Source organism: Pelodiscus sinensis, chromosome 24 (assembly GCF_049634645.1).
Source record: "Pelodiscus sinensis isolate JC-2024 chromosome 24, ASM4963464v1, whole genome shotgun sequence".
NCBI classification, from domain to species: Eukaryota; Metazoa; Chordata; order Testudines; family Trionychidae; genus Pelodiscus; species Pelodiscus sinensis.
The window spans coordinates 20,461,133-20,601,512 of NC_134734.1; the positions used below are offsets into that span (position 1 = coordinate 20,461,133).

Below are 140,380 nucleotides of genomic sequence, written 5' to 3' on the forward strand. Positions count from 1 at the left end.
TATACTGAAAGTTCACTTCTTAGGGTATCTAGAGACTACAGCAGAATCCTTCACAAGTTATGGTAGGAAACATCTATTTCAATGTAGACACGGAATTAGGGACGCATGTATCACAACTATATACAAAGGATTCTGAAACTGGCTAATCCTGTTCAAACATTTCCTAGCAGATTTTCTCATTATATTTGCTAGCTTGTAATTGACCTTTTCTTAGTAGTCCCTCCTATGGATCTTCATTTAAACCAGATAGGGAGAGCCATGGTAGTAACACTGCTTGCAGTACTTACTAGTTTTAAATCCCACTAGGATTTCCCCACCAACCCTCCCAAAAAACTGCTAAGAGGACACCCTGCAAATATCATCCATTCTTTGGGCAGTGCTGGCCCTTTACAGCATCCCTACAGTGGACGGAAGGCTGTGGCCACTTAATTCAGCATGGTAATGTAAGTACCTCAAAACCACAACATTTAAATTGGTTTATCTCTAATGAATTGCAATGTAAGGAATTAATAGAGAGAACAGCTGTTACCTTTTCTCTGATCCAAGAGCACCCTCTGTCTGAGAGCTTTAGAAGTTCAAATGCAAGTACAATCACTTGAAGGTGATCATTCAGGACTAGCCCTTTAAACTGCAGTTTTTGGGTACTTATAATATTAAAAATCCTAGACTGTTTATGTTTAACCTGCCATTTGCCTTAGGCTCCTACAAATTTATTGCTAGATGTAGGTACTTCAAAATTAAAATGTATAGTTAAATAACATTGATGTGGGATTGCACTTTTTTAAAGTTCTTTTTAAGACACCAAATGCATTTTACAGAATGCAGCTTAACGTTTTAAAGCCCAAGACAACTGTGACTACCAGTTTTAAGTATAGGTCCTGAGATGGCACAGACCTGATTTGTAGTGATGCGATTCAATAGAAGTCCATGAGATATGTGAGTGCTCACGTCTGAAAATCAGACAATCTATTTTCAGAAAGTTCACCCAAGAGTTATTGACCTCATATTCCACAATCTGTGGAACGATGATGTTGTGATATTATTTCGTGTTTCCAGTTCCTTTCCAATGATGGTTGGTATATGTGATCTGTTCTGTTTGTTGCTCACCTCAAGAGTTATTGACCTCATATTCCACAATCTGTGGAACGATGATGTTGTGATATTATTTCGTGTTTCCAGTTCCTTTCCAATGATGGTTGGTATATGTGATCTGTTCTGTTTGTTGCTCACCTCACATGTTTGGTCAGTTCCCTCGGTGCTGTCTTATCTGTTAAATGTACGAATATATTATGGTCTTTCTAACATTAGCATTTCCTGAATTCTGCATGCTTGGTTTTTTAACCTTAACACTGCATTCACATTATTTGCTTTGTGATGTATTTTAAATGAACATGCTGCTGTTTGTGCTCTAATAGGATCAACATTTTCAGTACAAACCAGTGAAAATGATAGCAGAGTATAAGATAGTGAGGCACACGCTACAGTAGCTTTGCAACAAACAAAAAAACCCCATGATGGCCAGACAAAGTATTTTTAGGACTATCTCTAAAAGTAACATACCTGGGCCATTCAAAAGCTCTGACTCTTCATACTAAAGGAGAGAAAGTTTATTTCAGTCAATCACAAAAAGTTTGCCATTTCTGTGAAAAAACAAAAACACTTTGGGAATGCAGTATGTCTGCTTATGTCCCAAATACAGCACTAGCATTTGTTTCCCTAAAGCAGGCAGAGGAGATAAGACAAAGATTTAGGATTTATAATTTTTCTGTCTGTCTCTGACAGTATTCTCATCTCTCTAAACAAATGGAATGAATGCCAACAATTGGTACAATTAATGTCTCTATGCTTCTTTCCTTTGGTCTGACTATTTTTATATCATGCTATCTGACAGCACAACAACATATTCAAGAAAAGTAATCCCATCAAGCCCCTCCCCTAGGACTGTTAATAATACAGATATACTCACCCAGAAATTGGTGACATTTAAATAATTAGATATCTCGCCAGAAAGTCTCTCTATCTCACTTTAAAAACAAAGCAAAATGCAAGTCGATGTGTCACTCACCAGAACTCTTTTAATTTACAAAATTGATGAAGACATCTTATCCTAGAATCATAGCAGCTAGCAGTTGGAAAAATGTATTCATTTATCTGAAATTCATTCATCCCTGGTTAACAGAATCACAAGTCCATTTCAGTTTCATACTAGGGGCTGAAATGGGACTTAAATGGGCTATAGAATTTTAGCTGACTCACCTGTAATTGAGGAATTTTAATCTAATTCAGCACAGCCAATGCAGGGATGTTCCCTATGGCCCCAATTTATCAGAGTACTTAAATACATTTTTAATTTTAAACATGTGCTAGTGCTTTCTCATGTCTAGTTTTCAGTGACTCTTTAGCAATGGCCTTAGTTATTCCCCAGTATACCAGAAATCATTATTGAAAAGTTTTCCTGCTATTCAGCCTAAATTTACATTTGTTTAATTTCATCCCATGTAGGAAAAAGGAAAACAAACAACAATTCTGGTTCAAGGGGAATTCAGATGCAAAACAGGCACAATAGTGAAATTTTTCTAAATGAACTCTGACAGGAATAAATCCATTTTATGCAAAATTGGGATAAACTACTGAAAACAAATACATTTTAGCACAGTTGTGGACCTTTTTAAACCCTTTGTAAAAAACTACTAGTGCATCAACCTTACTTTTCATATTCTTCTTTCTTTAATGCCCAATCTAGGAAGAGAAGGGAGAAAAAAGGACGCAATGAATGTTTCCACCACAAAAAAAAAAAAAAGGATGAAATTGTTTTTATCAAACTCTGTACAGTTCCCCATTATTTTCCGATATTAAAAGATCCATTTTCTACACTTATTTTCTTTTTTGTGAATGTTTTTTTTCTTTCACTAAGTCCATTTATAACCTATTTAAGGCTCTGATCCTGTAAAATGTAGTGATGTAGTGTGCAATATGTTGTCTTTTATATGCTTCGATGCAGGTGCAGTCGTCTGTCTGCATGCTACATGTTGCAGGATTGGGGTCTAAGATATCTATACCTTAACCATGGATTTCTATACAAAGTTCCATTGACTTAAAGGTGAAATGTGAATGTTCAGCACAACTCATGATACATATTAGGTGCTAAATTTAAGGCATTTAAGTGTAAACATTTAGGTCAGAGTAATACCTCAAAGTCTAAATCATTTTATTGGTGATTAATTTTAAAATACATCTCCCAATTTCTTCACTTCCATAATTTTTCTACCATAATTTTTCATTTAAACCTTTTCAGACCCACATATTTCATCTTCAATTCTTTTCCTAACGTCTATAATGATCCAGTTGGGAAATTTTTAATTATTAGGTTCTTTTTAGATTATGTACCTTTGGTTTTATAACGCAGCCTTGAGTTCTAATGAAAAACAGAATGACAATGGTATTAGGCACAAATAAAGATACATTAGCAAATTTACTCGGCATTGCTCGGGTCATTAAGGAGGAGCTCAGTGCAGGGGGCTGCAGGTGTGGGGGATGCAGGAATCCAGAGACCAGGACTGGCCTGCAGCAGCCTCCTCAGGCCCAGTATCTGGTTGGGAAAGGGTGCGGCTCTGGGGGCTGGCTGGCTCTAGCTTTCAATGGCCCCTTTCTGCCCTGCTGTTGGTCCTGGTGAGAAAGAGGGTGAGGCTCTGGGGGCTATCCCTGGCCTGCAGCACCCCCCAACCATGCAGATGGTCCGGGGGTGAGGGGACTGTCCCTGGTCTCCAGCTGGTCAACCCCAGCCTACAGGCTGCCAGAGGGAAGCAGGCTGCAGAGCTGCCCCCAGCCTCTAATGGGCCCCCAGGCTCTTTGCTGGGGGAAGGGAAAGTCTCTGTGGGCTGTCCCCGGCCTTTAGCAGCCTCCCAGCTGTCAGGAGGCAAGGCTTCACAGGCTACCCCCAGCTTCCAGTGCGACCCACCTCTATGGCCTGCTTGTCCAGATCTAGGAACCACTGTCTTACTGGTGCGGCTGCCCCCAATGGTCATTCTGTAGTACAGCTGTTCCCTGCAGTCGCTGCCCGCCAGTGATCACTGTGAATATCATGTCCCTCCTCTCTGCCCCTACCCTTTCCATGTTCTGGACAACAGTCCCATTCTTGGCACTTCCTGTTTTCCTGACATAACAAATCCTGATCTTGCTTTAAGAGGAAGCTGTATACCAAATTTGGTGGTCCTAGCTCTTACCATTTAGGTTTTTGAACAAACGGACTTGCAGACCCACAGACAGACCCACAGACGCACTCTAAAAATTTATATATACTAGCAGGTGAGGCCCATCGTTGACCAGGCAAAGCCATTTTTCATAGATTACTCTTCTAGGAAAGTTCAAGAAATTAAATATATGTAATAGACTTTGTAATTAATGTGCTTGCAAAAGGGAAGTAAAATAACAGTTTTAAATTTGTAGGATTTAAAACATGATCCATTTTATTGAATAATTACCATACATAGTAAATTTGAATTAACTCATAAAGCTTCCATTACTCTTTCTGTAACTAATTTGAATTATTTTGTGATTTGCAACAGTAAAAATTTTCTTTGCATTAAAGTGACAATTGAATAAGTGATTCTATTTTAATTTTGTTAGCAAAAATTTTTATAACTGCTAATCAAAATAGTAATGATTTTTTTCCAACGAAAAACTAAAATAATTATTTAAACCTTTTACCCAGCATATTCCGGTGTAAAATGTAGTGCATTCAGCTAATTTAAGTGGCAGGATTGTTTATGCAAAATTTGGTATCTGTGGGTAATCACTAAGTATGACATAAGGGATGGTACTTGGTCCTGCTGTGAAGGCAGGGGACTGGACTTGATGACCTTTCAAGGTCCCTTCCAGTTCTAGAAGATAGGCATCTCCATTCATAAATCGTAAATTTACACAAACAAATCCACAAACAAACTCTTCAAAATATATAATAAATAGATTAACACTTAAATCTCTTTATACTGAAAATCCAGAATTAGTTAAAATCATTTCTGTAATTATTGCCCGAGCAAATGCAGAGGAATATCATGCATTTAACCAACTAAAAATTGAAATACACTATGTAAACCACATACTGCATTTTTTAGCTTTCTATTTTCTGTCCTTAAAGCATCAATTTCTTGGATCTAAGAAACAAAAGTAAATATATCAATAATTGTGTTGGGAAAATGTTAACATCTATGTCATCTTTGTAGATCTTGTAATTAATGTTGGCTTTTTTCAATGCTTATTATAGTATACTCATCAAATTTTAAAACACCTTCAATATTGTCTTTAATTCTATAGGTTAGATATATGCTGTAAACAACTTTAAGAAAGTTAACTTTTACTGATGCTGAATAAATATTATATTCACGTCGGGTTAATAAATACTTCAATCACACAGACTCTGATCCTGCATTGTGACTTCATAGGCCTCTATGCAAGAGCAGGATTCTACACAGAGTTTATTCCAGGAATAGGGCCATTGTTTTAAAAGTAGAATGTAATTAGAAGAATGTTACTACCCAGATGGATCACAACAATGATGTTAGAGAAGAGACATAATAGCTGTTGTAAGGTTTACTCCTTCCTCAATGTTACACACACACATATTCATGCTGTGTCACTGACAAATCCAGATTTCATACAGTTTATGACCAGAAGGGACCATTGAATCATTTGGTCTGATCTCCTGTGTGTATCACAGGCCATTCCATTTCATCCAGCTAACCCTATATTGAGCCCAATAAACAGTTGTGTGCCTCAGGCAGAGAACAGGAGAGAGAGAGATCAGGGTGGCGGTCGGAACTGAGCAAGGTTGGGGGGACTAGCTTCCCTTCAATGGAAATATTGTGGGATCTCCACCTCTGTGTAAATTTGCATGCATCTAGGACAGAGGTGGATGGCTGGATCCAGAGAAGCTGGAGATACTGCCACAGGACCCAGGATCTGACTAGGGAGCAGGGAATAAGACCCAGAGGCACTGGAAGAGACTTGGCAGCAGGTTGCAACCACTGGAACTCACCTTCCCAGCCAAGAGCTGGCTGCCCAAGTCTCAGTACCTCCCCCTCTCCTATCGCTTGACTTCATTCACAGAGAACTTCTCTCCCCACCTCAATCTCTAAAATGAGGTGCCTGAGTCTGATTTACTTGGTTGTTCAAACTATAAACTAGGATTTTAATCCTGTTAAAGTCCGTTTCACTCTAGAGATCCCACTGAATTCCCCTCTCCTGTCTGCTCCCAGCACATCTAGGGGAAATATGCCTTGTTCACAGAGGGAGTGTGCAGGAGGAAACATTTTTGGCTTCAGCACTTTCACTATGTCCCTTCACATGTAGGAAAATTACTTTCCTGCTGGTTCTGATTATCTGTTGAACAGAGAAGGTATTTTTAGCAAAACAAGGCCTTGTCTACACATAAAAATTTTACCACTTTAGCGACATTGGTATAGTTAAAGCAGTTATACCAGTACAGGCAGTCCCCGGGTTACATGGATCCGACTTACATCGGATCCCTACTTACAAACGGGGTGAGGCAACCCCGCACTAGTTGCTTCCTCCGAGCAGACCAGGGAGACGCGAAGCTAGCACCCCCCCAGCAGACTAGGGAGACGCGGAGCGGCTTTTCTCAACAGACACCTCAGCTTGAGAATAAAGGACTGAGGGAAGTGAGGTGTGGGAGAATAAAACTGAGCTCTGGAGAAATGTTTGGCTAGAGTTTCCCCTACAATATGTACCAGTTCCGACTTACATACAAATTCAACCTAAGAACAAACCTACAGTCCCTATCTTGTATGTAACCCGGGGACTGCCTGTATAGCTTAATTCCCTTCCATATGGGAAGGGGAATAAGCTACAGCAGTATAAAGCACCTTTATAACAATGTAGGTGCATTCATACTAGTGATTGTGTGACATAACTATATTAGCAAAGATACAACAAAGTAAACATAATAAATAGACATAATTATACCAAACTGAAAACAGCGTATGTACCAGATCTCACAGAGTCTCAGCTCCATATAAGACCCAGTTTCACAAGCTGAATATCAATAATGTATATGTAAATGTCTTCAGGAATCTTTTTTAATGTATTACTTACAGACTGACTGCTGTCTAAAAAGGAACAGATTTCATGGACAAGTCTCTTTCTCTGATCCTTATTTTTCCTACAAAATATAAAAATTTTAGACTACTAGAAGACTTACCCAGCATTGCCCAGGTCCTTCAGGGCAGAAGGCTAGAGGTGTATGGGGGGTGTGTGCAGGAGTCAGGGCAAGGCCTTGGGGATGTGGGAGGGCTTAGGGCAGGAGACTGGGGGTGTGAAGAGTGCAAGAGTCAGGAATGGGGGTGAGGAGGGGCTCAGGATAGAGGGTGGGGTTCATAAACAGGATGGGCATTAGGAGGAAGGGGAGCTCAGGAGAGAGGGAGGGGGGCTCAGAGCAATGGGTGGTGATGGCCACCATCTTCTCCCCAGGGGCAGTCCGGAACGGCATGGACTGCCTACCCCACCTGCCTGCTTGTCCCTGAGGTGGGGAGCTTGAACAACCAGACAGACGGATAGACAGATGCACATTTCTAAAATATATTTGCACTTTTAAATGTATTTTAATGTACACTAAGTTCAAATCAAACAGAATAAAAAGTGAACTTGAACTACAAAGGAACAGCATATGAAAGCTCAGAGTCTCAGAAAAGGTACTTACAAGATTTGCAAATAGGTTTCATTTTTCATCAGCACCTGCTCACCATTTTCTGTATGAAACATGCACATATGGTATGATCACATTTTAACAAACATAATAGCCCTTTCCCCAAAATGCCATAATCAGAAATAACAGTAGAAGAAATATCACCCAGACCCAGCACTTTAAAGCAAAAACACTATAGGCCTCAGTCATGCAAGTTATTCCATGCAGCACCTCTGCACCTCATATTCAGTTCTGCAGAGTGCTGTGTGGGAACAGAGATCTGCACATGTGGCTCAGTCTCAGGAGCAGTGCCACAGTTTGCAGGAAGCAGCAGTACACAGAACTGCTTGTTTTAAACTTGTCTCTGGAGTTGAATTGACCTGGCAATTTAGTTAGCCAAAGGCCTGAGTTCTGATTTCACTGACACTGTTGTAGCCCCAGTTACTTATATGCAATCAGCCGTTACTTACAACAATGTGCATGAATGGAGAATCAGGTCTAAAGCTTCTGAAGGACCTGATCCTTTTAGATGCTGAATACCTCTTCTGAGACTGCTTTCAGTGGGCGTTGAGGATGCTCAACAGCACCTTCCAGGATTGGTCCCTAAATTCTCATTGGTAGGTGCTTGTTGGCAAATATTATGGTGGAAATAAATTACTGACTGGAAAGGTTGGACTTGACTATTTTGTCATTCCTGTGCAGTTATTTTAACAATTATCATTTTGGTCTTGCCCTTTGCCAAGGATTAAAACTTACCCTGTTTTTCAAGTAATGGCATTTTGAAAGTGGAACCTGAAATCAGAAACAGAGATGAGTTTAAGCTACAATCTAGTTATCCTTTCCTTACTACAATTTTTAACTTTAATACCCCTGTCAGATTTGTTTCTAAGAGCTAATTAAAGCAAAAGCCACAGGTTAGATAGGTGAGGGATGTGCAAACTTGCCTGGAACCTTGGATAAAATAGGTAAATGACTAGAGCTCCCCATAAGCATGGCGGGCAGGGGCTAAAAGGAGAACCTCAATTTCTCATTGGCCTACCAACTGGAATTCTGCAGTGGTCAAAGCTGTAAGACAAGCCCACTCCATCCTTTTTTACCTCCCTGTAACTTGTGGGGTAACCACAGGAGGACCTCACACCGATTCCTCCCATGTAATGAAACATCCCCAATCTCCTCCACAATCACATAGACATAGCAGAAGCTTCACGGCGCTCCCTTTATTCACAACCAGGAATCTGGGGAGCTGCTGTAGCAAAATCCCACAGCAGCCCAAGAATTTGAGGGGCTAGAGTGAGACTTCCTTACAACCCACACTCTACTTATCTCCTAGGGAGCGATGGCAACCACCCCACCCCCCACAACTGCCCCACTTACCCCAGGAATTTGAGGAGGGCCTCACATCCCTCCATTTACTCCCTGAATTTGGGAGGCCCTGACAGCTCTCCCATTCACCAGGAATTTGGGGGGCCAGAGTGAAATCCCCAGTCACCATGCACCCCACAAAACTGGGGGCTTCCCACAGCTTCCCCCAATCCTCCTGGAATTTGGGGGCTCCCCATACACCCACCTCCGAGATTTTGGGGATTCCTCACAGCTCCCCATGTACCCCAGAGACTTGGGGGCTCCCCACACGCACCCTAGGGATTTGGGGGCTTCCCATGTACCCCAGAGACTTGGGGGCTCCCCACACGCACCACAGAGACTTGGGGGCTTCCCATGTACCCCAGGGACTTGGGGGCTCCCCACACGCACCACAGAGACTTGGGGGCTTCCCATGTACCCCAGGGACTTGGGGGCTCCCCACACGCACCACAGAGACTTGGGGGCTCCCCACACGCACCCTAGGGATTTGGGGGCTCCCCATGTACCCCAAGGACTTGGGGGCTCCACACACGCACCACAGAGACTTGGGGGCTCCCCATGTACCCCAGGGACTTGGGGGCTCCCCACACGCACCCTAAGGATTTGGGGGCTCCCCACACGCACCCTAAGGATTTGGGGGCTCCCCACACGCACCCTAAGGATTTGGGGGCCACAGTGAAACTCCCCATATTCACCCCCAGCCACAGTCCCGCCCCCCGCCCCCCGCGCCCCGCGCCCACCCGGCCCAGCTGCCGGCTCGCGGTCTCCAACGGCCGCTCCGCGCGCGAGACGCCGGTTCCAACGGCCCGGACTGGAGCTGCTGGGGGGGGGGCGGGCGAGGCGGCCGGAGGAAGCGAGAGTTCGGGGGGGGGGGGAGCGGGTTGGAGTTTAGCAAGAGGGGCAGGAACAGCCTGAGATTTGGCACGGGGGGGGGGGGGGCAGGAGCAGGAGGGGTATTGGCACGGGGGGCAGGAGCAGGAGGGGTATTGGCACAGGGGGGCAGGAGCAGGAGGGTTACTGGCACAGGGGGCAGGAGCAGGAGGGGTATTGGCACAGGGGGCAGGAGCAGGAGGGTTACTGGCACAGGGGGCAGGAGCAGGAGGGGTATTGGCACAGGGGGCAGGAGCAGGAGGGTTACTGGCACAGGGGGCAGGAGCAGGAGGGTTACTGGCACGGGGGGCAGCAGCAGGAGGGGTATTGGCACAGGGGGCAGGAGCAGGAGGGGTATTGGCACAGGGGGCAGGAGCAGTAGGGTTACGGGCACGGGGGGCAGGAGCAGGAGGGTTACTGGCACAGGGGGCAGCAGCAGGAGGGGTATTGGCACGGGGGGGCAGGAGCAGGAGGGGTATTGGCACAGGGGGCAGCAGCAGGAGGGGTATTGGCACGGGGGGCAGGAGCAGGAGGGGTATTGGCACAGGGGGCAGCAGCAGGAGGGGTATTGGCACGGGGGGCAGGAGCAGGAGGGGTATTGGCATAGGGGGCAGGAGCAGGAGGGGTATTGGCACGGGGGGGCAGGAGCAGTAGGGTTACTGGCACAGGGGGCAGGAGGGGTATTGGCACGGGGGGGCAGGAGGGGTATTGGCACGGGGGGGCAGGAGCAGGAGGGGTATTGGCACGGGGGGGCAGGAGCAGTAGGGTTACTGGCACAGGGGGCAGCAGCAGGAGGGGTATTGGCACGGGGGGGCAGGAGGAGTGCAGGTATTGGCATGACAGGCATGAGCAGCCTGAGGTGGCTTGGCTGTGAGGGGGCAGAGAAGATATTGGGGGGGGGATTGGCAGAGGACTGGTATCGGGTGGCAGGAGCCACGGGATATTGGCACAGGGACAGGTGGAACTTGGAAAGGGGGGGTGCAGACGGGGCCTTGGCACCGAGGTGGAAGGGGCGTGGTATTGGGGGGCAGGCAGGAGCAGCGTGGGGGGGGGGGATCGGCATTGGGGCAAGGCAGGTGTGGCCTGTGGGGCAGAAGCAACATTTGGTGGAGGGATTGGCACTGGAGGGGAGGATAGGAACAGCTGGCAGGGACAGCAATGGGTGGCAGGATTAGGTACTAAGGGGAGGATAAGAACACATGGCAAGATTGGCACTGGGGGCACAGGCGCAGCTTGGAGAGGGCGTGACACTGGGAACACAGGAGCAAGCATGAGGATACTGGGGGGTCACATGAGCAACTGGTGGCCTGGAAAGAGCTATGGGAGAAAATACACCGAGGGCAGGAGCAGGGAAGGCAGCACCCTTACTGAGAGGTGGCTCAATTGGGTTGCTGAATAGGGCAGGGCAAAAAACAAAAACAGACAAACAAAAATCCACCTTACTGACATGGCGCCCAGCTGAGGAGAAAGACCCTCCCCACATTCCCCTTGCCCACCAGAGCTGAGGGGGGCCCAGCCTAGTAGATTCTGGGTGCACCAGCCCTGTGGGGCAGCAGGGGGGCTGGAGCACCAGTGCAGGCTCCCCAATGCTGGGGGGGGGAGGGCGGATCTGGGCAAGCCAGGGGCCGCATCTGGCCCCAGGGCTTGAGGTTTCCCACCGCTGCTTTAAGGCAATAACCAGAGTTTCCTACACAAAGCCAAACAAAATATTCAGCAGAGGAACAATTGTGCTGAAGTTCTAAGCTGTGCAGGAGATGCTGCAGTCACCATCAAGAAAACCAAATAGCTCAGCCATGTCACCTTCAGACTGACACAGCCATTGCAAATGGGCACTTTTAATTCCAGTACTTCACAGGGAATTTTTTCTGTGGCAAAATATGACTGATTGACACCCTCCCCTCCATCTTTCCCATGTGTGTGTGTGGGGGGGCATAAATTGAGTATACAGTGGGGGGGGGCTTGTGGAGGAGAAGTCTTTTGTCTCTAAGATCTTGTGGTTTCTTTAGCAGAGGAAATTGCCCATTTATTCTTGGCAGAAATTCACCCAGTTATTGTCAGCATGTTGCAGTTGACTGCTGCCTTCCATCTGAGAGATGATGGAACACTATTCCATACAGCCAACTGCTACCCTCAGTTATTCTCCCAAGAGCCCGTTTTGAGCTTTCCAGCCAAAATTTGGCTTATAGAACTTGATCCTGCAAATCCTTCCTCTCTCTTTCCAGTGTGAGTCACTAGAAGTTCAAGGTTGTTCCTCCACAGCAGTCAAAGCTCTTTAATTAACCTGTTTTGACCCGAAAAACACCTCGTCAATATTCAGGACTTTGGCAGGTTGTTTCTGTTAAGAAGAGAACTACGAGTCAAATATTTCTTTGGTGTCATCCTGTTTATTTACAAAAAACGGACACAACACCCTGTTTCTCTAAACACAATAAAAACAAACAATAGCAGGCAGTTTCCTTTCTCGGAAATGCTGGTCTGCTTTTCCCTCAAGTACTGTGTCCAAAAGAACCCTCTGTCTCTTGGCTTTGTCTCAGGGCCATGCTGACCACAGCCTCTCTTGCTTTTTGCCTTTCACACATGCACACAGCCGCAACCCTAGTCTGTGTTTGCATCTTTTCCAAGGAAATGCATAGAGTGTAGCTTCTGATCTTCCCTCCTATGCAGCCCATTATCAATGGGATCTGGCTTCCTACCATTTCCAGTAATCATTACCCAAAAGGGCATTTAATTGTTCTTCCATTTGACCTGAAATAAGGGTGTCTAGCCAATCCATCAGCTTTACTTAAGCCTGCAACTGTGCATAAAGCACACAACAGCCAGCATAGCATGTGTCTTTCTCCCCTCAAGGTATTAGGCATGCCACGCTGTTTTCTTGCAGCTCGAGCATCAAAAACTGTGCGGGATCTCAAGTCTCAAACTAGAGCAGTTTAGGGCAAAACTAAACAAACTTAAGGCTTGTGGGAGAATTGTCAATTGGGATTCGGTGCAATTGTTTTTCTTGTTGCAACGTTTAGAACAGCCTCTGCGGTGTCGGTTTGGAAGGTTTTCTTTGCAACCAAAGACCTAGGAACATTTTCTAAAAATAAAGTTTAGATTCTGAAGATTCAAGGCAAAAGGGGACAAAAACTACCATAATGAAGCCAGCTGTCAAGCGGTGATAGGATCATTGAAAGAGATTTTCTGCAGTCCAGGGAATCATGCAACAAAATGCTTCACTGCAAAAGGTGCTCATTTAAACGCTACTCCAAAGTTACCCCGCCAATGTGGTGCCCCCCCCCTCCCACAAGAGAAAACTTGACAGCTCCATAGCGTGAAGTGCATTGAAACACGCCCCCCTCCAGCTGCAAGGGGGAAAAAACTCATTGATGCTGTGGATGCTGGGACTTGTAGTTGCAACGCCTTCCCACGAAACGGGATGGGCGCTGCTTGGCGCGACAGTCCACCTCCTTGTGAACTACAACTCCCAGGGCTGCAACAGGAGGAAACAGAGAGGCAGGAAGCCGCGAGCTGCCCAGGAGAAAGGAGGGCTGGGTTGCTCAGTGCAGCCTAGCATAATATTACCCCTTGCAGACGGGTCGGTGGGGAGCGCAATCTCTTGCCACAATGAATGTGGTCTTTGCAGTGAAGCAATATGTGTCCAAGATGATTGAAGACAGTGGGCCCGGGATGAAGGTCCTCTTGATGGATAAAGAAACGGTGAGCTAGGCCCCTAAGGATTCTGTATTTACCATGGTGTTTGGTCCTGCCTCTCAAGACCCCTTCCAGATTCTATGGAATCGCCTCTGCCTCTGTATTTTGGTCTTTCCTGAGCTATTGGGGTAACAGTGGCTTCCACCCTGACCACAGGCTGCAGTCTTTATTTTGTGCTGGTAGAAAAGTAATAGAGTTGTAGCTGTTTTAGGAAGATTAATATTTCTGTGCTATTCCTAGTGCTCGCTCTGCCCAGGGAGCAAGAGAAATGATCATGGCTTCCTAACAGTGTTCCAATTTTTTTCATCTGTATGGGGAATAAATTTTATGTGCACTGAGGCATGTGTGGATGTGCACCACTAATAGAAACATGTGCTGCTGGCTGTGGGTGCTCTGCTAATCAGCTGGGAGGCAACTGAATCTCTCCTGGGTGGCTGTCCAAGCACTCAGCTTAAACGGAACACTGCTTCCTAGATCTCCCTCTTTTCCTCATCTTGGCTCTAATAATTTGCAACCTTGGTGTCCCTTCCTAAGCAGTTTGCTCTTGGGGAAGTATCCTGCCAGTGCTGGGCTAGAGAGCAGGCTGCAAGCAGTTCTGTGTTGCCTCCTTAATGGGACATGGAGCAGTTGGAGAATGTGGTGAGGAGGATTGTGTGTGATGGCTGTTCTCAAATGCCAATCAATCTGCCACACCCACTCCATGAATGCAGGTGAAGTCATGCTTTGAAGTGTTAGCCCACTGCACTGAGGGCTGCTGCCCATCTACCTAAATGCATAAAACTGCAATGACCTGTTTAGGGAATTGAGGCACAAAAGGTGAAATGATTTATCCGGGGTCACACAGCAACCCAGTGGCAAAGCCAAGAGGAACTGAACCTAGGAATCATGAATCCCAGTTCTGTGTACTAACCATTAGTCAACACTCCCTTGTCTCACGAGTCTGCCCCAGCAAGTAGAGATAACTTGTCTTCTCTTTCTTTCTCCCTGCAGACCAGCATTGTGAGCATGGTGTATACGCAGTCGGAAATCCTTCAGAAGGAAGTTTACCTCTTTGAGCGGATTGATTCTTTGAACAGAGAGACCATGAAACACTTGAAAGCAATCTGTTTTTTGCGACCAACAAAGGTGAGCTACTTCTTAAAGGCAGCTGCTGTCAGCATTGGCATTTGCTCTGCCCTGAGCCTATGTACTAACAGAGCAGCTAATGCTGATATCTCAGGCTATGATCCTGCAAATACTTTTCCCCACATTTGGCATTATGCTTCTGATGAGCAGTCCTAACGAATTCACTGGGACGACTAATGTGTATAAAATTAAGCACAAGTTTATGTTTTTCAGGATCAATGCCTTAGTTTGATAGCTGTACAAACTTTACCTTATCCACTCACCTGGAGTGAATAACAAACACATACAAAGACACCCCTCAAACACTTCCCTTGTCTCCCCAAGGGATGTGAAAGGTTTACTAGTTTCGGTTAACTGATAATTGGTGGGGGCTAGAACAGTTCCCCACCTACAATGGGCAGGGAGCTGCTTCAGCCCTGCAGTGGGCCTGCTGTGGATATGGCTGTTCTGGCAGCTGGAGCCTGGGTGCCCCACAGGCAGATGCCAGTCTGCTGTCCAGAGCAGCCTCTGTCCATGGGCAGCCTGGGTACCCTGCAGGGTTGGAACAGCCTCTGTCCATGGGCAGCCTGGGTACCCTGCAGGGTTGGAACAGCCTCTGTCCATGGGGAGCCTGGGTACCCTGCAGGGTTGGAACAGCCTCTGTCCATGGGGAGCCTTGGTACCCTGCAGGGTTGGAACAGCCGCTGACTGTGGGGAGCCCAGGTCCACTGCAGATAGGGGCTGCTCCAGTGGGGTTGGGAGCTGAGAGCCTGTAGCAGCCCCAGTGTGGGTCTGAGAGCTGGCAGCCAGCCCCAGCAGCCCTGTGAGCTGGGGGCTGCATCAGCTGGCCTGGAGTTGTCCCCAGCCCAGATCCTGCTTAGTCAGTTAACTGGTTAATCACTTAAACATTTCCTAACATTTAACTTTTTACATCCCTACTCTCCTCCTTCTGACATGGCCCCATTATAAAGTGTGACCAGTGGATTTTGTACCTGGGCTGTCGTATTCCCTGTAAGCAGTGGGCTTGTGAAGCCGCTCAGGAAAGATTCAAATGTTGCTCAGCTGATTAGTAGAGCCCCCACAGCTAGGCTTTTTGTTTGTTTCTACTAGCAGGGCACATTTGTACATATTTTAGTGAACATAAAAAATTTATTCCTCACGTGGATGGAAAAATCCACACATGGATGAAAAAGATTATAGGGAACATTGCTGGGCTGGTAAATTTCCAGGTAGTTTTGCAAAAGGTGACAATGTTTTCATCCATGAAATGATTTAGTTACTGAAAGCTATCAACAATTCCCTGTAACTTTTTAGGGAACATGCTCAGCCTTTTGTCGAAGCTGAAAGAAGAAAAAACAGTTCCAGTTGGTTTTGGAGTACTATTGCTAACTACAAATCCACAAACAACATGAGCCAGGTTCCAAAAACTCATGATATTTAAAAAAATAATACATTTTAAGCCTGTTATTTTCTATCTAGTTTTAGAACCTTTAAGATTCATGTTTCCAAGTTATTCTCTGTAACCCCAAGGTGCTAGAACAGCGTGTGAAGCCTTTTCCCACCTTGCCAGGGGCATGGGTGCCTAGTGGGAAGGGGGGGCAAAGGGGCTGGAGAAGCCCAGAAGCATTCTAGCCCCTCCCCTTCCAGATTAGGCCCTGTCCCTTCCGGCCTAGCCCCAGGGCCACTTCAGAAATTCTCATCTCTTCCCCCCCCCCCCCCCCCCCCCCCCCCCCCCGCCTTCCTTATGACAAATGAATTTTCATGTAGTTGCATGACTCCAGGAGCTGGGGCTTTATGAAGAATGCAGGACAGGATCAAGACAGCTGGCGGCATTGTGGGAGCAGTAATACTGTGAAACAGAATTCTGTGGGACTTGACCCACCATTAAAACAGGCACATTTATTTAGTTTGATACTTGCTATAATATGTGTCTAATGCTGTAGTAGCTAGGAGTTCTATCTACTGAATTTGCAGGATGAGTTAAGTAGGCTGATTCTCAGAGGGAAATAGACTTCTGCCTCATGGCTTAATATTTCTTTTTTATTAATACTGCTTCATACAAATGTGGGCCGGAATATTGAAAAGTCAGTAGCTCCCAGTAGGGCCCCAAATAAATGTCCAGATTTTTCAGAAGAATTCAGCATGCCAGGTTCTCATCGTGGGCTGAACTCTTGAAAATCTGCTCTTAACTGTGTCCCTGGGAGGTACTGAACATTCAGGAGTATCTGGACCCACTTTAGATGCCTAAATAGGAGCTGAGCCCTCTTGAAAATTTCGATCCAATTGTGGGTGCTGAGCATGTGAAATCTGGCTGTGGATTCCTTTGAAAATTGGGTCAGTAGGCAAGCCCTGAGATGAACTGGTTGGGAGTTCTTTCAAACTGTTCTTGGTCTGAAAACACCAGTTGTCAAAAGCAAAACCTTTAGCAGTGAAAGGCCTGTTTTGATGAATTCCCTTACTTGCAATAAAAAATAAAATAAAAATAAGTTTCACAATGGTTTACACTTTTTTTACTTGTTTTCAATGAGAAATTCCAGTTTGAAATGCCTCATTTAAAAAGTTTAAGCCACTTTGTGGGTTTTTTTAAGTTAAAGTCCATTTCATTTGCCTCAACTTGAAATTTTTTTCCCTTGGAATTTCAGTTTGGAAAAATTCTCGCCGTTTTCACTTTTGTCCTGAGTCAGGAGGGGAAAAATTTGAAATATCTTGAAAATCTTCAAAGGGCAGGCAAACCGGCTTCCACCTGGTTCCAGTGCTGAGTGGTCCTGGAAGAGTAGTGCTGCAAAACTCCAGTTTCCAGTGACTTTAACAATAGCATAGTGATTTGCAGAATTAAACACGGAGCGCTGCCCACTTAAAAGCGTTAATTATTTTAATCACCTATTGCATAAAGATTGGGGCATTTTCTGATTGTTCCCCATATGGGTTTCCTTTCATCCAGGAGAATGTGGAATACCTCATTCAGGAGCTGCGGCGGCCGAAATATAACATCTATTATATTTGTAAGTATGCCCTGGCTCACCAAATATTTCAGACGTTCTAAACATACTCTGATATGATGCAAACATTTTCCTCTAAATGTGAAGCATTCTTAACGTCCTCATTTCTGTACCTGTTTAGTAGCCTTGTGATTCTCAGTCTCGCTTTGGGAAAGACGTGATCTACGTAGGTGTAGATATAGCTATACCATAAAGTGGCTTTATACAGGGTTGGCATATTTTCCCCAAAATTTACAGGAATAAGCTCTATGGCTACGTCTAGACTGACATAATTTTTCGCAAATGCTTTTAACGGAAAAGTTTTCCATTAAAAGCATTTGTGGAAAAGAGTGTCTAGATTGGCACGGACGCTTTTCCGCAAAAGCACTTCTTGCGGAAAAGCGGCCGTGCCAATCTAGATGCAGTTTTGTGCATGAAAGTCCTGATCGCCATTTTGGCGATCGGGGCTTTTTTGCGCAAAACAATACCATGTTGTCTACACTGGCCCTCTTGCACAAAAGCATTTGCACCAGAGGGCTTTTGCCTGAATGGGAGCAATGTAGCATTTCCGCAAGAAGCACTGATTTCAGACAGTAGGAAGTCAGTGTTCTTGCAGAAATTCAAGCGGCCAGTGTAGACAGCTGGCAAGTTTTTCCACAAAAGCAGCTGCTTTTGCGGAAAAACTTGCCAGTCTAGACGCAGCCTACTAGTATAAGCATCTTTATACTGGTATAATTCTGTCCACACAAGGGGTGTGTAACACTTGAATAGTGGTTTCAAACCAATTGAGTTAATGCATTAGACAGAGACAAGTCCTGAGCTGTTCACCTTCCTACATGTCGCTAGCCTTGAATTTTTGCAGTATTCTCCCTTTCCCTGCCAACTAACTTCATGCTGGGCTACTAGTCCTTCCAGGTTGCACTTCAACCCATCAAAGGCATTTAAAAGTGCATTGTTCTTCAAACTTCTTTCATCCAAGGATTTCAAAGCAGTTGGGCAGTGTGTCCCCTTATTCTCCAGTGGGAGAACTAAGGCCACTAAAAGGTAAATCAACTTATGGAAGGTCACACAAAAAGTGAGTGTCATTTTTAGGAACAGCATCCACAGGCATCACAGTCTTACAACCAGATCTCACTCTCAGCTGCCGCTGTCTCCATGTCAGCAAAGCTCACAAGCTGGGCAGAGCAGAAAAATGATAAGGTTCCTGTCTTTCTCCCCCAGCATTTTCTCTTCTCTGACCCCACCAACCCAACTGTGGTAGGGTGGATGGAGTGAGTTGACAGCATGAATGCTGATCCTACTTGGCAATGTGTTCCACAATCAGTAATAACACTTCATTCTTTTAGGGTTTTTACATCTTTACAATCCTTTACGGACACGAGTTCAACCTCCGATAGGGCGGGGGCCGGCTAAAGTAGGCCGTTCTCATCCCTATATAACACAGGGGGAAACTGAGGTAGGAAGGCTGAGAGATCGACACAATTTCATTTTGGATTTGAGCCAGAGCCAAGATCAGAATGTAGTGGAATGTATCAGTCCATGGATGCATAGATCTGCTACACTGCACCTTTCACTGATTACAGCCTCAGCTTGGTGTTTCTGGAGTATTGTGTAATTCTGGAAATTCAGTGATCCATTCGCGCTCGGTATTATTATGTTTGAATTCAGCCCTCTAGAAACAGGCCCCTCTTTCTGCCGTGCAAGATGCATGGGAATGAACGTTACCAACCACTAGATGTCACTGTCGGACTGCGTGAATGTAGTGAAGCCGGTGAAGACAGGCTTGTCTCGCTGACAGAAACACCGCTTTATAAAAAGTGTGGTGGCTTGATACCAGTTAGAAATAAATGAGCTCAAAGGGGCTTGGATGCCACCGTGGAGATCGAGGCCACATCGTGCTAGATGCTGTACAAACACTTAGCAAGAGATTCTGTTCTTAATTGATTGAGTAGAGAGAGGGCTTGCTGCGGCTGCTGTCGTTGATAGTGCCCCAGTTAGGCTGGATAAAGGGAAAGCATGCTGGATGCTTACTGCCCGTGGTACCCGCTCTCTGACTAAACACAGAAAAGCTTCGCTCTTCCATGGCATCAACCCAGCACCCTGAATCCTAAAATCCCAGAGCTGGAAGAGACCTCAAGAGTCATCGAGTCCAGCCCACTGCCTAAAGCAGAACCAACCACGACTCAATCATCCCAGCCAGGGCTTGGTCAAGCCGGGGCTTAAAAAACTCTATGGATGGAGATTCCACCCACACCCTAGGAACCCATCCAGCGCTTCCCCCACCCTCCTAGGGAAAGTTTTTCCTAATATCCAACCTAGACCTCCCCTACTGCAACTTGCGACCATTGCTCCTTATTCTGCCATCTGTCACTACTGAGAACAGCCTCTCTTCAACCTCTGTGGAACCCCCCTTCAGGAAGTTGAAGTCTGCTATCAAATGCCCCCTCACTCTTCTCTTCTGCAGACTAAACAAGCCCAAATCCTTCAGCCTCTCCTAGTAGATTATGTGCTCCAGCCCCTGAATCATTTTCATTGCTGGGCCCTCTCCAATGCGTCCACATCAATTCTATAGTGGGGAGCCCAGAACTGGACACGATACTCCAGATGTGGCCTCACTAGTGCCTCATCACATATTTCCGAGGGGAGTTTGAGTTACAATAATGATCTAAACGGCATTAGTAATCATCATGAAAGCAGGCCTAGGGTCAAACCCATCCCTGTTATATTTGGGCCCCTACCCTTTCCAGCTGAAAGATACTTGGTTATTGTTTATTCGTCAGCTGCTTTGTGGATTACAGTGTCTTGGGTGTCTCCTTTCAGACTTCAGTAACGTGATCAGTAAGAGCGATGTGAAGTCACTGGCGGAGGCTGACGAGCAGGAAGTTGTGGCTGAAGTTCAAGTACGTGTAATCGCAGATAATATTTTACATGGCTCTCTTCATTCGAAAGTACTTTCAAAACTGACTGCCGGGCTCCGTATATTTATCACCCCCCTGTGGGGACTGACCTGGTGAACAGCACAGGCTCAGAAACACTAGACAACAAGTCAGGCTCAGAAGAATGTAGGCACTGTCTAAAAACAATCTGCCCTTTCCCCAGGCTGCCAGAGAGTCTGCTTCCTCTGCCATAGCAGAGTTGGTATGTGTCTATAGCCGTGGCTGACCAGCATACGTGCAAATGGTGGTGTGAAAGCCATGCCTCTGGAACAGACTGGAAATGCCAGCAGAGAGAGGGAACTCAGAGTTGTGGGGAGGGGGGATTACTGGGAGTCAGTGGGGCTGTGAATCATTTAGGACTTCAAGGACATGTTCATGTCTTTGGATGGAAGAGCTGGGTTAAAACTTTTGCTCACACAGGAGGCGTAAGTGTGGGTGTGACGCTAACTGTATTTATTTGTGTTGTCAGGAATTCTATGGAGATTACATTGCTGTGAATCCACACGTGTTTTCCCTCAACCTCCTGGGCTGCTGCCAGGTATGGAAAAGGTTCTGGCTTCTTCTCCAGGGTCTCATTTTGACTAATAGCTGGGATTGAAGAACCCCAGAACATGGTCACAACTAACTGGGCATCCTGGTCAGTTGCCCAGCTGGGAAGCTAGGATGTTTGCCACCTCCCTGTGGAGCTGATCACTTTTTCAGTAAATGTCTGGTCAGGGATTGGAGTTGCTATATCGACTGTTCTGCTGTGCAAACAGCGTTATATTGACTTAGGGGCAGGGATGGGGTACATTTTGGGGGAGCCTGAATGGCTGCCCATGCTGCACCTGGCTGGTTGTCTTCAAACCCCACAGATGTTGGGCCAACCCTTCATCTCTCAAGTGTCATGGTGTTTATCTTCCATGCAGTAGCCTGGACAGAGTCAATAAAAACCAGTTGAAAGCTATTCCATAAGGCAAAGACCAAGCAGTAAGAGTGAATGAAGATGCATAGAGAGCCCTGCAAATCCACAGAGTCTACGCTATATCCACAGGTATCCGCATCCGCAGCTTGTTTCTGTGGATACAAATTTTTTAGCCATGCAGGGCTCTAAAGATTCATGGAGGAGGAGGAGGCGGCGGCAGCAAGGAACTGGAAAGAGAGCGGAGTCAGTTAAGAAAATACTATGGTCCTTCTGCTTATTAAACCTCATGCTTCAGTCTTTAAGCCAGTAGAGATCCTTAAAGTGAGTTTCTTGTGTCTTCCGCTAAATCAGCTGGAGCAGACCACTGTCAGAGACAGGATGCTGGGCTAGCTGGCCCTTCAGTCTGATGCAGTCTGACAGTTCCCATGTTCCTCCAGCAGTCCTCACTCAGGCTATGTCTAGACTGTATCCCTCTGTTGACAGAGGGATGCAAATCAAGCACGTTGAAATTGCTAATGGAGCCGAGATTTAAATATCCCGTGTCTCATTAGCATAAAAATGGCCACTGCTTTTTTTTCAAAACAGAGATTTTTTCGAAAAAAAATGGCAGTCTAGACATGGAGCTGTTGAAAATAAAGCCTTTTTCGACAGATCCTGTATTCCCCAAAAAATGAGGTTTACAGGATCTGTCAAAAAAGGCTTTATTTTCGACAGAGCAGTGTCTAGACTACCATTTTTTTGAAAAAACTCCGTTTCGGAAAAAAAAGCGGCAGCCATATTTATGCTAATGAGGCACTGGATATTTAAATCCCGGTTTCATTAGCAATTTCGACGTGCCTAATGTACATCTCTCTGTCGACGGAGAGGTGTAGTCTAGACACACTGAAGAGCTATTGAAATCAGAGGCAATATATGAGTAAAGACTGCAGTTTTGAGGCCTAAAAACCTCTTTTTTTTTCCTTCCCCCCTCCCTTCTTTCTCCAGTCTACACTGCATCCTTAGCTCGAAATAAAGTACGCAATTTGAGCTATGCAAATTACATAGTTTATTTCAAGTTAATTTCAAAATAGCTTATTTCGTAATTTGGCTCTGTCTACACAGCACCAAATTTTGAAATAAAACACTCTCTCTGGTTTGCAGGGACATTGGAATAGCAAGCCCGTTATATTTTGAAATAATGGGCGTACTCAAAAGACAGGGAATAGCTATTTTGGGATACCTGAAATAGCTCCACAGTGTAGACGATCCCCGAGGGTGCATCTGCACTGCCCCTGTAGCTTGAAATAAGCCGTGCAATTTGAGCTACGCAAATTCCATAGCTTATTTCGTGTTAACTTCAAAATAGCTTATTTCAAAATGTGGCGCTGTCTACACAGCACTTATTTCGAAATAAATTGCTATTCCGAAACATCCCTTATCCCTCGTGGAATGAGGTTTACAGCGACGTCAGACTAGCAACCCCATCGTATTTTGAAATAACAGTATCCTGAAATAGCACCACAGTGTAGACATAGCCTAAGATTGCTACAGCTGTGCCTTTGAACATAGGCTCTGAACACTAGTTGAAGGGGATTATGTATATCACTAGGTAGCTTTGAAAAGTGCCCACTAATTTGTGGGTGTATATCATGTTATGGACACTCGATCTGAGACCCTTTCATCCTGAACTCAGATTTTTCAGCTCCCTTTGACTTCAGTTTGTTTTGCTTCAGACTGTTGAAAATCTGGCCTGAGGCTGAGCACCCCAAATTAGCAGCTGCTTTGGCAAATGATGACTCTGCTGCCGCTTTCCCAATGCAGTTGTTGGGAATCAAAAGCAAGTGGTCTTGGTTTTTTTGTTAGCAGCTGTGCACCTCAAAAGGATAATCCCTCTCCAACTGCAGATGTTAAAACTCCCACTGACTTCAACGACAGCAGTCACAGGCCCCTTTTGCTTTTACAATAGCATTAAAACCTGCTCTTCCCTCCTCGGCACCCTGCTAGCTTGAAGTTTGTTTGTCACTTGAAAAGCATATGGGAAAATCTCCCAGGTGTGCTTTCAAGAGTGAAGGAGTTTGTTTCAAGGGACCCTAGCAAGTAGTTCAGAGCCAAAACTAGAACTTTCTAGGAAATACGTATTTTTACATAACTAAATACAAATCAGAATGTCTTGTACATATTTTTTTTGTTTTAAATTTGAGAAGCCGTTTTAAAAAAAAAGTAACTATCCCCATGATGTGAAGAAGCCAAATGCACCAGTTGTGCTAGGGCTCAAGATCTCCAAAGGGAAAATGTCTAGAGATGGAAAGTGAAATTGCAAAGCCTGATTCTCTCTCCAGGGCTGCGTGGGGTGAACCAAGTAGACTAGGGCTCTGATTCTGCAAACACTTACTATACGTGCTTCACCTTGACTGTCGCAAAGAGTCCTGTCAACAGAACCTCATACTCGGCATGTGCATGAGTCCAGTGGGATTATGGCCTAGATCATTAATATTCTCTGGGTTGTAATCGTCTGTGCTGTCCTTAGGCAATCAGGTGACAAATCGTAGAAGTGTAGGGCTGGAAGGGACCTGCAGGTCACCTGGTTCTGCCCAGAGCTGAGGCAGGATCAATGTAACTAAACTGGTTATTTTATTCTGACTGTGCCCGGAACTTTACTGGCATTGTGGAGGCCTCTGTTTGGCCATTCTCCCCTATTGCTGTTCCTTTTCCTTCTGTATTCGGCGTGGGGAGGCTCCCTGTGTGAGTTACTTCACCTAAAGCTGCATTTCTCTCTCGGCTCACCAGAAGAGGGGTGTGGCAAAGTGGGGGTCATCGAGATTTTATTCCCCTCGTTCTACTGCAGGTGATTTCTATTGTTCTGTAGTAATGACGTGTGTGTGCCTCAGTTTCCCTGGGCTCTGCATCAGTACCTAGTTGAGGATGGAAATTTTGGTGTGGATAGCCTCCCCCACATACACAGTGGCTGATGCTTTACAGTACCTGAGCTCAGGAGGGGAGCGTCCAGATGACGCTTTCTTCCCTGGAAGCAGGACCAAGGCTGGAAGAGGGGCTGGTTGAGGGACTTGGGCCAGGGTGCTAGGCCTGTGGGTTAGTCTTGGCTGGCTTGGGGTGCAGGGAGATGGGTCAGGGCTCTTGGCTCTGAGCCCCCCTCTTTCCAAGATTGATTGTATCGACTGCATCTGGATACCATGCTGACAAATCTGTTCTACGCTGTGTCCTTGTTGAGTAATAAACCTTCTGTTTTACCCACCGGCTCAGAGTCCTTTGACTGTGGATGGGGATGCAGGGCCCGGTGACTCCGCCCACTTTGGTGACATGAGGTACAGTGCAGTATTGGGGTTTCCTGATGGGTGTCGTCTTCATTTTCAGGGTCGCAGCTGGGATCTGGCCCAGCTGTCCAGAACAGCCCAAGGGCTGACCGCCTTGCTTCTGTCTCTGAAGAAGTGTCCCATGATTCGCTACCAGCTCTCTTCTGATCCTGCAAAGAGGCTCGCTGAATGTGTCAAGGTATGGAATTGCGCTGCACTGATCCTGGCTGTCTGCTTGTGCCTCTGTCACAAACCTGCAGCATTCAAGAGGAGAAAACTCTTCTTTTGGAAGCTGTTCTGTGTTGGGATTCCTGGCTGGGCCACTGATCCGCTGCATGACCTTGGGCAAATTACTTCCCTTTCCCGTGCCTTAGTTTCCCCAACTGCGTAGCTGGAAGAATGCTTATTCCCTAACTCTTCGGGGTGCTGTGGAGATTCATGCTTCGCTTTTGGACAGCCTTGGCAAAATGCAAGCCATTCCGTGCGCTGTGCTTACAAATAACAGCGCTCTTGCTCTTGCTTCTCACTCCCTAGCCCCCAGTCTGCAGGGAATTTTTCCCTGCTGCAGGCAGGACTCACTGACTTTGGCTTTTTGCCCCTCCAGCAAGTGATTACTAAAGAATACGAGCTGTTTGATTTCCGGCGCACTGAAGTTCCTCCATTGCTGCTTATTCTGGACCGGTCCGATGATGCCATCACCCCACTTCTGAACCAGGTGAAAGGGCCTCTTGCTCAGTTGAAGGGGATGGGAGGGGCAGGCACGTGGGATGCTGAAGTGCCTGTGGCACTAGGCCAGAGTCCTGGGGTTTGGGTTTACCTCCACTGGCGTCAGGTATGTAAGGTGGGGGAAGGCTCTGCCTTCCCAAACCACCAGGCATGGCCCCGCCCATGCTCCGTCCCCAGAGCGCCTACTGTAGGCATTCTGGAGTTGGAGTGTTGCTATCCCCGGCGCCCACCCTCCTGGTATCCAGAACTGGAGAGGTCAGGCCTGGCCGTGTGATGTGCCATCTTCCCTCCCACAATGCTCTTGGGTTGGAGAGGCCAGGCCGGGTGGCACAGCATGCCCTGCCTCCTTCCTCCCTCCCTGATGCTCCGTGTGCTCGGCCCAGCTCAGCCCAACCTCTCCAGCACGGGGCAGGGAGGAGGCGGGGCATGCTGCGCAATACATGCTTGAGAGGGTGGGCTGGGCTTGGCCGGGCCACACTACACTGTGCGCCTTCTGCTGGGGAGGCTGCGGCGAGCGTGAGCCCACTCCCCTCCCCTCGGTTGGAAGGGGGAGCATGCACATGGCGCGCTGCTTCACCTGCCGGGGGCAGGGAAGGGGCAGGACCTAGCTGAAGGGGCGGGGCTGAAGGTGAGGCTGGGAGCTTGCCTCCCCCAGCTGTACCTTCACCGACCACCCATATTCACAGTCCTCCAGGAAAAGGACTACGTTACAGACTAAAGACTGGTTCCCTTCTGCACTCTGTCTGGTGCAGTTTTCCGGGCTGTCACCCCCCCCCCCCCCCCCGACCCTACTGATTTTAGTGTCTACTCCATTTGGCCTCTTGAAACTCCAGCCATTTGTATATTTGTAATTCTTGTTTTAAATGTAGGGCCCAAGCCCCTTAGCAGGGTCCCTTTTAACGGCTTATTTGCAGCGCATTCTCGGCAGCACATCCATCAAATGACCGTGCCTCAGCGGGTTCTTTGTGCTGAGCTATAGAGGAGCGCACTGACGTGGCTGGTTGTGGGTTTTCACGCGGCTCCGGGGCTGTGCTGCAGTCTTAGGCATTGAACAGTCCACGCTTTGTCCCCTTTGATTTGTTCGGGCGCCAGTCGGTAATGGCGGCAGCAGTGCTTCCTCCCAGGACAGTGTGGGGCAGGGGGTGGTATTGATGGTGGGACACGCCGCTGGGAGTGAAAACCCCTCTTCATTTTCATCCAGGGCTCTTTCGCCTTCTGGCTGGGAGAGATTCTCGGTGCATTGGGAAAGGCACCTCTGTGCCCTGCCTGGGCACTGATTTAAATCCTGCTCAGGGCAATAAACATTTAGCCTTGTCAGCCTGTGTGAATTGAGTTTAGTGAGTCTCTGCCCAGGTCAGCGAGCCAGTGCCCCAGCCAGGACAATACACCTGGCACTTATCTTGAGTAAAGGGGCTGAGGATTGAGCGGGGCATGGAAACTGATCTGCCCTTTGACCGGCAAGGCCCCCTGTGTGCTGCAAGTACAGCTGTGCCGGGAGGCCTGGTTATGGCCCGGCTGCTTTGGCCCACTTACGCTGGGCCTGTTCGTAGCGTAGATGGGGCTCTGTCCCCAAAAGCCCGGGACGTGCACTGGTTGTGGATCGTGGGAGTAGCCTCGCCCTGGAGGCAGTTGGGTTTGGCATAGCTGGGTTCTAAAGAAGGGCTCTCCAGACGCGTTCCTGTCCTCAGCGAGCACGCAGACACCCCCTGCTAGACGCTCAGTGTGCTTCTGGGCATTGCTAGGCTAGCGAGTGGGCCGCAGGGGTGGCCCTCCTTCGTCTCATTGAGCCACCAGATTGCTGTAACCAGGACCATCTCCTGGGAGAGGGTCGTTTTGCTCACGGTGCTTGCGTGCCTAGAATGTGCGGGAGGCGCTGACGGAACCGTAGCAGTGCTGTGACTGGCTGCAGCAGGAGCACACGGATCTCTCGCTCGATGCCGTGTGCAGTCAGCCCACGCCGCGTGTGCCCTTGCTTCACATGCACGTCACTTTAGTAATAATGACGGGGAAGGGGGAGAAAACCAGCAGAAGCTGGCAACTGTGTAAAGAAAATGTCTCGTGAGCTACACGCAGGACCCCAATGGGCCACAGCTTGCCCCCCGCAGCTCTGGGGTAACTTGGTCTGCTCCTCGGAGAAACGGGTAGGGAAGGAGTATCTCAGCTGCCCTGGGCGCTTCTGGCTCATTGGGCAGAGTGAGCTGGCCGTGCCAGAACCCTAGTGGAGTCGTGGCTGGTCGGCTACAGACTGCAGGCGGGGTAGGTCCCAGGAGAGCGGTCTCTGCGGTACAGAGAGTGCTTGCCGCGGTTCGGAGGAACGTCACCGGGTTGGCCAACATGTCAGCGCTTTGATCAGCTCGCAAACTTCCCTTCCGATGACATTAGGCTTATCTGGCTAAATATAGGAACGTGCTGATCTCTGAAACCACACGTGCCTCCTGCTGCATAAGGAGCAGACGAGCCAGCGGGAAACAGGACAGCTTGTAACAGCCAAAGCTGCAGCCAAAAATACCCTCCTGTTCACGGGCAGAGGCGCTGGGGCGCTGACGCTGGCAAGCCAATGGGTTCTAGCAGAAATATGAATCTCCGTTGCCTAAGCATCATGTCTGGGTGTTTTTACTTTGCAGTACGTTTGGTCGCTTTTGAATACAATCAGCTGTTTGGAGCCGGGACTATGTTCCTTTCTGTCTGTAGAAGGGGGCGCTGATCCTGGTTTAGGATTCCAAGGTGCTCACTTCCTAGAAATATCTGTTACAAGTCGGGATGTAATAGTGTAGTCGACTAACCAATAAGCAAAAGTGTGTAGGTTAATGCTATAGGCTACTTGCAATCCCTCCCCCTCTCTGCCACCAATATACATTTTTTTTTTTTTAACAGGCTAGCCAGCAGCCTGGCTCCTGCTGGGTCCAGGACCTACCCCCACTGCGGCTCCTCATTTAAACTGTATTAGGAGCCAGGCAGGCAGCTTAGCTCAGTTCTGGCTCTTGCTGGGTCCGGGAGATCAGCCCCCCTCATCCCACTGGACAGGGGCTTCTGCCACCCTGTGATGCTGCCTCTGTATCAGAGGCAGCAGTGCAGGGTGACGGGCAGCTGGTCTGTGAGGGCAGCTGGTTTTTAAATTGGATCCCCTTCCGTCCAGTTCCCTCTGTGGCATCCCGTGCTACTGCCTCTGATACAGAGGCAGCAGCGTGGAGTGACAGAGGGCTCCTCGGGAGCAGGGCCAGAGCGCAATGGCTGCTGGTCCCATCCCCGGGGACTATAGAATCATCAAGTAGCTGATAGGAATTAATGAAGTTAATCAACTTTTCAATTAACCAGTATTTAACATCCCTAGTTACAAGATGCTGGCAGTCGCCCTGGACAGTTTCCATTTTACAAGGTGTGAGGTGTGGGGGAGGTCTAGGTTGGAAGTTAGGACAAACTTTTTCACTAGGGGGGCAGGGAAGCGCTGGGATGGGTTCCCTAGGGAGGGAGTGGAATCTCCATCCCTAGAGGTTTTTAAGTCCTAGGTTGACAAAACCCTGGCTGGGATGATTGAGTTGGGGTTGTTCCTGCTTTGGGCAGGGATCTGGACTTGATAATCTCCTGAGGTCCCTTCCAGTCTAGGGTTCTAGGAATCCTGAACATTGTTGTGTTTTTTTTTTTAAATTGTTCTTGATTCTCATTTACACTAAGATCTCTCGCTGGGAAAGTTGTTTTAAAGTTGGTGCAACCATCATTCACTCTAAGGGCCCCCTGTGGGTCCAACTATTTTACACGTGGGGGTATACGTGGCCCCTCACGTAGCTTGTTTGTGCTAGGTCTGCTAAAAATAGTGGCGCGAATGCTGTGGGACAGATCTCAGCATGGGCAGCAGACACCTGCACCACAGCATCCTCCCCGCTATTTTTAGCAAGCCGACTAGAGCACAGCTAGCATTGGCACATCTGTGTGAGCTAATAGTCATGCTCCCAGCTGCAATGTGGGGGTGCCCTTATATGTGGCCAGAGTGGGGTGAAGGGGCCTTACTGTAAGCACGAATTATTCCCATTATAGCTTGGTGTTTGCTTTTTAAATTGGTTGTGATTTTAAGTCAAACGTTTGTGTCTCCTCCCCCGCTCCGCACCTAGTGGACGTACCAGGCCATGGTACACGAGCTGCTGGGGATTAACAACAACCGAATCGACCTCTCCCGAGTACCCGGCATCAGCAAGGATCTCAGGGAGGTGGTTCTTTCTGCTGAGAACGACGAGTTTTATGCCAACGTGAGTAGCTGTATGCTGTGCAGGGGAAGGAGAGCTCTTGAATGGTCTAAACTGGGGACTGGGTTCTCTTCCTGATCCTGCCACTGAGTCGCTGCGTAACCTTGGGCAGGATCTGGCCCCACTCCATGCCTCAGTTTCCCCACTTGTATAATGGGATGATGGCATTTACCTACATGCTAGGTGAATGTAATGTTTATAAGCAAGAAATGGGCTTTAGTTCCCATTTCTATTGCCAGAACGTAGCCATTTTGTATCCCAGAGCTGCTTGTTGCTCTCCAAGTGCAGCGTGGGAGTGTGCAATAGACCCTCATGGAGCAGAGGGGGATGATCAATGTTCCTTAAGTATTTCCACCTATGTGCAGAATAAATTTTTTTCTGTGCAGCGAGTCATGTGCAAATGTGCTCCACCAGTAGAAACACACGCTGCCAGCTGTGGGTGCTCTGCTAATCCACTGGGCGGCATTTGAACCTCTCCTGGATGAGCTCCCAAGCGCTCAGCTTATGAGGAACCCTGGTGGTGATCTCCAAACGGCGACCAGCTCTGCTGGGAGTGGCCTTCCCTCCCATCCCCGTCTGTTTGTTGTCCACAGAACATGTACCTGAACTTCGCTGAGATTGGCAGCAATATCAAGAACCTAATGGAAGATTTCCAGCGCAGGAAGCCGAAAGAGCAGCAGAAGCTGGAGTCCATAGCTGACATGAAGGTAGCGAAGATGTCCATGACAGGCTAGGCCCCTTAGAAACAATCCGCTGCAGATTGTCAGTGTTTACTTATGTCCCTTCTTCATGCCGGGATAGCAGGGGCTCACTCTATTCTGTGAGTAGGCTCTTGAAGGTGTTTATACAGCCTTGTATGGCGGGGTCCTTGCCAAGGGCTAGCATGTTCCGGTGCTACCACAATAACCGCTACACGTTGAACCTCTCTGGTCCGGCAACATCCGTGGCTGGCATGGTGTTAGATAGCCGGATGTCCACTTATCATAGGTGTGGCCAAGTTTCCCATGGTCCCATACAGTTTGTTGACAGCCACCAGTCCTGGCTCTCCGTGTTCTGTGCTGTTCTTTAGCTCTGATTTACCCCAAAATGTCTCCGAAGAGCCCAGCAAGCAGTGGACATGTTGGTAATGCTGCTAGATAATGTTGACCCTCCATAGTCTGACACATTCTCTGGTTCGGCACCAGTCAGGTCCCAAGGGTGCCGGACTAGAGAGGGTCAACCTGTACTACAGTACTGTGCTCCTGCATGCACCCTATTGTCTTACCACAGTCTGTTGTGGATCTGAAGTAGCAGCAACATCTGGGTGGATTTCCACTGTCCCATGGCGAGTGGAGCTGTTGGTTGGAACAGCTGCTCCCTGTAAAGATTCCTCCCAGCAGTAGAGCTTAGAGGTTCCCTGGCCTGGCCTGACAGGGAGTACCCCCTGCAGAGCTGATCTTCAACTGGCATGCCTCAGGAGTAACTCCACTGAAGCCAGTGGAAATGCATGGCTGGAAACCAGGTGCAGATTCCGAGGCACCATCTGGAATTCCCGGATACCGTGTTCAGCTCCCCATGTTCTAGAAGTTTGAGTTTTGGCTCCCTTGTTGCAGGCATTTGTGGAGAACTACCCCCAGTTCAAGAAGATGTCGGGCACCGTATCGAAGCACGTGACTGTGGTGGGCGAGCTCTCCCGGCTGGTCGGCGAACGGAACCTGCTGGAGGTGTCCGAGGTGGAGCAGGAACTGGCCTGCCAGAATGACCACTCCAATGCGCACCAGGTACCTGAGCTGCCGCCTTCCTTGTTTTCAGCAGGGCTGGTCCTGCAGCTCCTCTGCTTGTGGAACTTGTGCTCCTGTCTGTGGGATTTGTGCGCATGGAGCCTGTAGGGCTGAGATCTCCGGCGGTAGAGCTAGCTTCCCTCTGCCACCCGTGTGATTCAGACAGGAGGAATTCTGGGTAATAACTAATACAAACAGGTATCCCGGTTTGATCAGCTGAACTTGCTCTGTTGCATCTGATCACGCTTGGTGAGTAGGACCCTGGCATGCAAGGATCCTGAGCACGTCTGTGCTTTCTGTGCAGCTCCCTGTCTCCGGGTGCATGTCCGTGCAGCTGTTGGTTGGATGATGTCTGAGCCTTCCTGGATGGTGGGACATGCGGCACTTGCAGAAGGCTGTAGGGTTGATTTGCTAGGGAAGTTGGGTTGATGTGGCTGGAGCGCCAACCATTTCTGTGGCCTTGTGGGGTGAGTGTATTTTTGGAGCGAGACTCCCACGTCCGATTTACTAGCCTCGAGACGAGTGTTTTCTCAATCCCTGACGGTGGCTTCTGAGCTCCTTTTGAGCTAAGTGCTAAGTCTGAGTTGGTGGTTGTGTGAGCTAGGCCATGTATAATTTGCTGTGTTCCCAGAAAGCAGGTGGTAAGACCTTAACTTAAAATAAACTGTCCGACTTAAGGATATTAAATATTGGTTCATTGAATAGTCCTGTAACTGTACGAATTCTTACCGGTTACTCAACTATTCTATAGTTCCCGGAAGGGTGGGGCCGGCAGCCAGTGCGCTCCGGCCTCACTCCTGAAGAGCCACCTGCCATTCTGTGCTGCTGCCTCTGTATTAGAGGCAGCAGTGTGGGTGCCAGGTGGGAGCTGGTCCATGAGGGGAGCCGGTTTGGCTCGAGTTTCCCCTACAATATGTACCAGTTCCGACTTACATACAAATTCAACTTAAGAAAAAACCTACAGTCCCTATCTTGTACGTAACCCGGGGACTGCCTGTACTCCAAAGATGGTATTTCTTATAATAGAAAGGATTCTGACCATTTTTCTTTTCCTCATTTGTGCTGTTTGTTTGCATTTTGCACTTCACTTGCCTTCACCTTTGAAGCCAAGATGATTCTCTAGCTCTAAAGGTGCGAGTGGCACTTTGACGTGTCTGGACTGGATGGCTTCACGTTGTGGTTTGCAAGACAGGAACATGCAGTGAGCTCTTTGCAAGTGGATCCCTGCATGCACATATTTTGCAGGTGACTAGATTAGTCAGCACAGGTTCCACCTCTCAAATCCAGGATTCTCTTGTCCAGCAACATCCGTGGTCCGGCATGCCCACAGATGTTCCTGGATGAGAGAGACCCAGGGCAGGAGGACCACCAGCTGGGAGCTCAGTGCAACCCTGCAAGTCTGCTAGCAGCGGGGCTGCGACAACCTGGGCGGAACACAATTGGGACTGTCTGCCACCCGGCAGTGGAACCAGGACCACAGCAGCCCGAGAGGGGAAGCCCTGCCAGGCCATATCAGCCTGGGATGTGGCGGGGCAGTGGCGGCATGATTGGGGCTGCCAGCCACCTGGCAGCGAGGCTGGGGGTGGGGGTGCGGCTGCAGCAGCCGGGGAGGGGAAGCCAGCCATGGCAACCCAGCAGAATCAGTACTGGCTGCCCAGCAGCAAGATTGGGGATGTGGCAGCCCAAACGGGCAATGTGCCATTCTGGCAGTGGGGCTGGAGCTGCCCAGCCAGCTGCCAGTGGAGCCAGAGCTGGGGCTGGCCCGCCGACAGCCCAGCTGGGCTGAAGGGGAGAAGCAGCAGGCTGAGGGGCTGGTATCGGGACCTCCTGTTGTCTGGCAGATTCCTTCTTCTGGGACCCATCAGGTCCTGAGGATGCCGGACAAGAGAGGTCCAGTCTGTAGGATTTGTAGGGCTCCAAGACACAATCGTCTCCAGGACGGGCGGAATACTGTTCCCATGCACAGCCCCAGTGGCTTCCATGAGGCTGCACGTAGTGTATGGGGTCCAGCTACAGAGAGCTCTCTGCAGAATCAGCATCTTAGTCAGCTACATGCATTCTTTTGCACTAGCACCATGCTTCTGTGTTTGGGTTTCCAAAGCCACAAAGAAATGACTTGGGATAAAAAAAATCTCAGGCATCTTTTCATCAACAAATTACTCAATTTTAGACCAATTCTCCAAAGACCAATGCAAAGTAGTACACTAAGAGAAGGCAAACATCAAATGCACAGCTACAAATGGGGAATTAACTGGCTATGTGACTGCTGGAAAGGACCTGTAGATTACAGTTAATCACAGATCTACTATAATATTTTAGAGAATTTGTCAGTTTGATCAAGAACTTTCTCCTAAATGGTAAAAGCTAGGACTACCAAATTTGGTATACAGTTTCCTCTTGTCATAACTTGAAGCACTGTAAGGGATTGGTTGTGTCAGGAAAATAGGATGTCCCTGGAATGAAACTGTTTCTAATGAAACCAAGCAGAAACGAGACAATCGCCGAAGCACGAACAATCCTCAAAATTGACATAACTGAGTGAATGTTGAAAGCGACTGATCCAAAATGAGCCAGAAAAATAGGATGAAACTGGACTAGGATTGCTTCTCTATAAACCTTATAGGAAAGAGAGAAAACAGAAATTTGTTTTCAGAATTTGGCATTTGTTTGCTCTCTTTTTCCAAACAATAAGCATTGATTTAGATGTGTTAGAGCTAGATGAAGATGTTATTGTGAACCAAAGTGACTATAGTTTGGTAAAACTTAGTGAACGGTAAGAGTTTATGGGGATGAAGAAACAAAACGCACACGATGGAATTTCTGAATTACAGACCTGAGCAACGCTGGGTAAATCTGCTAGTTGAACATAAATTAAAAATACGATGCTGTTGTGGAAAAGGCTAATCTCATTCTGGGGTGTATGACCGGCAGTGCTGTGTATTTATAAGCTGGAGGAGGTCGTTGTGATGTCTCAGCAGGAGCTCTGTGTCCAGTTCTGGGCGCTGCACTTTAAGAAGGATGAGGACAAACTGGAGCGAGGGAAGCAATAGAAACAATAAAAGGTTTTGAAAACCTATTCTGTGAAGAAAGATTTTCTTTGAAAAAGTAGACCTGGTTAGTCTTGAGAGAAGACCAAGAGAGACCTGGTAGATCTTCAGGTGTGTGAAGGACTGTTACCAAGGAGACAGTGATCAGTTGTGCTCCATATCCAGTGAAGACAGGATGAGACGTACAGGACTTAATCTTCAGGAAGGGAGATTTAGGTTAGGCATTTAGGTCATACGTGTTGGATCTCCCTGGTCCGGCACCCTCTGGATCTGACCAGTCCCGTATGCGGGGATTTGCCGGACCAGAGGAGGTGCCTCCCTTCATGGCCTGTGCTGCCCCACCGCCCCCAGGCTAGGGTTCGAGTCCAGCCCTGCTGCTGCTTCAGTACCACAGCTGGGGCTCTGCAGCCGGTGTCGTAGCTACCTGGCTGCTGCTGGGACCGGAGGTCTGCCCGCTCCCAACATAGGACTCCCGGCTGAGTTGCCAACTCCCCTACTGCACTCCTGCCCCTCCACCAGACATCCCTATTCCTGGGCTCTGTGGTCCAGGAACATCCTTGATCCTACCAGACCACAGATGTTGCTGGACCAGAGAGTACTGAAGTACGGAGGGGGTATTACTAGAGTAGGGTAGGGAGGAATCCCCATCGTTGGAGCTGTTACAGACATTTGCCCAACCTGTTCTTAAGGGATGATCTAGGTTTACTTGGTCCAGCCTCAGCACATAAGGCTGGACTAGATGACCTCTCCAAGTTCCTTCCAGCCCTGTACATCTATGATTAACATTAATAAAAAAAATCACAAGAATTTTTGTTCCTATTAGGTTTTGTAAACTCCCAAATCCCCTTTATTTATATTTGAAACCAACCTAAATGAAGCAAAACTATGTTGCTAGTGTGTCTCTCCCCTCCTTCTGGTACACACAGTAGTGATAAAATAGAATTACCAAACTTCATAATTTATGACTCTGTTGCTGAAAGAATGAACAGACCCTTAGAGCTTTGAAACACAAAAGAATCAACACTTGAAAATGTGAAATCCAGCGGTGATCATACTGTGTTTGGGAAAATCCCTTGAAACAGTGTGGAGCTGCTTAAATAAAGGCTTTCTTTGGCAAAAGGCTCGGAAAGCCTTGAAAAGGGACTTCTGTTTGACAGCTGAGTGTAGACACGCTCTGACCCCTTGATGGCTCATATAATTCCATGACCTGCCCCAGAATCTGACAGTCCGTCAATAGTGATGTATCGAGGCGGCTGACTGTACACAATGCTGCTGTTTTTATTTCCCCTCGGGGCATGTGGCTTATGACATGCAAAGAATGCCGCCACAGACTCAATATTTATCCTTTTAAAATGTTGCTGGTCTGTGTCCTGAAAGTATGACTTTCAAAAAGAGATGTCGCTAAAATGGAAGCTATGTGGTGTGATAAATGCTGTCCCGCAGTAGGAGGAATGTTGTCAGCTAATGAGGTTGGCAAAGAATTTGAAATGCTTCTACTCCGTGGTACTCAGTGCTCCAAGTGGGTGGCTCTGTGATAGCCTAATCTGTAGGCCAGGCCCTCAGTTGTGCTGATACAGAGCCGAGTGTAGCCAGGTTGGCTGGCGTAAATCGGAGATCACGGCTCAAGTCAGTGCTGCTAGGCTGATGTATCCTGATAATGATGTACTAATGTGGCGTCTTAACCATAAAAGAGACTTGCAAAGAACTCCCCCTTGGAGACCCTTGCTTATGCCGTCCAGTGGAGCAAGTGTAAACTAGAAACTGATATAAATCAGTGTTTGAATTGCCAGCCCCATGTGCCCCCTACTGGCACCTTTCTGACACATCAGGATTAACAGGATTCTGCAAAGTGCCAGGCACGTAGTGTTAACTTGTTTATTTTGTATGGATGCAGTGAGCGATAAAGAAGGCAGAGGCGATTCTGCCTCTCTTCTATAGCTTCAGAGGGGTTGCTGAGTTAGTCTGTAACAGGAAAAACTTAAAAAACCACAAATGATCTAGTAGCACCTTAAAGACTAACCAAACATGTAGATGGAATCACGAGCTTTCATGGACACCACCCACTTCTTCAGATTCTGCAGAAGTGAGTAGCGCCCACAAAGCTCATGATTCCATCGACATGTTTGGTTAGTCTTTAAGGTGCTACTAGATCATTTGTTGTTTTTTTAAGTTTCTCCTATAGGTGTTGTGGAAATGGAAATAAGAACTTATTAGGTAGCGATGATGAGCTGGAAGACACATGCATGCTGCGAGTCTGGTTCTTGCCTGTGTTTTGTCTACACACAGTTTTTGCACCAGTATAAGCACTTGGGTTAGAAGCGTGAGTGTATGCAATTGGTTTTTTCCCCCCGAGAGAGCTGTCACGGCACAACCTTTAATGTAGATCAAGGTACGCTGGTATAAAGCTGCCTTATAGCGGGATAACTGGTTTTCATTCTCATGTGACAATAAACAGAAGAGGTGTTTATACCAGTTCAGTTTGTATAACTGGGTCCACAGTAGGAGAATGTAGTTAAAATGGCATCAGTTTTTACATGTAGACGCGGACTTGCACTAAAATCCATTTATATTGCAATGGCAATGTGATGGGATAATGAATTGCAAGCTTGGGAGGTGTGGTATCTTGGGTTTGTTTTCTGGATTCAGAACAAGATAAAAGCTTGTTAGAAGCATGATTAGGGAGAAACTGACTCTTCTCTCCTAAATTAACAGGCGCAAATGGGAGTACCTTGGTCACATCAGGCCTAGAGATGGAAATAACCTTGAGAAAGTTTTATCCTGAAATAAATGTTGGTGAGCCATTGTCATATGCGAAGATCATTGAGTGGGCTGATAAGTGGGGTGCAGGCAGATCACACCGGGCAGTCAGCTACTGAGTAAATGTAACCAGCAATAGGTTGAAATAGCTTCCGAAAATTGCGCGATGATGTCGCCAATATTCCAGTCTGAATAAATGGATTTTACTTAGTATGAAGAAGATTGAAGGTGAGTACCAAGTGCAGGGTGCACCCACGCTAAGAACACTGGATGCAGCCAGAGTGGTGTAAACAGGCCTTAGTGGAACTGAGAACCTAGCCCTCAGCACGTACAATTGCTGGGTAAGAAGGTGCTGTGTCTTCTGACAACAGATGCACTCTAAAACAAACAAAAAAACCACAGCAGATTTTTCAGCAGTGACCTCTCCTCTAGGATGCATTGGTATATGGATGACCAGCATCGGATACGTAGGACCAGAGGTGAACTGTTCCAATGGAAGCCAACAGGCATTTCAAGTTGTTGGCATCTTTGAAAATCTTTCTCTCAGTGGCACTTGGAATCAAGGCCCACTTGTGATGATCTAAACCTTACCCTGTAATGTTCCACCTTTCATGGAATTGCCTCTTGGCCATAATCCTGGGAAAAGATCATAGAACCCTAGAACTGGAAGGGATCTCGCGAGGTCATCAAGTCCAGTCCCCTGCTCTCACGGGAGGACCATGATGCACCTTTACGAGCAATGGGACAGCTGCCTTATGAACTGCACAGTTGAGAAACCTTTCAGATTTTTGCTCCAACTTCCACTGGACAAATCCTCCCAGAGTATTGTGTATTCTGCAGCCATTTTTTTTTTTTTTTTATAAAAAGCATAGAACTGCCTGTGATTGTATATCTTTATCTGTCTTGCCCTAGGCTGTTCTGTCTCACAGTATCCTACTGGTAGCATGGGGGAAAGGCCATGGAAACAATGAAGAATAAGCCAGTGCACCAGAGAAAGAAGGAATTGTTCTCCCCGCAAGTCATTTCAGCAATGGCTAATTTCACTTGTGCCCTAGGCCCCCAGAGTACAGGACGTTTCGGTTGTTCCTTTCTGGTCTCTTCTTGAGAGTGACGTTGCACATGAGTCTTGGCAGCGATGACTGACTGGAAGGTTTTGAATCCATCTTCTCTTGGGTGGACAATTGCTTTTCTGTTTCATTTGCTTCCCGCTTTCTTATATCGATGTTGTCACTACGTACCCAACCAGGGATCCAGAATCTGCAAGCAAACATCCCTGAAGGATCTGTCTATAGAGGATCCTGCAGTGGCTATGAGCCCCTAATGGGAGGCCTGCAGGCTCGTTAAATCCATGGTGCCTAGTCTGTGACATCCGGCATAAAGGAGAGAATTAAGAGATTTATTCTCCCCCATGTCCCCTTCAGCTTTTACCGGATTGGCTGTGGTAGTGGCACTGTTTGTGCTGTTGTCTCAGCAGTGCAACTTTGCACAGTCCGATAGCAAGTGCATAATGCCGGTGGGGTATGTGAGACATAACTGCACTGTTTCTTGTCATCCTATACTCCTAGGATTGGAAGGTACCTCAAGAGGCCATCAAGTCCAGTCCCCTACACTCATGGCACCACCCACCAGTCCCTGACAGGTGGCTAGAGAGAGGTTTTTTTTTTTTTTTTAAAGAGCAGATTAGACAATGATGGAGATACTACAACTCCCCTAGGCAATTTATTTCAGCTTGAACCACCCACATAGGAAGCTTTTCCTAATGTCCAACCCTAAACCTCCCTTGCTGCAATTTGCACCCATTGCTCCTTATCCTAGCATCAGAGCTCAAGGAGAATCATTTTTTCTCCTCCTCCTTCTAACAACCCTTTAGGTGTGCTTGGAAGCTGTTATCTCTTCCCCTCTGTCTTCTCTTTTCCAGACTAACCAAACCCAATTCTTTCAGTCTTCCCTCATAACTCATGTTTTCTAGGCCTTTGATCATTTTTGTTGGTCTTTTCTGGACTTGCTCCATATCTTTCCTGAAATGTGGTTCCCAGAACTTGGCACAATACTGCAGTTTGAGGCCTAATCCGTGCAGAGTAGAGTGGAAGAATAATGTCTCATGTCTTGCTCAATACTCCTGTTAGTGCATCCCAGAATTACGTTTGCTTTTTTTTAATTACACTGTTGACTCCAGTTTAGTCATCTTGTGGTCCACTGTGACCCCTAGATCCTTTTCTGCCGTACTTCTTCCCAGACAGTCCTTTCCCATTCTGTATGTGTGAAACTGATTGATTGTTCCTTCCTAAGTGAAGTACATTGCATTTGTCCTTATTGAATTTCATCCGATTTTACCTCAGACCATTTCTCCTGTTTTGTCCCGGTCATTTTGAATTCTGATCCTACCCTTTAAAGCACTTGCAACCTCTCCCAGCTTGGTAACATCTGCAAACATTGTAAGTGTACTTTCTGTGCCATTTTCTGAATTAAAAGCAGCAAGGCGTCCTGTGGCACTTGATAGACTAACCGAAATGTTGGAGCATAAGCTTTCGTGGACAAAGACCCACTTCGTCAGATGCATGTAGTGGAAATTTCCAGAGGCAGGTAAAAATATGCAGGCCAGAATGAGGCTGGAGATAAGGTGGATCCAATCAGGGAGGACGAGGCCCACTTCTAGTAGCTGATCTGGAGGTGTGAATTCCAAGAGGGGAGAAGCTGCTTTTGTAGTTAGCAAGCCATTCACAGGCTTTGTTTAATCCTGAGTTGATTGTGTCAAACTTGAAGATGAACTGTAGCTCAGCAGTTTCCCTTTGAAGTCTGGTCCTGAACAATTTTCTAAATTGTTGATGAAGGTATTGAACAGAACTGGTCCCAAAACAGACCCTGCAGAACCCCACTTGTTACGCCCTTTCAGCATAACTGTGAACCATTGATAACTAGTCTCTGAGAATGGTTATCCAGACAGTTATGAATCCACCTTATAGTAGCTCCCCTTAGGTTTTATTTCCCAAGTTTACTGATAAGAGGTCATGTGAGACCATATCAAATGCTTTGCTAAAGTCAAGGTATACCACACCCATGGCTTCCTCCTTCTCCACAAGGCATGTTAGCCTATCAAGGAAAGCTCTCAGGTTAGTTTGGCATGACTTGTTCTTTACTATTACTTATCACCTTCTTATCTTCCAGATGTTTGCAAATGAATTCCTTAATTACTTGCTCCATTATCTTCCCTGGCATAGAAGTTAAGCTGACTGGTCTGTGGCTTCCTGGGTTGTCCTTATTTCTCCTTTTCTAGATGGGCACTAGATTTGCCCTTTTCCAGACTTCTGGAATTTCTCCAGTCTTCGGTGTCTTTTCAAAGATGTTAGCTAATGGTTCATATCTCCTCTAACAGCTCCTTGAGTATTCTAGGATTAATTTCATCAGGTCCAACAGATGTCTGGGTAGTTGGAGTCCCCTGTCAGCCCGAGATCCTGTGCTTTGGATGGGTGTTTTTTTTTTTTTTTTAAAAGCATCATCCACCTCTTCTTCCTGGTTAGGTTTTCTGTGGTAGACCCCCCTACCATGGCTTCACCCTTAGTTTTTGTTTTCCTTTTATCCTTACCCAGACTCTCAACAAGTCTATCTCCTATGACCGTCTCCACCTCAGTTCAAGTGAATACTTTTTTAATATATAGGACAACATCTCTTCCCTTTTTCCCTGCCTGTTTTTCCTGAGCAAGCTGTATCCTTCTAGTCCAATGTTCCCGTCATGCATATTATCCCACCAAGTCTCTGAGATACCAGCGGTGTCATAGTTGTCTGTTTACTAGCATTTCAAGTTCTTCCTGCTTATTCCCCACACTTCTTCCATTTGTATACTGGCAGCTAAAACTGATTTGATCTTGCCCCTCCTCTCTACTTCTGTCCTTTCTCCTTTATCCCTGCTATTAGTCCTTGCTTTCCCCACCAATTTTCTGATTCACATCAGATTGGAAAGATCCTGGTCAAAGGCCAGTTTATACAGAATATAATTGCCCATCTCCAGCCCCTGCTGCTCCTGAGCCCTTTAAATCGCCACTGGAACCCCTAGGCAGCTAGTGCAGTGGTCTCCAACCCTTTCCCTTTCCCATAATGGAATCTGTCTACACCCCTTAGGAGCATGGCTGGGAGCAGAGTCATGGCTGGGACAGAGACAGTAACACACACACGGTAGCAGGTTTGATTTGTGATTGACATGATTGTTCCAGACATGCAGGCCTAACGTACATGGCAAAAACCAACCCAACCCTCGAAGGCTACGTGGCTGCTTCTCTCTCGTTTCAGAACGTGCGGCGGCTCCTGCAGAACCCCCGGGTGACTGAGTTCGATGCCACGCGGCTGGTGATGCTCTACGCACTGCACTATGAGCGGCACAGCAGCAACAGCCTGCCCGGGCTGCTGATGGACCTCAAGAACAAAGGGGTGTCAGAGAAATATCGGAAGGTAGCTGCGGCTGTAGTCCCCGTTCTGGAAGGATGGGTTAAAACAGGCAGCGGATAGGAAAACACAAGCGACGGGGGGAGGGCCTCTGTCATGGCGTCACTGACGTCAAAGCTTTGTCCCCAGGTGGGAGCTGATATCGGGATTATTGTCCGGTAGCTCTTCTCCATCCTTTGACTCCCCTGCTCACAAGTAACAGACTTGCCGGGTCCCTGCGCAAGTGGTGAACGGCTGGCTCCACACTCGCAGAAGGGGCGGCGCTGGGGTAGCCAGCCCTCTGTACTGCCTGGATCACACCGCACCCTCCTCCTTCTCTCTGCCCCTCCCCCAGCCCAGCCCAGCCAGCCCTCAGAGCTGCCAGGAGCACACTGCCTGGGGCTCCAGTGGCGATTTAAAGGGCTCAGGAGCAGCAGCTGGGAGCCCCGGGCCATTTTGAATTACCGGGCCCCAGAGCAAGTGCGCTTTTGCCCCCCACTGTCAGACAGCCTGCTGGTGAGTTTTCCTGAGGCAGGCACCGTGTCCCCCTCTCCCGTTGTACAGCCCCCGAGTACAACAGGGCCCTGAGCTTGACTGGGCATTACTATAAAATATACCGCTAAGAGTCTGGGAGAGAAATCTCTGTCAGCACTTTGCCCCCAGCTCTCTGGATATTGCTGACTTCTCCCAGCTGGAGGCAACTCTTACCCTGACTCTGAAGGGCGATCAGAGGCTGAGGTGGTGAGGGCTTCATAATTAGATGAAGGACAATCCTGGTATTGCTGATTGAAATGCCCCAGATGGCCTTGATGTCTGCAAAGTGCTTTGAGAGCCTCGGAGAGAATAAAGCTATGGGAGGACGTTCCGTGATCTACCAGCGTCTTAGGTCCTCCCTTCACAGGGACTTCATTCCACTCCCGCCTCCCCGCGTACCTCAGCCATTTGGAACCATTAGAACAGCAGTCAAAATCCCTGTTTTCTGCCCAATGATCTTATTTATTCCAACCGTGCTGGGGGCCCTGATCCCTGCCCGGGCTGCCTTGTGGTAGGCATACAAACGCTTGCATGAATAGGCTGGATGTGTCCCCATGGCCAGGAGCATGTGTTGGGAGCGCAAGGTGGACATTTGCCCTGCCCTCTCCGTGCTGTGTATCCATTTGGAGCTTGCTGGAGTCCCTTTTGACTCCTTGGGCATTGCTCCAGCACCTCCATCAGTGCTAACTCCCCCTCAGCTTTCCTGAAGCTAGTTCCCCGCATTAATTGGGCTCTGGTCTCCCTTTTGCTTTGGACAGCTGGTGTCAGCAGTGGTGGAATATGGTGGGAAGCGGGTCCGGGTTAGTGATCTCTTCAGCCCCAAAGATGCCGTGGCGATCACCAAACAGTTTCTCAAAGGACTCAAGGTAGGAAGGTCTTTGAGGAAGAGGGGGAGCAGGCGTGGGACTCTGGGGGCTCTGTTTAGCATTGCGAGGGGGCTGTCGTATGAGGTTTGTGATCCAGCACTGCACGACAGAGTTGTCCCTCGCTCAGCGAAGGGCAGGAGATACCACGCGCCACATGCAGCGGCACCTGTAGCCAGTCCTCCCGCTGGCTTGTGTGTGTTTCAGCCAGCACTGCCCTTAGTAAGCAATCTCTAGCTGTTCTTGCCAGCTCTGGGCATGGAGCTAAGATTGCGGGCAGGGTTCCCGCTAAGATTTTCCAACCATGAGCGGAGTGAGGCTTGGCTTGTGCACCAATATTGAGGTCATCGGCTCTGGTCCTCTATCTCTGTCTCTCATGCTCCCGGCCGCCGGAGCAGGCCCCCCTCTAGCCTCCCCCCCATTCCTCCCCGGCCATAAGGCATGTCCCATTCCTAGCTCCAACCACCAGAACAGGCCCCTGCCACGTGGCAGCCCCAGCCACCGGAGCAGGCCTCCTTCTCCCCTGCCATGTGGCCATGGTGGATCCTGGCCCCCCGCCCCAGCGGCTCCCTCACCACACTGTCTCATCTGGCTCCACCTACTGGAGCAGCCGCCTGCTGCACGGTTCTCCAGAGGTGGTGGGTTTGGAGGGGGAGAGGGGATTTTCTGTGCACAGCTGCGCAGGCGCGCCCCTTAGCGGGAAGTATGCTTGCGGGGTGCTTGTCTCTGAGTTTCCTGGCTTTCTGAGGTTGAAGTATTTGTGTGCTCCGCGCTCTGGCAGGCTGGGGGCAGTTGGTCTGTACCAACAATCAGTGTCCATTGGATGCTCCTCTTTCTGGATAGGGGAGTCGCTGGCCTGCTCTCCCTGCTTGTCGCCTAGCTGCATCTCAGTTAAAACCACTTTCCCTTTGCGTTGCAGGGAGTCGAGAACGTGTATACGCAGCACCAGCCCTTGCTGCATGAGACGTTAGATCAGCTCATCAAAGGAAAACTCAAGGATGGCCAGTACCCCTACCTGGGCCCCAGCACACTCCGGGACAGGTACGGAGGGGTGGGCAGGGGACAGAATAATCTCTTTGGGGTAAATAAGGGATGGTTAACACCTGTGCCCAATTCCAATATGCAAACATGATGTTTGTTTAATGTCAGCTATATACTGGGAGAGGGGTCAGTAGCACTTCATCTTGGCCTAGCTCTGCTCCCACTGAGGTTGACAGTACAAGTAATAACAGCAGAATTGAGTGCTTTTGGCAACCTTCCCTTTTGCCTTCCAGCCGCCTGCATGGAATTGCCCTGTATTTCTGCTTTAAGAGTATTCACCTGTTTGTCAGCTTGATTCCTTCCAAGGCAGCTGTGCTCTCTAGAGGCGAAACAGGGAACTGAAACGGGGTCTCTTTCCCAGCTCTGCCACTGGTTTGCTGTTTGACCATAGGCAAGTCACTTAACTGCTCCATGCCTCAGTTTCCCTACCTGTAGCTTGGGGATGATGCCTGGCCTAGCTCCCAACGTGGCTGGGAGGCTTGAGAGCCACTAGGCTTGTCGAGTCCGATCTCTGTGGCGTGGTGTCTGTGCTGTTGAAAGAGGTGTCCTGACTGGGAGAGTTAGGGTGCAGTACTGCTCTTCCCAGGAAGCAGAGGAGTGCGTGACGCACTCGTGAAGGGGAACGGGGCCAGTCCGGTGACGCGCAGAGGGCTGGACAGACGGGATTCCTTGTCCAGCTGCCCCCCTCCATCTTGGCGCCAAGAGGACAAATGCCCTTGGACTTGCTGAGCACTCTCTTGATCTCGCAGCTTCTCTCCCACCTGCTGGAGTGGCCGAGTGGGGATACGGCTTGAAATGACTCCTCTGTTTCTCAGCCAGCTGTTTGTTAGGCTCCGGGGGTGGTGATCCCACTCTGAGCGCCTGGATGAGATGTGTGAGCCACAGCCCCTGGGCTCAGGGGTGGTCAGGGGCTGAGCTGCCCATGTGCCGTAGCCCCAAGCCATGGTTCCAGCAGGGAATCAAAAAGAGCCCAGTGCTCAATTGTCTCCTGAGCAGCTTGGTACGAGTTCTGGTGAGAGCCTGACCTTACCCAGCCTGACTGGGAAGGAAGAGCCCTCCCTAGTTTCTATTCCCATGTCTTCCACAGACTCCCTGTGAGAGTTTGGACCAGTTACTTAATCCCTAGTTTCCCTGTCTGTAAATGTGCTTCTGTAACATACTGATTCAGGGTGTGATAGCTGCTCCTAATGCACGATCTGCGTAGAGGAAAACATCTTGCCATTGCTTCTGACTTGGAGTTGCTCCAATGGTAGAGACCTGAGCTTCTGATGCTAAATATCCTAGGCTCGCTCCTTGTGGACGAGGCACGGTAGGATGGCCCAGAGATGCTGTTTGTGAAGCGCTCGGCAATCCTCTGGGGGAGGCGCTTTACATGCAGAGCGTTGCCACAATCCTCCGTCCCGTCACAAGCCGGCTCCTGCCAGCTTTTATCAGCAGCTGCCACATTTGTATTGAGTCAGAAAATAAACGTGTGCTCTCAGTATTCAGCAAATCAGGTGGCTGTTGCAGGGCAGGCTGGCTTACAGGGAAACTGCAGACTCATGTAGAGCAGAGGGGAAGCTGACTTTGGGACCGAGGTTCCAGAATGTCGAGCGAACAGGAGGGGGAGGAAGCGTGGCCGAGAACGCTCGTTAATGTCTCTGGCTCTGGGAGGTACACCCTGCAGTGCTTTTGCTTCCTTCCTTAGCCCACTGATAAAAGGGACAAGGGGTTTCGGAACGGAGAGGCATCCCGATCTCATGCCAGCCTGACAGCCAGGGCCATTAACCACTTTCTTTCTGAGTGAGGAGAATTATGGGCCCGCCTGAGATGAATTTTGTCGACATGCCAGGAAATCTTGGCCTCACGCCAGCTGCTCCGTTCAAAATCCAGTAGTGCGCTTTGGGGCTTGTGGAAGGGGCTGCTGGAAAGAGAGAGGCATCGGATTGTCCCGGGATGGGGATGAAGGCCACAGATGTGCATGTGTGCGCCTAGGAATGCCAGACATGCAAGTCTCCTCCTAGGAAATCTTCCAGCCTAGCCCAGGAGCGACTGCCTCTGAAGTGGAGATGGAACTTCAGTTCCCAAAGCCTGCTTCAGCCTTGGCTTCTCCTCTCCACCCACCAAAGGGGCCAGTTCTGTTCGCTTTGACATGGCTGTTTGCCCAATGGCACTGACGTGAGACCCACCAATTCATTTCTCACAGGCCACCAAATAATAACGGCTTCTAGACGCTACTGATCTGGCCTCCGTGGGAGCCAGCAAGGTAGGGGCAAAAGGCCCTTTGAGCCAGCCAGTCTCTCTGGCTTCGTTCCACTCCTCTGTCCCCCCAAAGGGACGCAAAAGGATTTTCTCAAGGAATGTGAGCAAGGTTTAATTTCCCAATGAATTCGAAGGTCAAACGCTAAATCCAAACAAAATATCGCAGAGATGGAAGAAAACCAAGTAGGGATGTGAAAGGTTCACTGGTTTAATTGATAAGTATCACCATTAGCAAGTGAACCGGTTCATTGTTAACTGGTAGGGGCTGGGGCAGCTCCCCCGTGGGGCGCCCGCCACGGACATGGTGGACTGGCGCATCCCTGCGCCGGGGCGGAGAAGACTGCTCTAGCCCAGTAGGGCTGGCATGGACCGCCTGCCCACATCCCTTTAAAAATGTTAACCCGTTAAACATTGATGTTTAACCAGTTAACCAATTAAACGGGACTTTTTTACAAGTAACTGACTTGACACTGGCTGTCCTGATAACTTCAGTAAAATAACCAGACACCACAAGACTCTAGCAGCAATGCCAAACCACATTTCTTGATTGGAGGTGGGAGGGGGAGAATGGCTGGCCAATAAATGCTGGACGTTGCAAGGCAGCTGAAAGTTGGCCTCACTCGGCTTCCAAAGGGATAGGAGTCGGCAAACCGCACACGCGTCACTGGCTGTGTCAGCAGAAAGGCCAAGGACCAAGTGGGCGAGGACACGGACCTGCCCGTTGCGCCTAGGTGAGGTCAAATGACGGCAACATGTTTCCCCCCAGCGCCAGGCTGATGAGGTTTCAGCAGCACTGGCTCAGAGCTGAGTGACCCTTGGAGACTCAGGCTTCACTTCCCGATGTCCTGCCTGCTCGATCTCAAGTCCCAGGTGGTCCTTGCTGGTCTAGCTGCAGACACTAATGCGGAGAACGTGTCCGGTGAGTTCCAGGGGTTGAGGCACTGGAAATCCAGGGCTCGGTGTACAGCTGGCCTGGTGTTGATCCGATGTACCAGGGATCGACTGGAACCCTGGGCCAGGGCAAACGGTGTAGCTCACGATGCTGTGGGTGGCGTCCGAGGGCGGAGTTACAGTGATTGACGTGGGTTCGATGAAAGGTCCGGAGGAAAAGCTTTGTGTTTCACGATCCAAGGGAGGCTGCTGCTTGAACAGCAAAGACTTTTCAAAGGACTCTCCGTGCTGATGCTTTCCGTAATAAATTTTATCTTTCTGGCAGGGAGAAGCTGATGGTCTAAATAACATTCTTATGTTCTTATGTAATCTTAGCAGGTAGGAGGCAGGGGAATCTGTTGAGCATGGAGCAGGGTTCCAGGAGATCCCACTTAATCTTTTGCTTCCTACTTGCTATTGAAATGTCCTCCCTCCTCCATTTGCCATACACAGACAGGCTCCCCAGCACTGTGGCTTGTGTCGTGTTAGCTGCGCTTCTCCTAAAGCTCGTTAGTTGTATTACAGTACGCACAGAGGTTCCAGCTGCGATCAGGGCCCCAGTGTGCTAAGCACAGTACATACACGGAGTAAGAGGCCACGAGCTCACCATCTAAAGAGACACAGGGTGGGTATCTCGGTTTTGCAGATGGGGATCTGAGGCAGAGAGATGAAGTGACTTGCCCAAGGTCAGGGAGAAGTTGTAGCAGGGCTGTAATCCCAAGTGTCCTAGCCAAGGATCTTGCCCACAAGCCCATCCTTCTTCTGGGCTACCAGTCGGATTCCAGTGAGTGTGATACTTTTGAGCTGGACTCCACTCCAATTGGGGTTTTCCCTAGGGATGATAAATATCGGTTTAATGAATAGTCGATTAACCGCGTGAATTCTTATTGGTTAGTTGACTATTCTATAGTCCCCAGGGACAGGGCTGGCAGCCAGTGTGCTCTGGTCTCACTCCTGAGGAGTCCCTGCCACTCTGCACTGCTGCCTCTGTATCAGGGGAGCTGGTTTAAGCTCCCCTTGCGGACTGGCTGTCAGCTGCCTTGCGTTGCTGCCTCTGATAAAGAAGCAGCATCACGGGGTGGCAGCAGCCCCTGTCTGGGTCTGAGCTCCTGGACCCGGCGCAAGCAGGAACTGAGCCAGGCTGCCTGCCCACCTGGCTCCTAATGCTCTTTAAATGCAGAGCTGCAGTGGGGTTAGGTCCTGGACCCGGCATGAGCCGAGACTGAGCCAGGCTGCTGGCCAGCCTGCTAAACAAATTTACTGGAAAGGTCAGGATGGGAAAATACATGTCTGTAGCATTAACCTATAAGCTTTTGCTTATCGCTTAATGGACTCCACTGTTGCATGCCTACTTTGCCCTGTTCGGAATAAGAATACCACCGTGTTTGGAAACCTAGTCTGGTCAGGTTTACATCAGCTGTGTAGGGTCCTGTCTTCTCCGCCAAAGGGTGGAGACCCACAGAGAGGGGAGCGCAACTAACCCAATGAGCCCATCTTGGTGAGTGGCAGGAGGCAGTGGTCTCGGCACACCAGCTGCCAAACTGCTGGGATGGTTTTGGCAGGCGAAGGAGAGTTTTGAGGAGGGTTGGAAGGCAATGAGTGTGGGAAGCTCCCTTGGAGCGTGTGTGAAAATGTGACAAGTGGGCAGTGGAGGCCAGCACGGTGGGTGGGTCAGAGGCGAACATTAACAGCCCCATGGCAAAGGAGAGAGGCAAGGTAGGTAGGGCTTGACTGTAGGGGGCCCGGGTATTTGCTTTGTCAGCTTAGGTGTGCTGCGCTAGAAACGGGGGAGCAGTGGGGGGCCTGAACGGGGGGGTTAACACGTCGCCAGTAATTCAGCGCTGACATCTCCTCCCAAGCTGGTACGGATTACAGAGATGAGCAACCGGACACTGATCTGCCTCTTCTGGGTCAGGAGGTTTTGTCTGGCCCGGCCTCCTCAGCGTATTTATAAGGCCAATTGTGCTGTCATTGAAGCTACTGCAGAGCGGAGGAGCGATCTGGGGGCGCGCGATGTGGATACGTGTTGATTTCATGTGCATTCTGCACTAAGTGGAAAAGGATTGGTCCTAGGACTGACCCTTGGGGAACACCGCTAGTTACACCTCTCCATTCTGAAAATTTACCATTTATTCCTACCCTTTGTTTCCTGTCTTTTAACCAGTTCTCAATCCATGAAAGGACCTTCCCTCTTCTCCCATGACAACCTAATTTACACAAGAGCCTTTGGTGAGGGACCTTGTCAAAGGCTTTCTGGAAATCTAAGTGCACTATATCTACTGGATCCCCCTTGTCCACATGTTTTTTTTTAACCCCTTAAAGAACTCTAATAGATTAGTAAGACAGGATTTCCCTTTACAGAAACCATGTTGACTTTTGCCCAATGAATTATATTCTTCTACGTGTCTGACAATTTTAGTCTTTACTATTGTTTCAACTAATTGCCCGGTACTGACGTTAGACTTACTTGCCTGTAATTGCCAGGGTCACCTCTAGAGCCCTTTTTAAATATTGGTGTTATGTTAGCTGTCTTCCAGTCCTTGGGTACAGAAGCTGATTTAGAGGATTGGTTACAAACCACAGTTAATAGTGCCACAATTTCACATTTGAGTTCTTTCAGAACCCTTGGGTGAATGCCATCCGGTCCCGGTGATTTGTTACTGTTAAATTTTTCTATTTGTTCCAAAACCTCCTCTAATGACACTTCAATCCGGAACAATTCCTCAGATTCATCACCCACAAAGGACGGTGCAGGTCTGGGAATCTCCCTAATGTCCTCAGTCATGAACACCGAAGCAAAGAAATCATTTAGTCTCTCTGCAATGACTTTATCATCCGTGATTGCTCCCTTTGTGTCTCGATCGTCCAGGGTCCCCACTGGTTTTTGAGCAGGCTTCCTGCTTCGAATGTACTTAAACATTTTGCTATTACTTTTTGAGTTTTTGGCTAGCTGTTCCTCAGTCTTTTTTGTTTTTTCTTATTACATTTTTACACTGAATTTGGCAGTGTTTGTTCCTTTCTATTTACCTCACTAGCATTGGACTTCCACTTTTTAAAAGATCTCTCACTGCTTCTTTTACATGGTTGTTAAACCACGGTGGCTCTATTTTTAGGTCTTTTACTATGTTTTTTAATTTGGGGTATACATTTAAGTTGGGCCTCTATTATGGTGTCTTTAAAAAGTTTCCATGCAGCTTGCAGGGATTTTACTCTAGTCACTGTACCTTTTAATTTCTGTTTAACTAACCTCATTTTTTCATAATTCCCCTTTTGAAATTAAATGCCAGAGTGTTGGACTGCCGAGGTGTTCTTCCCACCACAGGAATGTTAAATGTTGTTATATTATGGTCACTATTCCCAAGCAGTCCTGTAATATTTACCTCCTGGACCAGATCCTGTGCTCCACTCAGGACTAAATCAAGAATTGCCTCTCTTCTTGTGGGTTCCTGTACCAGCTGCTCCCAGAAGCAGTCATTTAAGGCATCGAGAAATTTTATCTCTGCATCTTGTCCTGAGGTGACGTGTCCCCAGTCAATATGGGGATAATTGAAATCCCCCATTATTATTGAGTTTCTTTTGATAGCCTCTCTAATCTCCCTTAGCATTTCAACATCACTATCGCTGTCCTGGTCAGGTGGTCGATAATAGATCCCTACAGTTATAGTCTTATTAGAGCATGGAATTACTATCCATAGTGACTCTATGGATCATGGTGATTCATTTAAGATTTTTCCTTCATTTGATTCTACATTCTTTCACATATAGTGCCACTCCCACCCCCATGACCTATTCTGTCCTGCAGATATATTTTATATCCCGGAAACGTTTCGCATGATTGGAAGCAGCCAAGATCGGATTGTCTCTGGACCCAGGGACAAAGGACAGATGCCAGGCCCCTCTGTCTGGAGTGGTCATCTGGGTAGTAAACACTGGCTGCTCCCTCCAGCAAAGAAAGGGCCAAGCCGCGATGCCGGGGTTCCCTGTGCCGTAACGTGCCGCTACTGCGTACTCCCCCCACTTGCTACCTTGGAACAGAGGCAGCAACCAGGGGGGAGCAGGAGCCAGTGCCAGTGAGGAGCTGGCTTAAAAACCAGCTCCCCACAAGTACCAGATCCATCTGCCCTCCCCACCCCCCGCACTACTGACTCGATAGAGAAGCAGCTGTGAGGGGGCAGGCTGGAGCCAAGAAGCACAGGGAGTTGGCTTTCAAGCAAGCTCCCCGCATCTGCCTCCTCTGCACTTGCTGCCTCCTACAGAGGAAGCGGGACAGGGGAGGAGGCAGCACTAGCTTCCCAGTGCCACCTGCCTGCCTCCTCCTCCCCTCCCCCCCCCCCCCCCCCCCCCCGGCGCTGCTACCTCTGGCTAAGGCAGCAGCACGGAGCAATAGGCAGCCCATCTGTGTGGGGAGCTGGTTTTAAACTGGCTCCCCTTGTGGACAGGCTCCCACCTGCGTTGCTGCCTCTGATAAAGAGGCAGCAGTGTGGGTTGGCAAGGGGCTCCCCAGGAGTGGGGCTGGCAGCCCAGTCCCCAGGTACTATTAACCGCTACGATTTCATGTGGTTACACGACTATTCAATCACACGACATCTCACCGCCATACTTCACAGAGGAACAAACAGTACTTGCCCTGGAGTAACGGAGCGAGTCCTCTGTAGGCCTGGGAATAGAGCCTGCAACCCCACTTCCAGCTCTCTCGAACGAAGCAGGGATTTTATCTATTAACCTTGCAGTAGTGCACGCGTGCCCATGCCCCTCTCTGCACTCTGCCCTTTGTTATTATAAAGTACGGGATCTACTTTCTGGCCACCAGTGATTTAGCTGATCTTTTGGACATCGCCGCATGAGTGGGTCTTGAAGAGGGATTCAGAAATACTCTTCAGTACAGCAGGTTACGGTTTATTCCGTTTTCCCTTTTTCCATCCCCAAAAGAACTGGGCAAACTTGCATCCAGTTTCCAAAGAGACCTGTCTGAGCCCAGTGAAAAGCCACGGCACAGCAGCCTTCATCCTCCAGGCCTGCCTCAGTGACTTACATCCTCGCTCGTGCATAGAAACGCCGTCCTCTGCTGTAATGACACATTTGAACCTGGGCAGTGTGAAAACGCAGTCGCTAAATATACCCTGCTTGTCCTGAGGCTGCTGTGCCGAAGATTTCACAGTTTGCTTCAGTGCAAGGGGCTCTGGGGCTCTTTGGGGAGCAATCGTTGCACGGAGCCCGAGCTTGTTGGGAATGTTGGGAATACTACGTACGCGGCCCCTGACATCCTGTGCCTGCTCCCACATTAGCACTGCTCCTCACCAACAGCCCAAGACATCTGCACAATAAATCGCACCATTGTATCTGCAGATCTCAAGTGTGGCACAGCTGAGCTGGCACGTTCGTGTGCCTTTTCCACAAGGGGCCCCTCTGATAAAACTCTTGTGCTTTGGCGAAAGCAGCTCAGAAACCACTATCAGCTCTTGTAAAGAGCAGCAAGAGGCGCTTATATGCTGGCTGCAGAACCTTGTGTTGAAGTCCACTGAATGCACCAGGAAGCCGTTTCATTCTGTAATGTAGCTCTGGGAACCGTGCTTTTCCAAGTGCCCTGTAACACTGGGCAGCTAAAGTTTGCACCTCGGGACCTGACTGTGGGTACTTGGCCCGCCTAACAGCGGTATGTGGTCGTGAGCTGGCTCCACCCCCTGAAGGGGCGGAGCCTAGGGTAGAAGAGGTGGGGCTAGGAACTAGCCTCCCCCCAGAATACTCTGGGGCTAGAGGCTTTGAATTAAAAACACAGCGAAGTGCACGCAACTCCTGGCCCCGCTGCTGTTGCGTTGCCTGGCAGCCACTCAAGTTTGCTGCGGCTGTTTAAAGGGCTCATGACTCCAGCCCCTTCTGGGGTAACGCCATGACCGGGAGCCATTTAAATAGGAGCCTGCCGCCTAAGCCACTTCATGGAAATTCGGTGGCCCAGGCAGCAGGATCTAAATAGAAAGCAGCAGGGCCAGATTAAGACCTTTAGAGGCCCTAAGCACTGAAAAGATTATGGTGCCTCCCCCCCCATATGTAATTCAAAATAAAAACAATACTCTACCGTAAAATCTCTTTTTTGGCCCCTGCTTTGCTGGTGCCCTAAGCATGTGCTTAGTCTTCCTATTGTGTAATCCGGCCCTGGAAAGCAGCCAGATGCAGTGCATGGGCTGAATCAAAGTGTTAGGTGGGCCGGATCGAGCCCCTGGGCTGCATCTTGCCCAGCCCTGTTCTAAAATCTGTTGGTTAAGCTTCTAACACATGGAAGCGAGGAACACCATCCCTACGCATCCTGGCTAATAGCCATTGCTGGACCTAACCTCCAGGAATGTGTTTAGTTCTTTTTTTCAACCCTGTTATAGCTTTGGTCTTCATGCCATCCTCTGGCAAGGAGTTCCACAGGTTGACTGTGTGTTGTGTGAAGAAATATTCCCTTTTGTTTGTTTAAAACCTGCTACCTATTTTCATGTAGTGTTACTTTCTGAGAGTTTGGGCCTCAGTGGGTTGGAAATTAGTGATAAGAATTTTTTTTTTTTAAAGACTGTGGAGAAAGTTACTGTCCTTCATCTGTATCATCTCGTCTTGTGCACTCATCAAAGGTCAGGCTAAGCAAGCTTGGGCCCAGTCATTATGTAGCTGGGAATGCTCCCTGACAACACAGGTTCAGCAAGAAGTGATGTTGAATACTCTCCCCTTGCCATCAATTCCCTATTCTGGTGCTAAGGGGCACCATGCATTTTTTTGGAGGTACCGTGTCCTGCATAGTGTGCAGAGTTTGGGACCTCTTGTCAGCCTTAAGTCTGACCTTCGCACCGTCATGAGAGAAGAGCAAAACCTCAGTGTGTCTTTAAATGTCCTTGGTTATATCATACTGATGGCAAACACTAAAATCATAACCTGACATCAATACTGGTCAGAGGTAGGGTTGCTTAATTGCCTTCATTGTGCGTTTCTCTGTTAATGTGGTAGAATTCTTAGAAGTGTAACCTTCTCTCTGGATTAATCATGTGTCTCTAATGTTTATCACCCTTAAATCATCCTTAAATGACTGATTTATATTCTGAACCTTAACTCCATTCTAACAGTTGGCTATCTTGGAATTAATATACTAGGCCTTCGTAAATTGCCACGGGCAACTTACGTTGAATTGGCTAGACTGACGTTCTTAACTCTTGTGCATTGTTACTCAGCTGCTTATGTTCCCTCCCAGAGATGGCTGCATTTTACTGGTGGGTGTAAGAATGCCCATGTAAGATGTACTTGGGAAAAGTATCATGTTATTGGCCCTTCTTCTGACACCGACATCAGCCCTCCCACCAAGCAATTGCAGCATCAGGAGCCTTGGCTGGCTTCTAAGCAGAGGAGGAATCACTGGTGTGGAGTCTCCGTGCATTTTAAGTGGTTGTTCTTTTCTCAGGGTCTGTTGGCTTTGCTCTTGATCAGGAGTTGTGCGGACCACACAGACTCATTCCTGCTATTCCGACTGGTGCAGCAAGCAGCTCTCGCCTGAGAGACTACTTGGCTACAGATCAAAGATCAGGCTTGAGGTGTAAGGGAGCATAGCAGCAAGGTAACCAGGAGGGTGTGTTGAGACCTAGCTTCTCTCCACGGGACAGCTTTTGATGTCAGCTGTGTATGTTACTGGAGTCACCCCTGAGGAGGCACAGCACCCTAACTGGTAGAACCAAAACATGGGTGAGAAATTTGGTAGGGAAGGTGGAGCGGGAAAGATCACAGTGCCAGCTTTGTTGGTTAAGCAAAATATTCAGGGCCAAGTATGTCTCTCTGCATGTCCCAAGGTGAAGGCAGCTCAGCCCTGCTACTTCCCTGCAAAATCCTTTGCCCGTAGGCTCTCCAGGGATTGTAATCTCCAAGGTGAACTAGGCATAATCCCACCACACAGACTGCATCTGAATCCAAGCAAGACCAGGGCTGTCGCTGTCAGGGCTGTTGCTGTCCTTGTTTGACTCCGAAATTGATCTTAATTGAACCACCTCAGCGGTGCAATGCTCATGCATTAAACATGGGTGGCTGGTGTCATGGTGCAGCTTGCTGGGAATACGGGCCCCGCTTTTTAAGAACTGTTAACACAGCATGTAAGTGTTCAGCAGAGTTTGAAATGCCATATTGTGTCCGTCTGCATCGTTGCCCCCTCCCGGGCCCTGTGCATCACAGAAATAGACCTAGGGAAAATCCGCGGGCTTGTTCAAGCAGTGTCCCGGGCCAGGGCAGGATTTATCCCTACACCATGCTGCCTTTGTGTTTTGTCCTGTCCACTTTCAACAGCTCTTCCTCTTCATTGCAGGCCTCAAGACATTATTGTGTTTATCATTGGAGGAGCAACGTATGAAGAGGCGTTAACTGTCTACAACCTTAACCGCACCACCCCTGGCGTCCGGATCGTATTAGGTGGGACCACCATCCACAACACAAAAAGGTAACGCCGATCGGAGCCCTAGCCCATGTGTTTGACCCTGGTTGATCTGACTCAAAGTCTGCGACACGGGAGAATTGTAGCCTGCTAGGGCAGCCTGGAACAGTCAGATCGCTGGTTTAACCACCTGGCCTGCTTGTATAGCCCTAAATGCGTTGTTGGCGCAGTGAAAGATTGTCCAGTGACGTTTCAAGGAACTTGAAAGGCAAAGCGACAAGTTCTGGGTTGAGAGACGCATACGTGCATAGTTTCACCTGCTTTGAATTTGCAGCTCCCTGAGCATGAGCAGGAAGGCAAGGGAGTGCCTGGAAATCCAGATTCTGCTCCGTCACTTTGGCACAACTCAGCAGAGAGTCTGTGGAGGGCAGCGGAGTTCCACTGGTGTATGTGAGACTGGAAGCGGGCTCAGGGCGCGCAGTAATGGCAGTCTGTGCTGCCTGCAGATCCGCACAGTACTCCCTGCTCTTCATGTTGCTCCCTTAAAAAAGGCGCTTTCTTGCCCAACCCAATCCCCTTCCATAGGAGAGGGGCCATTTGTATAGCTCTGATCCTGCAAGATTCTCGGGTGTGCTGCTCACCCTTCATTCCCTCCGAGTTCCCGTTGCTGCCTGTGCCGCGTGGGAAACATTGCAAGCAGCTAATGTAACAGAGCCGGGGGGGGTTTGTGATGGGCCGCGCCCTGGCATTGCATTTCCACAGCAATGGACGGGGTGATTGGATCCTAAAATTCTCGGTTATTTCCTGCAAATACCATCCTGCTTTTCCCAGAAAACAACTGAGTCTTGCGTGATGTGATCAGCTGATGCAAGTTACGAGCCCAGTTTCCAAAGAGGGGCACCATTTCACAGGCCTACCTGCGGCTCAGGTTCAAGTCAGGACTCCGTTACCCTAATCAGGTGGAAATTAGACCATACATCTGTACTTCCTTCTGTTAAGGGGTGGGGGACCAGGCAGGCATATCTCCTATTCTGCTGTGCCAGCTGCTAGCTAAGCAGAGAACCAAGAATTCTTTCAATTCTTCCCCCACACCCGGCCAAATACCCATTGTATCCCCTTCCACCATGACATCTCCTTGGCCTTGGGAGCAGGAGGGGAGAGTTAGAAGGAATGTGACAGGTGACCCAAATCCATCCCATGTGCTGTATCAGAAAATGTGGTGAAATCTAAGAGCTGGGGCAGACCCTGGAGTTCTCCAACAGCTGCTCTGAACTTAACCTTAAAGGGACCCCTCGGCCCACGTGGGATGGATTGAGGGGAAGCGTCAAGCAAACTGTATTGTGGAAGTGACATGACACAAACATTCAGGCTGCAATAGTCGCAGCTGACTAAGGGCTTGCGGCAAATGGGACTTGTTAAGAATGAATGGGAGCAGAGCATCTAAATCCCCTAGCCAACTTTGAAAACCTCTGCCTCCCACTCTGCATTTCCTGTGCTTTTAACATTCTCCTGGACACTAACTGGCCAGTGTTGCACACGCGCACACAACACATAGAGATACACCAAGGGCCTATGTCTGCTCTTTTAACAGTTAACCATGGGAACAGTTTCCTAAGGATCAGGTGAATTCTTTATCACTGACAACAATGAAATCAAAATTGGGTGTTTTTTCTAAAAGCTCTGCCCTGGGAATTATTTGGGGGAAGTTCTAGGACTTATGTTAACACAAGGTCAGACTAGATAGTCACAAAAGCCTTGGGGGTCTATGAATCTAGTGAGTTTTCCTGTCAATTAATAAAGCCCTCGAATTGCACACCCATCCAGATGCAACTGGCTCTTAAGAACTGGGTTACAAAGGCAAGTCTGTCTTAGCCCACATTTTGACCAAATCCTACCCAAACTAGCCAGCTTTCCATTCCCTCTCCTCCCCCGCCAACTGCTCTCGATTTTAGCCCGTGAGCTAAACAGCTTTCCTAGTAACCACAAGATAAAGGACTTCGTAGGCGTGCCCAGTGCTCCTTGGCTGATGGGAAAAGGGAGCGGCTAAAATGGCATCTTGGAAAGATGCACCCAGCCTGTAAAAACGCGACTATGGTGAAAACATCTGGCTTCATTGCTCTTCAGTCCTTTTGAAAACCAGTTACTCGTATTTCCCAGCATGCAGCCGCACGCATGTTCCCTGCCAAGTGCAAGAGCTTGTGTAAGTCTCGAAAACAACGCACCTGTGCTTGTTTTAGATCCATTTCCAAGCAGAATGACAACTTCCTGCAGGATTGAAAACCGGCTCACAGCCCATTCACCTGCTGGCGGTTCGGCCCTAAGTCTTGGAGATGCAAAGTAAACCCCAGACCCTGTAGATCTTCTGTCTAGAAAAGGCGCCTGTATCCTGTACCATGTTCACAGCAGTGGCCTGTTTTATATTCCAGCGAGCACCGTTCTCCCCCTTCTATAACATAGTCCGTCAGGTCATTTCCAAGCACTTTATATCCAGCGAGGCTGAGATTTCTCTCCCCTCACTTCCACAAGAGCTTAAAGAGGTTAGGTGCCTAATTCCCATCGGAAAATTCCAGGCTAATTCATCCCACCCCTCCTTGCAACCTTAGCTTTGGAAAGCATTGAAATATCTGCTTCTGTTCACCTCTGTGCCAAGCCCTTCGTCCCATTCTCAACTCTAAACATGTGAGGAATTGCCATTGGCTTCGTAGGACTTAGCGTTTATTTCGCGTGCTGCTGAACAAGGAACCTTTCGGGAATTGGCAGCATGGGAGGGCTCTCTGAAGTGAGCAACGTGTTTCTCATCTATGAAGCCAGGATCAGAGGCACAAAGGAGCATGTGTTCTCCTGGGGCAAGGTGTGGGGCCCTGCTCCCCGCTCCTGAAAGGGGCGGGGCAAAAGGGGCGGGGTTGGGGGCTGCCAGCCCTCCGCACCGCCCAGAGCGCATCATATGGAGTTCTGCCGGGGATTTAAAGGGCCCGGGTTCCAGCTGCTGTGAGTGGCCGGGAGTCCCTGGGCAGTTTCCCCTTTGCTCCTCGCACCCCTGTCGGCGGGCCTGATCGCCTGCATCTAAGGTGGTGTTCATGCTGCAGCCTAGGCTAGCTAGCCAGAGTGCAGCCGCATTCAAGAGCCTAGGTGTGTCCTTGGGTAGCTGGCCACGCTGCTCCCAGGGCTGTTGTGGCCACACCGCGATTTTTACTACCCTCCTGCCCAAGCTGGAATTATGCCCCTGTCTGCCGTGTACACGTGCCCCAGGCTGTATTGTAAGGCCCCCCGGTAGCACTAGGATGAGACACAGTTGCTAGCCCAGAATCTGAGGCCCAGCGGGGCTGCCCTGCCAAGTGCCGTCACTGCTGGTTCTATAGACTCCTTCCAGAGGGCATGGGGAGGAAGGCCGGGGAGGGCAGATGCAGTTACTAGAGAAGACTTGCAGGGAGGGGGACTGCGGGGGGGGACAGTATCTGTTTCAGAGACATGAAACTTTACCCTCTCCAGCTAGCGAGTTAGCCCTGACACATCCCTCATTGTGCATCTTCCAAAGGCAGAGCTGGTGCACTTGGCCATGTGCTGCCGACAGCTGAATCCGTCCTGTCTAATGACCCTGAAACCGAAGCCGTGGGAGGTGGGGAGGAGGTTGGAGGGCCAAGAGGTTGGTCTTGGAGAACCTCCGTAACCTGGCCGATTGCACAGACACTTGTCTGTTGAAGGGTCTTGTCACTGTCGTACCTGTGCACCTCCTCAGCTTTCATCTCTTTATCCTACTGGCCCTAGGAGGCAGGGCTGTGCTCTTATCCTGGGGACACTGAGGCATGGATGGATTAAGAGGCTTGCCTGAGGTCATCCAGGAAGTGTGTGGCAGAGCAGGGAATTGACAGGCATTTCCCCACACCAGGCTAGCACCCTGCTGGCCCATCCATCCTGTCATGCCTACGCTGGCAGTTGATGGATCCAAAATATGACCCTAGGCCTTGCCCCTCAGGATGACTGAGGTTTACCCCCCTCCCCCCCCCCACACTCCATGTTGCCCTTTAGTGCAATGGGTTCTCTTTTGGACCCGTTGCTCCTGAGAACCTTTTGAAGGGCAGATTCTTCACTCTTGTTCCGCTGTCACTTCGAACGTTGTAAATCGTTAGTTGTTGTAGGTCTCGTCCCCACTTGCGCTTGTATCCTGCATCCGGCAGCTTGCGATCACTGCTTCCGACACCGTCCTGAAAAGTGTGTGCTACGTTTGCAGCAGCACCGGGCTGTTGCTGACCCTGCCTGTCAGCGAGAGGGAACTTGGCTGGTCCAGAGCTCCTGGTACTGTTGCACAGCTCGGGGGGTCCTGGGATTAAGCACCTTCAATTTGAGCCACGTGTCCTTCTGGGGCAAACTGCTGCCACGTTCCCAGGGCCAAGCTACCTGCTTCGAGGCTGACCAGGCTTTTTGTTGGCTGGCAAAATGAGGCTTGTCACGAACCTCGAGGGCTCGCAGCCTTTGCTCCGTAACGGAATCCGCCGCAGTGGCAGAACGTAACCGATAGGAGCGATCTCCCCACCGGTGTTGCTTTCACCTGGTGTTGCAGGCTGAGACCTGCCTTGAAAGAGGATCTATGTAACTGATTCCCCCGTGTGTGCAGTCCAGCGTGCAGTACTGCCCTCGGATACGGTGCTTACCGGAACGGCTCTGCAAAGGAGCTGTCGGACCATTAACGCGCTCCACTGAGCCGCTTTGTGTGTCGTAGCCGCCTCCCTAAAGCAGAGCTCTCGAGCCGCGTTTTCCTGTTTCTTTGATGGCAGGCTTAAAATGTCACTAGCTCACCTCTGCCAGAGGTTTACTCCAGAGGCTCTTTACCTCTAGAGTCTCCCTTCTAGCCATTTGGGAAGGCCAAGGTGGCTGTGACCCCAGCGCACCAGCGGCCGTGACCCCAGCGCACCAGCGGCCATAACCCCAGGTTGAGAGCCACTGACTGACGTGGTTTTGAAAATCTAATCTGTCACTTTTTGTGCTCGCTGCCTGAATCTGCATCTGGGGGTCGTGTGGGGGAGAGGAAGAGGGGAGGTAAGGGGTGCGTGTGTGTCTGTCCGTCAAACACGTAGGCAGGGTCCCTGGATGTGAGGCTAAGGTTCTACTGCTTGATTCAGCTCCAAGTCGGCCAACAGCTTGGTGGCATGGTTGGGACAGAGGACTTTTGCTGGAGCATGTTGATTAGACGGGAGGATGGCAGAAGAGGTGGGATGCAATAGATAAGGCTCTAGATTGGAAATCTGGAGCCATGGAGTCTGTTGCCCCCTCTGCCACCGATCAGTTCTGACCTTTGGCAAGTCATTTGCTGTGCCTGTTTCCTTGTTCACCTTTTGTCCTTTTAGGGGCTGTCTATACACATAAGCCTGCCCAGTACCCAGAGCTTCACCAAGCCTAGACCATGCTGCAGCTGTTCCACCCCATCTACACTGCTGCTTTTAGCTGCACTCGTGTGGGGCTGGCTACTGGTGCTGCAGTCACCCGCCGACTGTAGCACAGATACCCTCTTGGGTTGGAAGCTCTTCAGGGACTGTCTCCGTTTTTGTGTCTGTGCCTTGCTCAGTGGGGTCCCAGTTCTGGCTGGGACCTTTAGGTGCTAGTGTGATGCAGTTAGTCACAAAGCAGGCTTGCAAAAAGAAGGCCTATGTCACCATGCTGTTGGAATTGCCAGGGTTCTGCAAGGAAGGGAAACTGTAGAATTTAGAGATGCAGATTCTTTTTGTAGGGATTTATACTGCTTGTCATCACTGTAGTATCTGAGTACCAAAGGGGCCGACAGACTTGACAGGCTCCTGGGCTGGGTGTGGGTGTGGATGTGGGTGTGGGTGGAGGGGGGGGGGGTGTTCTCTGGTGGAAGGGGCGGGGCTTGGGGCAGCCAGCCCTCAGAGCTGCCTGGAGCGCATCGCACTCTAGCGATGATTTAAAGGGCCCGGGGCTCTGGCTGTCGCTGCTCTTCTGGGACCCCTGGGCCCTTTTGAATCTCTGGGCCCCGAGGCAACTGCCTCCTTCCCCCTCCATCCGTCTCTCCCCCGCTTCCCCCACCCTCCCGGGCGCGATCGATGGGCCTGCTGAGCGTACACTCTTTGCCTGGGTGTCCCCAGGGTGCACACCGGATCTTAAACTGACCTAGCACATCGCCGCAGGCAAAAGGGCCAAGGAGACAGAATTTGTCAATGAAAACGACACCAGGCTATAGACTGATTCTTTGCTCTGGCCACTTGAGAGGACGCCCGGATGCTGATTGTTCTTATAGCTCCAGGCAAAAATGCTGGAGTTTTTCTAAATCGGCTGGCAGGTTATCATTTTGCTATGGGATCCCAGGGGCTGTGGGCTGGAGCCACCCTTTCAGGCTGTATTTAGATCCTGAATAATGCCTGCTAGCTAGGTCCTCTCCTGTGACCACAGCTTGGCGCAGTCTCTGAATTATTTACAGAATAGATAGGGTGCAGTGACAGCACTTATATTTCAGAGAAGGAAAGAAAAAAAGATGGCTGTTATGCTATGGCTCTGGGCTGGGAATCAGGAGACATGGGTTCTCTTACAACCTCTGCCACTGATCGGTTATGTGACCTTTGGCAAGTCATTTGCCCTGCCTGTGTCTGTTTTCATCAGACCCAGTTCAGTGTGGTAGGGACTGAAGGCTTTCTCTTTGGTGTCAGGTGGGTAAAAGAAGTTTGTGTCTCAGATCAGTCTCCAGGGGCTTGGCTTTCCTCTCCGAAATGCCAGCCCTCTCCGAGTTGGCATGAACCGATTCCTTTTGAGTGAGGCTATGGCTGAGTGAAAGCCTGTCAGACACAGTATGAAAAAGATCAATTTCTGACTCAACTGGAGTATAAGGACCTTCACAGGGAGAACGTACCAGGTATTAAAGGGTTCTTTAATCCAGCAGAGAAAGGCAAACCAAGACCCCGTGGGCTGGAAGCTGACACCAGCCCAATTCAAATGAGAAGTAAGGCACAGATCTTTATCAGCAAGGGAGGGGTTAACCCTTGGAACAAAGTCCCAAAGAAAGCAGCGGCTTCTCCAGCTCTTGATATCTTCAAATGAGGACCAGGTATGTTGCTGGCAGGTGCTTTAGCCTAACAAGTTGTTGAGCTCCATCCAGGGGTAAGCAGGAAGACTAGTAAAGAATAAAATGGTCAGACACACAGATGAACATAATTTGTTGGAGGAAAGTCAACATGGTTTCTGTAAAGAGAAATCATGCCTTACTAATCTACTAGAGTTCTTTTGAGGGGTCAAACATGTAGACAAGGGGGATCTAGTGAATATAAAGTACTTAGGTTTCCAGAAAACCTTTGACAACGTCCCTCACCAAAGGCCCTTAAGTAAAGTAAGTTGTCTTGGGATAAGAGGGAAGGTCCTTTCATGGATGGATAACTGGTTAAAAGACAGACAGGAAACAAAGGGTAGGAATAAATGGTCAGTTTTCTGAGTCGAGAGAGGTAACTAGTGGGGTCCCCCAAGGGTCTATCCTGGGGCCAATTCTATTCAACTTATTTATAAATATGATCCCTAGAGAAGGGGTAAACAGTGAGGTGGCAACATCTGCAGATGGTACCAAACTGCTCAAGATAGTTAAGACCAAAGCAGACTGTGAAGAGCTTCAATACGATCTCACCAAACTAAGTGATTGGGCAACAAAATGGCAAATGAAATTTAATGTTGATAAATGTAAAGTAATGCACATTGGAAGACATAATCCCAACTATGCATGCAACATGATGGAGACTAAATTGGCTCCAACTACTCAAGAGAGAGATCTTGGAGTCATTGTGGATAGTTCTCTGAAAACATCCACTCAGGATGTGTCTCGACTACGGGGATTTTTCGAAAAAAGTTGCCTTTTTTTAAAAAAAAAATCTTTACCTGCGTCTAGACTGCTGCCGCATTCTTTCGAAAGTAAATCGAAAATGCGACCTTTTTTTTCAACTGCGGAAAACCTTGTTTTACAAGGAAGAACGCCTTTTTTCGAAAGCGCTCTTTCGAAAAAAGGCGCTATGTAATGCAAACTGTGCTTTTTCAAAAGAGAGCATCCATACTGCCTGGGTGTTCTTTCAAAAAGGCGGCTTGCTTTTTCAAAAGTACTGATTGTAGTCTAGATGCTCTTTTTCAAAAGAGGCTTTTTCGAAAGTATATTTCAACAAAGCCTCTTTCGAAAAAGGCATGTAGTCTAGATGTGGCCTCAGTGTGCAGCAGCAGACAGAAAAGCAAATAGAATGTTAGGAATCATTAAAAAACTGAAAGCGAATAAGACAGAAAATATCTTATTGCCCTTATATAAAACTATGGCACTCCCACATGTTGAATACTGCGTACAGATGTGGTCGCCTCATCCCAAAAAAGATATATTGGCATTGGAAAAGGTTCAGAGAAGGGCAACAAAAATGAGTAGGGGTTTGGAACGGGTCCCATATGAAGAGAGCTTAAAAAGACTTGGACTTTTCAGTTTGGAAAAGAGGAGACTAAGGAGGGATATGATAAAGGTCTATACAATCATGACTGGTGTGGAAAAAGTGAATGAGGAAAAGTGATTTACTTGTTCCCATTAGGAATGTTAAATATCGGTTAATTAAATAGTCGAGTCACTTCATGAATTCTTATTAGTTAGTTAACTATTCTATAGTCCCTGTAGGGCAGGGCTGGCAGCCATTGCGCTCCAGCCCCACTCCCAAAGAGTCCCATGCCACTCCGTGCAAGATACCAGACGGGAGCTGGTCCATGAGGAGAGCCATCTTCCCTCGTGGACTGACTGCCTGTCGCCCTGTGCTGCTGCCTCTTATACAGAGGCAGCAGCGCAGGGTGGCAGCAGTCCCTGCGCGTGGCGGCGGAGGGAAATGCATGTAGTCTATAGCATTTATCTGATAAGCAAAAGCTTATAGATTATCGGTTAATTGATTACACTATTACATCCCAGTTTCCATACTATAAGAACCGGGGGTCACCAAATGAAATTAATGGGCAGCAGGTTTAAACGAAACAAACGGAAGTTTTTCTTCACTCAGCGCACAGTCAACCTGTGGAACTCCTTGCCAGAGGATGTGGTGAAGGCCAGGACTTTAACAGGGTTCAAAAAAGAGCTAGATAGATTCATGTAAGTTAGGTCCACCAATGGTCATGGGGCGCACTGAGCGACCTGCTGAAATCTACTCTCCATGGGCGAGTAGATTCAGCAGTGTGTCGAGCCCGGCCTATGAGCCAGGATGAGTAGGAATGGTGTCCCTAGCCTCTGTGTGTCTGGAAATGGGTGCTAGGAAAGGGATTCCGTGAGGATTACCTGTTGGATTCCCTCCTTTTGGGGCATCTGGTATTGGCTGCTCTCGGCAGACAGGATACTGGGCTGGATACACCGTTGGTCTGACCCAATATGGTTGCTGTTATGTTACCCAGGCCTGTCAGATAGGAAGTCAGACTAGTTGGTGGAACAGTCCCTTCAGAATGTACAGTCTAGGAATTTCTGGGCGATTCTAGCAGGTCTGCAGGTGACATGGTCCGTGAGGTGGCCGCAGAAGGAAGGTCTGTAACAGCCCCAGCAGTGATGGCCCTACACCGACCTGGCTGACACCTTCTCCCGTTGGTTTGCATTTGGCTGTGATCTCTGCTCTTACAAACCATACAGGGCTGGACCTGGGCCAGTCCTTGGATGGCAGAGCTCTAAGGGGAAAATACCACATGCTCAGGTTGTGTGGCAGGAGGTTTTCTTCCCTCCGGCATCCCTGAACCAGTGTTCTCCCAGGGTGCCAGGGCAGCCAGGCCCGTCGGGGCTCTGTGTGTGACCTATGAGACAGTTTGTTTACCGCTGCTTGCCACAGGCTGGCCAGATTCCGCTGGTTTCCATCTGTTATTTTTTTCCTACAGGTGTTACTAAAGTGACACACGTATAAAGCAAGGGCAGGTGCAGTGAGACCTGCGCGGCTTATGCACAGTGACTGCGAGAGCTGTGCGCTCCCTCTCGCTGCTACAATCCATGCACCTCGCAAATTCCAGGTGCACCAGGGCAGGGAGCAAAACTAACCTATCCTGGATGATTGTCTTGGGTACAACAGTCTGGCGGCCCATTGAGATGAAGTGGGTCGCTCGTGTGACCCAGTCCCTAGCCTCGGCTGCCCATTGCTGTGCTCTGGGGAGCTATATTGCTAGAGGTGCTGGTGCTCCGATGAGCGATCCAATGGAAGGCCTGATAATTCAGTGAATCCTGGCGTGGCAGCTACATTTTAGCTGGCTAACCACTGTATGCGCCTTACTCCTTGGAATTCCTCCTGCAGTCTTTGTAGGCTACATCCTTTTCTTGTTGCAAAGCGTTTGCCATCCACACTGAAAGCGACTGCTGCGTTCCACCCCAGAGGCGGTTTGCTGCTGGGCAACAGACTCGGCAATTCCTGTAATGGCGTTCATACAAAGGCACCGCGGCAACGCAAGATTAGTTAGAAATGGACTTTAAATATGGCGAGGCCTAGGAAATGTGCTGAGCATTATTGCCCCTGGAAGAACCGAACCCTAAAGCCCTGTCGTCATGTGGACTCACAATGGCACCGTTGGAAACAGCCCGGGAACTTTGTAAATGATCCGTTCCAGAGAAAAGGGCAAATAATTTCAGATGCTTTCGGATTCTTCACCTTTTGTGTGTAAATGCTTGTAACTTACTTCGCAATCCTGGGATGCGAGCTTTGTAGATTGATTGATTGATTTTTTTAAGGCCAAAAGAGATCCTCCGATCATCTCATCTAATCCCAGGCCACAGACGTTCCTCCAGTGGCCGTCCTGAGCCAAAACATTGATTGAGGCAGATTGTCAGTATTAAATATTGAGCGAATCAGACCCATATCGATTCCCTGGGGTTTCTTTGTGATATTGGCTCACTAGACAACTGCACTTCGCTCTCCCCAGCTGACAACGTTAAGAGGAGGATTTGAACGAAGTGCAGTGGGATCTGAGGCAATTGAGCGGTTGTGACAGAGGTGTTTAATACAAGGAAGCCTTCCCAGGCTTTATTATATTTCCATCACATTCAAACTCCTCTGGTAATCCACCGGCCTCCCTGTAATGAACTATCTCTTATTCCTCCTGGATTAGAGTTGCTATCTCCCAATAAACAAGGAGATTTTTATATTAATACTCTGAGCAGCCAGTGGAAGCATGTTAATTCTCCGCTTTCATTGTTCTTACCAGTCTAACTTGCACTCTTCGATCAACAGCTGTGTCTAGGGGCAAGGGAAGCTGTTCTGCTTTATGGGGGTTTTTAACGAAGCAGGAGACCAGTGCGCTTTTGGAGCTCATTGTGTTATTGTGGTTCGTATCTTTGTGATGGCTTGTTTAAAATATGAACGGGCACCAGCCTAGGAATGGATGCTTTACCGTGTGGGAACCTTTATTCTCCTTGATATTAAAGCCACCTTACACTGCCAACGTGGAGCAAAGGGGCCCTATAGCGGGCAAAAATCGGTGTGTAGTGTAACTGAGAATCTTGCCAGGTCAGGGGGAGCCTGTATATACACTCACACAACTATCCGTTGCTCACTTTGTGTATATGTCCTTACATGCACAGTGACCGAAGTGTGTGTGTGTGTGTGTGTGTGTGTGTGTGTGTGTGTGTGTACACACTATAAATGTATAGCCACAGCAGTGTTTGTATAGTGTGTGTGCAGTAGTGGAGTATGCATTCCAAGAAATTCCATGCAAGTAACCTACACATCAGAAATGTAACAAGTTCTGCTCTGCTGAGTCCATCCTTGCAAATGAATGAAATGCCTGTGATTCTACAAAGATCGGTGGGGGGGGGGGGTTGTTTGCTAGAATATTACCAACTTGGAGGCCCTTGGGCCTTAATGGTACTAAAATTGCAGCTAAAATCCCCTCATTTCAGTGGGAAAGAGGCATCTAAATACCTTTAAAAATCTGCCCCTTAATGTCTGATCCAAAGCCCATTGAGATCAATAGGACCCCATCAGATTGAGCGGGGTTTTGAAGCTGGGGCGGCCGCAGGGCCTGATGCTGTGAAGTACGGAGTGTTGGCAGGGATTGAAGGAGCCGGCTGCTGCCCATGACTGGGCCCTGAGGATCCTGTGTCTGCGGCAAGGCCCTTAGCAAATGTCACTTTACAGCCGCATTTAAGATGTGCCCTGGCGTCCCGGCGCTCGCCTGGGCTGGCAAAACATCGGATCAGGTGTCTGCAGCCCCCTGCTCTTTCTTAGAAAACACTTGCAACATTAGCTGCCTCCGTGTTGTGGCAACAGCTCCTCCACAGAGCCTGGAGCCCTTTAAACATTAAAGCGTCCGCGGGGAGTAGGCCTGAGCACGCACAGAGAGAGCAGCAGCGTAGCTCTGGAGGGGCAGCTTTCCTATTTAAAATTTAATTGGGATCCTTTCAGGACATCTGTTCCTCCATGTGATCTCCCCGTCTGGGACAGAGCCGGGCTTTGTCCGGGCTCCTTCCATTGCTAAAAGGCCAGCGTTGTATTTCTTGTGTGGGGGATTCAACCCCCAGCCTGCCATGGGTTTGCAAGCCAGGCGTGGCGTGACAATCGCCCTGCTTCTCAGGGCCCTTGCGAGCGCTCAGGGCCTCGTATTCTTGGTTCCACACAGGTGGCCGGCTGGCTTCTTGTGCGCTTTGCCCTGGTTGTTGTCACGTCGAGCCAGGCCTTGTGAGGTGTGTGGCGGGGAGCTGCTCTGCTGAGGAAGCTGGCCTGTAGCGGCACAGACTCCACCTGCGGGTGCCCCTATCAATTCTCCAGGGTGAGAACTGCTTGGCAGCGCCAGTCTCCAATGGTACCTCATAGCGCATCGCCTGCTTTTAGGGCCAGATTCCAGCCTGGCCGGTGTCTGTCTGCCTCTCTCTCTCTCCCTCACTGCTTCACATGCTCCTCTCCTGAATGATCCAGGTGTGTTGCTTGGCAAGAAGGGGAGATCTGAGAGTTGTCAGGCCTGGTTTTAAACCCTGGGATGTCCCGAAATAACAGCTGCTTCTCTTGAATTGCTTTAATGAAGAAACCCCCCGCGTTCCCCTGGGAAGGGCATGGATTCGGGTCTGGTCAGTGTCTGTGAGATGCGGAGATCTTACCCATAGTGGCTGAGAGATGGGGCCACGCGCCCAGTGTTGTGAAAGTAACCGTGGCTCTAAGCTCAAAAGGCTGTGTCCTGGCTTTGCCTGGCAGCTGTGCATGCCCAGAAAGCCATGGCTGGGCAGGAAGATGCTGCTGAATGAAGTTGATTGCTTTGGTGTAGCAAAGTACAAGGCCCCGATTCTAAGCCGCGTCCACCCTAAGGCGCTTTTACGCTGCTGGAGCTGTGCGAAGGAGACTGCCCCAGTCCCACTTGCGACCTGCAGCCTATGGAAAAAGTGGCTTGCAGCCAGGTTATGCTGCTCTGCCTCGCACCAGTGCAAGATTCCTACGGCAGGGCTTTGTCATGTGCACCACACAAGGGGCGGCTCAACGCTACGGACCTAGACGAGCCCGTGGTGCTTTTGGATTCCTCTTGCTAGGGGGCAGCTCCTCAGATGAACAGCATGTGGTGCCAATGGAGCTGGTGCCCAAATAGCTTAGCTCGCTTTTTAGGAGCGGGCGCGTGCATGGATGTAACTGTTTCATCAGGTCTGTGTCTGTGCCCTGCTGCCTGACTGGAAATTGGAACTGGAGCCAGACCAGCTTTGAATGCACAGCTGCTGTCAGGTGCCCGCCTGGAGACAGTGGTGGGGTAGGGGATAAAGAGCCTGGAGGGAGAGGGGTCTGTGCGTTTCTTCTCTTCCCCCCGAACTCCCAGAAGGTTACTTGCTGGCACAAGTGGTCTGACGCGTTTCCAGTGCGGAGCTGGGACCAAGTCCTACGGCAGGGCTAGCTCAGCAAGATCCGGGAGTGGGAGGTTCCGCTACAGAGGCAGGCTTCTGTCTCCACTGCCCTTCCTGTGCGTTGGCCTCGCACTGCCTGGGACCTGGAAAGCAGGGCCCCAGGCGTTCACTCGCAGGAACCCGGGGAACAAGGACTGCGACAGAGAGGCCCTTGAAATCGCACCCTGCTTCGGGATGGGGATGGCGCGGCGGCCTTCCCCTTCGTCCCTGTGCCCACGCGGAGCTCTCAGAAGCACGGCCGGCAGGGGGCGCTGTTGCTCGGAAGTGCTGCTCGGTCCTCTGCGAGCGCCAGGGAGATGCAGGAGGGCAGTCTTCGCCGCCGCCCTCAGCTCTGCACACTGGGGCTGGGGAGAGATTCGGGCGTCGCAGCCTCCACAAGCTGGAGGCTTTCACGTGCTAAGAATGGGGCCTGCCGAGTGGCAAAGGGGAATGAGACACAGGCGCTCCGGCGGCCCTGCCTGCAGAACAGACGCGGTTTGCGCCCCAAACCATCCTCCTTTCTGCTCCCACCCGAGGACATCCCCTGCTTCACCGAGGAGACCTGCCTCGGTTCCCTGCTCGGGCCTGGGGCTCTTTGCCGACCCTGCCCACAGAGGGCCAAATTGGCGCCAGCCGCGCTGACGGTTTTGGGATGTGGATGCCGGTCTTTTGAGACCCAGGAGGCGGTTCCACCCGGTCACCCCAAAGCCGTTTGATAGACACGGGGCTGAGCGTGGGCTTGGTTCCCGGCAGTGCCCTGGAGGTGAAAAATGGACGTCTTTCCCCCCTTTGGTTCTGACGGAACTGACCACGCGCCCCACATGGCTTCCTTTTTTAAGATGTAGGTGCTGGTTCTAATGCCCCTCCTCGTGGTCCCCCGAAAGCTCGCTGCATGTCGCATCCTGACTGCGCACAGATCAGCTGGTCAGTGTCGGAGCCACGCCTCGGGGCGTGGGTGTGGCAGAGGACTGACTCTCCTCAGTCTAGTTGGGGCGGGCGGTCTGGAAACCTCGGTGCTCTCCGCTCTGCAGGTTCTCACGCTGCACTCAGTGCAGTTTCCTTGAGAATTGTGTTGCTTCCTTATTTTGTGACCTACCTCGTGTCCATACTCGTCACCTTGGTAAGTCATTAGCACAGGCCTAAAAGGAAGAGGCCTCATTCTTGATTGCACCAAGGCCTGGTTACACCACTCTGGCTTGGGAGTTCGGGGATGCGTGTTCAGGTCCTTGCTGTCATAGACTCCCCACATGAGCTCGGACAAGTAATTTTGTTGCGCAGTGCCTCCATTTCCTCATCTCTGCAATGTGGGTAATAGCACCACCCTACTGCACAGTAGTGTGTGAGGAGGGACGCATCCCAGATTGTGAGGAGCTGATGAGCCTGATTGATAGATCTTGACTTCACCAGAGGCTGTGCATGCTCTGCTTCAGTGCACAGCAGGCCTGTCTCTGCTTGATGCCTCAGTTTACCTGCCTGTAGACAGAAGATCCTAATTCACCCATCTTCCTGCAGAGTTAAAAAGTCACGACTGTAAAATGCTTTTAAAACCTCTGCTGGAAAACATGGGTAGGGGCTAAATACCTGTTAAGGAATTTTCCATGTCTTCATAATAAAATCTGACGGGCTGCCTCCCTCGTTTTTAAAATAGAGCTGGTCGCTCTGCTTCAAAATGCCCTTGTTACACCTTAGCGAAAAGGTAAAAGGGCCTTTGTGGCCATGTTCTGTGCATGAGGGATGCCGAGCAGTGACTCACGGTAAAGATGGGCCTAGTGTATGAGGAAGGAACTGCCACATCTGTCCACTTAATGAAATTCTCTTCTCACAGGCCTACATTTAGGATTAAGTTCAAGGCAATTTTGCTGCATCTGCCTGTTGGTGGAACCACTCGCTAAATATAAGTCCCTGACTAGAGTTCCCATCTGCTGCTTTCTTTAGCATAATGAACAGTAATGGAAGGGCTGAAAAGCTTGGGGTATTAATGGTAGATCCTCTTTTTTTATATATATGCATAATTTAGTCTTTTTTTATTTAATTTTATTTACTGTGGTGCAGGCAAATGTCTCAGCCTGGCATGGTTCCAGGCCTGAATTTCACTCTTAACAATCTCTACAGCTGTCTGCAGGATTCGGTGTGAATCCTTTCCACTGAATAAGACCCAAGCTGTCATGAAAATGTCTTGGGCTTTATATACGGCATCCCATCCTGAAAGATTCTAAAACTAGATCTAAATCATGCACTCGAGTCCTTCACGCATCATTGAAATGCAGCCACTTCTGGGGTGGAACATGTCAGCTGTTTAACAGCCACGTGCAACGCTGGTCAGAGGTGTTGGGCAGGGATTGAAGGGAGGTGTTGTATGCAACTGAAATAAGTGGCAGTCAGTTAGACTAGAGCTACCTGATATGGAATTTGGCTGGGTCACTGGAGTCTAATGTTCTGTCTCATACTGTTCCCATCTATCTATAGGCTAGTGGCTTTACCTAATTTCCAAAAGTCTGCCCCTCTGGCTCCAATAGCATCTCTCTGCTTGAGTGTTGGAGTCAGCACTGACTCCAGAGAAAGCCCCCTCTACCAATTCCCCCCGGCCCGCCCCGCCTGCGGTCAGTCTGACGGGGATGGAGGAGCGCCCCCTACTGCATTTCCCCCTTTTAACGAAATTCACAGGGAGGGTTTCCCCTTCGCTAGGGAGCCAGAAGGCGGGTTAGGCTGGCCTGCAGACATGCTCTAGGGACGGAGCAGTAAGCGTGCGGCTAAAGGCACGTGCACTGGGCACATCTTTGCCCAGCTCCCTGCTTTAACAGGCTTGGGCTCTTCATAGCTCCAGGGGCCTGCTTCTCAGTGGCTTTGTCCCTGCATCTGGGGCTTCAAGATGCCTTTGTGCTCCTTGAACTCTTGGTTGGGGCAGAGACCTCCCTGCCCCCAATAGAAGTTGGAGCAAAGAGTCGGAGCAACATCCACACTGCTCTGAGAGGCTCTCTGATTCCCAGGGAGTGGAGAATAGCCACCACCCGCCAGACTGGCTGCCCCCCGATCCACCCTCCGTTCTGGGGGCTGGGAGCAGGGCTCTCAAGCCAGCCCCTCCGTGGGGAGATTGTCAAGGGGCCCATTCTGGCATGAAGGGGAGTTAGCCCAGCTGTGAATCCATCCCTCTGGGACAAGCCGGCGAATCAGAGTCCCCTTTAAAAAGAAAAGCCGATCCTTCCCTGTGATTTTTTTTTTTTTAATGGATTCCATCTGCTGCCTTTAATACCTTAAAATAAACCCGGTAGGTGGAACCGCGCTGCTGCGTTGAAAGAACCGAGTGGCCACTGCGTGCGTGGGTCCCGCGCTGCCTGCTGTCAGTCGGGACGGTGCCCACTCCAGACAGCAGGGCGGAAAATGGTGCAGGCATTTGCATCTGGTTCGGTGCCTGATTTCAAAGCCTCGTGATTCACAACGTTGGCAGGCAGTGCCGGCCTCTGCCGCTCCCTTTGGGGGAAGAATGTTTCCACATGAGGCTTTTTTTTGCAGTGTCACTTGACTTTTTAAGGGACATTTAACCCTACAAGTGACTTGATCAGCACATTTGAGGGAGTGAATCAACCCAGAGCGTAGAGATGGTGCCGGGCATTGCATGTTGCTGCTGTCCTTCGTGCAGACGTACAGGGCTGAAGGGATCTGTCCTTGGCACACCACTGTATCCTAATCACATGATTCTTCTCCAGCTCCACCCACTTGGGGGCAGTGTTGCCTCAAGGTCAGAGCAAGGGACTTGGGAGGTGGGACTCCTGGGTTTTAATCAGACCTCTGCTACTGCTTGTCATGCGACCTTGGGCAAGTCACTTCTCCCCGGGGTAGCTCAGGTTTCTAGGCGGGGCAGTGAAAGCCGGCTGGCAGCGGAGTGGCGCGTCTGAAGGAATCGCCTGTGAGATGTTTGGCTGGAAGGTGCACAGTGAAATGGCGTTGTGTGCTGCGGTGTTAGGTATTTTCTCTCCTTTGCTGTTCCACAGCTAGTAGGAGACAGGCCCCACCAAGCAGCAGTGTTTCTGCATAAAGTTTCTCATTGTCGGCCCTGCTTCGCGCCTGTGTGTCTGTGGTGGGGGGAGGCCGACCAGAGAGCGTAAAAGAGGACTTTTTTTGCTTCTGGTACTAGACTAGGCCTCAGGAGATCTGGATTCAGTTTCTGGCTCTGCTGCAGACTCCCCTGTGATGGTAGCCAACTCTGTGCCTCCGTTCCCCATCTGTACAGTGGGGAGAACTTTCCTTCCGTGTCTTATACAGGGGCTGGGAGGACAATTGTAATCCAGATGCCATGCTGTGCTATTGTTGTTTGTATTGTTATGGTGCCGAGAGACCCCTGCCTGAGACCAGGGCCCTGTTGGGCTGGGTGCTTCACAGCCACAGCCCCTGCCTCAAAGAGATCCTAGCAAAAGATGGGTGGGGAAACTGAGGCACAGAGCAGGGAAGTGACTTGCCCAAGATTGTCCAGTAGCTCAGTGGCAGAGCTGGGAACAGAGTGCTTGTATCTTTAATTCTGAAGGGCTTAGCCTCTTGAGGCCTGGCCCAGTGCCCTCCCCACTAGACCACACAGCCTCTAGATACTTCAGGAGCCAGAAAAGAGCCTTTCATGACACACAAATAATGCAAGTGGCTTTAGCCCATTATGCTTCGGGAGTTTTGTTTTTCTTGAAAGGATTGAATTAAATCTCCCGTCCTTACGTATTTCAACCAATGCGTTCCCAAGGTTTAGCGCTCGGCCAGATTACTCTTCCCTGTGATTTGTGATGGATGATGCTGCCTGACTGGGTCTTGAATAAAGTCTGCTTGGCTCTAACATGCACCCATGTGCGCTATACCTGCTTCTGCAGCTAATGTGGACACACCCATTATACAGCCTCCCCGACCCCCTCCCCCAGCAACCTCCTCTTTTGAACTGCTGCTTTCTCCTGGCTGCTAAGTGACTCTCAAGAGGCGCAAACCTTTACCCCGAAAGCAGGGGCATGTTTCAGGGTTTGGAGAGCCCCTCTTCAGACCAGTTGATCGTGTCTGCCAGCTACTGGAGGCAGCGCCCTGCCCAGTGGGGCCTGATCTCAGCTGGGAACAGTGGGCACCCCGTCACACACTGACCAGTCCCGATCTGCCTTGCTTGGCAACGGTGAATGCCATCTGCACGGCCTCGCCCCTGCTGAAGTTCAACCTGTACCACGTGCTTCAGAAAATCCAGCCCTCGGGCAAGAGGGGCAGCTTCTCTCTCCCGCGGGGCAGATGGGCGGGCTGAGAGCTAGAGGGAGAAGTGAGATACCAAGGGCATGCGCGGCCCAGGGGCAGGAGTAGAACCGACTCGGCTCTGTGTAGGTGCATGGGCCTTGCCCGTCGTCATGGTTTCTGGGCACGCAGCAGTGAGGGCATGCTCCCGAAGCCCTTCCTTTGTCTGGGCTCAGCGAAAGGCTCAGGGGTTTCACTTTTCAGCTGGCTTTATTATTTCCTCATCTGCATGTGATCTCTTAACGAGCCTGGCTTAATGGTCCTGGTTTTGGAGGGGGTTCGGGTACCTGCGTGTGTCTCCTTGGCTTCCCTGGCACTTACCTGCACCCTTGACTTTAAGAGCATGCTGAAGTCGGGGGGCTTTTTAACGTTGCCTAAGGGATTTAGGCACTCAGCTGCCCTTAGACTTAAACTCCCCAGCCAGTCCCCTCTGTTCGTGCTTTGCCAACTAGGGATCATTTTAAGCACGGGCTTAAATCTTTTGCTGAACTGGGTGCTTCTTTGCAACAGGACTTGCAGCTGAGTTAATGGCCGGGTGCCCAAAGAGGCTGACCACGCTTCAAATCCAACCCAGTGATCTGCAGCTTGAGCACGCAGGCTTGTGAATGGCCTGGAGGCCAAGAGAGCCTTGCCTTGTGTCCGAGGGGCTGGCACGTGAGCCGAGGAGCCGTGGCCCCTAGCCAGAGGGCTTCCCCTCCCAGGAACCCCGCCAGCCCCGAGCGTGAAATGTCAAGGAAGCATTAGCCGGAGGTTACAGCCCTTGCCGCTTCCTGCTCCATCCGCCGCATGGGCTGAGCCAGCGCGAGCTGTTTCCTGGCTTTGTTAGCAAGTGGCGGCTGGCAGGGGCGGGCAGGGGCAGAGCCGGGGGGATGAGGGGAGGCTGCCCTGATCTGGGGGAGTTGCGGGTCATTGCCGGCGGAGGACAGAGGCCGGAGCTCTGCTGCTTTGATTCTGAAGCGTGGGGCTGAGTGGGCGCATCCGTTGGTTTTACGGTGTTGGCTGGTTGTCAGCTCCCAGGCCTGGTGTGGCACTCGGGGTACGCCAGCGGGGGGGCTCTGCACGTCCGTGTGTCTCCGGGGTTCAATCCCCCAGGGGGCCTTTGGAGTGGGGAGAGGGAAGATCTGCCCCCAGAAATCCTAGAGCCAAGCCCCTGATCCCCGCAGGCCTCGTGGGGACCCAGGGGTCGTTCAGGCACTCGCAGGCTGGCGTGGCAAGTCCAGACCTGGGCGCACTCCGCAGCGAAGGCAAACCTTGGGCCTCCCTCGGCACCCACCTCTTCTCCGCCCACTGACCCAGCTCGCCTGTGCCTCCCCTTGGACAGGGAGCAGCGGGTCTGGAGGAACCATGCTATTGAGGTGGGGCATTGTTGGGGACTGGGCCTGGGACTCCTGCCTTCTATTCCTGGCCCTGCCTGGGGATAGAAGCCTCTCTCTGTGCCTCAGTTTCCCCAGATGCACGGTGGGGACCCCCGGGGGGCTGAGAGTAGGCGCCAAGCTGGGCGCTTGTGTCGAAGGCTCGATGCCCGCTGCTGCCTGGAGAGTGAAATGCTGCCTCCGGGCCCCACTAACTTTGACTCTCTGCTTGGCAGCTTCCTGGAGGAAATCTCCGCGTCCGGCTTCCGTGGCCGGGGCCCCGAGACCGTTCAAGCGGCAGCGAGGTCGAGCAGCAGGCGGTGAATGGGGGGGGCGCCACCCACTCCCTCCCCCCCCAATGCTCCCAGACGGACCATGGCAGGTTGGGCCTCCACTGGGCTCGTCTGCTTCCTTCGGTTCTGGGATCCGTCACGTGCAGGAGAGTCAACGCGCAAGCTGCCCTCCGCCTCGCCGCCCCAGATCTCCGCCTCCTCAGCGCCCCCCCGGCTCGGCGCTTGAACGGGGCGAGGCAGCACCACAGGAAGGGGACGCAGTCGTGGATCCAGGCAGAACGTAACCCCCGCTCGAAGGGGCGGAGCTCCCCCGGCCTGAGGACGTGTGGGTGCCCAGCGCCTTTGAAAATCCAGCTGCTTCTGTCTCTTCATACACGCGACTGGCCTGCCCAGAATCCCCAGCTCCCTGTGTGCGGGTCCCTCTGCGGTAAAGGCAGGGGGGGCTCTCGCAGCCTCTGTCTCGGTGTAATCGTCTCTGGTCCCTTTGAGGATCTGGGCCTGTATGTTCGGAAGCTCATTAAAAGTCCCTCTGACCAACTCTCAGATTGGAAATGATTCCAGATCTTTCTCTCTTTCCCCCCCCCCCCCCCCCCCCGCCCCCGCTTTATAACCTCCCTGAAATTAGCTGCTTTCCTAACTGTGTCCTGGGGAGAGCAGCGCAGACCCCCGTCCCTCTCCCCTGTCGTACTCTGGCAAAGCTCATGTGCTAGTCACAAAAAGCCCGGTCACTTTTTGGGCAGAAAGGTGGGTAAACGATCCGCTGGGTTTCATCCAAAGCGCACAGGGGCCGGGAGAAATGGGGGGGAGGTGTTGCATTTCCAGTGGTTCGATTCAAGTCTTGACTCTGACAGTCTCACCTGGAAATCCTCCCTGCCCAGGGAGTCCAGTCCCGTCCCTAGGCTTCAGGCGCACTGTGATGTCACTCACCGGCAGGCGAAACAAAGGGCTGTTGGGTGAACAGAAACAACAGGCGCTGGGCCGTCACCGGCGGAGCCTCCTGCACCCCGGGGAGCGGCATTTCTCGCTCCAAGCACAGGAGCCTTTGCATTTGTATCCCGGCTGCGAGCTGCAATGTAATCACAGAACACGAGGACGGGAAGGGACCTCGAGAGGCATCGAGTCCAGTCCCCTGCCCTCACGGCAGGACCAAGCACCATCTAGACCATCCCTGACAGGTGTCTGTCCAACCTGCTCTGAAATATCTCCAGGGATGGAGATTCCACAACCCCCCTGGGCAATTTATTCCCATGTTTAACCACCCTGACAGGCAGGAAGTTCTTCCCAGGTGAGTAACTTCCCCTTCTTGTCCTAGCCCCAGGGGTTTAGGAGAATCATTTCTCCCCCTCCTCCTTGTAACTGTATTCGAAAGCTGCTGTCATGTCCCCACGGCGCTGGCTCACTGCTGTTCCTGCAAGAGCCTCGGAAGGTGTGTCTCTGCTAGGGCCTGGCCCGCTCTTGGTAGAGCATGTGGCAAGGAGACGGGTGCCAGTTCAGCCACCACACCCAGGGCTGACCGCGGGACCTCCGCAGCTAAAAGCATCAGCTGCTACGGTGTGCTCCCAGGAGGGGAAGGGGGACTGAGCCCATGTACCCCAGTGGGTTACTCCGCATGGGCCAGATTTAGGGTGAAGCAAGCAATTCATGTCCCATTTCCCTCCTAAGGCTACTGGGTCTCCAGCCGTCTCCTCACAGACAAGCACCCATCCAAGGCAGGCCACTAACCGGCACCTTTGGCCAGTGCCAACCTGGTCTAGTCTGCAAGCAGCATGTACCAGTCCCCCTCTTTTGAAAGGATGAAACTGTTGGGAATTGGGCAAAAATGTCAGTGTGGGTAGTAGCGTGTAATGCAGCTGCAGAGAGACCCCTCCCCCCCTTTTAGAGATCACCCACTTCTGCCCCTGTCCGGCTTTCCTCCTGAACAATTCCCAGCCTGCTCCAGCCGGGGCTGGGTGCATCATGCAACCCCCGTCGCGACCCCAGACCCCGACATGACGCCGTGTGTTGCAGCACGTCTCCGAGAGCAGGCCCGGTTCTCCGGCAGGCAGGCCCGCACAGGTGGGGGCTAACGTGCTGCGGGTTGCACTTTTGCACGCCCGTCGCTGCACGAGGGAGAGGCCAGGCGCAGAGTCAGGCCCTCACGAATTGCACCCCGTGCAAAGTGAATAAACGAGTAAAGCCCCCTCAGTGCAGGTAACTGAAACCACGCCGCAGGATGGCCGCCTGCACCCCCACAGAGGTGAGAGGCACCCCCAGATTTTTAGAGGAGAAAGGACCGTGGGAATCCTTCAGCCCAGGGGTGGGGAACCTAGGTCTGGGGGCCGGATGCTGCCCCTAGCTTATTGTCTGGTGTAGGGCATCCTGAACCAAAGGCCCCTGCACGGAAGCACCAGGTTCCCAGGCTGGCTTCTCAAGAGAATTTTCCAGGCTGGAGAGGAACGAATCGAGCCGCTGGTGAGGGGTGGGAAGAACGTCGGCTCGGCTGGTCCCGTGTCCGTCTGCTGGGCCTGGGCTCGGCTGGCGTTGTTCTGGGCTCAGAAAGGCAGCACCGGAGAGGCATCTCCACCATGCAGACTCCCGCTCCTCTCCCCGGCATGGTGATGTCTTCTTGCTGCTGATTTATTGGTTCTTCACAGGCACTTGCTGCCAAATAGGAAGGGCCTTGTAAATTCATCCTTCCAGGCCACAGCTGTGATCGGCCGGCGCCCGTCAGGGGCTGTGGCCTGAATAATCTCCTGTGTGCTTTTCATCTCCAACCGCTATGTGGCCACTAACACGAGGCAGCCACCTCTGGGTTGGAATGTGGCAGCTGTTTAACACAGCAGCACTCGAGGGCAGAAAATGAAGTAAAATATCTATCTATCCCTATCCACCCAATCTATTTTATCTATCCCCATCCCCCCCCATTTATCTATCTATCCCCATTCCCCCCATCTATCTATCTATCGGACTAGAACTCAGCAGACGTAGCATCCGTTCCGGGCTCTGCCCCCGGGCCAAGGGTGACCTTGGGCAAGTCACTGCCTTGTGCTGAGGCCTCAGTTTCTCCATCTGAACAATGGGATTATTAATTCCTCCTTTGCCCGGTTGATTGAGACTGCAAACTCTTTGGGTCATCAAGGCCCATCTCACTAGGCATCCGTGCAGCGCCTGGCACAAAGCGCTCCTGATCCGCAGTGAGGATGCTAGGCAGAGCCAGGAAGCGTCTCAGCGTGTCTAGAGCAGCCAGGCCCCAAAACACTTTGGGTGAAAGTCACCCTGCACGGATGGGTGTGTGATTGTCACTCCCTAGATGGGATTTCATCGCCACAGTTGCCTTGCCCTGATCTTTACCCCAGGAGTATGTCCCACCCCCACCCCTCCATTCCCTCTGCTCCCTGGCATGCAGTGCTTATCTTCAGGAGCAATATCCATAAGCCCTAAGTGGACTCATTTCTTGTTGTCAGCAGTAGCCTGCGCAGTTACACACGCGCTGTCTGGAGGCAACATGATGCCAAGGTGGGGGGGGGGGGGAGAAGAACCCCCCCCCCCCCCACAAGTGCTTGTTCCTGCAATTTTGCTGTGAGAAGATATTTTGGTAACTGTTTATTAGGAACCAGTGTGTCCCGGGGAAAGAAATTGCACCCCCAGAGCCGAAGTGAATGAATAGGAGGCTCAGGAACAGTCAGCCAAGAGATAATTTCTTTGGGAAGAGGATCTTCTTTCCTTCTGCCTTGTATTTTCAAGGACTCACCCCTCCCCACTGCCTCCCTTTTCAACAATGCCATTTTTGTGCTTCATGTAACAAAAGCCGCAATTACCAGTGATTTCCTACTAATCCAGTCCCCCCCCCCCAAAACCCCCCCCGTGCTGCCAAACAGGGCCTGGGAACGCCCTTCCACCTGGGAAGCCATACGCTGCTTTTCCCTGTTCATGGGACGTCTTGGTGAAAATCCCAAGAGCGGGATTCTCATTCACCCTGGTATTAATTAGACTGCAGGGCCAGCTGAGAGCCCCACTCCTGGGTCAGGATCCCAGTGGGCTAGGTCCTTTCTTAGCAGAGGCGCCTGGTGGCATTGGGTTGTTTGGTTACCCCAGTGCAAGGTGCTGTACGAACACAGCCAATCCAGCGCCTTGACCTTGTGCTGTCCCTGCACGGGGTTAGGGTTTGCTGGTGGTTTTTTTTCCCTTTTTGCTTCTCCCCCCAAAGAGCTTACAGTCCAAATAGGCAAGATAAAGGGAAACCATCGGCCTGGAGAGGAGGAGGAGGGGGATGTTGTGAAGGCCAAGAGTAGGAATAGAGTGAGGAATAGAACCCAAGTGTTCTACTCCAGCGCGCTGTCTATGCTGTTCCTGGAGCTTCACCATTTGAGGAACTGTGCATTTTAGCTCAGCTCTTTCTATAGTCTGTACAGCACCCAGCACCGTCCAGAATTGGGGCTCCAAGCCCCTCCCACATACAGGAAATAAAGAACAAGGCTTTGTATACATGGCGAGTTTTTGTGGCAGAAAATATGCTAATAAGGGACTCATTAGCATAAGTCACGATATCATTAGCATATTTTCTGCCGTTTCTTTTTGCGCAAGGGGTTTTGGGGCAAAAAGAAGCAGTGTAGCCACTTCTGTTTTGCGCAAAACCCCCGGAGAGGCATAAAGAGCTTGTGCAAAATGGGGGTTTTGCGCAAAAGGGAAGCAGCTACACTGCTTCTTTTTGCGCAAAAACCCCTTGGGTAAAAAGAAATGGCAGATAATATGCTAATGATATCCCTACTTATGCTAATAAGTCCCTCATTAGCATATTGTCTGCTGCAAAAACTCACAGTGCAAACAAAGCCCAAGAGTTTTGGATTCTGATGGCTTCAATTTCTGGGCCTCCCTCTTCCTTGCTAATGCATGTGCCTTTGCTTAGGCCTCCGTGCCAGAAGATGCCATTATTTTTAAATGTGATTCATGGTTCTGGCTCATGGCTAGCAGATACTTCTGCTGGCAGGTGGCACCGTCATCGCTTTAGTGTGTTGCCTCCAGAACGATAACACACCCACATTTTTTTTTTTAAAGAGACAGAACAGGCTGCTTCCCCAAGAGAGAGCAGAGCAACTCACCCCACCTTACTGGAGTCCATCTGCGAGGCTCCCATATCCCTACAGAGCCCTCTAGCCTGCAAACAAGATCAGGAAAATCCCCACACAAAGCGCTAGCCTGCAACTGGCCACACGATCCTCGCGATACCACAGTTGCTGCTTTCTCATCTCTCCTGCAACCACAATAAAGAGAGACTGGTAATATAAATAACCTGAGCACACAACCTACACACAGCACATGATGCTGTGGATCAAGGTAAGTAGGAGCTACTACAGGCCTGTGTTGTCCCATTAGCTATACAAGTCTGCAATATCTACTGATTTCAGGGGGAGTTGTTTGTATGTGTCCATGGGGCATATTTATCAGGGCAAAGGCTAATGCAATAGAGCAAGGGGAAGGCCACTAGTCTTAGTGGTTCTAACCGAGGGGCACACTCCAGGCGTGACTCCATGTCTTCCGGGGGTGCCTCAATTTATCTAGATATCTAGTTTCACAACAAGCTACATAAAAAGCACCAGGGAGGTACAAATGACGATTTCATCCGGACAGTGACTTGCTTACACTGCCCAACCGACTATGCACTGAAAGGGAAGAAGGACGGTATTTATAGTCCAGTCAGTGTCTTTGATAATGATATGGTCACAATGCGCAAATTCTCAGTAGCAGTGCGGCTGTGACGCGTTCATGCTGTGATGTCCAGTTTTGTACGCAAGTCTTTTTTAAGTGAGGTGGAACTTGAGATACGCAAAGCAAGTCAGGCTCCTGGAAGGGGAGGAGACATCTGGACAAGTTGAGAACCGCTCCACCAGCTGGTTGGTCACTGATCACTTAGAACAGTCGGGAGTGGAGTTGCATTTTCTCTGGTTCCCCCGCTTCCCCATACATTGACCCCTGACATTTCTAGACCAGACGTGAGCCGCTAACTCACTGTAGCCCCGCTGGCTTCGTTAGAGAGAAACCTGTATAGCCCCACCGAGGAGATGGGCCAACATCTCTTCAAAGTTGCCCCGTAGGGGCGCACTCAAGCAGAGTTCCAGGCGTGACTCTGGCTTTTCTTAAGCACCCCCTAGGGACGCCGGCCATTCGTCCAGTCTCAAGCCGGGCAGTCATCTTCTTCTATGGTTTAGTTCTGTTTGGCCCTGAGACCAAACCAGGCCTGGTTTTGTGCTGTATTATGGACACCGTTTTGAAGAGGGTCCCACTTTTCTCCCAACCACGTGATCTCACCTGCACTGAGTGTGTGGGACCACACAGCACCATAACTTGGTATTTTTGCACCCAGGGCAAAATATTAATTATGCGCCCCCAATCCTTAGGTTAGCAGAGGTCACGCTCTTTACTTTTGTAGCTTAGCATTTTTACTTATTGCATCTTTGCACGCTTCATTATAGAATCATAGAACATGAGAACGGGAAGGGACCTCGAGAGGTCATTGAGTCCAGTCCCCTGCCCTCACGGCAAGACCAAGCACTGTCTGTCTAGATCATCCCTGATAAGTGTCTGTCTAACCTGCTCTTAAATATCTCCAGGGATGGAGATTCCACAACCCCCCCTAGGCAATTTATGCCCGAGTTTCACCATCCTGACAAGCAGGGCGTGTTTCCTAATGTCTAGCCTACACCTCCCTCGCTGAAGTTTAAGCCTATTGCTTCTTGTCCTCTCGTGTCCTATTATGAAGTGCCTGGGGTGAGCACTCCATTTGCCCCACCCTTGTTATGGCCTGGGGGGTCACACCATGCTCCAAAGCACCAGAATGGGGGGTATTCTGGGGGGACAGCGGTGACCAGTCTAGGTATACCTCAGCCAGACAGTGAGAGATTCCTGGGTGCGGAGGTACAGTGTTATTGCACAGTAAAATTGTCAAGAAGGTTTTTGGGCCAAGTGGTCATTTGTCACCGCTTTAAGCAGAGTGGCGCGAAAGGTCCTTGTGGGGATTCAGGCGGCTGGTTTTTGGAACATAGGTACCTTCTTCGGCAGCCCCGTGCCAAGCCCTCCTGCTGCGTTTCATTGTCGCTGCCTCGTACGAGAACCCGAATGGAAGAGGCTTCACGGCACTGCAGAGACCTAGCAAAAGCTTTGCCACGGCGAGGGCTCCGTCGGCTCCTTGCGTGGCACCGTGTCTGGAGGACGTGACGCCCTGCCGATCGGGGGCCACGTGGAGGGAGCCAGCCAGGGAATAACATTGAGCCAGAAAAAGCCACTGGGCGTGACTTACTGACCTTTTCTTTGATCTTTGCTCGCCACGCAGGGAGCAGCCACGGCCGAGCCCAAGTAATAACACAAAGCATGCTGGGACCATCCGTGCAATTTAAATGCAGCCAAGAGGGGGCCCTCTCCTAGCCCCCTCCGCTGTCAGCTGCACCCAGTCTCTGACTGAGTCGCCGGGGAACCCAGAGCGATTTCTGTCGATCTGTCCCGGCTCCCGAACAGGGACAGTGAATCTACCCCAGGTCTTCTATTTGGAAGCACCGCTGACTGAAATCGACCAAACCTGTGGCAGGTCTGTGATGTCGGTCAGCCTCAGAGGAACCCCACACCCCACTGACACGGGATTTTCAGACACTTAAAAAAAGCACAATGAGGGTGTTTCATGATAGTCCCTTCGCATCTGGCTGGGCATCTCCTGGCTGCATATTTAAGTGAGTGGAATAAAGCAGCCATGGGACTTAACAAAATGCCTAAGTGACTAAGGCACCTAACTACAGGATCTAGTCCCAGGATCCTAAGTCCCACTGCCTTTCAGCGAGGTGTAGGCTCCTAGAAGGTAGATTTTCCACTGGGATGAGCTGTCCCTGGAGAGAACTTGAGAGCTGCTAGGCACCTACCTCCCATTTGAGAATCTGACTCAACAGCTAGCTGCACCTCTTGGGGCTTAAACAGCTTCAAAAATCGTAGGACAATGTTGCCCAAGACAAAATACACAGAGCCACGGATTGCTCTCAGTCCATCACTAGATCGACTCCGGATCGACTCCATATTTAGGCAGTTGTCCCGGAGAGCAGAATTTGGCCCCTGGTTTGGTGATTCAAGGTGCATTGCAGGGATCACTCCAATTGGCACTGAAATGCAGCCACTGCTGGGGTGTTCTTCAGCTTAGAACGGGAGGTGAAAAACAGCCTTTCCCATTGAAACTGCTGGAGGAATTTTAAGGAAGTCAAGTGTTAACCACGTTGGAAAGGGGGTGATTAGCCCCCACCTCATGCAACGTGGCCAGGGAGACCATTAATAACCGCAAGTGCTCAGGTCTTGGAGTTGATGCTTATCTGAAGATGTAGGTTTTGCTCACGGAAGCTTATGATTCTCGGTACACACTGTGAGGTGTCAAACTCTCTGAACTACGTAGCAGAGAGCTGTCCCTTTCTCCACCCCGGCCCCCTGCTGTCCCGGTCCTCATTTCTAAAGTGCCACAGGATTTCTCGTTGTTTTGAAGTTACAGATTTACACGGCCATCCCTCTGAGACGTGAAAGATGGAGACGCCCCAGTGCCGGCAGGGTTTGCAGGCATGGGATGCGCTTTGCAAAAACCACAGGGGGCGTTAGACGCAGGACCCCCCATTAGAGTTGGGTCTCTAAATCAATCTACCAACCCCCATGTACATCCCTATGTTATAGAGGAGTCGATGTACCCTGGCACCCCCTTGTGGCAGGGCTGGGATAACAGGCTTGGTGCCCGCAGTGCTCTGCCTCTTGATCTCAGGTCCCGTTCGGTCTCATCCCTTCCAGGGGAACAGGCCAATGAACAAAACTCTCCCCTTTCTCCGCGCCCAGGCTCGCTCCGCCCTGGGTTTTTCATCCCCTCCTGGGCTCAGGAGGATCATCCTCTTGTCCTATGCAGAGCGACGGCTCCCTGGAGGCCCGGCTCCCACTCCCTCTTGTCTCAGGGGGTTTCTGCAACAGCCTTCCCAGTGGCTGGGAGGGGAACCCAGGCCCTCCCTCTTCTCCCAGGGGGACAGGGACCCTGTGGGGAGCTGCAAAGGTGGTCTCCTCTCAGTGACTGGGAGAGTCTGGCCTAGCGATTAGAGCAGGCGCTGGGAAACCGATCTGACCTCAGCGCGGAAGCACCGGCCATCTCCTGAATCGGAACTGGGACTTAGCAGCCACGCTGACAGTCAGAGCCGGGGTCAACCCCCAGGAAACCGGCGCCAGGAGCAGGCCAGGGCAGCACGGAAGGACCACGAGCCAGGCCGGGGAGCAAGGCTGGAGCAGGGCTAAGAGTGGGGGCAGGGGTATGCCTGGTGCAGCAGCAGGCGCAGGGAGGATCGCAGCTGCAGGCAGGGAGACATTAAGCAGCCAGAGAGCTGCTGCTGGGCTAAGAGCCAGCCAGCTCCCCATCCTGACCACTCAGACCATCAGGGAGCCTGCTGCAGGCCAGCTGCCCTGCTTGGGTTGCCAGGAGACGGATTCTGCTGCAGGCCCTGTGCCCCGACAGCTCCCTCACTCCCCCCACTGCCGCCCTGGACTCCTTCCTGCACTGGCCTTCCCCCAGCCCTCCTGGGCTTCCTATACACCTGCCTCTCTCTCAGCCAGCGCTGGGCAACCGAGGCTAGTGAGGGGGCAGCATGAGCAGCCTCCTTCATCTCAGCGAGCCGCAGGATTGTGGGAACCGAGAGGGTCTCCCAGGATGGGGTAGTTTTGCTTGCGGCACTTGCGGGCCTAGAATTTGTGGGGTGCGTCGACTGAACCATAGCAGGGGTCTCATGTTAACTCTTTCATTACCCCGGGGGTGGGGTGGCAGGGTTCTCTCCCCCATCCCAGTACGGTACCAACTCGAACCCCTCTCCCTGAAGGAGCTGAGCACGTACCCTGAGCTTGCAGGGCACGGTGGGATAAAACCCCTTTATCTGGCACTAGAAGATGGACCCGCTGTGGCTCGGGTCCCTAGCTCAAATAAGTTTAGTTTTTTCTTTATTTAAATCATTGCTCTGAGGTGCGGCTGGAGTGAGGGGTTCATGATGCAGGCTGCCCCCCGGGAGAGAGGATAACCCCAGCCCTCTCTCACCGCAGCAGCTCACCAAGTGAGCAGCACCTCTCGGTGGCTGTTGCAGCTGTAGCGGGCCCATCTAGGGAGGGGTGTATGTCAGAGAGCTGTTCCTTTCCCCACCCCTGCCCCTGCCGGCCCAATGGGGCTTTAGCTTGTCCCCCTCTCTGGCCCTTTGCTGCCCCCCTGTGGTCATTCTGCCGTATAACTGTCTCTCCTGCCAGACCCCCTCCCTTTCCATTTTATGAGAAACAATCGAATTCCAGGCACATCCCATTGCCCTGCTTTACCACTATGCATCGTAAGAAACAAAATAAGAGGGCCACCAGCACCCTGGATGGCTGAAATTTTGGGGCTGGGCAAACGTGGGTATTTTTTTTCAGTCTTGTGATTTTTAAGACAGTCTCCTGATTATGAAGGGGCCAGACTCATGATTTTTTTCCAGGGCGGGGACCGGCCTACATTGCCATCTCTGCCTGGTCTCTTGTGAATGGTCCTCTCAGACCAGCATTATGGCAGGGTGGAGGAAAATTGATGCATTTGCTGCTTGAAGATGTCCTCGTTCCATGGATGGAGGATTTCACCCTGGGAGCTGTCCATCTCAGCCCCTAGAAAAATGGGTACTGGTCAGGGTTCTCGGCTCCATACTCTTTTGGCTGCCAAAAGGGAAGTGATGTGGCTGATTCACCACACTGGGATGCAGAAGACCTGGGTTTTATTCCCAGCTCTACCACTGGCCTGCTTGGTGACCTCTGACAAATCACATCCCTGGGCCTCAGTTTCCCCATCTGGGAAATCAGGACAATTACACCTACCTGCTTTGAGAGCTAGAGATTATAATTATTGTCCCTTTGACCTTGTGCCCATCTTGGCACTTTTGTTTGGCCTCTGTATTTAGCTACCTTCCTCTTCTTTGTGGTCCTTCCTCTCTTCTAACGGGGAACCCACGGGTAGAGCTGTGCCGAGTCCCTCTCCTCCCCCCCTCCGAAACACATGCCTGCAGAACTCAAATAAGCCAGCACCTTCCATCAGCACTGGATTCCCTTTGGAAAGTCAAGGTAATCATCATCATAAATCCACACCAACAGCCCATACAGAGCAATTTCCAATGGGGAGTAACACTACACATCAAAGCATTATTATCCCTGTTTGATAGATGTGAAACTAAGGCCCAGAGCAAGTGACTGACTTGCTCAAGGATCAACCCAGTGGGATAAAGGAAAGAACCCAGGTCTTCTAGTTTAATGGCCAAGCTACTGGTGACCAGTGCTATGTGAAAACCAATTAAAAGTATGTCTAAGGAAGGAATATCCTTAATCTGCGATATTGTGGAACTTGCAGATCCCATAATATTAGGCAGATTTGAATTAGCTTATTTTGCACAGTCCATGATTTTGCATACAGCCTGAGGTTTGCAATACACTTTTTGTCCCCATTACAGTACAGCCGGTCCCCAAGTGATGAACGGGTTACGGATCAAACACTTGGCTGTAACTCGAAATGTTCGTAAGTCGGACCCCATTGAGTTACATTGCGCCCGCACTGTTCGTAAGCGTGGGTCACGTTCGTAACTCGGGGACCGCCTTTACGACTGCTTAATGGGAGGCTTGGTCGTAAATGTGAATGGTCGTAAATCGACCGTTTGTAACTCGGGGACCGGCTGCACAGCAGAACTCCATTTAACCAAGCTAACAACAGCCGGGTTCGGGATGTGAGCCCCACACATTAATGACTGAAAGAGTTGCAGCGAAATATCTGGTTATCAACAAAATTAGCAGGCATAATACTTGAACATAAGAATGGCCACACTGGGTCAAACCGAAGGTCCATCTAGCCCAGTGTCCTGTCGGCCGACAGTGGCCAATGCCAGACACCCCAGAGTGAGTGAACACAACAGGTAATCCTCATGTGATCCCTCCCCTGTCACCCATTTCCAGACAAACAGAAGCTAGCGACACCATTCCTACCCATCCTGGCTAATGGCCATTGATGGACCTAACCTCCCTGAATCTATCTAGGTCTTTTTTTCTACCCTGTTACCCCTGGTCTACACTAGGGGATACATTCTAATTAAGATACGCAACTTCAGCTACTTTAATTGTGTCGCTTAAGTCAAAGTTATCTTAACTTGATTTATGGTGCCGTCCACACTGCGGGAAGTGCCCCTAGTGCTTGTGTTATGGGACAAAGTAAATAACTCTTCTTTATTCACTTTTTCCATACCAGTCATGATTTTTCACCTCTTTCCCATCCCCCCCGTAAGTCGTCTCTTTTCCACGCTGAAAAGTCCCAGTCTTATTAATCTCTTCTCATGTTTACATTTTGTTTCAAACTAATACATCTTCTCTGGCTTTTCCAAATTGCTGCAATGAATAAAGATCTATTATTACTTTTCTGCCATTTCCCATGTCTTGTCCGCAACACAGCTGCAATTATTTGACCTCTGAGTGAAGTAGGGTCTTACGCAGATCATTATTATTGTTACTGGTTCTGGCTCACTGTATTGCATTGCTGTGTTGTCATTATATACGTATTGTTCTCTGTGTTATGGCTATTGTTTTTAGTGATTGGTGTTGCAGTAGTCCTGAGGAGACTTTGTCATTTTCTGCAACCCCTGGAGTGCAAGGTGCTGCACAAACACAGTACTAACGCATGGTCCCTGGCCCAAAGTGGATGCTCACAATCTCTGTAGGGTTTCATCTTAGTTAGCAATCTGTGGCGTTCAGTATAGCCCATGGCATATGAGACAGGAGTGCCGTAATGGGCTAATGCACCTTCCGGTCTACGCTACAGACTTACCGTCATGTAGCTGCATCACTCCATGCCTCGGAGCAAGGCAGTTATACCAGCCTAACCCTGGGCACAGACAGTGCTGTGTTGGTGGGAGAGCCCCTGCTGGGCCGCACTTTCAATTAACCTTGGCCTGCCCTCTCCCAGTGCCCAGTCATCTATCTGCCTTCTCAGACTTTCTTAAGGGTGGTGCGGGGTGCACACCCCAGCACCGGGGGTCTTCACAGAAATACCAGCACCTGAAACGGGGCAAAAGGCCTGTTGCCCCTTCCACAAATGGCCCAGAAATACTTCCTCTCCCAAGGGCTCGACTGTCCATGTTTGCATCCAGCACATAATGTATAAAGAGCATTCTAACAGGACAGCACAAGAACATCATCAGTATGCTCATGGCATTACTTCCAAAGTACTCGCATTAAAATATAGTTGGCTAGCAGCAAAGGTGTGTGCCAGACTAAAGATCCAAGTTTTGACCATTTCCACTGTAAGGCTATCTATCTATCTATCTATCTATCTATCCATCCATCCGCATCACACCTAGCATCCAACTAGCTATCTATCTACCCATCCCCATCTATCTATCTATCTATCTATCCATCCGAATCACACCTAGCATCCAACTAGCTATCTATCTACCCATCCCCATCTATCTATCTATCTATCTATCTATCCATCCGAATCACACCTAGCATCCAACTAGCTATCTATCTACCCATCCCCATCTATCTATCTATCTATCTATCTATCTATCCATCCGCATCACACCTAGCATCCAACTAGCTATCTATCTACCCATCCCCATCTATCTATCTATCTATCTCTCCCTGCTTCCCCATACACTCCATCTATCTATCCCCATACACCCCATCTCTCTCTCTCTCCCCATCACCCTTCCCCCCCTTGCACACATGTCTCTCTCCCTCTCTGAGGTGTGCGTGAGCCCCCACAATACCCAGCCCATGACACCGCCCTACCCCTCCCAAAGGAGCAAATCACCAGCCCCCGGCCACCCCCCCTCCCAGCCCCCCGCCCCCACTCCCAGGGAGTCTGACACCTGCTCTGGGGAGTGTTGCGTCTGTGCCCCTTTCCCCTCCGCTCCCCGAGGTGCTCCCTTGCCCCCCCCCCACGCAAGCCACGGGGGGGACATGGTCTCGCCTCTATCCCCCCCCCCCTTGGCTGCGGGGGTTTCTCCTGGCTCAAGTTGCGCAGCGCAGCGCAGCGCTGGGGACGTGGGACACTTCCCAGCCCCCCCCCCCCCACACGCCTCCCCCCAGCAGCGGTGAGTCAGAGACAAAGCCGCGAGCCCTCTGTGGGCGGCGACTCGCCCCGGCCCCGGCCCCCCGCACGTCACTGGCCGGGCTATAGATGGAGCTGCCGAGCCGGGCGCTCCGCGTGCCGGGCCATGGGGGGGTCCCTGGGCGCCAGCGGCGCGCGGCTCTGCCGGGCAGCGGGGCAGCTGCTGTGAGCGAGCCGCCGAGGGCGCGGGGCGCGAGAGAGGCGGGTCGCTGGGTCCCCCCCCCACACACACCCCGCCCGCCCAGCCTCCTGCAGCGCCTGCCTGCGCCCCCCCCCCCCCCGCGCCCCTCCAGCCTGCGCGCTAAGGGAGGATGAAAAAAACCAATTCTGCAAAAAGGGTGAGTGGAAGCGGCTTCCGCGGGGGGGGGGGGGGGCTTCTGTATTGTTCTCCCGCCCGTCTTTGCAAACAAGCCGCCGGCCCCCGGCTACCCCCCCCCGCCTTTCTCTCCAGCCGGCCCCCGGCTACCCCCCCCCCCCCGCGCCTTTCTCTCCAGCCGGCCCCCGGCTACCCCCCCCCCCCCGCGCCTTTCTCTCCAGCCGGCCCCCGGCTACCCCCCCCCCCGCCTTTCTCTCCAGCCGGCCCCCGGCTACCCCCCCCCCCCCGCCTTTCTCTCCAGCCGGCCCCGGCTACCCCCCCCCCGCCTTTCTCTCCAGCCGGCCCCCGGCTACCCCCCCCCCCCACCGGCCTTTCTCTCCAGCCGGCCCCCGGCTACCCCCCCCCCCCCGCCTTTCTCTCCAGCCGGCCCCCGGCTACCCCCCCCCCCGGCCTTTCTCTCCAGCCGGCCCCGGCTACCCCCCCCCCCCCGCCTTTCTCTCCAGCCGGCCCCCGGCTACCCCCCCCCCCACCGGCCTTTCTCTCCAGCCGGCCCCCGGCTACCCCCCCCCCCCGCCTTTCTCTCCAGCCGGCCCCCGGCTACCCCCCCCCCCCGGCCTTTCTCTCCAGCCGGCCCCCGGCTACCCCCCCCCCCCCCCGGCCTTTCTCTCCAGCCGGCCCCCGGCTACCCCCCCCCCCCGGCCTTTCTCTCCAGCCGGCCCCCGGCTACCCCCCCCCCCGGCCTTTCTCTCCAGCCGGCCCCCGGCTACCCCCCCCCCCGGCCTTTCTCTCCAGCCGGCCCCCGGCTACCCCCCCCCCCCCGCCTTTCTCTCCAGCCGGCCCCCGGCGCGCGTTGGCCGGGCATGCCCGTCCCGGGGGGTGGGAGCCCCCCTCCCAGACGCGGCGGGTCGGGCTGTCTCCCCCCTGGTGCGGACCTCGCTGGGCGCCTTTAGATGGCAAATCCAAACCGGCCTTGCACCTCCCCCCTCCCCCCCCCGGGAATCAATTCGTTCCCAAATCTGCAATTTGCATTGCAGTAAAAAAAAAATCAATCGGTGGGGATGCTCCCCCCCCCCCGGCTGCAAATGCAGGCGAGGTGGCTCCAGCCGTGCACTGAATGAGATGGAGCTGGCGGGTTTTGCTCCATGTCTAGGGTACGAGTCTTCCCTTTAAAGCTGCGTGGCCGCAGGGGGAGTCTCTGCTAGAAGGGGGCTGGCAAAGCACCTAAGTCTCAGCATGGCTGGGAAGGGGGGAGGGGGGGGGGCAAAGTTGGAGAAGAAGGCAGGGGGAAGGATAGGGGCATCCAACTCTAACAAGCCTCTCTCTCTCTCTCTTCCTCCCCCTCCCTTTGTGCCAGGGGCCACAGGGTGGAAACCAGCAATCCATGCAGCCAGAGAAGGTCGGCTGGGTTCGGAAATTCTGCGGGAAAGGCATTTTTAGGGAAATCTGGAAAAACCGCTATGTGGTGTTGAAGGGAGATCAGCTTTATATCTCAGAGAAAGAGGTAGGATTCTTTTCTTTGGCGTCTCATTCCTCTCCCCACCCCACCCCATCCTCCCTCTGTTTTTCAGAAGCAAATTGAGCCGCCCAAGTGTTTACCCAACACCCCTTAGAAACCTGGGAGTCTCCATCCGCGGTGTTTATGAACCCGCTTGTAATTTGCTCGCTGGAGAATTTCAGTGGGGAATTCTCTTTTCACTCTCTGGCTCTGCATTGTCCATTCAAGGGAGACCTGGGCTGGGTTTGTGTGTCGATTCGAACAGCCTCCCCCCCCACCGCCATGCCCTGGTGTCTCCCAGAGAAGTCTGGTGGGGAGACATTTTTCCAGCACCGAGACAGGAAGCGATTTGCTTGGTGAATGTGAGGCTGCCCGTTTCTCCTTTCCCCATAGTGGATCAGCAACCCTCTCCATAGAGGCCTGGTTTGCAGCCTCGCACCCCGACTGGCTTCCAAATGGAAACAGCAGCCAGGTTAGGGCACCAGATCAACTGGTTGGGTTTTGGGTTCCAAGCCAGTCCCTTACCGCCAAGTTGGTTTTCCAAAGTAAGGGGCAGCGGGAAAGTTTAATCACCTCTTTGCCATCTTGTTAGGGGAGAAGGTGGGCTAAGTCCCCCTCTCCCACCTCCCAACAGGCTGAGGGTTAAGCGCTTCAGGGATGGGGTGTAACTGGACAGGGCCTTGCGCTCTGGGGTTCTGGTTTCACAGAATGTTGGGATCAGGAAATCCACCCACCTGGGTGTGGGTTTTTTTTTTTTTTTTTTTTTTGGCGGCTTGTTTGTTTGGAACCAGATGTGTCTTTCCAAAGAAAATCTTGGGATTAATGAGGGCCACAAGACGCGAGGAGGTGTCAGGCCTTGTGGGGTGAGAGGTGTGAATGAGGATGGATGGGGAGAAACAACCAAACCGGATTATGCAGTGGGGTGGAGGACTGCGAGCTGCTGAACCAAACTGCAAACCAAGGGTGGGAAACCTTTTTTGGGTCGGGGGGGGGGGCCGCAGACCCATGGGAAAAATCAGCCGGGGGCTGCACACAAGGGAGAAGCCAAAAAAAACCACCCCAAACCCTCACTGACATGGCCCTTGACTGTGAAGAAGAAACACCCTCCCCACGTTCCCCTCCCCCACCAGAACCTAGGGGGGCCTAGGCTAACAGATGTAGGCGCATGCTCCCCAAGACTAGGAGGGGAGTCCTGAGCCTCGGGGGCCGGATCCAGGCAAACCGAGGGCTGCTGGGCTGAGGTTCCCCACCCCTGGTGTAAACCCTGCATATGGTGGAATTCATGTTAAGACACCTCTTTTTGCAGCACCCATGCCCTCAGCCCCATCCCCTGGCACCAGTCACACCAGCAGCCCTGACTCCTGTGCGTACAGCCAGCGAGAAGGGCACGGCTGGCGCTTATTCCTGGGAAGCCAGATGATAGCTGGGAGCGAAGGGATCAGAAATGCACAGACAGGGGGGTAGTTTAGCTACTGTAGCAAGATACGCTAGTTCATGGGTTCCCAAACTGGGGGGTGTGAAGAAATTCCAGAGGAGGTGAAAGATGACCCAGCCCCCCCCATCAAACCTCCCCCCAAGTTTTGCTGATATGAGCTAGATGGTGGTATGAAATGCATGGGAGCATGTTGCCTGCCCGGCGTGCTATCATTCCCTGCCACTGCTCTTCGGTGGGAGAGCCCGGATTCAGGAAAAGTGCGTTACCTCTGGCTAAACTTTTATCCACTTGTTCAACTCCAGCGGGCGGGAATGGAACTTACACACGGGCTTCCCTGTTTGCCCGAATCAAGGCCTAGCAGGGAAGTTCACTTTGCTGCACACAGGTCAAAGGGGAGCTCTTTGCTCCCTCACGCCTCCCCCCGAATGCCACAAGCTGTTGGTGCCGGTTAGACCGGGCCTGGGAACAGCTTGTATTATTGGCCAAGAACAACAATGGGAAATTCACAGCGTGCGGTGGCGATGATGCTGAAACTCCCAGGCAGATGTTTCCCGGCGTCGTCAGGAGGCTGTACGGTTCCCCAAGCAGATGCGGTAACATCACCGGGGCTGTGAACCAACAGCCTCATTTGGAGCCGTCTAAGCAACTGAGCTGCGTGTGTGCATTTCCAGGCAGGAGGGCAGAAAGCCAGGGTTCGGGGGCCAGAACGGGGAGCGGGAGAGCCTGGGACCAGAAATGACAGGTGAAATCCTGGCTCTTCCAGATCTAATGGCCAGACCCCCATGGCTTTCACAGGGGCCAGGACATCACCCTCGCATGCTAGCCCTGGCGGGGGAGCAGGAAACCTCCCCCGGTGACCTGACTGTTACCCGCATTGTGTAATCTTCCCCCGTCTGCAGGCAGGGAGACTGAAATAGCAAAGAGCTGAGAGGCCCAGTGCACAGAAGTCGCCAGGCATGTCTGTGAGCTTGCTGCGAGGGGAAGGGGTTCCCCTTCCCTCTGCTTGTTGACTGCAGTGGGGGTGTGGGTTTTACCCTGTGTACAGAACTCATGGGGCAGGCGGAGTTCCCCCCTTCCTACCTCCCCCATCCCATCCATGCCCCTGGAGGAGCAGATGCAAATGGAGGGAGAAATTCCAACCCAGCAGATTAGTAGAGCGCCCACCGTGGATGGTGCACGGGAGCGTGCCTGGGTGCACATAACAACGTATTCCGCACACGGAGGGAAAAGACTGCTTCTGGTTAGTGACCTATGGCTGGATTTGTCAAGAGTTCATGGAAAGACCCTGTCCGGACTCCAGGGTCAACACCTGGGATAGCCTGAGCCCAGGAATTCCAGCTTGGCCGGTGCTGGGTTTAGAATGACTGACTCTCGGAGCTGTGTTCCTCTTCCGCAGGAGGGAAGACTGAGAGAACTGGGCTGTTGTTTAGAAAAGAGAAGACAAGGGGGGGGGGGGGGACCTGAGAGCAGCTTTCAAATACCTAAAAGGGTGTTACCAGGAGGAGGGAGAAAAATTGTTCTCCTTGGCCTTTGAGGATAGGACAAGAAGCAATGGGCTTAAATTGCAGCAAGGGAGGTTTAGGTTGGACATTAGGAAAAGTTTCCTGACTGTCCGGGTGGTGAAACACTGGAATAAATTGCCCAGGGGGGTTGTTTAATCTCCCTCACTGGAGATATTTAAGAGCAGGTTGGACAGACACCTGTCAGGGATGGTCTAGATGGTGCTTGGTCCTGCTGTGAGGGCAGGGGACTGGATTCGATGACCTCTCGAGGGCCCTTCCAGTTCTAGTGTTCTGTGATTCTATGAGGAGTTAAGGGACAGCCACTAGGAGCTGGGGGGCAGCTCCAGTCTGGGCCTTTGTGTGGCATCCAGGGCCAGGAACCTGCCTCCGGGGGGCCATGCCGTGTCTCAGGGTGCACGGAATGACGTGCATGCCCTTGGGAGAACTCACGGGTTTGAGTGTGCGTCTCAGTAAATAGCAAGTGTGAACCTGCACACGAGGAGAAATAATACCTCTGTTCATTGCCCATCTCCATTGTATTGGTGTGCCCTGAGTGGGTGTTTCACTGAGCAATGCGTGGTGGTGCGAACGGCCTCGTGAGTGCCAGTTTCTAAATGAGTCACGTATGGGTGACCAGGCCGGTGTCTAGTTGTAAGGAAGTGTGTATCATTCTATAACCAGTGTGTGTGTGGATGCATATGGGTGTGGCAGACTGTGTGCATTGGCTCTGCGTGTCTGACTGCTGTGCCTTAGAGAACCGCTCCACGAAAGAACCACGTGGTTGTGGATCTTTGTGTCTAATGGGGCCACGTCTGGCTGTGTCTGTCCACGTCGAAGTGAAGAAACGGTCTCTATGAACGTGTGTGTTTCCACGAGTGGAGCATGGGCACATGGGCAGGTGGGATTATGTCCCGGAGAGGCGCCATGTGTGAAAGAACACGTGTGGGGCGGAGCAGTCCGGCCTCACGTGACGTCCTGTGGACGAAGAAGCAACATGCATGTGTTCAGCCTGTGTGCATGTGGTGCTTTCGTGTGATGTGTGTGTGAGGTGCCAGGCACGTGTGTAAAACGGTCTCTCTCCGCACTTTGAGACGGGGGGGCTGACCGCTTCCATGGGCCCCCGCACTGGGAGTGGGTTGGCTCTGTGCTCCAGAGGGGGTGGAGCCTCAGGCATAAGGGGCAGGGCCTCAGGCATAAGGGGAGGGGCCTCCGGCAGAAAGGGCCGGCCCCCACGCCCTCTCTGGCCACATGGAGTGGCACTCTGGTGGCAATTTAAAGGGCCCAGGGCTTTGGCTGCTGTGGTGGGGGTCCGAGGCCTCTTTTAATCGCCGGGCCCTGGGGCAACTGCCCTATTTCCTCCCCCGCCCCCTACCCGTCCGCTGGCCTGCTTCTGGGTATTTCAGTGCAGAAATAACACTCTTTCAAAACTAGATCGTGTGCAGCGTAGGCTCCGATGGTGCTGTTTGCTCTCTTTTGGCCACGCTTGGCCTTTGGATGGCTGGACACTCTTGAGCACAAGCGAAAACTCACAAGAACGGATGGGAGGACATTTCCAGCTCGCCGTGCCTCCGCTCCGGCCAGCAGGCCCGGAGCCAGTTCCCTGCCCGTCTCCTCCCTGAACCGTAGGTCTTCCCCGCTGCTTTCCGGCCTCGGCCAGCTGCCTTTCAGGGCACCCACACGTTGGCAAATCAATCTGGGTTGGTCAGGCAGAGCAGGGCGCAGCCTCTTTTGTTTTTTCATATGCCACATTGCGCCCAGTGGAGGAAACGGAGCTGCTGCCGAGTTGAGAGGGCTTTCCACGGACACCGCTCTGGGGAGCAGGCCCCGCGAGGAGATGTGTCAGGAGGTGCCTAGACTTTGGGGTAGCACCTCAGCCCATACCCCCAGATATGGGAGAGACCATGGGAAATAAGACTCCAGGTTCCCTGGAAGCTGGGCTCTGGGGCAGCCCCTCTGGAGAGAGTCCAGTGCCACCCAGCTGATTAGCAGAGAGCCCAGAGCTGGGTGTGTGTTTCTACTGGTGGTGCACATCTGCACATGCCTTGGTGCACATAACAAAATTATTTTGCACATGGGTGGAAAACATTCAAGGGAACATTGGTCAGTTACAGTAACCGCTCCTCAGCTGGTGTAAATTGGTGTTGCGTCAAAGGCCTTTTGCTCTCAAATCTCATCTAAGCTAGGAACTGGACCTTGCTATTGCCTGTCAGTTTCTGTAAAATGGGGACAATGAGACCTTCCTTGGAGAGGGTGGTGAGCTTGACTTTGGACAAGTGCTGGGTAAAAACAAGGGATTATTATTTAGGGGGTCACCCAGGCGCAAGGCTCTCCTATTGTGAAACCCCTGGGCCTCGTGGATTGAGTTTGTCACGAAGAGAGGGGAACAGTCTTCGTGTAAACGTGATCCCCACCCTCGCGTGGAATCTGTGCCAAATTTCTCCAGCCCGCTCTGCCTCTTGAAGCCCACGGTTCCTCGACACACCAAGCGCGGGCAGGGCTGAAGGCTCCGTGGAGCCGACTGCATTGATCGAACACACGAATCTGTAGCCACGGCTGCAAATCGGTCCCATAAACTGCAAAAATTTTTGTTATTTTGCCGTTGCTCGGTGGCCAAAAAGTTGCCAGGAGCAGAACCCGGGCTGGTCGGAGCTGATTTCTGGTCAGCAGCAAGGCATTTTGCATTCCTTTTCCCTCCCCAAACTCCCATTTCTGGTCATTGTTCTCTCCTTTCTCGCACTGCTTTGTTATTGATTTACACGCGGGAACAACAGTCACGCAAACACAGCTGGGCTTCTGCTGTTTCCTGCCAGGAAGCCCAGGGCCAGGGAGCATGGACTCCATGCTACGGAGACATGAAGGAGGAAATGCTTTACCGCAGGGTTTCCTGAAGCCCCTTCGTGCTGGCTACCACAGGCCTCGCCTGGCTGAGCACAGGCGCCCTCGGAAAGCTGGCTGCGCTCTCTGCGAGGGTTGCTGCAGCATGTCTGAACGCCGGTGAGCGGCGTGAGCTGCCTGGGCTGTGTGTGCGGTGTGGTTTGCATGCTGTTGTGTGGGCGTGGGGACGTGGTAGTGCTGCTGGTGGGTGTGTTTGGAACAGCGCAGGCCACGGCACCGAGGCCCGACCATTTTGAGGCACCAGGTGTGGGCCGAACCTGAGTGAGTGTGGGGGACCTGGCAAGGGGGGGCTGCTGCGGTGCTCCGCTTTGCTCCCCTACTTTCACTGGCCCAGTGGAGCCGTGTGCATTGATTGTGTGCACTGCGGGTGTGTGGTGGCTTTGCTGCTTGTGAGAAGTGGGCTTGTGGCGTGTCTTTGGAGGAGTGTGTGCCTTGTGTGAGCACTGGCGTGACTCCTCGTGAGGGGCATGAGTGTGCGCAGTAATGTGCGTGCGTGCTCACGAGTGTTGTGCAACGGCAGGTGGCGCTGTCACATCAGTGTGCACGGCCGGGGCAGTTCTGAAGGGCTTCACCTTCCATTCACCCGCTAAGCCCTCTGAACCGGCATGGCTGAGGCCAGCCATGCTGCTAGGACTGCGGCTGGGAACTGTTCCTCCTTCCTGGACATTGTTCCCTCTCATGTTTTCCATCCGTGTGCAGAATAAATTTTGTTCTGTGCACCGAGGCATGTGCAGATGTGCACCACCAGAAGAAACAAGTCAGCTGGGCGACATCTGAACCTCTCCTGGGTGGCCACCCAAGTACTCAGCTTACAGGGAACACTGCTCCTGGATTATTCCTGCTTTTGCTCGGTTATCCATCTCCCACGCCACCACTTCTCTATTCTTTTCTCCCTTCCCCCCACCAGCCCCTCTGTTGTGCCATCTGCAGCAGATCCCACACTCCATCTTCACCTTTCTTCTCTCTTCACCGCCCAGCCCCGTGCCCCCTCCCTAGGGACAGCGCTGGAGGGCCCAGGAGAAGCACTGAAGCCTTAGCTTGTACCCAGCCCACTCAGCATAAAGTTCCCTTAGGCTTTGCTGCCCTGCAGTCCTGTCTCTGCCCTTTACTCTGCCCTAATGCTGTGTCTCTAAGAGTCCTCAGAGAGAACGTGGCCCAGGGCAGACGGGCGGCAGAGCCTTCTTTGTGCCCTGGCCATGCTGGATGGGTCACGGTAGGGTCTGCTCCGTCATGTTGCTTTAATCAGTGCTGTGTCCTGGTCGTCCCAGCCCCCAGCAGACGGAGCAGGGGTGGGGAAGATCTGGGGGAGGCTGCAGGAGCTCTGACTGGCATCTCTGGGAGCTAGGGCTGGCCTCGAAATCCGGGGAGGCCGCACCGTGTCCTCTTTGCGGGCAGGACGGCAGCCCACGTGGCATCACCCGGGTGGAAGTGGTAACGGCTGTCCCGGCTGGCGTTGGTTGCATGTCCGGGGAGCGTGCGTCGGCTCCGACAATGTTCGTTTGCTGGCGAAAGGTTGCAGCCCGAAGGCTGCTCGGTTCACAGGTGCGGCTTTAGCGCACACGCCACCGCTCCTCCCTACACCAGGGGTGTTCGGATAACCACGGGGCCTCTTCCAGCCCTGGGGGCTAGTCCAGCCTCTGCTGCCGACCTGCTGGGTGACCTCAAGCTAGCCTCTCCCCTGTTCGGTGCCTCAGTTTCCCTAGTGTCTATCTGGAGCGTAAACTGCATGGAAGAGGGGGACCTTCTAAGTGCTATTGAAATCAATATTTAGGGGCTGGCAGTGAGTTCAGTGACTGAGAATTCACCAGGCAACGCCTTGAAGGCTGGGCCTGATTCTCATTAGAACTCAGCTCCCCCGTCCGTTCTCCCGGCAGCGCAAAGGGCGCTGAAATGAGCCGGCGTTAAGGACCTTGTGCCTTGCGAGAGGGCTGCCCGGAGGCCTTCGGGTAGAGGCGCGCGGGGCCCTCTGGATTTAGTTTGCGTGGTGATCACCGGAACAAACCCCTCCAGTCGGTGCTAGGGATGTGAGCGCCTAGTCAGCTAGTCGATAAGCGAAAGTTTATCGGATAGTCGACTAGTCCCTCGACTACTCACCTCCCCCCACTTGCTGCCTCTCTCAGATGCAGCAGGGGGCAGAGCAGGAGCCGGTGCCAGGGGGAGCCGGCTTAAAATCCAGTCTCAGCACCGTCGCCGGGGGTACTCGGGGGTAGCGGGGACTGGGTGCGAGCCGGGAACCAGCTGATTCCCGGCTCACGCCCAGTCCCAGATGCGGCACCTCTGCTTTTTATATGTATTACGAGCCTGCTAGCTCTTAATCCATTTAAAAATCAGAAACACGGCGGGAGGGGAGTCAGCATGAGCTGGGAATCATCTGTCCCGGCTCACGCAGGGTCCCCCCGCTGCATCTCAGCCTTTTAAAAGGATTAAGAGCCGGCAGGGTACCAATACATTTAAAAGGCAGAGCCGCTGTGGGGTTAGCTCCTGGGGCCGGGAGCTCACCCCGCCGCGGCTTCCCGCTTATCGACTAATCGGCTAGGCAATTAGGTGATGAAACGAAATGTAACATCCCTCGTCCATGCAGCTCCCCCCCGGCAGCCTTTGAGAACAGGCCATGTGCTTTCGGGGCACAAGTTTCTGCCCTGTAAGGCCTGGGCCAGTGAGTTGGATGCCTGTGCCCAGCCTGTGCCCTGCGCTATCGGGGTGACGCTGGAGTGCTGGGGAGGGGGTAGGATAGGAGAAGGACGTGGAATGCCGGGGGCGGGGCGGTAAAGAATGGGGAGGATCTGACATGGTGCCGAAGGTTTAATAATGTGGGAGTGATGACTTCAGCAAAATACCACCTGCCAGGGGCCTGCGGCAAACCGAGTTAGTAGGTGGCAATGCTCTGCCAACAGGGGCCTGATCCAGAGCCCACAGACTTCAGGGCTGATGCTCAGCGCCGCACAGGAGCGGACCCACACTGACCATGGGTGAGGCAAGGACTCTGGCGCAAGTCCTAGCCCAAGCCCCGCAAGCAAGGAAGTTTTTCTTCACTCAGCACACAGTCAACTTGTGGAACTCCTTGCCAGAGGATGTGGTGAAGGCTAAAACTTTAATGGGGTTCAAAAAAGAGCTAGGTAGATTCACGGAGGCTAGGTCCATCAATGGCTATTAGCCAGGATGAGTAGGAATGGTGTCCCTAGCCTCTGGAGATGGGTGACAGAGGAGGGATCACGTGAGGATCACCTGTTGTGATCTCTTCCTCTGGGGCATCTGGCATTGGCCACTGTCGGCAGACAGGAACCTGGGCTAGATGGACCTTTGGTCTGACCCGGTATGGCCGTTCTTATATTCTTAAGCAGGCTGGGAGAGGCAGGGGGAATGCAGCCAGTAAGGCAGAGCCTGTTATAACATAGGCAAATTCCCATGACATGGGGCGAGGGGGAGGGGAGAGAGGGACATCCCATTCTCTGTGCAGGCAGGCTCAGGGGCCAACAAAGGCAGCTTGGAGCCCGCACCTTGCCCTGGGTTGTGAGTGCCATGCCGGGCTCTGGAGGGGGCGGCACAGAATCTCACCCGGTGTGCTAGCAGCACCGAGGAGATGGAGATGTGCCACGAGCTGCAAGCGGAGCGTAGGATGGTGTGAGCGGTATCCCATTTGCTAGCTCTTGGGAGGCGATGTTGCTTAGGCCCCTGGTGGAGAAAAGTGGTGTAAGATACGCCATTCCAGCTACGACAATGATTTTCTGGGGGCATTGCACAGCAGGAGGTTGACAGGAAAAATGCTCCCGTTGACTTCCCTTACTCCTCAAAAGGAGTACCAGGAGTGCCCTCAGCATTCGATTTAACAGGTCTTTACTAGACCCACTAAATCAAATGCTGGGAGATCGATCACAGCAGCGTCGCTCTCCAGGGCAGTGAAGACAAGCCCTTAGTGGATAGGTCTCAGAGGAGTTGCTGTGTTAGTCAGTCTCTGCAAAAGCAACGAGGAGTCCTGTAGCGCCTTAAAGAGTAACAGATTGATTTAAGCATAAGCTTTGGTGGTTTAAAACCACTTCGTCAGATGCATGGAGTGCAACAGAGGCCATTCCTCACTGAATTGGCCTCGTTAACACTGATCCTACATTTGATAAGTAACTTCCGTCTTTGGGAATGCTAGAACATATATACATAGATAGATAGATCCCTACCTCTGTAATTTCCACTCCTTGCATCGGACAAAGTGGTCTGTACCCATGAAAGCTTATGCCAAAGAAATTGATTCATCTATAAGATGCCACAGGACTAGCAATGTTAATATGTGTTTAATCAAGTAAACGTGTAACCGCTGGGGGGGGGGAATCAGTGGTTACGTGGTTACATGCAGGAGAGTGAGGGGAGCAGGCAGCTCCCTGGAAGCCAGTGTGCTCTGGGAACCAATTTTTAAGCCAGCTCGCTGTGCGTCCTGGGAGCCTGTGCATAACCGTGAAGGTTAACCGATGAGCCTGTTAACTGTGTGCACAGTTACGCTTTCACATCCCTATGCGGGACTCCTCGTTGTTTTTTTAATGGCTAGGGACTCACTCCCTATATTAGGGCTTGGGAGCTGTGGGTTCTAGTCCCATCTTCCCTACAGACCTCAGGAAAGCCAGGGGCATGCTTCCGTTTCCCCTTTATCAGACTTGTCTGCTTAGACTGTAAACTCTTCCAGGCCAGATTTCTAAAGGTAGTTCGGCAACGGACTTCATCTTTAGGTGCCTAAATACTTTTAATGAGCTGGCCCTATGTCTCTGTGCTGGGCTCTCTAGAAGCTACCATAAGATAAGCCCTCCTCCGCCTCAGGTAAGTGTCCTTAGTGGATATTCCATTCACGGAAGTCTCCTCACCCCCGGACCTCACACTTCTGTTATTTTAGTGCTTAGGAAAGGTGCCGGATTGGTTCCCTGGAGAAGGAAGTCAACGAGTAATCGAGTAGACGATTAACCAATACGCCTAGGCTCCAGCCTCTGTCTGCAGGGAGTCTGGGCCGCTGCAAACAGAGGATTCTTCATGGCAGCCTCCCCTTCCCCTCTGCCAACGGCCTCTGTCTGTATCGGAGGCGGCAGCGTGGGGCGACAGGCCTCCAGTCCACGCAGGGAGCTGGTTTTTAAACTGGCTCCGCTCGTGGACTGGATCCTGCCTGGCACCCTGCGCTGCTGCCTCTGATACAGAGGCAGCAGCGTGCGGAGGCAGGGTGGTCCTGGGAGCGGGGCCAGAACGCACTAGCTGCTGCCCCCGCCCCTGGGGACTATAGAATAGTCGAGTAACTGCTAAGGACTCATGCGGTCCGTTGACTAATCTATCACCCGCTACCTAACATCCCTAGAGGAAGGAATCCCTTTGTATGCACAGAGTAAGGCAGCTGCAGCCCCCCGGCAGCCACACCATCACTCCACCCCAGGGACAAGGAGATCTCACCCATTCGACCCCTGGCTTCTCTACAGGGGCTGCCCGCCCTGGGGTGCCCTTGGAAGCGATGCGTCGGGGTATGGCTGCGCTTGGCGCCAAAGGGCTGATTCCTGCTCCGCGGCTGCGCGAGCCTGCTCAAAATAAAGCCACGGCGGTGGGAGGCGCGAGCCACCCTGCATCGGTACCCCTCCCAGAGGCGAGGCGCATACTCCCGGCACCTAGCCTGTCCTGCGCTTCTCCACCACTCTGTTTCCAGTGCGAGCAGGCCGGCTCGGAGCGTGGACAGAGCCCTTGTGACCCGTGCCCTGGGCTGAGACCCACCAACTCAGCACACCCGACAGCTAATAGACAGGCATGATGGCCAGCCTTTCCCCCAGGGACAGCAACCAGAATCCCATCCCCAATTCCCCATTGGGCTGCTCCTAAGAACCCTCACATAGGAGGTCTGAAAAAATCGCTCTCCCCGCTGCTGACAAACGCCTGACGGGGCTGGGTTTGATCTTGGCAGTAACCTTTGCTGACAGGGCACGTGCAAGAAAGAAAAATAGCCGAGCCAAGGGAGGAAGCAGGACCGGGAGGGGACGGGGACGGACGCAAGATGTTCACTCCCTTCAGCTGCATGACGCTCGCACTTCTCAGCTCTACCACGGGAGCCGAGGAACTGCTCTCTCAGCAAAGGCCTCCCAGCTGTCTAGCCCAGCACAGAGGCTGGCTGGGAAGAGCAGATACTTGTGTTTAACGTGTGCCGGGGCTGAGCCGGGGCACCTCTAGGCTTGGCACTTCCTAGGCTGGGCACCTCTTTCATTGCAAACTCCGTACTGGCTGACCCCAGCCCCCTAGTCCGGTCAGAGCACAGCTTGATTCTCCAAAGGTCACAGTAACAAAAAGACAAAGGTGGTTCCCGCCCCTCCACACCCCGGCTGGCCAGGCTGCCTTTGGAACCCCCTCACTCGGATCAGCTTGATCCGTCCCAGATAGGGACGGTAAATATCGGTTAATTGAATAGTCGAGTAACCGCATGAATTCTTATTGGTGAGTCGACTATTCTATAGTTCCCGGGGGCGGGGCCAGCAGCCAGTGCTCTCTGGCCTCTCTCCGGAGGAGCCCCCTGCCAGTCTGTGCTGCTGCCTCTGTATCATGCTAGTTTTTTCTGGGTGTCCTCCACTAGCCAGTAGGCAGGTAGCCAGATGCATAAAGCATTCGCATGCCAGACATCTGAGAGTCAACACCTATCGGAACAGCAAACTTGGATTAAAGGTGCAGCTGATGTGAGAACATCCTCCCACTCAGTGATTTCATCTCTGTCTCCTCTACCCTGGCTCTTTCTCTGTCCGTCTAATTCAGTGGTTCCCAAATTTTCAGCAGCAGCAAAACTTAAGGGGGGATTGACTGGGGGGGGGGGGGGGGGGTTGGGTAGCCTTGTGGCCTCCCTAGAGTTTCTTCACGCACCCCCAGTTTGGGACTCATGGTCTAATTGGATCTGGTTGGCAGAGGAAAAGAAAATCCGTAGCTTCGTAAGCTCTCTTCCGAGGCCAAAAGGAGAAGCGGGGAAGCCGCGTGTCTTGGTACCGGGGAATTGTATTCTCAGCTGTGCGGGGCAGGAGCCATCCGTGGCTAGAACTCCCGTTGGCTACCACAATGAACTCACCGTCCTCTCAATGCAGGGAGGTTTGGTGCTAGCACCCAGGGACTCCAAGCAAAGCCCCACTCTAGAAAGATTCCTGACATCTCATCGAGCACCTTCTGACAGCAGCTCTCCCAGGGGAGGGCTGGTATGGTTCTTCCCATGTGACGGAGGGGGAAACTGAGGCACCTGGCGGTGACACGACGTGCACGAAGTGACAGAACGTTTACGACCCAGGTGCCAGACTATGATGGGCGGCTAGTCGGGACAAATCAGGTAGCAGGGGCGGGGATGAGGTGAGAAACTGAACCGAATGGGCCATAATGTCAGCTTGGCGCATCGCTTGCCTGACCAATACCCACATAATGCTGAGGGGAGCCGCCCCTGTGGCGTCCTGTTGATTTCGGGCCAAGTTCTGCCTGATTCACTTATTCTTCCTGTGTATGAGTTGTGGTAGTGCCTAGGAGTCCTCTGTGCTCGGTGGGCCAGGACACCCCGGTGCTCGGGGCTGTACAAACACAGAGCACAAAGACCCTCCCTTCCCCATAAAGCGACCAGTCGCAGGGAAACCCGTGCAAATCCGCTGGCTTCAGCGAAGCGGCACGGATGGCACATGAGGGCGATGGAGGAAACATGCCAGAGCGATAGCACTGGAGGCCTAAGGCCTCAATAGACCAAATACAACCTGGACAGCCCAGGCAAGCGTCCTCCTGAGCCTGCCTGGTTACAGGTCTCCCCTCTGCTCCCCGAGAGAACCGCCTCGAAGGGGGATCTGGGCGCTCTATCTCCATTTGCATCCTTCTCTAGGAGGAGTCAGGCAGATTCTCATGGTGACATGACCCCGTAGCACCTGGGCTGAGACCAGGCCCACCGACAGGAGGGGGTAAAGGGGGCAGTTGCCCTGGGCCTGGTGATTGTACGGGGTCCAGTATTCCTGGCTGCCACCGCCGCTACTATGTAACGCCTGCGCCTGTAGTCCTGGACCCTTTAAATTGCTGCCGGAGCGCTGCGTGGCGCACGCTGAACAGTGCTAAGGTCTGGGGAGGGAGGTCCCAGCCTCACCCCTTCCAGCACCTAATTCACCTAGGCTCCTTTGACAATCCCATCCTGTTTTGGGGGGCAGGCTCAGACTAGATGAAGCCGTTGTCCCAGGAGTCTGGCTAGGACAAATCCTTTCCCCAGCCCCCACCCCATGCACTCACCTGGGCGGTCGGGAAGTCCCCTGGGGAGGAATGCATGGGTGGAGCCACAGCCACTGCGCCACTCTGGGTATCCCCTCTTCCACAAAGGCTTTTGAGTGGGTGTAAATTACAGTCATACCTGCATTAAGGGGATTTGCCCTGGAAGGGTGTCCCATTGGTTACGGGACTAGCTTAGAACCTAGGATCAAGTTCCTATTCTAGCCCGTACTTCCTCTTTGAGCGTTGGCTTTTCACGCCCTTCCTTCGTGCCTCAGTTTCCCCATCTGTGCCATGGGGGAAATAGCCCTGCCCCACAGCCGGCTGGGATGATAAATACATTAAAGGCTGTGGGAGATGGAGCTAATGGGGGTCCTAGAGGTGCACAGGTTAGGTAGATGCTGCATAAAAGGGGCCATAGGAGAAATGAGAACCAGGCCCTGAAGATGCATTCTGCTCTGAAGGGGCTGCATGAGCCGTGCTGTGTGGAAGCAGCTGATGAGTGAGGCTAGCCGTCCACACCCCGTGGTAATTGCCTGGATTCCAGGCCACCGGATCCTGTGCTCCCAAGTTTTGCGCTTCGATGGTTTTCTCCTGCTTGCCTCTTCGCGATGGACCAGGCCCAGCAACAGGGGCTGCGGCGTCTCTGCCGTGCCAGAAACCTGGGACTGGCTGTTCTGCCTTAGCCACCCCAATCAGCTGTCGAGGCGTGCCGAACTAACACCGCCCGGCTAAAAATAGAAACCGCTAATCTGTACCCTCCGAAACTTTTGTTGTGCCATCTTCAGAAGGAGCTAATGAGATTGCACCTGCTGATTTCGAGGCATACGCCCACTCGCTGCCAGACGCTCCAGCACCCGCCCGCCTGCTCGCAAACAGACACGAGCGTGCGCACAGAGATACCGATGGGGTGACTCAGGAGCAGTCCGGCTCGGCTGGGCCCACAGGGGGGAACCCGGGCGTAAAAATGACACGGAAGGTGGATTGCGTCTGAGATGTAGCTCAGCAGATTGTGTGCAGCTCTGCGGAGCTGGTTGTCGAGGAGGTGAAACGAGACCAAAGTCGGTGTTTTTTTCCACACAATCGATATTGGTTCCTTTCTCCAGCTGAAGCCCACTGTCGGATCTGACGCGCTAGTGTGGGGAAGGGTATTAGCTCGGGCAGGGATGCAAATAGCTGGGAGAGTTGAAGGCAGGGGTGTAGCGAGGGAGGTACAAGGGGGGTCAGCTGCCCCCGGTGCCACGCAGGGAGAATGGCGTGGGCGGGTCTAACGTGGCTGCAGCTGCCCCCCCCCCCCCCCCCCCCCCACATCCCGCCTTGCTACACCCCTGGTACAAGGGAGACCATAGTGTTTTCCAACAGGTCTGCGTGCAGATAACGGACACCCTTCTGGGTGCGTAACCCACTGTGTGGCACAGAGCCCTCTGCAAGTCAAGGAGTCGGATCCTAGTCTTCTTCCAGCACTGGGTGAAAGGGCGGTTCGCTTGTCCCGGGGGAGGGGTTCCTGTGACTTATGGTTTGGGGGGGGGGGGGACTGGCTTTGGAGGCCCAGTTCAAGACGCCGGAGGAGCTTGGGATTCAGAGCTGAGCAGCTACCTCAGCCGGTGACTTGGGTTGGTGTTGAAAGCCAAGTTGTCTCATATGGGGATCCCACATCACCACTTTTGGGATCACTGGCCATGGACACTAGATCGGGGGGGAGGGGGACGGGGAGGGGCCGCTAACAGCTTCCTTACAGCGCACGTTGCCATTTCATCACGTGGGGAGATTTCAAACCTTTGGAGCAAGGCCTGGCACCTGGGCTGCAATTTTCAGGGGCCTAAGGAAGCCGAGCATTCCTCTCCCCTCCCCCCCCCCACCTTGAAATCCCTCAGGAATCGAGGAGGAGATTTTCATAAGGGCGCGTTGTCTCTGGGAATCCCAGACGCGACAGCTCAAAGGAGCAGATTTTCAAAGCTGCAAAGGACAGTTAGGATTTGAACTTCTGTGGGAACCAGGCCCCTGCGATAGTTTTACAACCCCTCTCCCCATGACTGAAGTACCTCAACCCCTCACAATCATCATACACTGATCATCACCGCCCCTGCCCCCAAAGAGACAAGCCAGATAAAGTGACTTGACCAAGGGCACACAGGAAGTCAGCAGCAAGTCTGGGATTCGGCACCTGTGAGGCCCCATCTGGAGTATCGTGTCCAGTTTTGGCCTCCATCTACAGAAAGGACACAGAGAAGGTCCAGCGGAGGGCAATGAAAATGATTCGGGGGCTGGTGCACAAGACTTACGAGGAGAGGCTGAGGGATTTAGGCTTGTTGAGTCTGCAGAAGCGAAGAGCGAGGGGGGATTTGGTAGCAGCCTTCAACTCCCTGAAGGGCGGTTCCAAAGAGGATGGAGAGAGGCTGGTCTCAGTGGTGGCAGATGGCAGAACGAGGAGCAATGGGCTCAGGTTGCAGTGGGGGAGGTCTAGGTTGGCTATTAGGAAAAGCAACGTTCCTAGGAGGGAGGGGAAGCACTGGGATGGGTTCCCTAGGGAGGGGCTGGAATCTCCAATCCTCGAGGTTTTTAAGTCCTGACTTGACAAAGCCCTGGCTGGGATGACTGCATTGGGATTGGTCCTGCTTTGGGCAGGGGGGCTGGACTCGATGGCCTTCTGAGGTTTCCTCCAAGCCTAGTTTTCTGTGATTTGAACCCAGGCCTCTTACCTGCCAGGCTAGTGTTCAAACCACATCCCTCCTCTTGAAGGGTGGGTGGACACCGCACTCCACAGTGTGCCATTGAAAAACTCCCTCAAAAATAAATGAGTCTCGTACTCTGGCAGTACGGGGTAGACTATAGACCAGCGATGGGCAACCGAGGCTAGTGGGCGGCCCCTCCTCCATCTGAATGAGCCACAAGACTGTCAAACCCAAGATGGTGCAGAGGGAGCGCACGGCTGTGTGCAGTCAGCCCACCCTTCGCTGCCCGGGCTCCCCTGGCTTTGTGTCACTTGAGTAACACCGGTGGGAAAAAGACCGACGTGGACAGAAACCGGCGGAATCGTGGGCACCAGTGAACAGCGTGATTGGTGGGCCACACGTAGAACCCCGACGGGCCGCAGGTGACCCGCGGGCCGCCCACCAGTGCTGCAGTGTCGGTGTGGGGGTTTGCAGATAGGCGGTGCCCCCGCAGCTATTCTCAGCACGCAGCCTAGCGATGTCTTAGCCACGAGTGGCTGGCGGGTCCGGAAAGCCGGGGCCCCCGGCAGCCAGTCCAGAGCGGAAGCCTTTTGCTGGCGTGGGCCCACCACTGAGAGCTGTTCATTTTTGCTTCCTAGGTAAAAGATGAAAAAAACGTCCAGGAAGTGTTTGACCTGAGCGATTATGAGAAATGCGAAGAACTCAGGAAGTCCAAAAGCAGAAGCAAAAAGAACCACAGCAAGTTTACTCTTGCACACTCCAAACAGCCTGGAAACACGGTACCGCTATCCACACGCCTTGTGGTCACCTTCCCCAAGACTTCCGGCTGCTTTGACCATGGCAGCATGAATCCACTGCCCAGTCAATCCCCCACCTTGTCTTTCTCAAAGATCTAGTCTCCCCCACTTCCACGCCAAATTATGGGCTGGGCACAGCAATCGCTGTGAGTAATTCTCCAGCCTGTGCCCTGAAGTGTACCAGGCTAGATCAGGGGTGGGCAATAATTTTTTGGGGGAGGGGCACTCCCAAGATTTTGGTAAGGGGTCAAGGGCCACACTTTTCCCTGGAGGGGCTGTGGGGTCTGGGAGGGAGGTGGGGTGCAGAAAGGAGCTCGGGGTAAGAGACTGGGGTGAAGGAGGGGGTGTGGGGTCTGAGAGGGAGTTTGGGTGAAGGAGGGGGATGTGATCTGGGACAGGGGATTGGAGTGCAGGGTCCAGGAGGGGGTATGGGTTCAGGAAAGGATTCTGGCTTGGGGAAGGGATGAAGAAGAGGGTGCAGGATCTGGAGGGAGCTGTGGCCTGGGGGAGGGGGAAAAGGGAGATGAACAGGGTTTGAGTGATGACTTGGTGAAGGGAATGGAGTACAGGACCTGGGAGGCAGTTGTGACCTGAGGGAGGAGGGGTGCAGAGAGTCTGGGTGAAAACCTGATGCAGGGAGGTGGGGAAAGGGGGTGGGGGTTGGGGTGCCAGAGGCAGGCTATGGCTGAGAGGTGTTTATCTAGTCAGCTCCTGGCCAGCAGCCCTGGAGGTCCTGAGGCCATGTGGCCAATGGGAGCTGAGAGATTCTGCTGGAGGGCGGGAGCAGTGCATGACGCCTCCCCCTTCCCCTGGTGGCCGGAGCAGAGAACCACAGGGAGCAGCCAGCTGCTTAAAGCAGCGTGGGGTTGCTTGGAAGTGGCTCTGAGCTTGAGCATCCCAGCGCGCTGGCCCTTGGGTTGGATTGGGTGGCCCTCGGGCTAGATCCAGTGGCTTGATGGGCTGTATCCGGCCCGTGGGCCGTATCTTGCTTGCCGTTGGGCTAGATGAACCTCCATCTGCTGGAGGCAGTAAATCCTGCGGGGATGGCCTGTAGTTTTGGCTATTGACTTGTAACGGCAGCAGAATCAGGCTTTGGCCTCTCCACTTCAATACACCAGTCGTTTACTCCAGATCCTCGCAGTGGGAGCTACTCTAAAGAAGGGGCAGGCAAAGCATTTGGGGTGATCGCGACGCAGACCAGGAATTAGAACAGAACCCTCTAGCAGGACTGGAAACATTTTGGCTGTTCCGGGCAGTCTCTGGGGGTGGGCTGACTGGGTTTTTTCCCAAGAAGTAAAACTGACCCCCAACCTGGTTCTCTGCTGCTGTCAGTTGTGCGCTGGGTGGAGCTGCATTGGCTTGGGTTAGTGGACAAGCCGGGCTCTGGGTTTTTCTTGGCGGCCTCTCAGTGAACGGGGACTGTGCCGACCCAGGCATTGTGCACCATGAATTCTCTCTCTCCTAGGCACCGAACCTGATCTTCCTGGCCGTCAGTCCAGAAGAGAAGGAGTCCTGGATCAACGCCCTCAACTCCGCCATCACCCGAGCCAAAAACCGCATCTTAGACGAGGTGAGATGTTCTCTCGGGGCCAGGCACCAGCTCTGTGGTCTCGGTCTCAGTCTCGGGGGGAAACCTTGCCCTGCAGCTCTCTGGCCTGAGGTACATCTGCCTTGGAACCCATCTCCCAGTGCTGTCGCCAGACGGGGCCGCGGCTAAAAACAGCCGTGTAGAGATTATGGCTTGCACTCCCACCCGAGGCAGAGAGGGAGGCATGAGCTATGATTTAAAAGCACAGTCTGCGCAACTATTGGTAGCACAGTAGCTGTGATCCTGAATCTGTCAAGCCAGGCTGGGAGGCGGTCTGTGGCAAGCTGCCGCTGGCCGTGTAGACGTACCTGTTGTGAGAAAGGTGGCCTACGCTTCCCGCCTCCACGTACGGATGTCCCTTTCTCAGAACTTGTCTTCGGTGCTGCGGAGATCGATGCTGCAGCGGTTGATCCGGCGTTTGATTGAGCAGGACTAGTAAAGACCCGCTAAATTGAACGCTGATGGCGCCCCCGTGGGCCATGGAACTCCTCACAGTCACGAGGAGTGACTCAGCTAGTCAGAGCAGCCCTCGCCTGTGGTGGGCCCGGCAGGGATGGTGCAGCACCTGCCAGTTAACTGAAACTGGTAAGCCTCGCCTGTTGAGCATGAGGCTTACTGGTTAACTGATTAACCATTCACATCCCTAGTAACCACCAGTGGAGTTCTTTCACCTCTCCCAAATACCCCATTCCAGTTCAAAGCAAGTTTTGATTCAGACCGAGTTCGGGGACCGCTACAGCTCTTGGGCTTGGCTGGTGCCTTTCATGCTGCCACGCTGGGTGGGTGATGAGCCGGACTCCCTACCAGAGGCGAGCTGCAAACTGTATGTTTGACTGTCGGATTTGCAGTTTGCCGCTCACACAACCTGCAGGCTGAGCGTTGCTGGAAAATGTTGCCATCAGCTCCTGGACAGACCACAGATGGAAAGACGAACCCTGGTTCAATAAACGAGGCACCGGGACATCTCGCCCAATGCTTGTTGCCGGGGGAGGGAGTCCTGACCTGACGGTTTGTGCTGGGGAACTTGACGACCTTTATTGGCATGCTTGTGTCCCCTGGCAGGTGACTGTTGAGGAGGACAGCTACCTCGCCCATCCGACCCGCGACAGGGCAAAAATCCAGCACTCCAGACGGCCGCCGACACGGGGACACCTGATGGCTGTGGTACGTAGGCTAAGCCCCAGGCACAAGCTCAGAAAGGTCACGTCCGACGCTCACAATCCCCTATATGGTTTTAATTTTGAAATGGATGGAAGAAGATACAGCGTCTTTTATCCAGGGGAGGGTGAGGACGGATGGCTATTTCCTGGCATGTGTGAAATGAACGGGCATGTCTCATTCAAGTTCCTAGTAGAGAAGGTGGGCAATTGAAGCATAGGGCAGATTAAAAGACTTGCCCAAGGTCACACGAGAAGGCTGTGACGGAGCAAGGAACAGACTCCAGGCCTCCTCAGCCTCAGCCACTAGACTCTTGCCCCCTGAACCTCGGCCGTTCCTCCTGGTGCCTGTTGGCACTCTGGCACCGCAGCCCATTAAATGGGTACATTAGAAATGCACTGAGAGCTTGCTACGATGCTTAAAGTAGTGAGTGGAACGCATTATTCCCTGTATTGTGTGGCCGCTCAGGAGAGATTCTGATGCCACCCAGCTGATTAGCAGAATGCCCACAGCTAAGTTTTGTTTCTACTAGTAGTGCACATTTGTACATGCCTCGGTGCACAAAATTATTCCACACATGGGTGGAAAAGATTAGAGGGCGCACTGGTGGGCGGCCTCTGCATCCGTCCACTCACAGCTCCTGCCTTTCTCCCCACGCTCTGCAGGCATCTACCTCAACGTCGGACGGAATGCTGACACTGGACCTCATCCAGGAAGAAGACGCTTCTCCAGAGGACCACGGGACTTGCGAAGAGAGCTTCCGGGTAGACCTGGATAAGTCTGTGGCGCACCTGGCTGCCGGCCGACGTCGGTCCGATTCGGAAAACGTCAAGTCCTTGGAGAAAGGCCGGTCGGTGAGCCTGCCCCGGCGGGAGGCGATCTCGTGGGACAAACCTGGGAAGCGCAACGACTCTTTCGACAAAGGGACCGTGTATACTCCGCAGGTCCCCAAAAGGCTCTCGCACTCGGAAAAGAACAAATGTAGCTCCATGGAGGAGATCTTGTCTCGCCGGGACTCTTCCGCCCACCGGGCCGCGCTGAGGAAGGGGCTGGAGGTGCCGTTTGCCTCGGCTGCGCCCGAGCAGCTGGCCCGGATACAGGAACTCGTTGCACTGAAACTGGAAAAAACTCAGGAACTGCTCACGGAGGTGAAGGGCTACGGGGAAGGGAAGCGGAAGACGAAAGATTTCGCCGCTGCCGCCACCACCACCTCGTCCTCTTCCAGGTCAGACTCTGAGAGCATCTTGCAGGAGACGGAGCGGTTGCTGGGCGAGGCCTCCTCCACTTGGAGCCAGGCCAAGAAAGTGCTGCAGGAGATCAAAGAGCTGAGGGACCTGTACAAACAGCTAGAACTGCAGCCGCCGGACCCTAAATCCAAACAGGCCTCGCAGTCTCAGCACCGGAAGAGCATGATGTGAAGGCGAGGGGGGCAGTGATTTATTTTTCTGATTATTTACAGTGTTCGAAACAGTACAAGGTGCCTGTTCTCCTCCCAACTTGCGCCCCAAGCTCGACCCCTTCCCCATCCCAGATCTCCCCCCCGTGACACAAAAAGGTGTTCCAATCAATCAGTTTGGATATCTCCCCTCCCCCCCGAAAGCATCCTTTCTCTGCATTCTGGGGCGGCTCGTGTCATGCCTGCAGGATGGAAGAACCCCAAGACCTGGGCAGCTCCTGCCACGTTCGTGGAGACATATGCCCAGCAACAGGAGTAAATGTTCTCCCTCTAGATGAGCCCTGGGTTTGCAGCTTTGAGTCCAGAGCCTCCAAGTTCTGTGTCCTACGCCACGGCTCTGTGTCGCTCGCTTGGCCTATGGTTGGGGGTTTTTTCCCCTCCCCATCTCTTTGAAAAAAGAGTCAGCACTCAAAAGTCCCCGTTCTCCAAAAACTGTTTGGAAGACGCTCGCGAGTGACACCCGCGCCGGGGTTGGAATTCCACGTCAGAACGAGCCGGTTCCCAGGCTGACGTGTCGGGAGAGGCCTCGGGCGTTCCTTCCTGAACTGGGCTTTTCCCTGCCGGTGGTCTTGTACTGATCCCGAACCCTCTTTTGCAAACTCCCGTGGCAGGCAGCTGTTGTACATGTGGTACAGTCATATACAGCCCTCCCTAGGGAGGCACTAGGTATGCAATCTGTGTTAAAACTAACCCCGTCTGTCTGCCGATGCAGACGCCCCCTGCTCTGCTGTAATGAGATTTAGCAATGGCAATGTCTTCCGTCCCGTGCAGATGATGACGGCCTGGAATCTGAGGGGCAGCCATTATTTGTTTTCCATTGTTCTTTCCTTCCTTAATGCCGGCGTGGAAGGGAAAGTCGGGGGTTGGCACTGTGGGCCACAGAGAAACTGCTTGTTGGTTTAGTGGGCCTGATTCTGCTCCCGCTCCTTATACACAACTGTCATGCTGTCACTGACACTGGTGTGAAGTTGGCATCAGTCCCCCTGGAACTGAAAAGGATCCCAGGTCAGATCTTCAGTTATCCTTGCCCCCGCTGATGTCTCGCAATTTTCTAACGAGGTGGCTCAGGTTTCATGCATTTAAGCAAGGGGAAATACGCTAAGATTTCTCGCGGGGTTTAAAGTACACACCGGCAAATTAACAGCCGCTGTTTTTTCAAAGGAATCAAATTTCCTTGCCTGTGTTGCAAAGAACCCCCGAGAATATTAAAAACAACTGAGTTTTAAATGTCTAATTTCCTTTTCACTGTTTACATTTTGTACCTCTCCCCGATTTGAAAGGAGACTCGTTATGTTTGCGTCTGCGTCTGGTCAGTTTCGCTCATATTGCCGGCTGAGGCTGTGATGTTTGGATTGCAACCACTGCAAGGAATTGTTGATCTGTGTTTTTTAAAAGCTCCCACCAGTTGGAATTAAATAACATTGGTGGAAATATTTTTATTGGCCTGAGGTTCTTTTATGGCTGGTTGTTTGCAAAGCTTAAATTTGGGGCCCAGTTTCACCTGACAGTGTCTCTTTAAGTTATCCGTGCCTCCTTTCAAACCCTATCCCTCAAACGACAGAAGAATCTCAGCTGCTGTCACAACGCTACACAGTCATACGGTCATGATACAAACAGGCAGATTTGGCTTTTATAGAATTTACAAGTAGTATCCCTTTCTTGATTTTTTTAAAATACATTTTGGACCACTTGAAGGATGCATTTTTACAAAGTCAGCGCAATCAAATTCGATCCTTTAAGAAAAAGAGATTAAAAAAAAAACCTATCCCATGTAAGACATTCTGACAATACCCTTGTAAGTCGCCTTGCTTTGATCCTGAAGTAAACAAGAAAAAAAACTCTTCCAATAGTTTAATATTATGCATTAAAAATAACCCTAGCCTCAAAGTAGAAAAGCTGTTTTAAAATCTAGAGATTCTAATGATGCTGGATTAGCCTGGACCTGTGTCATGGCTGGGTTTGGGATTCTACGCACTGGATTAATATCAAAGCGTATGTCTGTAAAAACACCGGATCGGGTTATATAGTTCTAACAAGATGCCCACAGTCACAGATGCATATGGGGGTCATTGCACGTACCAGAGAATCTCAGCTATACGGAACCTTGTCCCTTCCAAATCTGTCTTGAGCAACCAGCCAAGATAGTGACAAAACTGCCTTTGAGACTTTGAGGGAGTCTTGAATGGACAGGTGGGTCTGCCCCACGGAGATGGGGTCGGGTGCAAGTTTCACTCTTTGGCAGTGATTACCCAGTTGCACATTGAGAGGAAGATACCAGCGTCTTTGGAAACAGATTTGTCCTACAACGAAAGCTCATGTGTCACATTGTTAGAGCTGTGCAAAATTTCACAAGTTCTAAGCTTGGGACCAGCTTTTGCTGGGTGAACTTCTGGGCAAACAAGGGGGCAGAGTTGTGGTTTGGGGAGGGAACTGCTCCAGATGGATTGGCGTGGTTTTGACTCCCAAACTGGGCACGGGTAAGTCTGTTTCAACCCCAAACTCCTGTGATACAAAGCCGGTGGAGTGAGTTCAAAAGGGAAACCATCACTACTGCCTCTGAAAACCAAACCCGGCAAGTTTCATGCACCCCTAACCACAGCATTTATGTCTGGACAGCACGATTCTGCATCCGCCAGGTCACGTTAAACTTTTTAAGACCAAGGAACACCAAACAATAATATTTTTTTATGAGGAACACCAAGAATTTTTTTGTTGAGCAAAAAAAAAAGGGAGGGGGGGAGGACGACTTATTGACAAAAAACGAAAAGTCACCTGCCCCTATAAGGCCAGCCATTTTGAACGCTGTTGTTCTCAGTGGCACACTTTCCACTGCTTGTGTGCCACTGTTTAAGAAACACTGTGTGATGAGATCTTAGTCACCTCATCATGCCAAAGCATCCCAAGAGAGAGAGCTGCAAAAATTGCCCAACCAAAACTAGGATGAGCGGCGACTCAGAGGAATTGGAATCTTCCCGGTCCAATCCAATTTCTAAAGTCTCCCCATGTCCTCAGAGGGGACGTTGGTGGGAGGGGAAGAGGGATGAAGGGCCATCTCCCACACTCTGCTTCTGCACCTGCATGACTCTTTACAGGCCGTGGACTCCTCCAAATTGCCTATGGCAGCTGCCGCTTAGTGAAATTCTGGCCCCGTTAAAATCTCTAGTAGAATTCCCACTGATCTCAATGAATCCAGGCTTCTGCCTTCGGACGCTAAGCAGAGGCCAGGTTAAGATTTTGAGGGTCCCAGCCTGTAAGCTGAGCACTTGAGCAGCTGCTCAGGAGAGATTTCAGTGCTGCCCAGCTAGGTTTTTGTTTCTATTGGTGGTGCACATTCCTCAGTGCACATACAAATATTCCGCACATGGAAAAAATCCGCACATGGATGGGAGAGATTAGAGAGGACACTGGTCCCAACATGGGTTATTTTTGAGATGCTCATTCCCCTTTGATCTACCACTTCCATCTCGCCTCCTTCTCCCTTCCTGGTTGATGAGCCTAGACAGCACGTGGCTTTTACAGTCCCACCCTAGGACCCAAAAGGTGGCCCAAAAGCTGTCTGGGCCTGTCCCATTGCATTGGGTTTCCCCCAGCCAGCATTGTTGCCAGAGAACTTGATAAGACTAAGCAGTCATGTTATCATTTACTATTTGTAAAGCAGGCTAGACATTTTCCAAGAGAATGTTTTTCCTTTGGAAAGCAAAACTTCCCCCGGGAACGTGTGGATTTTGATGAAAAAAAGAGACTGGGGGAGCGTTTTGAAGAGGTCGAACCGTTCTAGTTTGACATTTTCAGAATGGAACACTTCCGGATTTAGCTTTGAAGTCTACATTCTAAAAACGTTACCGTTTTAAAACGTCGACACTGAAACAAGAAAGAAGGCGGGTGAGGCCGTCTCTCTTATTGGCCAAACTTCTGTGGGTGAGAGAGACAAGCTTTCGCCCGCACACGGAGCTCTAAAATATTTCCAACCCACGACGGTTGCAGAAATAGAATATTTTCAAAGGTTTTGGGGTGAGGTTCTAGTTTAGCATTGGTCACAGAACAGAAATGCTAGCTCCCACGCAGCTGTAGTCAGGTATCAGGACTCACTGTGCAAGATGCAGTACATTTTTATTGCTTAAAAAACAACAAATAGTCTAGTAGCGCCTTAAAGGCTAACAAAACAACCCAATGGGCTGTGCCCACGAAACCCCATGTTTTGTTAGTCTTTAAGGTGCTACTAGATTATTTGTTTTTGAAGTTTTTCCTGTTACAGACTAATTCGGCCACCCCTCTGAAATTTTTATTGCTGTATAAACTACAATGACACCTGAAAGTCCCACAGTTCCAGATCAAGTCCCATGACCCTAGATGCTGTAGAAACACAGAACAGTGGGTATGTCTACACTACCCTGCTAGTTCGAACTAGCGGGGTAGTGTAGACATACCCAGTGAGATAGACCTTGCCCCAAACATGGGATATAATTCCCCTTCCATTTACTTTTCATCTTTTTTATTTTATTTTAGATTTCACAAAACTCTTCCCCTTTGTCAATCCTTGTAGTGGGATTAGAGACAAAAGCCAAATGCAGGAGAGTGGCGTGTAGGGGGAAAACATGCCAATCAATTGAGCACGGCTGTTAGCATCTTTCCTGGGCACATCTTCCAGAATTGAAAACAGCTGGCGGGCGTGCTGTGGTGGGGAGGGAAAATAATGTGTGGGAAGAATGTTTGGGGAGGATGCTGCATAGGGGAAGGGGGGGCAAAGAGATTAAGGGGGTGAGTCTCCATTCCGTAGCATTTTGTGCAGTCGTGAACCAATGCAAAGTGGGTGCATATGGCACCCATTCTACCCTGGCACGCGTGACTGAACAAGGGGCCGAGCGTGCAGAGAACCTGGCCCCACATCATGGGCGTCATTGTTTCCTCTGATCTATCACAGCACGTTGCAATTTTGTATTTTAAAACCTTCGGCGCATCAAGGAACAAACACTCAAAAAACCAGCCGGTTCTTTTCAGTCCCACCACGCTGGTTGGGAAGCAGCATGGCTTGGTGGTTTCAGCACCGGACTGGGACTAGGCAGAGCTGCCTCCTGCTCATAGCTCTGGTGCAGGGTGTGCTTGGGCTGCCTCAGTTTCCTCAGCTATGAAATGGGGAGAAAGAGACTGAGTGGTTCTGTAAACTGCCTGGAGAGCTACTGATGAGACGTGCTTGGTGAGAGCCATTATTGTTATGACTACTTACTCTCTGCTTTGTAAGGCACTGAACCCTGCTGTCTATTGGCATTAGGGGGTCTGGTTCTGGAGCACCGGCAGGTGCATTGTGTTCACTGTGCTGCAAAGGGACTGTCTGACCAAGGTTGTCAATGGTGGCCTTGATGGGCCTCCCATGTGATCCTACATGCTCGTGTCTCTGTTCTACTGTATGCCATGCTCCGGAGGTCAAATTCCAGGCCTTTCCTCCATGCCTCATCAGTGCCGTGGGCTAACTGAGGAACCAAGCGCTACAAAAAGGATGCCTGCAGTAAATGGGTTTGCAACCCAAGGGTCGCAACTCCCGCAAGACACAGCCAGCGGTCACCCTATTCCCAACTCAGCTGCACTGAAGTCAATGCAAACTATTCTGGGGGCATGTCAGGAGAATAGGGGAACTGGGAGATTTTTTCCCCACTATAGTTTGCCCGTAGGATTCATCTGGATGTCTCAGCAAATTAATTCTCTGCCATTGAGGTCCTTGGGGGGGGGGGGGGCAATGTTCCCTCTAATTTTTTCCACCCATGTGTGAAATAAATTTTGTTCTGTGCACCGAGGCATGTGTGGCTGTGCACCACCTATAGAAACACAGGCTGCCAGCTGGGGGCACTCTGCTGATCCGCTGGGCAGCACCTGAATCTCTCCTGGGTGGCCGCCCAAGCGCTCAGCTTACAGGGAACTCGGCTGGCAGCAGCTAAGTCCTACCCGTTTACTGCCTATGCTGCACAATTTTGCTTCCTGCAGACTGGAACATTTTGGTCTAACTACGTCTTTGGGGCCAGCACAAGGACAACGGGGTGGTACAGGCAGCCCCTGGACGGTCCTAGCTGACGGTCTTGTGTGGCCTTACACTCGAGCAGCCTATGAAATTGCGGGGAGAGGAAATAAGGCTTCATCTCTCCGGCTCAGATGGCCGTTTGTGCCTTCCTTAACCTGACATGCGCGGTAAGTGATGCGGTGGCCGCGGTGCAGCCTGACAAAAACCAGGTGCCTGCATTCTCGTTGCCTGCACCGCGTGTGATTCACCCGTGTCATGCGGGCATGTCATGCTACCATGTTTGCAAATGGCAGCCACTTGGCAAGGGTCTGAAGAGGGTGCAGGATGATGGGGGGATAAAAAATGAAACTTGCAGGCTTCAAAGCTAGTTTTTCCCTCCGTGTGGGTCTGCCCATCTGGCAGCCCTGCGCTCAGCCGGCTGAGACAATCCTGTGTTTAGCTTGAGCTAAAAAAGACAGAGCAGTAGGCTGGGCTTTGAAACGCCTCGGTGGCTTTATTTAATTCATTAACGCCATTTGAGAAATGGGTCTGGAATCGCCCTCGGCACGGGGCGGCCACATTCTCGTGGCTCTAATTGCCAGCACATTTTTCATTAAGGCCGAGAAAAGGAGGATTGTGAATAAAGCAGCATGGAAAATGCTACGTGAAGGGGGCTTTTCGAGCCTTGCTCCCCACCCACGAAGATCAAATCCAGGGGTGGGTATTCCCAGAAGCCAATATCTTTTTCTTTCTGCATGCCTTGGACTTAAACCATGGACTCCTTGGCTATGTCTACACTAGCGGCTTCTTGTGCAAGTTCGGCCGTTCTGCAGAACGTCCACACTGCCCGCCCACGCTTGCGCAAGTACATTTACAGTACGGCATGGTAAGAGGGCTCCTTGCGCAAGAGCTGCGCTCTTTTTTAACAGGTGTAAGCCCTCTTGCGCAGGAGTTCTTGTGCAAGAGGGCAGTGTGGACGCTTGGCAGGGATTTCTTGCACAAGAAAGCCCTATGGCTAAAATGGTCACCAGAGCTTTCTTGCACAAGAGAGTGTCCACACTGCCATGGGCACTCTTGTGCAAAAGCACAGCTCGCATATGGCAGTGTGGATGTTTTTTTGTGCAAGACTTCTTGCACAAGAACACTTGTGCAAGATGTTCTTGCGCAAGAAGCCACCAGTGTAGACATAGCCCTTGTGTCTTGCTGCACCTGCCAAACCCGTGTCACGCCTCGAGGAAATCATTGTTTTCGGTGTCAGACATGGCTGCGCTTCTGGTGCCGGGTGAGCAGCGGACACCTCGAATGATACATTCAGGAGCTCAGCAGTCGTGTCGCCCCCACATGGACCTATAGCAGTGGTTCTCAATCCAGGGTCCGCGCACTCCTGGGGGGTCCTCAAGGGTATTGCAGGGGGTCCACGAAAAAAATCAACGATAAATAAAAATGATCATAGACAATAAGTTTGAAATAAATTGCAGTGTTACAATCAATTATATTTAGGGGGGACATGATAGCGGTTTTCAAATATCTAAAAGGGTGTCACAAGGAGGAAGGAGAAAATTTGTTCCTCTTGGTTACTGAGGACAGGACAAGGAGTAATGGGCTTAAAGTGCAGCAGGGGAGGTTTAGATTGGACATTAGGAAAAAATTCCTAACTGTCAGGGTGGTCAAATATTGGAATAAATTGCTAAGGGAGGTGGTGGAATCTCCCTCTCTGGAGATATTTAAGAACAGGTTAGATAGACATCTGACAGGGATGGTGTAGACGGAGCTTGGTCCTGCCTTGAGGGCGGGGGGCTGGACTCGATGACCTCTCGAGGTCCCTTCCAGTCCTGTGATTCTATGATTCTATGATTTAAATTCAATGGCTTCCAATAATATTATTCGTTGTGGTCCACAAATCTATGTCGCGGCGCCTTTGTGCAAGGAAACGATCGCAATGGTTAGACGCGGGCAAACGTTAGCCACGCAGTCACCACGGGACTGGGGCTGAAATCAGGCTCGCTGAAGAGAAAGGAGACTGATGAGCAGAGTGAAGCATCCACAGGTGGAACGTCAAACAGACATAAGTCAACGAAAAGTGAGAAAATACTCTGCTGGCTACTAGAATTGTGGCGAGAATCGGCTTTGATGGGGGGTCCGCGAACGGTTTGGGGAGGTGATTGGGGGCCTGCACTAGTGAAACGGTTGGGAACCACTGACCGAGAGCATTCAGCAGCCAGTGGGTAGGGTCTCCCTGAAAAAGGGTTGGAAACGATTGGGTACACAACGTTTTTATGCAGTCTGATTTTAAAAAAATGAGATTCCTGTTGCGTGGAGCCCTTCACACCACGCCTGAGGGGATGGAAAAGCCGTAGCCTGAGGAGACCACTCAACAGCAGGGCCGACAGCCACCACGGGCCTGGGGGGGGCAAGGTGTGTGGGGGCCCAGCTCTGCACCCCTGGAAGGGGCGTGGCCTTGAGTAGTAGGGGTGTGGCCTAGGGTGGAAGGGGCGTGGCTAAAGGCAGTCAGCTCTTAGCGCCATCTGGCCCTGGGCACTGGGTCCCTCCTCCAGCTTCCAGAGTTGGACGGTATGGTGCTACGGTGCTCCCGCAGCAACGCAAAGGGGCCCGAAGCTTCCATCCACCACGGCTGCAGCAGCAGTGACTGGGCGCTCCGGGTTGCAGGGTAATTGCCCCTTTGCCCCCACCTCGCCCTTGGCCGGCCTGGGACTAGACATGAGTCCCCTCAAAACACAGCAGATGTCTACGGCTCCCACGAGCACAGCAGGGCAAGAACTGCGGGAGCCTTTTGAGTGACGCTGCAGGGAGCAAAGGCATCTGGAGGGTTAATTGGGGATAGGGAGAAATGCAGCCCCTACCCTTAAACATCATCGCGACCTAACAGTGCCGCATGGGGCTGCGACAAGTCTCACGCCCCCCAGCACCGCTGTTGGGTCAGCTTCACCCCCCGCGTAGACACAGCAACGTCGACAGAAACAATTCTGGCACCGTGGTTCGCTGCGGGGTCAGAGAAACCCCCTCCGCCAACGTACCAAGCGTCTGCACTCCGGCGGCCTCGCCGCAGCTCTGCCCCATGGGGCTTGCAGTATAGACAGAGCCTCCGTGGTGAAAGAAAACCAATTAGGACTGTAAAAACACAGCGGCAGCTGCAGTTTATCTTCTCTAGCGTGCGCGTGGGTTTGACGCTGCGGGGGGAGGGGGGGAGGGACAGAAGCAAGGCCCGCAAGGTGTGGCAGGGTGGTAGAGTGTTAGTTCTGTTCACAAGGGATTGAGAGATCTTGACAGCCGGCTTAGCTCCGCATCGGAAAGAACGCCAACATTTTTGAAAATCTCTGTGAATTAATATTTTTCCCCCCCAAAAAATCATAGTTTGTGTCTTAGAATCATAGAGCTGGAAGAGACCTCAGGAGGTCATCCAGTGCAGCCCCCTGCCCAAGGCAGGACCAATCCCAACTCAATCAACCCAGCCAGGGCTTTGTCAAGCCGGGACTAAAAACCTCTAGGGATGGAGATTCCACCCCCTCCCTAGGGAACCCAGCCCAGTACTTTTCCATCCACCTAGTGAAATAGTTTTTCCTAATATCCAACCTAGACGTCCCCCACTGTAACTTGAGCCCATTGCTCCTTGTTCTGCCGTCCATCACCACTGAGAACAGCCTCTCTCCATCCTCTTTGGAACCTCCCTTTAAGAAGTTGAAGGCTGCTCTCAAATCCCCCCTCACTCTTCTCTTCTGCAGACTAAACAAAACCAAATCCCTCAGACTCTCCTCACAGGTCATGTGCTCCAGCCCCCTAATCATTTTGGTCACCTTCCGCGGGACCCTCTCCACATCCTTTCTATAGTGGGGGACCCAGAACTGGACACAATACTCCAGGGCTACGTCTAGACTGGCATGATTTTCCGGAAATGCTTTTAACGGAAAAGTTTTCCGTTAAAAGCATTTTCAGAACAGAACGTCTAGATTGGCACGGATGCTCTTCCGCAAAAGCACTTTTTGCGGAAAAGCGTCCGTGGCCAATCTAGACGTGCTTTTGCGCAAAAAAGCCCCGATCGCCATTTTCGCGATCGGGGCTTTTTTGCGGAAAACAAATCTGAGCTGTCTACACTGGCCCTTTTGCGCAAAAGTTTTGCGCAAAAGGACTTTTGCCCGAATGGGAGCAGCATAGTATTTCCGCAAGAAGCACTGACAATCTTACATGAGATCGTCAGTGCTTTTGCAGAAATTCAAGTGGCCAGTGTAGACAGCTGGCAAGTTTTTCCGGAAAAGTGGCTGATTTTCCGGAAAAACTGGCCAGTCTAGACACAGCCCAGATGTGGCCTCACCAGAGCTGAATAAAGGGGCATCCTTTTGTTTTGTATACTAGATAAGCATATGATTTGTCTGCTGGACATACCAAAAAAAAAATTCAAACAATTGGTTTCAGAAGGAAATATTCAAAAATTTCAATTGGTTTGAAATCTTGATGTTTTCATTCCCAACATGCGCAAAGCAGGACCTTGGGGATAGTGTCAGACTTTGTCCCTCCTCCCATTCCCCCTCCCCAACAAATGCCAGGGACGTCAAGCCCATTGGGCCAGAACTGCAGTCCAATGGAATACGGTTCTGCCAGCTGTCCTGACAAGGAACGGCCCCGTCTGACTGTTCTGCTGTTTACACCTCTCCTAGCGCTTGGCAGTGCCACTCGCTCTCACGGGTCCCCGTTGTGGGCAGCCGCTCCTGGTCACCAAAGCACCCACTCCACCCAACGCCTACAAACCGCCCCACCCGCCAGACGTCCGTGCTGAAAAGCACCCGGCCCCTCTGCCAGGACTTCCCGTGCAAGGCTGCTGGGAAGGGCCTTGGGGCAGCTCTGTCCTGCTGGCTTCTCGACGCTCTTGTTCCTCTGGGGAGAGTGTTCGGGGGGCCCGGCGGCCTGCACAGCCGGGCCTGGGGATGGGAAGATTGTGGCTGCTGTTGCTCCCGCCTAAGCGAACGGGGTTAGGGGAGGGGGTCCTTGGTGCTATTCCTGGCTCTGCGGGGTGACTTTGGGCTAGTCACGCAGGGCCTATTGACACGGGAGGGGGCAAAGGGGCCCCCTGCCCTGGGGCCTGGTGATTCAAAAGGACCAAGGGCTCCTGGCCACTGTTGCCGCTACCGAGGTAGGGGCAGAGGCTGGAGCCTTGGGCTCTTTAAATCATTCCTTAGTGCGCTAGGGTTGTGCTAAGAGCTGGCCGGGGGCGGTTAGTCCCCAGCCTTGCCCGTCCTGCCCAGCTTCTGGGAGTGTGGAGCTATTCCCCCCCACACCCCCACCTGGCCCAGTGGCTTTCTCTCAGCCTCACGTTGCTGCCTCAGTTCCCCTCCCTCTCCCGCCCGTAAAAAGACCATTGTAAACCCGACTCTCCTTGGAAAAGAGTGTGCAAAGCTGCTGCTGCGAGCGAGGGCTTGCTGAGGGAGGTGACGGGAAGGCCTAGAGGTCCTGACCCACATTGGCCTCCCCGCAGCGTGCCAGGTGCTGCACAGGCAGAGAGTGTCTCACCGCCAAAGAACATGGTGTGCACAGACCCGGGATGGGAGGGGAAACTGAGGCACGGAGCGACGTGCTCTTGGAGAGCGCGGTGGCCTGTGGATCTCTGCCCAGTTGGTTTGAGAAGGCAGGAGAGCGCAAAGAGCATTTCTGGCATCGCTCTCATGGGTAGAGAAATGGAGGGCAGAGGGAGTGGAGCGGGCAAAGCCAGGGCTGGGCAAAGAGAATAGTCCAAGCCATCGAGTAGGGTTCCGGCTAAGAGTTTCCCACCGTGAGCGGAGAGAGTTTTGGCTTGCGCGCCAATATTGAGGTCATCGGCGCTGGTTTGGACGTGTGTTCCTGTGGCACCCCCCCGCCATGCGGCATGTGCCAATCCCGGCCACCAGAACAGCCATCCCTCCCCATGCGGCAGGTCCCGTTCCCAGCTGCCAGAAAAGGCTCCATACCCCTCCCCGCCACATAGTAGCCCCAACCACCAGAGCAGGCCTCCCCCGCCATGCAGCCGTGGAAGGTCCCGGCTCCCCGCCACAGCGGCTCACTCACCATGCCGTCTCAGCCGGCCCTGCACACCGGACAGCCGCCTGCTGTGCTGCTCTCCAGAGGAGGTGGGCGGGGGAAGAATTTTTGGTGTGCGGCTGCGCAGGTGCGCCCCTTAGCAGGAACACTTGTGTGCAGATCTGTTACCACATGGCCCCAGCTTGGCGCCGGTTCCTGGTGCACACTGGCTGCCGGCCCCGCTCCTGCTGAGCTGGCTGCATTGCGGGCTCTACAGTATACGCTTTATACTGCCGATCCCGCAGCGTGTCACCGTGTAATTGCTGAGATTTTTAGCGGTTACACGGTTACCTAATTAACAGCTTTTTAACCTCCCTAGTACACAGGCTTCCTTCCAGGTATAATCCTTTAGCACCTGTAGCATCATTCCATATGGGTAGATCGAATTCTTCCCCGGGTGCTTGTCGGTTATAGCCCTGTGTTTTGGAGCTGGTAAATGGAGGAAGGGCATTCCAGCAAGGCAGAACGCACAGTATTGCTCACAAAGGGCAGGGATCTGGACTCTCCCTCTGTACAGCCCCATACAATGGAAGTTAACCCTTCGGAATCCAGCTATCCAAAAAAATCAGGCCAAACGGAGCCCTGAGGTAACCCTTTTCCCGGCCTGAAGCGGGAGTCTATGACGCACCACAGCTCCCTACCGAGGGTGACCCGGAGCGATAAGCCACTTCTAGTCACCCTCTGTGCTGATGCAAGTAACGAGGTGGCGGGTGTTTATTCGTGGTGCCGGACCAAAAATGCAGGCTGCAGCCCTTTGCAATCTAGGGCATCTCCACGGAGACCAGCGGTGGTATCACATTAGGGGGCCCCACTAGCAGCTCTTTTTGCCACACGTTTGCATGCCGAGAAAGCAGAGCATGTCAAACCACCTGCCAATTTCTGCCGTCACAGAGTCACTGAGATGTCGGGCTGGAAGGCGACCTCATCTGCTCCTTCCGTGCCATGCTGAGGTAGGACCAGGTAAACCTAGTGGTTTTCGCACCCCAGGACTGGAGGATGGGGTGTCGGGCCCTGAGTCTTGTGGCTACAGGAGGCTCAAGTGAGCGGTGCGGGGGAGGGCTAAGTTAGCTCCTGGCCTGGCACCGCAGACTGCGCGGAGCCCCAGAAGTGGCCGCAGCAGGCCTGGCTCCTAGATGGGGGAGCGCACAGAGCTCCGCGCTCTGCCCCCTGCCCCAAGGACTAGCTTTGCACTCCCTCTGGCTGGGAACCTGCTGCTTCTGCACCCAGAAGGGTCTGCGGTGCCAGGAGAGGCAGGAAGTTGCCTTATCCGCCCCCCCCCCCCCCCCCCGCCTCTCCGTGGCACTTCTGACTGGGAGCTGCTCAAGGGAAGCCCCTCCTGCCCCAGCCCTGAACCTCTCAACGCCAAAGCCCCTCCCCCCCACACCCCATCCTCCCATCCTCAACCCCACCCCAGAGCCCCACACTCCGGTCACATTCCGTTGGGTTGTGGCAAAAACGGTTTTCTTCCACTGGGTCCTGAGAAAACAAGGTTGAAACCCGCTGACTTAGACCGTCACTGACAGGGGTTTGTACAACCTGTTCTTAAAACCCTACACTGCCGGGGATTCCCCAGCCTCCCTCGGGAAAGTATTCCAGCACTACAGGACCCCAGTAGCTGCGCCAGGCAGCTGGGAAGACATTCAATTACCAAGCCCAGTGAGGTGGAGAACGGTTTGGCAATATGGCCTTGTTCAGCAGCGCACAAGGCGAATTCCCCACCCCTTGCGGATCAGGGGGTAACAATAAACACGGAGACTGGTTTTCAGCTAACAAGCAGTTAGATGAAACCCAAGATCCGAACACTTCCTGACGCTAGGAAACCTGAGCCCTGACTCGAGTTGAGTGCTCTTCGCAATGGGCCTCCGCCAAGTCTTGCAACATTGGGCTGCTCGAATCTAGATCCAGCATCTCTGCTCCACAGGCGGCAGACCCTTTGCTGGGTGGTACCCATGTTCCCTAGAAGCTGGGAACTTGGGTGGTGCTCAGGAGAGGTTGCAGTACCACTCAGCTACTTAGCAGAGCGCCCACAGTTTGGTTTTGTTTCTATGGGTGGTGCACCTCCCCACCTGCCTTGGCGCACTTAAAATTATTCCGCACACAGATGGGACAATCCGCACATAGGTGGAAAAGACTAGAAGGAACACTGGTTGGCGTGGCTGTTTCCATTTCATAGCTTTCACTGCGTCTCACTCTCCGCCACCACTTTCAAGCAAGGTGCAAGCGCAATGAAGAATTTGGGATCTGTAACCAGCCCAGAGTGTACACAGGATGCTGGGTTTGAGCACACCCACACAGTGAAGTGCCCGGCCTTCAAAAGTCGGGTTGACTACTTGCATCAAATTCATGGGTTCAGGGAGTGTGAGTATTTCAAAGCCGGGGCTTGTTCAGTTTCTCCATTGGGGTTTTGGCTGGGCGCACGGGAGGGCTGCAGAGAGCAGCACTATCATTGAAGGCCCCGGTTCCGGAACGAAACCCTCCAACCACGTTCCATCACTGCACAGAGACACAGCCACCGTTTCCCGCCACTGGTGCTGTCCAAGCTCTTAGCGCCTTTATGTCTATGGGGCGGGGAATCCAGCTCAGCAGCAGCCTTTAGCTGGGAGAGCGGCGAAACAAAGCAAAAAACGATGGAGAAACAAGAGGCGTGGTACGGACGGGGAGCTCTTCCAGGCCTGCTCAGCTGCACGCCGGAGGTTCGCAGAGCAGCAGCGTGGCTGGCCGGTCGCTCATTGCTGCATGGAAGGTCATCGGCGTGTGGTAACGCTTCTGTACCTGCTGAGCCAGAGAGGCTCTTGCTCCCCTTTCAAACAGGATTCATTAGCTCCCCGGAGGTTTCTAAGAAGGGATTGTGTGCAGGGGGTGGGGGGAGGGGAGGCGCAGCAGGGGGTTACTAGAGGGCAGACGGTAGCCGGGTGCTCGGTTAGGACTTATAGGGTCTATTTCCATCCTCGGTAGCTAATCTGACTCTGGGTTTTGATTGGGAGCAGAAAACGTTGCAGGGAGCAGGCTCCTGTTCTCTTCTGTCTGGCGAACCAAGCCCCCTTTGCCTAGGCCCGGGACGTCTTCGCTGTGGGTGGGTCGAGTGCCTATGAAAAGTGCTGGGGACAGACCTTTTGCTCCGCTGCACAAGAAGTAGCCTCCTGCCCGCAGCATGGACTCCTAGGCTGCCCCTTCCTGATGCTGGCGCCGCCCACTCACCGCCTGGCTGTGTAGAAGGCTCCGTCTCTGTCCAGACCAGTCTCTCTTCTGTCCTCAGCTGCTCTGCCAACACTGCCAGCCAGGGAATGAGTCAATCCCCATTGTGATGTTGCGATAGAAAACCGAGGCCCAACAAATCATTTCAAAGAAGCCACCAAACAGTCATTATGCTTCCATTTCACTATGAACATCCCTGTGGGTTTAGCCACAAAAATTCATATAGAATCATGAATTTTCGTGGGTAAAACCCACTTCATCAGATGATTTGGAGAGGAAATAATAGATTCAAAGGAATATATAAGCACAAAAGCAGTTACCGATCAATTATAGGACCCATGTTAATGAAGCTAGTTAAGTGGACTGGATGTGTCCCATTCATAGCTTTTGAAGTGAAAATGCAAATGTCAAAGGCAGGGGAAATTGGCTTTGTAGTGTGTTAACCAGCTAATGTCTTTATTCAAGCCCAGGGTAACAGTGTCAAATTTGTAAATGAGTTCCAGTTCTGCACTCTCGCTCTGAGAACTGGATAGTGAAATTCCTTTGTAAAAGAATTACTACTTTTAAATCTATGATAGAGTGTTCAGGCAGGTTAAAATGTTCCCCTACTGGTTTTCTCTATGTTACCATTCCTGATGCCTGATTTATGTCCATTTATCCGTTGTCGCAGACTCTGTCCGGTTTGGCCAATGTCCATGGCAGAAGAGCACTGCGGGCACTTCCTCCCGCCCCCAGTCCCACTCCACTCCTGCCTCTGTGAAAAAAAAAGGGGGGGGCCCCAAACATTTTTTGCTTGGGGCAGCAAAAAACCTCGAGCCGGCCCTGTCCAGAGGAATACCCGTACATTTACATTTCGCTACACTAAAAAGCATATCGCTTGCTCGTGCCCCGTTTACCAAGAGTTGCAGCTTGCTCAGGATCCGTGGCCTACCCCTTCATTATTTACCCCTCCCCCAGTTTGTCTGTCACCTGCAAGCTTTACTGGTGATGATTTTACGTCTTCCTCCAGGTTACTGATTAAAAACGTTCCAACACAGAGACAAGCGGTCCTCAGGGGAGCTGGGTAGGAAGCTATCCCCCCTGGTGTCTCCCAGCAAAAGCTCCCAGAGAAATGAACAGACCCAAGAGCACAAAGAGAGAAAGCTCCAGAGGAGAGGGACTACAAAGTTCTCCAAACAGGGAGACATAAGCTGAGTCAGCAGGGAAGAAAGTGCAGAACTAAATCCGCCTGGAGAAAACTGGGTTTTACTGTTGAAGGAGAAGGCTTGTTCGCATACTAGGCTTGGTGGTTGAATATATCAACTAGACCTGAGAAGGAGCACCATTGACTGCGTACACGCCTCCCTGAGCTTACTGAAAGCCCAGGAGGGGAAACTGAGGCAAGGACATAACTGCAGTTCTGCACGAGACCACCAGGGGTCTATTCTCAGCTACCCCAGAGCTTCAGTCCAAGTCCATGGGAATCTTTCCATATACATTCACAGATCTGACAGCAAAACAGTTCCATTGTAACCTCCTAGTCTGGTTCATAACATAGGCCAACACGTCACCCAATGTTTCCTACCTCAAGCTTCATAACTTGTCGTGGAGAGCCGGATACAAAGCCCAGATTATAACTCTACAAGTGGGTCTCTCATTGGGTTAAGATTACACCCGTGTGACCGGGAGTCAGATTTGCTCTATTGTGACCTCGTTAGCAGTGCGTAGCCGTTTTCATAAAGAAGCGGCATGGGGCATTTTTACTGGTAGCATTTACTCAAATGGATACGAGGAACCTATGGTAAAAAATAGTTACTGAGTGGATAGAAATGTGTTTTACCAGGAATTACTACATAGAGTTCTATACTTGCTCTTCAGGCATGAGCTGTATAATGGGTCTTGATGCTAATTACAACAATCTTGCCTGGAAATGACAGCAAACTTAGTCTGATTTACAAAAATACCAAAAACATTTAGCTAAAAACGTTCAACAGATGTAGGAGCCAGGTTGTAGGATGTACTCTCAGTTTATACATCTGAGTCTAATTTTATTAATCCTCCTGCAGATTTACAAATCCTATTAGAGATTTACCAATCACATTACATGAAAAGTCCTGATTTGCAAATCCACGCTTTGCGCTTAGGATGCACGGCCATGTGGCAATAAATAACCCGGACTATAAACCCCGCTCTCTTATTTTACTCTCCGACACCTCAGTTCTGAGCTGTCTTCCAAAATGCACGCCTCAGCCTCCGGGATGAAAGTGAAATCAGTCTATTGGCTATCCAGCCAGCTCCATACAAATCCCTCAGCTAATTGGTGTTTACACTGTAATAGCCAAATGCCTTCCACACAGATTAGACAGCAACAGCAAAGTCCCTATTGGATTTCATGGAGTCTTTTCAGTTCTCCATTTCAGGAGGAAAAATAATCTATGTGGGAGACATATGAATGTACAGATGAACCCAGGGAAAGAAAAAAGTTGTTGCAATTGTGTCCAGACCATGAGGAATTTGCGTCTCTTCCCTGTAGTTCAGGAGTCGGCAACCTTTTCCAACCAAAGAGCCAAATGACATCAAAATTCAGAACAAGGGGTCAACACAGAACTGTATAAGAATGTCCATTTGCATGACTGAAAATACACATAATATTATTGATAATTGACACGATTACTAATAGCATCAATGAAACATTGTACTCAAAGACTTTATTTAAGGACCTCTGCTGCTGCATCTTTTCACACAATTCTTTGAAACTTACATCCTGACTGGTCACATTCAGGTGCATGTGTGCATTCAAGCGCCATGAGTAATGACGCGTTTTTAAAATTTTGAATTAACTTTTCATTTTAATTTCAAAAGTTGCCTGCATTTTGAGAACAACAGAAGAGACAGATTTGGTTCCGTACTGAGACAGATTTGGCTCTAGGGTTGTCAGATACTTTCACAAAAAATCCCAAACGTGGCAGGAAAAAAATTGGTTGAGCAAAAAAGAAAACCAAAAAAGACACTGCGCCTTTAAAAATCCCCATGCTCCTTGCTCCCCCACCCCTGCCAGATGCGGTAGGGGAAGAATGTCTCCACCGGCCTTCCATCCAAGAAAAACAGAAAACATTTTATATGTCCAGTATTTCTGGGTTGGTTTTTTTTTTACCGGACAGGGACCACAAATACTGGACTATCTGGGCGAAAACCAGACATCTGGCAACCCTATTTGTCTTGAGAGCCATAGGTTGCTGATTCCGGCTGCAGTTCCTTCGAAATGGGGAGCTACTAAAGAGTGCGGTGAGCAACGTCCGACCATAGGGCGCATGTGACAGCAGCAGGTCTGCTGCCACCTAACTGCAATTCACGGTATCCAAGGGGGTTCCTAGTGGGGGGAGAACCTCTGAAGGTCCAGAGCTCCGGTCTGATATGGTCAGAGGAACACTCAGAAATCCAAACAGGGGTCCACGTTATCCAAGACAGTTTGTGCTTCTCAGATGTGTATTGCCCTTCCTGCATCCCAATGATCTGGAGAGAGGTGAGGAATTAACTCTTTCCCCGGGAAAATTCAGTGCTTTGAGTCCCACGCAGAACCCAGAAGCACTAAAATGAGAAATACAGGTTGGACTTCACTGGTCTGGCACCTCAGGACCCGACTGGTCCCAAACGAGGGAGTTTGCTGGACCAAGGATGTTCAATTCTGGCTCTTCTGCTGCCGGCCTCCTAGTCAGGTTCCCCTCCTGGCCCCGCTGCTGGACCCCCTCATGGCGCTAACCCTGCTGCTGGCCCCGGGCTTCCCTCCCAGCTCTGCTCCTGGCCCCCTGGCTGCTGGACTGGCTCCACTCTCGGCTGCTGGTCCTCCAGTCACCAGACCAGCTCTGCTCCTGGACCTGGCAGACCACAGATGCCGCCGGACCAGAGAGTCCCGAACCAAAGAGTTTCAGCCTGTAACTGAAAGTAATCTCTGTTGTGTTGACTGCGGCAGCATCAACAACCCCCAAGCACTCAAAAATCATGAGAGATGATTTAAAGTTAGCTTCTTTGGAACAGCAGTTGCTGAATTCTTTATATTTAACTCCTGATGTCTGAGCCTGGAGGGGTCCCATTTTCTAGCTTTTCCTTGCAAGTGGGAAGACTGGAAATTATTGGTGTTTTTAAAGTGAAAGCGGCGATGCTCACATCATCACCTGATTCCAAGAGCCTGGGTCTTTAATAAAAAAGCATCAAATATCGTGCGAATTGGTAACACGAGGTACTACTGCGACCTCTCCTACTTCTCCCTCTCTCAAAATGCTCCTGCCAAAATCATCCTCCTAACCATGCTTCTCCTTCCAGGGTCTTCCCTTCGAGACCTCTCTCCATCTCCTCCACTGGTTCTTATTTTTCCATCCCAGGCTGCCTTCTTCGCCAACCCCCCTCCCCTCCCGCTTTTGTTTCCCTCTGGTTCTGAGCATCCAGTAACACGGCCGTTTTATGCCACCCCCAGCCTTTGTGTCAAAACAAGATGTTTCTGAAGAACTTCACATCTTGTGGCAAGCCGTCGTGCAACCTCAACAAAAACAAACAGCGCATGGACTTTATTTTTTAACATCGTGCATCGACATGCTCTTGATTCTACCCAAGGCATCCAAAGGCGATCCTGGGCTGAAAGAGCAGAAAGAGATTGCTGTTCCCAGAGAGAGCTGGCTGTATTGTCCAGCTCCGTCTATTATTTCGGCTCTGGAGACAGACATTTGTTTTAGAATAAAAGCAACAAAGAACAGCTTAGCTCCCTAGCATGGAAGGAGCTAGTCCGGTAGATCTCCGCTCCCCAACAAGCGGTGAGCATGATTATGATTTAAAACCACATGGGGTAGGGGGTGGAAGGAAGGTCATACCCCCGCCTCCAGACCTTGGTGATACTCGCTCAGGCTGTGAGATATCAACCAAAATGCGCTGACTACGTGCGTAGCTTAAAAATAGCTTGGATGGCTTGACAAATTTTGACTGTGTCTCGTTTTGCTTTGCTTGTCAGCTGCCACTCTGTGGCCAGACAGATCACTTCCCTTTAAGTCTCATTCTTCCCCTCTCCCCAAACTCCCCTCCTCCTTTTATTTCTTTTGCTGTCTTCCTATCTCGGGTCTGTCTGCCCCGCCAGCCAATCACTGACTTACTCAAGCTCCACACCATATAAGGAGAAGTAACTCTGAGGAAATCCTTAGCACGCATGTACACACACACACCCCAGCATGCAGAGAAATCAGTCACCTGACCATCAAAAGGGACCCTCACAATAGGCAAACTGAAGCAAAACTTTTTATATGGCTCCCCCTGTCTCCATGGGACACACCATCACATTGTTGTTTCCCCGGATCCATTGTGCAAGAAAACGTCTGTGGGGTGTTTCTAAAGAACCACAATCTGGAGCGAAAGGGTTGAAACACACAAAGAGGAACCACCCTAGACGGCATGCCTCAATTTCACAAGGAATAATGAAAGCCACTCATTGCTGTACCACTGAATTGATCCAAACGTCCCCCCTTTCATTACCATGGGTCCCCTCAGCCGTACACCTACTCACGGAGCTGAACAGCGTTCTGTCAAAAAGCACTGCCTTGAACACTCCTGCAGACAGCCTCTTGCCTCTGAAATCAGCACCATGGAGACATCAGACACAGCATCCATGCACGGGGGTGGGGTGGAAGTCATCACTGCATATTCCTTAAATTCTGCTCACTCCAGATTGGAGGGAAACAAAAGTTTGCACGTGAAAACCTTTATTTAATTTAAATATTTTCCCGGGTGGTTTTGCTTTCGACAAAAACTCGAATTCTTCTATGGAAAATTTTGCGGGGATTTTGTTTTCATCCAATTCTTTTGTAGGAAAACACCCTCTCCTCCTTCCACCCGTTACACTTTTGAATTACTTCTAGCCGAAAGCCATCGTGACGGCAGGGCCACCGGCCCAAACCTGAGCAGGCTGTGGTGTGGCCCCCGCTGCTCCTTCTCGCTGGTGCGGTGGGAACAGCTCCTGCACCAGAGCCATCCCTTGCCCAGCCTCGCCCCACGTCCAGGAGTCCTTGTCCCCCCCGGTCTGCCCACAGAATGAGCAGTGAGGGTCTGGCCAGGGAGCCAGCCCCGGGATGTACCAGGTGAAAAACTTCTGGGGGTGCCCCTGCAGAGAGAGACCTGTACCACACATTCACCAGTGGATCACAAGGGGACTTGGTTTGCTAGTCAGCCCGCCACAACTGCAGCAGCGAACAGGCCCTTTAAGTTGCCGCCGGAGTGCCGTGCAGCGCGCTCCTGGAGGCTCTGAGGGTAGCCTGCGGGGGTGGCGTGGCACACTCAGGGCAGCGCTGAAGGCTGGCTGCCCCTCCACTGCCCTGCCCCTTGCATCCAAAGTCCCGCCCCTTCTGGGATTGCAGAGCCAGCTCCTCCTCTTCCCCATCCCAGGGGCAAGTCTGTCTGTCCCCCCGCATATACTATTAGCAACCCCTCCTGATCCCCTGCTCCTAAACTCCATTCAGAGACTCTAAACACGCATTCAATACTCCCCTAACGTTCCTTTTCCACACAAGCCATTGCTGTCCTTGCCCAGGTATGTGGCGTGGTTGTAATTGGGAAGGGAAGTGGAAAATGGGACCATCGTTGAGTTCAGACATGGTCCATGCTGGAAAACGTTCAAGGATTTGGGACTTGCTGGCCACCATCTTGGGCTAGCCCCCTGGAAACTGGACCAGGGACCTCGAAAGCTAAAAGCATAAATTGCTGCAGCATGAGCTAAAAGTACTCAAGTACGGCCCATGCCTTGAGACTGCTCTCCTCCGTGGCGCTGGCATGCAGGGGGCCGTAGGACACGTACGCTCACCTAGTGGGTTGCACTTTGTAATCAACACAGTCAACTTGGCTACATAATGCTCCAGTTCAAGAGACACGTCACAGCAGAAAACATTTGCTACATTGTGAAGGGGGGGAGGGTCACTCACTGAGGATGTTGCCTCTGTGGGGCTGTTCTGGGGATCAGCTCTTGCCCTCCCCCCGTGACTTGGGGTGCTCACTCTTTGGATACGTCTAGACTACAGGCTTTTGTTGACAAAGCCTCTGTCAACAAAGAGCATCTAGACTCCAGCCAGTTCTGTCAACAAAGCAAGCCGCTTTTTCGACAGAGAGTCTAGATGCTCTCTTTTGAAAAAGCACAGTGTGGATGCAATAGTGCCCTTTGTCGACAGAACTCCGGCGACAAAAGGCGTTATTCCTCGTAGAATGAGGTTTTCCGCCGTCGACAAAACTGCTGTGTTCTGTCGACTTACTGTTGCCAGAACTTGGCGGTAGTGTAGACGCAGGTCTAGTTTTGTCAACAAAAGTCCACTTTTGTCGACAAAACCCTGTAGCCTAGACACACCCTTTGTGACTACGTACTCTGGCCAGTTGGCATCTCTGGCCTCCCTGTGCCACTTGCAAGGGGAAACCGGGCCTGCCCTCTACACTGGCTTCCTCCAATAAGCAGCCAAAGTCCTCACAGTCCTACCTCTTGCTGCTGTTTCCCTGGTTACCCCTCTCAACTTCCATTTCCCTCGCATCCTCTGGGGTTGACTCTTCTTCTAGGGCTGCAACCCAAGGGTTTATTCTCCCTCTTGGGTAGTCTCCTCCCATTCCTCTCTGCCCCCAGGGAGGGCTTACACACACTCTAGCCCGACAGCCCCATTCTGCTGCAAACTTTCTGGCTTTAACATTTATCCTAGGTGCCTTGTTTAGTTAGGCCTGGATTTCCCTCCAGGAGCAGCCCTATGTCCTACTTGGCCCTCTGGCTCACATTAACCCCTTAAAGGCCTGTGACACATACATGCCCCATTGCACACATAAAAAAAGGCAGAGTAATTGTGCTGCCATATATTTTGAATGAGGGAGCAGGCATGCCAGAGCCATCGGGGCTCCAATGGGCAGAGCAGCAACACAGCCGCGGTAGATGGTCCCCATCATGAAGAGCAACTCAAGAGATGGGGTGAATACAACAGCCGTCCAGGCAGACGGAGAGAAATGTCTGTCATGCTTCTGCCGACACTGTGAGTTGGAGCCTGATTTTGTTGTGCCCTAAGGCCCCTTTACACTACTCCAATAGCAATAAGAGACTTTTAGGGGGATGTGAATAGATGATACACCCACCTGAAGGCCCCAGTACATTTCTAGAGAGGTGTAAATAGAAACACTTCGCACCCTGTACTTCCAAAAAACAAAAAAAAACGCTCTGTGGTAATAAACTTGGGTGGGTAATGTCGCATTGCTCCCAACGTTTTCAGGCTGCGAGGTTTTCACTGCATCACAAAAAACACCCCAAAAATCCAACACCCAGCTAGCATCAACAATCGTGAGTCATGCCAGCAGGCTTCTGAATCTAGGGTGGTGGGTGGATAAATGCAGGTTTCTGATTTGACAGCTAGTACTTGCTGTGCGCTGGCAAGGAGAACAGAGCACCAGAAGGGATTTTTTTTAGTACACTAATCATCTCTAGTTTTCATATGTTACCCTTCAATGTGTACATTTCAAAGCATTTAAGTATTGCTCCCATTTTACAGATGGGCAAAGGGGGACACAGAGAGGGAAAGTGACTTGGCCAAGGTCACCTAGTAGGTAGTGGCAGAGCAAGGACTAGCCCTCAGAGCTCCTGAGTCCTCACCCCAGAGCTTTAGCCACTAGACCACATGGCCTCCCAAGGTGCTGAAGAAACGGGGAAATGTGGTTTATTTCTGTAGTAAGGGTCAAACTATCAGCTCACTTACTCCAAACACTGAAAACAGAATATAGTGGAACAATTTATGCCAAATACATTCAGTGTGATTTGAATTCTGCCATCTGAGTAACTATTTATTAATTATTATTATTCTCATTATTCCCAGAGGCTCCCATCAAGTGACATGGCCTCATTCACAATGTTGCCAAATCTCACAACCTTAATCACAAGTCTCACACTATTTGTTTTTGTTTTTTTCAAACTCTAGCTCCTGGACTCTGATGAGAATCTCAGCTCTCTCAGTTTAGAGAAAATAAATATGTTTCGAGATAAATCTGACCTCTAAAGGCTCAAAAAACCAAAAGGCAAATAAAAAGCAACCCAAGTTTATTATTTTTTAATTATGATTTTGTGGAGTCTTGACAGGATGTTTGAAGAGTTGGGGTTAGCAACATTCAGAGTGCTGTCAATTCTGCTCTATCCAAAAATAACCCAACTGACCTGACCACAACTGGGGTCACTCTGCATTTATATGGTGTAGCTGAGAGCGAAATTTGGTCCATGGCCTGGAGATAGTTCAGGCAAACTAATCTGACAGGCCGCCGCTCACATTGGTGCAAGCAACAGGAGCGGGAAGTTGCACCTGTTGCACCCGCAGATGCAGTTGCACCCTGACAATATACAGCTGGAAGGAGGGCTCCTTCAAGCATAACCTTCTCCCTATGGTCCACTAGAAGAACCCCAGTTTGACGAAAATAATAATAGCACTCACTCTCAGTAGATGTCCAAGCACTTCATGAAAGGAGAGCAGGACTAGCATCCTCATTTAACAAATAGGGAAACTGAGGCACAGAGCAGAGCAGTAACTTGCCCGAGTTCACACAGAAGAACCAGGATTAGCATACAGGCCTCATGTGTCAGAATCTAATCATAGAATCATAGAATCATAGGACTGGAAGGGACCTCGAGAGGTCATCGAGTCCAGCCCCCTGCCCTCAAGGCAGGACCAAGCTCCGTCTACACCATCCCTAATGTGATAGCCAATTGGCTACACTATATCTCTAATGACCACAGCCGTGGGCACTGGAAGACTTTCCTACCGGGTATAACATAGGTCTGGTTTTCACTTCCTGTTTCTTGTGGTTGCTCTCTGCCTTGGTACTTATCTGGAACTCCCTCCCTCTGGAGCTGAGAGAGCCACATCTCATCCACCACTTACACCAAAGCACTGTGCTCAGCTTTTTGCCTTCCTGTAGTAAGGGATGGTGGAAAATGGGCGTATTAACGAGTGCAAAATAACAGCACTGAACACCGAGCACCAGGAATGGTGGATGTTAACAAACTTTATGGGACCGGGAAAACTTGGCCACACTCATGATAAGTGGACATCCAGTTAACTAAAACCATGCCGGACTATGGAAGTTGCCAGACCAGAGAGTGCCGGATTAGAGAGGTTCCACCTGTATTCAGGTGTCCTGAAACTCAATTTTTAGGAAGTTTTATGAAAATCCCAGCTTGTTTCAACAGCCTGCATTGTGCAGATATGCAGTAAATATCACGTTGAGACAGAGAACCTGCTCTGTGGAAAAAGGTACCTAATTATAAAAGGGTTTCATGGGATTTAGCTGAACTCTTGTGGATCTTTCAGACACCTGGTTGGCAGGAGATAGGCGTCTCTCACTTATGGCGAGGTTAGCAGCTCTGTCTGTGGAGAATCCATATTTAACCTTGCCATAGACGAATGGCAAATGAAAACCTCTTCTCAGTCTGGAGGAAATGGAAGAGAGAATATTCCCGAGTTCTTTGACCTATATTCACAAGTGCTAATTACTGACTTAAGAAGATCTAACTAGTTTCCTGAATTAATGTGGATGATACAGCTTCCCTTGAGAACAACTTCCCTTTCCTGAAAAAAGAAAATCTCAAATATGACAATGTTATTAGATCTCAAATGTACATGTGTGAATGTGACTTTGTATAATAGACGTGTGAATACAAACTGGGAGTGGGCAATAATTTTTGACCCGGGGGGAGAGGGGCACTCCAAGAATTTAGTAAAGGCTGAAGGGTTGCACTCTTCCAGGGCATTAGTGGAGGAGATGTGGGGTCTGGGATGGAGGTTAGGTTAAGAAGAGGGTTGTGATGAGGGACAAGGAGGGGTTTCAGTGTTAGGGAAGGGGCATGGGTAAGGTTGCAGGAGAGGATCCAGACCTGGAAGAGGGCACTGCAGAGTCTGGGAGGAGCTTGTGACTTGGGGCAGGAGTGCAAAAGGGGATGCAGGTATTTGGGTTATGATCTAAGGCAGGAGTGGAGGGTGATCTAGGAGAGGGTATTGGGGCAG

The 140,380-nt window shown here is 51.4% G+C and overlaps 2 protein-coding genes across 2 annotated transcripts; both read left to right on the forward strand.

The window, feature by feature from the left end:
* Nucleotides 1-13,399: 13,399 nt before the first annotated feature.
* Nucleotides 13,400-77,011, forward strand: VPS45 (vacuolar protein sorting 45 homolog). Its single transcript, XM_006134674.4, has 15 exons — nucleotides 13,400-13,627; nucleotides 14,612-14,746; nucleotides 17,667-17,727; nucleotides 20,524-20,603; nucleotides 21,109-21,177; nucleotides 24,895-25,032; nucleotides 25,438-25,548; nucleotides 29,666-29,800; nucleotides 30,391-30,504; nucleotides 31,390-31,557; nucleotides 41,646-41,804; nucleotides 43,070-43,177; nucleotides 44,094-44,215; nucleotides 55,701-55,832; nucleotides 76,418-77,011. The coding sequence occupies exons 1-15, from the start codon at nucleotides 13,535-13,537 to the stop codon at nucleotides 76,503-76,505; spliced, it is 1,713 nt and encodes a 570-aa protein (XP_006134736.1). The 5' UTR covers nucleotides 13,400-13,534; the 3' UTR covers nucleotides 76,506-77,011.
* A 13,646-nt stretch (nucleotides 77,012-90,657) lies between these two features.
* PLEKHO1 (pleckstrin homology domain containing O1) lies at nucleotides 90,658-115,551 on the forward strand. Its single transcript, XM_075908473.1, has 6 exons — nucleotides 90,658-90,934; nucleotides 92,267-92,413; nucleotides 109,758-109,898; nucleotides 111,382-111,486; nucleotides 112,567-112,668; nucleotides 113,328-115,551. The coding sequence occupies exons 1-6, from the start codon at nucleotides 90,908-90,910 to the stop codon at nucleotides 114,078-114,080; spliced, it is 1,275 nt and encodes a 424-aa protein (XP_075764588.1). The 5' UTR covers nucleotides 90,658-90,907; the 3' UTR covers nucleotides 114,081-115,551.
* The last annotated feature ends 24,829 nt before the right edge of the window (nucleotides 115,552-140,380 follow it).

Coding starts and splice junctions, on each gene's coding strand:
- VPS45 (XM_006134674.4), top strand. CDS start 13,535: ATGAATGTGGTCTTTGCAGTGAAGCAATATGTGTCCAAGATGATTGAA. Junction 17,728..20,523: donor ATATAACATCTATTATATTT/GTAAGTATGCCC, acceptor GTCTCCTTTCAG/ACTTCAGTAACGTGATCAGT. Junction 31,558..41,645: donor ACCACTCCAATGCGCACCAG/GTACCTGAGCTG, acceptor CTCTCGTTTCAG/AACGTGCGGCGGCTCCTGCA.
- PLEKHO1 (XM_075908473.1), top strand. CDS start 90,908: ATGAAAAAAACCAATTCTGCAAAAAGG. Junction 109,899..111,381: donor CCAAACAGCCTGGAAACACG/GTACCGCTATCC, acceptor TCTCTCTCCTAG/GCACCGAACCTGATCTTCCT. Junction 111,487..112,566: donor AAAACCGCATCTTAGACGAG/GTGAGATGTTCT, acceptor GTCCCCTGGCAG/GTGACTGTTGAGGAGGACAG.